A 107,364-nucleotide genomic window follows, 5' to 3' on the forward strand; every position below is an offset into this window, starting at 1 on the left:
TGGCCAGGCTGTGCCACCTGGGGAAGAGCTTGTTCAAGGTGCACACTCCTGCCAGAATAAAGTACTGCGAGCTTTAGGCATTTCACAGAGATACTTCAAGAACTAGAGTTGCTTTTATTTTATGACAAAATAACCACACGCTGGTACAGAGCTTTCAAAGTGAGATGGAACCCTACAGATAATAGCAGGAGCTTGTGGGCAGTCTCTCTTGTTAAAAATGAATATAAGTTACACATTATTTGCCTTTTGTTTACTGTTAGATGTTAGTGTAGAGTTGATAGTCTAGGAAGGTGTTTCATGTTTACCGGCTCTTTTCAAGTTCCTCTCGAGCTCTAAAGATGCCAGAAGCGAAGGGCTTACGTGACTGCAGCTCTAATGGGTTTTTTTCTGAGTGATTTTCATGAGTGGTGCAGGAACATAGACAAATAGCCAGGCAGTCGCCAAAGCGGAGAAGTGGATCTGACTCCTCAGTAACCGTTGTGCGGCTTCCACAGTTAAAGATGAATTGGCTCTAGCCTAAGTTTGATCCCGGTGACACTGTACTGTAGAATTAGGAGTCTTTAAAGAATGAGCTGTTCCGCTCATATAAGTACTGCTCTAGTTCCGTTTACCAAAGTTCTTTACCTGTCCAGTTTTCCTTAATTTCTTGCCAAAAAAGATAGGAATGGACCCCTTAAGTATATGGGAAAATAAGGTACAAAGGATAGAATTAATTTCTATTAAGGTCGAGTAAACATCAGGAAGTTCCCTTACAAACTGCTGCATATGCTGTGCTGTATTCAGTTCAGAACCAGATGCAGAGCGTTTCTTCCCCAAATCCGAACGGAACCTTCCAGATAATTTAATGTAGGGGGTGTGTGTTTGTATGTAGAATGCAAGTGTGGCAGATACTCTGAATCTTAAATGTAACCCTTAAGTTTTGGAAGCTGCTTGTTTACTATGGGGTGGGAGAGAATTTACAAGTCATTGGAAGAAAATATTGCTGCAAAATATATTGCTTCTGCTTTGCTTGGATTTTTTCTGAATCTCTAGTATTTGTGAAATGCTCAATAGCCCAGACTAGCATCTTTTGGGGGATAGATTTCTCTTTGGTTCATACAAGTGGGGGAAATTTGCCCTCAGCTTCTTGAAGCCTGGTATCTAATGGAAACCTCGAATTGGAAGCCTTACATGGGTAACATCAGGTTGCTGTGACCTAGTAATGGATTAGCGCAAACCCAGGAGACGCATAGTCAACTGCAGCATGTCTGTGGTAGGCAGTCTTTCCTTCATTTGCTGAAATATTTCACAATAAAGCAAAACTCAGAGATAAAGAGCACTGGTAAAATCCAATAAGGATCTTACTGTTTTTGAAAAGCAGTTTCCTCATGTGTGGCCAGTACTTTGATTTAAAAGCTCCTACAGGCTGGGTTCTTGGGTTTGTCGACGTCAAAATAACCTAAGTGAGGAGCAGAGATTTTCAGGACTGGTTTCATGGCTAATCGTGTGTGCCTGAAGTAACGCAGGCAATGGGGACTTTGGGTTTCTTTGGTAAAACATGACTGTCTTAGGAAATGACGTGTCAGGCCAGTGGAGTGACAATTACGTTGGTTTGACCTGAAGCAAAGGGACAGCAAGTGGGCAGAGACCTGGATTGAGGGTGGCTGGAGAGGGAAGTGGGGGCTCTTGGATAGGGTTTCTTGAAACCTGTGTACAGATTTGGTGCTGAGCACAGCTGGAGCCATGCAGGGTCAGAGTGGGTGCCCAGGGAGCTGTGACAGTCTAGCCCTGGCCCTCCAAGTCCACTCTCCACAGCGCAGTGTTCTGGAGAAGGAGGGCGGACACCATGGTCATGACAACCTGTTCATCCAACAAACACATCAACTAAAACTGCCAGCACCACCTTCAGAACCACCAGCCTCACCCCCATCTTCAGGCACAATTGACAAAACCACTTGACAGTGTACAGTGCACGATGTTTAGGTGAAATGATTACCACAATCAAGCTGTTCAACACCCATCACCCCAGTTGTTTTTGTGTGTGTAGCAAGAACATAAAATTACTCTCTTGGCAGATTTCAAATATACAACATAAAGTAGCCACCCACCCAGTTCACTTACCAGTGGTCAGTCTTGGTGGCTCAGTGACCCCCCGACACCCTAAGGCTACATCTCAGCGCCAGCATCACTCACCTCAGTTGACCTCATCACATGTCACAGGTGAGTGAAGTACAATTGGATGCCTCGAGGACCACGTTCACGTAACAATACTCTAATTGTATTACCAGTTATTAACCTAGCTGCCCAATTTATAAATTAAACTATTCTGTGTTATAGGAAAAAACGTGCCTATAGGGCTTGGTGTATCGTGGTTTCAGGGATCCACTGGGGGTCTTAGGACATATCCCCTGCCTTTAAGGGGGCATTACTGTACTATTAATGTATAGTCGCATGTACATTAGCTCTCCAGACCCATTTATCCTGCATAGTAAACTACCTTTGCCCAACATCTCCCATTTGCTTTTTCAAGGCTGAGTAATACTCCATTGTGTACATGTGCCACATTTTCCTTACCTATCCCTCCAGGGACACTGAAGTTGATTTATCTCGGCTACTCTAAATAGGTGTGTTGTTTGGACGGGGTAAGAAATTAAGACGCCTTCCCAAGGAGGGATGAGCTGTATTTCTATTTAGTTACTCCTATACGAATTCAACACCAATCAGTTTATAGAACTGTCAGGTGAGATGGTCATGTTGGTGATTCTCTAGGCAGCAGACATGGGAAACCTGATCGTCCAGGAGAAGACTTTATTCCAGACACCGAGGCCAGCCTGGCAGAGGGAACCAACTGGTGGGCAATTCTGGGTAACATTTGCTTTTTACCCCCAAAGTGAAAAAAGCTATATACTTTGTACATTAACAGGTTAGGGGTTTGAAAACTTACCACATAGTTTTGACATTCGGTCTTACACAAGACACAAAGACACTGGCACGTGCTCAACTAAGCATTTTATCAGGTGGTCCCCCTGCTGCTGCTGATTTTGTAAAATCGCAGTTCGTGTTTTCAGAGTGAGGTGTTCCATCCGACCCCCGTTTCAAGGACTCGTGCTGTGTGATGCTCCGGTTTGGAGCTCAGGAAATACTGACTAGTGAGGTTGGGATTGAATGTGTAGGGAGAAAATCAGGGAGGGAAGTAGGGATAACCAAAGAAGACTGCTCTGAAGAAAGGAAATTGAAAACTTAAATTGCAAAACACAAAAAACACCTCATGATGGCCCAGGTCCCTGAAGGCCTGAAAACAACACGCCCATCCGTGTCCTGCCTGGAGCAAGCCGTGGTGCCGAGGTCAGCGGGCGCTGCACTTGTCGGGAGGTATTGTGTGGGCTGCGTGGCGTTACCGCTGTTGTACGTTTTGGCCCACACGGCGTAGGGCCAAACGTTTGTATGACTGAGCCCAGTCGTCGGTCGCCTTCCCAGCTCTTTATTTCTCACGAACGTTCACGCACACAACATGGCTCACCCCCCTCCCCACCCAGGCCAGGTGCCTCATTCTATCAACTATTTGCTCCCAAAATTTCTGACCGTTTCTTTTCCTTGCCTCCAACCTAACTTGCTGTTTTCAGTCTGGCTAACCCCAGCCAGCAGATTAGGGGGAAAGCAGTCAGAAACAATTTGCATCAGGGCCTCCCTCCTACCAGAAGTACTGGCTTTCCAAAAAGATTGCTGGTGAGCGTGAGCGTCTTCAATGGACATAATTTAAGACACTTGAGCAAAATTGAAACAGGACTGTGCTCCCTGGATGGCTGTATTTGCCAGGGCACTTTTCCTATTGTACACGACAGAAAATCTAAGTTGAAGTGGCTTAAATAAAAGGCACTTATTTACATGTAATGAGAAGCCTAGACTTTGGCTTCTAGCCAGACAGGAGCGACAGCAGCTGGATTCTCTCCCACACCCCTCCACGTGCACACAGAAACAAGTAAAAATTGGACAAAATAGATAAAACCATGGTTTTCAAGACTTTTGAACACCAAGCAATGAAAAACAGTGAACTCTGAGATAGAAACCAATGAGGTGAGCCCCTCAAATACTCCAGCTTCTTCTTGAAGACAGTTTCCAGGCTGTGGCTAGGAGAGGGTGTCCAGGTGGAGCCCAGCAGCCCCTCAAGTTGAGGGGATGGACTTGGGGTTCAAGGGAGCAGAAGTGACAGGAGGGTACAGGTCAGAGTCCTGGACCAGGGCTGCACGGGGCAACGCCGTGGATCTGCAGGGAGTCCTGTGGTCTTCATCTGAGTCCTGGTGTGTGCATCTGAGGAAACCATCTGAGCCAAAGAACCACTCGAAAGGATTAGACAGAACAAACCTCAGAGCACACACAGGGCTGGGAACAGTTCCTGTTGCAACCAGCCAGAAAGAAAATGTCCTAATTTATGGGCATTAAGTAAAGCACTCCAAAGTGTTGGCCTCAGAAACGGTGCCGAATTGGACTGAGACCTAAAAGCCGCTCTAATCTCACCTAAAAGCTTAAAATCAAGATGTGCAGGGGTAAAAATTATTTCCAAATAACATACCCCAGAGCAGAGCTCAAGAATATTTATAGGATACAGGAGTATCCAGCAGTCAACAGTGTAAAATTTGAGGGGCTCTGCAGCCAATAAAAAAACCACAAGGCATGCAAAATAGGAAAACGGTGACCCCTAATAATATTAGTGTCTATCTACCAAAACCAATCCAGGGGACGGCACAGTGACAATGATTAGACAGGACATTCAAACACTGCGTTTCGTCTGTTCAAGGCGGCAGGCAAACTCCGAGGGTCGTCCCAGTGGGACCATAGTGAGCGTCCCACAAAATCCAACGCTCAGTCCGATCGCAAGGGCCAGCAAACTGGGTGCAGAAAGAAACTTCTTTGGCCTCCGTTGCATTGAGCTATGTTCCCTCTACTCCCACTTTGCTGAGTTTTTGTCATAAACTCTGTCGAATGCTCTTTCTGCATCTGTTGATACAGTAATGTGACTTTTACCCTTCATTTGGTCTGTGGGGTGTATCACGTTAATTGATGTGCGGATATTGCATCAACCTTGCTTCCCCGGAACAAATCCCACTTGGTCATGGCGTGTGATCTTTTTAACGCATTGCTGGACCCGGCTTGCTAATATTTCGCCGAGGGTTCCCGCATCTGTGCTCGCCAGGGGTACTGGCCTGTCGTTTTCTTTTCTCGCAGGGTCCTCGCCCAGCGTTGGTAGTAGGGTAAAGAGTTTGGGGGTGTTCCCGCCTCTTTTGTTTTTTTGTGTGTGTGTTTTTTAAATCTGAGAAGGACTGTGTTCATTCTTAAGTGTTCGGTGGAAGCCATCCCGTCCTGGACTTCCCTTTGCTGGGAGGTTCGATTAGTGATTCAGTTAACAGTTGGCATGTTCAGATTCCCTGCTTCTAAACCACGCAGGCAATCGTCGAACATAACAATCCCCAGGCTCCACCCCATATTCTGTGATTCCGAATCTTCAGAGGACGGGCTCTTTGATTTTTAAATCTTTGATTTAAAACGTCCCCCAGAATCACCTGTCAGTCAAGTCTGGAAAATCACTAGGACGATTCTCTTCTCTCCAACACGCCAAAGGCCTTATCTCATCCAACAACCTGCATAGGAGCCTCGCAGGACGGTTTCACCAGCCCTACTACCTTTTTATTTTCATTTATCCTTCTAAGACAGGTGACCCAGCGCCTGCCCAGCCCTGGTCCAGGGGCTCAGGCTCCTGTCCGGGGGCTTCGGGCATGATTCCAAGTATCTACTGTCCACTGGAATGTACCCTTTGTGGCGCAGGGACCCCGCCTGCCCTGTTCACCTTCAGTGCCCAGAATACAGGGGCCGCTCGCTGGCGGGATGATTCCCCCACAAGCCACGTGGGGGCGGTCACGCTCCATGCCGCTGGCCCCAGGCCTGCCGGTGAGACATAAAAACTGGTCCAGCAGGGCCCAGCGGATGGGCACATAAGGGCATATGCCCGGGTTGCAGGCTCGATTCCCAGGAGGGGGTTTGCTGGAGGAAACCAATCGATGTTTTTATCTCTCTCTCCGTCTCTCTTAAATTCAATAAAAACATTTTAAAAAAGAACAAAAAACTGGCCTACAGTAACCGCCCCTCCAGTTCACCTTCGCTAAAAGGGGACGCACAGGAGCCCTGTTATTAGTGACCACAGTGTGGGTCTGTAAGTTACTGGGGAAGAAAGCGCCCCAGGTGTGTGTGCATCAGGGAAGCAGGTGATGTTTTCCAGTCCGCACTGGGGGCAGTGCTGGGTGTCCCCAGCTCCTCGCTAACGAGATCCTGAGTGCTCAGAGCTCCGCAGCTTGGGGAGGCCACCGGGACCAGCAGGGCTGCCCTCAGCCGCGTGGGCCGTGGCCGGCACCCCAGCCCCGAGTGAGTCCACAGCTGGGAATGTCTTCCATGGTCCATGTCGCTGGATGCTGGGCGCTGGACGCCGTGGTCCAGCTGGCGAGGTGCTGTCTGTCCCCTGAGTGCCTGGCCTCCCCTGGCCTGTGAGGGTTTAGGGAGACTGTCCAGCACGCTTGGACCGGTGCCCCGAGACGGATAGAACTGCATCTCTGGCAGACCAGTCACTGGACATATAACAGTAAAAGCCCGGCGTCCAGGTGCCCTAAAAGGGACGGTGCTTCCCGGCCGCGTCGCACGTGGGCTGTGGGTCGCCAGGTGAGCCACCGGAAGCCAGGCATCCTCTGTGGTGTCAAGGTGGCTAGTGGGGCGACACGGCTCCATCGTGTGCTGTGGTTTGAGGGCTTCCTGAGATTTTACAGGATCTTAGGTTTCCATGCTCAGAAGGAAGAAAGGGCAGTATTTTAGCAGAAGGACCCAGACAACAGCCGCAGCTGTTTCCTGTTTTTTGTTAGTTTCTTTTCGGTGTTTTACTGAGGTGAGGTCCACGCTTCTTCCAGGTTGATGAGCGCGGCAGACTCAGCGGGGAGCTGTCCAGATACACCACACTGACCCAGCGGGTCTGGGGCGTGGCCGGGACTCTGCATTTCCCTCCAGTCCCACCCATTCAGAGGCTGCTGCTGGTTCTGGGACCCCACTGAACGAGGGTTGATCTGTGGGAGCCTCAGGTGGTAGCAGGTGCAAACCATGCCTGGAGGACTGAGCCATGTGTGCAAAGGCCCGGGGGCAGGAGGCACATGAATTCCTTGGAAGAAATGGAAAGTCCACGTGGTTGGAACACGGCAAGGGTGGGAATAATCTGGACCTGAGGCTGGAGAGGAAGCAAGGACATGGCAGGACGTTGCGGAGGGTAGTTACCACCTGAGCCCTGGTCATTCGGCCTAGTTGGAAGATGCAAGCACACTCCATACTGCGGGGGAAGCAGAGACGAAAGCCCCCTTTGGTGACAGGAAGTGTGGCAGGTCTGCACTTGACAGACAGCCTTGCAAAGCATGAACACAGGTCACGTGGGCCACGGAAACTGAGCGGGTGCTGGGATCCCCACACGAGGGCAGCAGAGCAGAGTGTGTGCATGCGGCTAGGAGACCAGAAACTGCCGAGGAGTTGCCATGGAATTCTGACACCGACTTCCAGGGAGCCCGGTGGAAGCTGAAAACCAGTTAGTTAGTTTCCAGGTGAGAGTGGCACAGTGGGTGGGAGGGGGGACGGCACCTGCCTCCTCCATCGCCTTGGGGTCCCACCGGAGCCAGATGTTAGTCCCCAGTCGGACGTGTGCCGGATGGAAACCGCGATCACGTCCTGAGTTGGCTCTGAGGAGAGCAGGAGGAGCCTTGCACACACGGGGTGCTGGGGTGGCGGTGGGGGCAGGCGACCACACACTGCGCATGCCGTGGTTTCATCCCGTCTCAGGGGCGTTAGGCTGGCCGTTCCTGGCTCCGTGACGCTCCCGTCCTCACACCTGGAGAAAGGATCTGCCAGCCAACAGACCCCCGGAGAGGAAGAGAGACTTCAGGTGCAATAGTTTCCTGCCAACAACCCACTTTATTTGTCAAGGGAACCATGTGAACCAGGGTGCCAGTCCCAGGCCCTTTACCAACGGGGGGACACATTTGTCATGAGGGCGTCGCAGGGGGACGTACACCCACCTGCACGGTACAATCACAGACGTGCTAGACCTTTACGTGACTGGCAGCCCAGTGGGTTTATTTGCAACAGCATCACCAGAAACACGTTTTGCTACAATGTTACCATGGCCACAGTGTCGCCAGGCGATAGAATTTTCCAGCTCCATCGGTACCTTCCTTCCATCATTGACGGAAAGTCGTTGTGCAGCATGTGATTAGTTGTTTTCTTTCACACACTTCCTTTTTTTATATCTATGTTTTTATTGATTTTAGGGAGAGAGGAAGAAAGAGAGAGAAACATCGATGAGAAACATCAGTTGGCTGCCTCCTGCTTGCCCCCCAATGGGGATCGAGCCCACAACCTGGGCATTTGCCCTGACCCAGAGTCGAACCAGGGGTCTCTTGGTGCAGGGATGCCGCTCAATCCACTGAGCCACACTGGCCGCATAGCTTTTCCTTTAAATTAAATTGATTTTCAATTACAGTTGATGTACAATTTTATATTAGTTTCAGGTGTACAGCGTAGTGATTAGATGCTTATACAACTTTCGAAGGGATCCCCCCGATATTTCCAGCACCCATTTGGCACCGTACACAGTTATGATGATATTACTGACCATGCTCCCTGCGCCGTACTTTACATCCTGGGACTGTTCTTATACCCGGTCATTTGTACATAGTGAGCTTTCCGTTTAGATTCAGGGTCAGGCCTCGTGAGGAGGGTCAACCTGGGGGGCCTTGTCCAGAGGGCCTGGTAGACCTGGAGCAGGTGCCACCACAGCGGGGCTGGGTCACGTGACAAGCTCCCTTGAGGTCCCCTCTTCTGAGACGCCATCTTCAGCCACTGCGGCTTTTCGGAGGGGAGCCTGGCCTGGACCTTCTTGGAATTCAGCCCCTCCCTCCCGAGTTCTCTGCCAATGTGTATTTTTCTGCCAAATAATGACCAGGCCTGGCTGTTTGGCCTGTGTTGTAAATTCACAAGTTCCCGGAGGCCTCGCCAAGGGCGTGCCCCTCGGCGTGGCGTCACATCTGGTGGTGGGAGGAGAGGGCGGCCGCCTGCCCGAGAGCAAAGTATGTGCAAACATTTTCTCCCTCCGATAGCAGGCGGGTTAGGCAGGGGCCTGGGTTGCAGGCCGTGGATCGACTGGCTTTTCATGCAAGAAGGAAGTTTTTGGAAGGATATTGATGGTTCACAGAATCACGGGGGGTTGGTTCAAGGTCAGGCTGGGAAAACAGGACCCACCAAGGGGCCGAGAAGGCTGAACCCCTGGAGTCACAGCTGAGCCCGGCTCCAGGGACATTGCCGTCACTCTCAGAACCCGCGTCCCCACTCCCCGGACTGTGCCCATGTGGGGAGTGGGGGGTCTTGTCCCCTTCAACTTCCAGAATGGGTAGGAATGTCGCCCCCTGCTGTGCCCACTTACAATGGCAAATTCCTAAAAAAATAATTTTTTCAGTTTCTTTCTGTGCTGAACACCAGCACGTGTGGCCCTCGTTGGTGATGCCCGTCTGTGACTCGGGGAGCCAGGCCCTTCCAGTGGGGGCCCCAACTCACCTGAGTCCCCTGTCTCCCAGCAGAAAAGACAGAGAGAAGGTGCCTCGAGTGTGTCTAAAAACCCCAGCCTGGACTGGAGCCGAGGGGATGAGTGACCAGTGTCACCGGGGTTCAAGTTTCCAGACCAGTGGCAAGGCTAATGTAACCTCACCGGGGGCCGGAAGCAGGGGCCACCAGCAGGCCTGCCGCAGGGTCCTGCCAGGAGAGGGTGGCTGGCTTCTGGACAGACAAGAAAGTGACCTCTCTTAGCTCCTAGGATGGGACATGTGTGTGTGGGATCCGGGGACACGGTCCCCTTAGGCTTTGAGGAGCCAGGGGTGGGCGCTCATGTTTGATGAGCAGGTACCATACACTGGGCACTTGGCAAATAAAATCTGACTTAATTCTGAGCAGGGCCCTTTGGAGTAAGCCGTCTTTCTATTTTACAAATGAGAAAACCCGGGAACAGTAGCAGAGCTGGGGGTCAGGCCCGGGGCTGGCTCATTCCGAAGCCCCTGCCCCCTCCACATATTGCCCCGCGTGAGGGTCCCTGGGCTCTGGCACGGACCCGAAATCTATTCCACTTCTCGCCGGGAGGGTTTGGGACGTCTACAGTTTGGATCCAGATAACCCACAGCCGGTAGAAGTGAGCGGTGGGGGTCGGACGTTGGGTTTCCCCACGGGGAGGGGATTTGGGGGAGACTGGAAGGGAGGGGTCGGGGAGGGAGGAACAGGAAACACCCTGGCTGAAATGTGAGCAGTTACCATCATCCAAAATTTCACTAACTGCAAAAAAATAAAAACTAAAAAATGAAGGTTGTGAGCGATGCCAAGGGCGGGCTGGGCGTCGGCCTTTTTGGCAAAGCTCGTGGGCCTGTAATCACTGCGGAAAGATAGGAGGCGAGTTGCCTCACACCCGGTGCCGCTATCTGCGCCTTCAGAAACGCTGCACTTTGGAGGGAACCCCATTAGCCGGAGACGGGGAGCTGCCTGCTAATTGCTTTCTATTAAAAATCCACGTGACGCTCAATGCTGCGAGGGGATTCGAAATTACCCAGAAAGCTAAAAGTAGACACGTCTTTTTTGGAGCTGAGGGTTCTGTTTTCCAAGGTGACGGGTTAATGTTCACGGAAGACCGTTCTCTGCCCCTGGGTAAGGTCGGGAGCCGTGGGTACCCAGCTCCGGAACCCTGCTGGCTTATGGGTCTGCTGAGAGGTGCCTGAGGCGGATCCGTGGACCTGCCCAGCAAGGTGACCCTCAGCTCTAATAAAAACGGTTTAATCACGAGCGTGGGGTGTCGGCAGGTGACTCCCTCGTGCCTGCCCCTGCGTTAGGCACCGAACGCAAGCCTGTGATGGCCTCTGAGCTGCACGGTGTCATCTCCTTTGTCAAATCCCTTTCGTAAGCTGGTCCACACGGGGGATGACCACTGGGCTCCTTTGACCTGCGTCCGTCTTTTCAGAATATTTGAATGTGCCACGAGCGTTGAGAAACCAGAAGGCTTTACATAAAATTTAGAATTTGCAGCTTCTCAAAAAACAAACAAAAAATCCCACAAAAATCAGAAGGTGGTACAAACACGGGGCCCTCGTTTCTGCCGGGCATGGAGGACTGCGTTCCCCGGTTGGCGCGCAGAGCTGTGCGGCCTCCAGAGCTGCATCGATCGCCTCCTGTCTGCCAGCCGCGGTCTCTTCCTCCATCGCGAGCAGAAGCGTCCGACCTCACAACCGTCCCTCAGCTCTCGGGCCCAGCAACACGGGAGGGTTCACGCTCCTGCGTCCTCGCCAACGTCTGGGGTAGTCCGTCTTTGCAGTTTTAGTCGCTCAGGGGGCCGTGAGTAGTGGAAATCGTCGTGGCTTTAATTTGCATTTTCCCCGTGACTAATGGTGTTGAGAATCGGTCATGAGCTTATGGGCCCTTTGCAGCTCATGTTTGCTGAAGTGTCACTGTCCCGGCAACGGCTCTGTGCCCCGAGCTTTCCAGTGTCTTCCCGAGCTCCCCGACCTGCCTCTGGCACCCCTCCCCGGGGCACCAGCCCTCACTGGGGAACCCAACCGAAGCCGGAGGGCAAGATGTCCCCTTGCTGACGCCGTCTTTGCAGGTTGGCCTCCTTTTATACAGAGCTCAGGGATAAACACGACGTCAAGAGTTTGAGCCTGGATGTGCCAGCGAGGCTCAGCGGTTGAGCATTGACCTATGAACCAGGAGGTCGTGGTTCGGTTCCCCGTCAGGGCACAGGCCCGGGTTGTGGGCTCCGTCCCCAGAAGGGGGCCTGCAGGAGGCAGCCGATCAATGACTCTCATCACTGATGTCTCTCTCTCTCCTTTTCCCTCCCTCTCTCTGAAACCAATAAAGACATATTTAATAAAAATTTTTAAAAAAGACTGTGAGCCTTATCTTGGGTTTCCATCCAGTGACTGAAGCCTTTGTGTGTGTCCTGGGGGCAGAGAGTGAGTTCAGGATCTCAGGTGAACCATTAGACGGGGGAGATGCCAGGGGAGCTGGGGGGACCACCTCCTGCTTCTGTTTCCCTACCGAGTATCGGGCATATTATCGAAGGGAATCCTCTACGGAATTGTAATCGACACAGCAGATAAGAGCACCCGTTGCCCACCCCACCCCACCCCTGCACCCCACCCTCTTCTTCCCACAGATAATTTACAGCCCTTTTGCTGACTGCCGTTTGCACAGTCTCCTTCCCTGGTCTTCCCCTCCATCCCCGGGCCCAGCCCGAGGGAATTCTGTGGGGCAGGTGTCGTGCGACCTGTGGATCTGTGCTCCTCCCGGCCCCCGGCGAAGAACCACGCAGCGCTATCGGACTTGCTTCCGAGTGACGGCGAGGCCCAGCGGGCGAGTGCCAACCAGGCGGCAGAAGTAGGGGCTTGTGGTTTTCCAAACACAGGCGCGTTTCTCTCTAAAGAAGGCCGGCGCTGGGACGGGGGCCCACGGACGGTTCCCCAAACGAGCAGTTACTCCTCCTGAGAACCTCATGCTAAATACAGCATACGGCGTCCTCTCATCTGCTATTTTAAAGTCTCCAAACGGGTCGAGAATAGCCTTTGTTTTCTGCTGCTGAGCAGAAGTAACGGGCACGTTGTGTTTATGTGGTTTGGGACGAGAGAGGTTTCTTGGCCGCTGATCTGACTCAAATTCTTGACCATCCGAAGGGCAAATTCCATCTACTCGGAAAAACAAAAGATGAGTGGAGAACGGAGCGCATAGGAACAGGGCCACGTGGCCCTCGGTGACAGCTCCGGGGTCAACTTCCGCCCCTCTCTCCGTGTCTTTCCTCCCGGCTTCCGCACCCCCGCGAGCCTGTCTCCTTCCTTCACACCTGGCCTGTCCTCACTCTGCGCATCAACCTTGCAAAGGACCGAAACATGCAACAGTTTCCAATGCAGCCTCAGCCGGGACTGCGTAATGGCTACTATGTGCGCTCGAGCGTTACTTTGTATTTGACTTAGGCCACCTGGCGACCCCTCCCCCCAATCTAGCAGGAATGCTCGTCTGTGCCGCTGCGGCATCACCCGCCTGGCAAGAAATTTTACAGTCGTCTCAGCTCAAGCAACCCCGGCAAGTAACATATGGGGAAGTTGGCCGCGCCTCGGTGCCGGCACGTGTCCCCGCGTTAGTCACTCTTGGGCTCCTGCCAGGCGTTTACATCGAATTGCCCCTGCATCACGCTCCTGCCCTTGGGTAGAACAAACACGCGCCCTGTAAATGGCTGTAAACACCCGCGCGCAGGTCGGTGCTGCTCTCCCGTCCTGCGGGGACTCGCGGGTTTCAAGTTCTTCCTGAGACTTGGTCTCCGGCGAAGCAGATGCGAGTGGTACCGTTTCTGTCCTAACGGGAACACGACGCGGCTGTGCACACTGACCGCCCGCCGACTTCCAGGCTTTATGACTGTGGCCAGCGAGGTGGGACTATCGTTAAAAGGCTCAAGCAGGGCTGGAATGGGATGTGTGTGCAGGTTTTTTTTGTTTTGTTTTTTTAACTGGTTAAAGAAAGAAACGTTCCAGCGCTGGCAGGGTAGCTCGGCGGGTCAGAGCGCCATCCTGATAACGCCAAGGTTTCGGGTTAGATCCCTGGTCAGGGCACGTACAAGAGGCAACCAATGAGTGGAGCAACAAATGGATGCCTCTCTCTCTCTCAAATCAATAAAACATTTTATTTTTTTTTTGTAAAAGAAAGAAACAGTCTCTTGAGAGGAAGATGCTATGGGGCTGGGAAGGTTTCCAAAGTCTACAGTGTCTACAGTGGTTGAGCACATGGGGTGGGGGGGCTGGACTAAGATTTCCTGGGTTTAACCTGTTTGACCTTGAGGAACTTACTCCACCTTTCTGGGCCTCTGTTTTCTCATCTGCAAAGCTGGGGTTAAAAAGAGCCTAGGTCTCGTTAGGATGGTTGGTGATGATGATGAGGGTGGCTGCAAAGAAGGGGGGCCCTCAAGCCTACTTCCAGCGAGACTTTGCGCGAGGCACACTCCCCGGTGGTGGGCCTGGCTGAGGATCCCCTCGTTACGGCTGCAGAGACCCCAAAAAAAGAGCCTGAAAGCCAACTAAAACTGCGCTTGTTAAGAATCTCGAAAGGGGCCCAGTTCCAGGTATATTTTCTCCTCTCCCAGAACGAACGACAGCTCATTCCTCTCGGCCCCGAGCTTAGAGCCTGTGCTCCCCCGGACAGTCTGTTCGGCAGCTGCTTGGCTTCAGGGTTATTTTCCTACTGGGGAGAAACAGACGGGCTGTGGACGCAGGGACGCTGCCCAAGCCGGGCTCCACGCACAGCTTTCCCCACGTACGTAACGCCGGGTCCTACAGGTCTGAGTAAGACGTAGGGGCCTGTACAGTAAATGTCAATGTGCTTTGCTGGTTTATAATCAGCGATTCAGGCTCTCCCGCCGGTGCTTTGTACTCCTTGTAAGTCTTTATTATGATGATGATTATTATGATTAATCTTCACCCAAGGATATTTTCCATTGCTTTTCAGAGAGAGAGAAGCATCGATCAGGAGACACACATCGATTGCTTGCCTTCCTATGTGCCCCAGCTGGGGCTGGGGATTGAATTGGCAACCCAGGTGCATGCCCTTGACTGGGAATCAAACCGGGACCCTGCGGTGCGCCGGCCGACACTCTAACCACTGAGCCAAACCGGTCAGGGCTCGTAAACACGTTTTGAGCATCAGCATACGTCCCCTGCACCCCAAACCTGTAGAGTCACAGCGGGAGCCTGTGGTCCCCTCAGCCATGCCCCCCCAGCCCTCACTGACGACATCATTTCCCCATCGCGTTTCTCCAATGGGAGGTGTGTCTGTGGCATCTTAGAAACAGTGAGACGACCCACGTTCCCAGGGATTTTCAGGGAACGTCTTCATGGGAAATGAGGACGACCAGGAATGAAACCGAACAGCTGGGGAGCTGGTTAAATCCTACTCCCCCAGGATTGACCAAAGATTTTAGGACCAGTGATGCCCAGGGAGACTTCAGCCGTGTCATCGACTGAATTCCACGTGAAATGGTCTTTTCTACTTTCTAAAAATGAAACTGTCTTCTTTGGGATAAAGTGAGAGATTAAAAAAACACACACACCAAAAAAAAAACCTCAACCCACCCTATGAGGCTTCCGGATTTTACGGAGTCCCTTCCCCTCCCTGGGCCTGGTTACTGGCTGAAATACCTTCCAGTCTATCGAATTCCGGGTGATATCATTGAAACACGGAGTTCGGTTGGGATTTGAAGGCTCTGAGACTCACACTGGGTCTAACCGTGCTCTGGGGACACAGAAGATAAAGGGAGGGACCTTTGCCTCGGGAAAAACCCGGGAAAGATCCGGGAGAGCTGGGAGGGGAAGGGAAAGGAGAGGGTGCTCCCTCCTCGGTTTTCGTTTTTGTTTTTTAAAGTTACTACTGTACTTTTAAGGAACTGCCTGCAGGGCCAGCCGCCTCCTTCCCTGTCCTGTTCCAGCTCAGCTGGCAGGGACTCTCATTCCAGGGACACGTAGCAACACTGCAGGCCGGAGACAGGCCGGCCGGGCTGCGCTGGAGCAGGGATGCTGGGCGACGTCCGGGGCAGTGAAAGTGTCATAGGCAGTTGGACAGACATGAGCAGAGCAAGGGCGACGACGGGAGGTCACCAGGGCGGAGAACCCCAGGAGCCTAGCAAAGGGCAAGACTGGGAAAGCAAGGACCTCGCCCCCCGGGTGACCTTCCCTCCCTGGAGATAACATCTAGGCCTGCGTCATGTTTCAGCTGTAGGCCCAGGAGAGCAGCAAACCCAGACCAGCCACACAGTGGCTGCCTCAGGACCAGCTGCAGTGACTAATGACCTCCCTGCCCTGGTGCTGACCAATCAATCAGTGGAGGTCATGACCCTGAAAGGACACACCTGGGCCGCTGCTGAATGTCTTATTGAGATCCTTCCCTGGGACCGCCCCTAAAATCTCCACCCTTAAAAGCCTTTAGGATGGAGCACCCCTGCGCCTCTCCCACCCCCTCCCCCTTCTTACCCCCAGGTGGGTTACCCTCCTCTCTCCTAAGCAACAAGGGCCCTCCTTTTGCCTCTGTAACTTGTTTCCTGAGCCCACGCCCAGCTGGCTCACTCCTTCTACCTCTGTGCCTTTCTAAGTAAACTTTCTCTTACAGTTTGAGTCTTGACTTTGAATTCTTTCTTGCCCAGGTCTCAAGTACCAAGGTCTGGTCTGGCCCCACCGATCTAACACAGGGTGCTGTTATCACCCCCAATAACCAAGGGTCCTTTTCTTACCAACTCCAGCCCCTGGGACCCAGGCGGTCCCAGCAGAGTCTCCCAAAGCGAGATAAACACACTTCCGAAAGCCAGCTGAGAACTGGGTATCCCCCCTCCCTTTCCGTTACAGACCAAAAAATCAACACAGACGTGTTTAGTTATGCAAACAGCTCCTAAACCTTCCCCAGCCTGTGATGTGGGTGGAATAGACCAGCCAGCTGTCCTGTGTGATTCAACCGTGAGATGTGAGGGCTCCAAGGGATCCCCTCAGGACCTCACAGCAGAACTGCTCTGGGGTCCCCAACAGCCAGCCTGTCCCCAGGCCGACGTTCACATTTCCTGGTGCTCTGACAACACCCAGTGAGTCTCCCCAGATGGGGACGTGCCTCATTCTGACCCAAAGGACACACAGCTCTCAGCAGCCACCGTGTCAGGCCCTGAGGGAGCAGGGCCACTTTGGAATTTGGTCATTGAATAATCCTACATTTCTGTCCCCTTGGTTCCAGGCCCCTGTTGCCATCGGCCTGTTTCTCATTAGCTTCTTTCTTCTTAATAAACAGCACCTGATTGCTCAAACCCAAATCCTAGGAGTCAGTATTTACATCTCAAATTCTCTCCTTGACCTTGCCCAGTTCATCCAGTCTTAACAGCTTTATCTCCCAAAGATTATCTCGAACTGACCTACTCTTTTTCCCTCCCACGACCACCACGGTACCCAAACCACCATTTCCTCTTGGTTGCATGTCCTTGAAGCATCTAGATTTCCTGCTTCCAGGGGTGCTGTGCCCTCCAATAATCTATTATCTAAACGGCAGCCAGAACAATCTTCTGAAAAGCAAATTAGCTCATGTGCCCTCCTCTCTGAAGCCTTCCGTGGCTCCCCATCCCTGTCGAATCCATTCCAGCCTCCTTTCCGTGTCTACAGAGTTTCTCATGGGCAAGCATCCAGCCTCCTACAGGACCCCCACCTGCCCCCTTTGCTTACAGTGTTCCAACCAAGTCCATGTTTCTCAGTCTCACCAACACCTGGGCCACTTTTGTCTCATGGAACATGGGTTTATTTTGATCTTCCTTTTCCAGTTTCTTACCATAGACATTCAGATGGTTGATTTGGGTCCTTTCCTTCTTTTACTAGAAGCATTCAGTGCTATCAATTTCCCTCTAAGCACTGCTTTAGCTGCACCCCACACATTTTGATACATTGTATTTTCATTTTCACTCAGTTCAAAATATTTCCTACTTTCCCTTGAGTGTTCCTCCTTTATGTATAGGTTGGTTTGGAATATGTGGTTTAATTTCCAAGTGACTGGAAATTTTTACCTGTTATTTTTCTGGAACTGATTTTCTAGTTCAATTTCATTATGTCCCAACGGCACATGTTGTATGAGTTCACTTCTTTGAATGTGTTAAGATTTGTTTTATGGACAAGGGTACGGTCTATCGTGGCACATGTCTCACGTGCACTTATGTGTCTGCTGTTTTTGGGTGGGGTGCTCCGAAAATGCCAATTGGATCCAGATGGCTGTTCATATTGTTGATTTCTTCTAAATCCCTTGCTAATCATGTGTCTCTTTGTTCTAGCTGTTGTTGAGAAAGGCGTGTCGGAGTCTCCACTTCTGTGGATTTGTCTGTTTCTCCTTTGAATTCTGTCCATTTTTTCTTCATGTGTTTTAAAGCTACGTAGTTAAGTACATATATATATGGTACTGTTATGTCTTATTAATGAATAGACTTTTATGTATGTATTATTCCTCTTTATCTTTTGGCATTTTTTAAAAAAAATATGTTTTTATTAATGTCAGAGAGAGGGAAGGGGAGAGAGAGAGAGAGAGGGAAACACCAATGATCAGTCATTATTGGGCTGCCTCCTGCATGAGCCCACAACCCAGCCATGTGCCCTGACAGGGAATCGAACCCTGACCTCCTGAGTCCTAGATCGATGTTCAACCGCTGAGCCATGCCCGGCCAGGCTAGATGATATTATTTTTAAAAGTTATTTCAGAGAGAGGAAGGGGGAGAGAGAGGCAGAAATATCAATGATGAGAGAGAGTCATCCATCGGCCACCTGGTATGTGCTGTGTGCTGTGTGGCTGCTGTTTGTCTTGCTCGGCTCTGCCCGAGGTCCTCGGGCCTGGACTGACTTCATGACTTTAGAACACTCTTGGCCATGCTCCCTTCGAACACCCCTTTGCCCCATTTTCTCACTTCTGCCTCTGGAACGTCAGTCGCACACATGCTGGATTACTCGATACGGTGACGCTGCTCCTCCTGCTCGGGTTTTAGAAAGATTGTCTCCTTTATATTCTCTGTGCTCAGGGGGTAACTTCCATGCCCCACCATGGGGCCCATGGGCTCCTCCTCACAGATGGGCCCAAGAAAGGGGGCACTGTAGGTCGGCTGCTGGCTGCTCTTTGAAGAGACGATGCTTTTTCCAGCATCTGCGCCCTCGGGTGCTCCCACTCCCAGGATTGTGGGACAGCCAACCTAGGGAGTCCCTCTACTTGTCACTCCCCTGTTCAAGGGGGAGCAGAGATGAGACGCGTTTTCTCAGAAGCCTTTACCACAGTCACATGGGCACCCGGCTGAAAGGGAAGCTGTCACTTTTGTTTTTGGTTAATTCTCACCCGAGGATATTCATTCCGTTGATTTTCAGAGAGAGTGGAAGGGGGGGAGGGAGGGGGCACCCCCTGCTCACTGGACTGTGGAAATTAACGGGCCGGAGCGTCTGTGGGGTGAATTCCCCGAGGCGGTGACATGAGGGCTGTGAGGGTGAGCACCCAGAATTGGGGGCGGGGACCTTCCTGACCGGGGCGCCCTCACCGCCTGGTGAGGTTCAGGACCACTGCTTTCCCCGGCTCCTGACCGTTCACGGGCGTCGGTGGGCGGGTGCTCAGCGCTCTGGGAGGTCCTGGCAGATGGGGATGATGGAGGAACGTGTGGCCGGGGCGGGGCCGTGGGGGATGAGAGTCAGGCTCTGAGAACATCCTCCCGCGCTCGTCCTGCCTCCTCAGCATCTGGGCGACCCCCCGGCGAGCATTCTGCACGAGACCCCGGGCGGTCCTCCCCAGCCCGGCGTGAATAACCGGGATGCACCGCTTTCCGATGGCTTCCCCTGTCGTGGCTTCGTCCGAGAAGAAACCTGTTGTGTAGAGCCCGGTTCCAACGCATCGTCTCTCTCTCTCTCTTTTCAGCTTTATTGAGGCGTAACTGAAAAATAAAATTGTAACATATTTAAAGTGCACAGCGGGATGGCTTGACCTGTGAGCACCTGTGTCGGGATTTTCACAAGAGACAGTCAGCTGGGCAGGCGCCTCCTGCCTCAGGCTCCCCCCCCATCTCCTCCGTCTCCCGATTCGGGTGGGAACACGGAAGTTCTGCTCTGTCCAGGGTTTCAGTTGTGCTACAGGCTTTACCAACCTAGTCACCATGTTAAACAGTAGATCCTCAGACCTATTTACTTTATACCTGGAAGTCTGCCCCTTGACCAATGTCTCCCCATTTCCCCAGCTCCTGACGACCTCCATCTACCCCTTGTTTCTGAGTTGACGCCTTTTTTTTTTTATTCCACATAGAAGTGATATTAGGTCCCATTTTAAATATTTAATGAACGTCTACCTCAGTACAAACCGGATATACTTACCAAAGCATAACAACTTTTCCACCCTTAAGTTAAATTCACATGCACACATTCAAAAACTAGTGTTTGAACATTGCCTATTGCCTATTGAATATTGCCTATTGACTATTGGCTATTGTCTATTGCCTATTAACTATTGTCTACTGCTTTTTGCCTGTTGAATATTGTCTATTTCCTATTGCCTAGTGACTACTGAATACCTATTAAGCACTTGGCCCTGTTTTAGGGGCCGAAGATACAAAGTGAACAAGACGGGAAGAAATCTCCGCGCCCACATGGGGCTTGCATTCTTGTGGGGAGAGATTGACAATGAATGAAATATTTCAGAAATGAAGGGTAGCAGAGAGCAAAGGCGGGCAGGCTTTGGGAAGGGGACGCCTCAGTGTCAGGACCCTGCTGGGGACCCACCTGAGACTCGGCTTTAAAGAAAGGTGGGCTCACCTGCGAGATGGGAATCAGCACAGGCTCTGGCCTGAGGGCACCCGGAGGGCAGGCTCTGCTTGGTTTGCTTAGATCAGTTTTTATTACTGGCCGTGTCTGTTAATAACTTTAATATTAAAAGAGGAACCCATTGGCTTCTGTGTTGGAAAGGGGCAAGGTCCACATATTGAACAGATAGTTTAATTCCTCTTTCGTTAAGACCTGAACTGAGAAAAATCAGTCTCTGAGGCCCCTCTGTGAGCTTAAGGCTCACTTTCTTCCTGGAGGCAGCGGGTGGCCGGAAAGCTGATGAAACCCAAAGATAACAGCTGTAAATTAGATTTTTCCCCCCAAGGTAGGTCCCTCTTGGCAACAGGATAAAGGTTGGGTGTGCACAGCGCAGGGTAATTGGAGTTGACGGTTTTTCAAGTGGCTGAGATAACAGTTCCCGGAGATGGTGTGGTACCTGGGCAGTGACGCCAGGTGGCTCAGGGTCTGGGCTCACCGGTCGGGTCGGGGCTGCAGGCCCTAGTGAAACATCAGCTGCATTCGGACCTCAGCCTCTCTCCTCCCCCGTGGAGACGGGAAGTCGCTCGTATCCTCTTTAGGAGGATTCTTGAGTGCAGGACTCAATTCCATTTAAAGTCAGGCCCAAGGAGACCATGTTCCCAAACATTTAACAGGTGTTATCTTCTTTGTAATCACCATCAGAGCTAACATTAATTGAGTGGTATGTTTGCTTTGCGCAAAAATAGCTGGCATTTATGGAGTGCTACATTTTTTCCAGGCCGGCTCTGATAGCCTTATATGTATCAAAGTGGTCAAATGTATCATCTCATTCAAATGTATCATGTCATTCAAATGTATCACCTCTATCGTCATCACAGCCCTGTGCAGAGGACCCCATGTCACAGACACAGTTCAAAACAGAGAGGGTCAGTAACTTACCTAAGAGCACACAGCAAGTCAGCACAGAGAGGCGGGTGTGAGTCACATCACAGGGCAGATTAGAGCTGTGACTATAACTGAATGTGAGTGTGTGTCCAGGTATTTGAACTGGATCCGATACTCGTTCGTCTTGAGTAAACTGAGACGCAGGCTGGCCGGGGGTCTGTCACCGTGTTAGGAGCACCGTCCCGGATGTTGGGGAAGGGATCTGGGGTCTGCTGCAGCTGCACAGTGTCCCCTGTAAACAGTTTCACAGCTTCCACTCACCTCCGAAGGGGTTAAAGGGAGACCGGTGGCCAGCACTTATGTGGCCGCCCGTGGGTGGGGCTTATCTCCCTTGGCACCCATATATCACCTTCTCTCTTTCTCTGGGCAAACAGGACTCAGCTCTTCATGGAGTTTACGGCGTGTGGTGCCCGGTGTGTTTATTAATATTCACAGTGACTGGAGGGTGGGATGGAAAGGCAGCCCCCCTACGGCTGTTTGCTCTGCTCCTGAGCCCAGCGTCCTGCCGGTTCCCCATTGTTCTGAACAGACTGGAGTTAGGACCCAGGAAGGACAGTGCAGCCCCGGGATATAAATAGAGGACAGACCAGAACAAAGTTTGAGGAGACGGCCTGACATCACTCCCTCCCTCCACCCAGAGAGCCCGGAGCTGAGAGGTGGCTGCTTGAGTCAGACCAGAAGGACCTGGCCAGGCTCGGGGGCAAAGTTCCTTTACAAAGGAGTCCTCCTGATCGCCGGACTCCGAGGAGGGAGAAGCGGAGGAAACGTCGGGCTCCCAACCTGGACGGAGACAAATGAAGGCTGTGGACTGAGGCGGCCGTGAGCGCGGGCTCCCTCCCTCCCTCGCTGGGCTGGGCGCTGCCTGGGCTTGGCGGGCTCGGGGACCCTCTGGAGCAGGCTCGGGACCGTTGGGAGCGGGCTTCTCCGGCATTGCTCCTCCGCGCGGGTCTCTGCGATGGGCGTATTGATCACTGGAGACGCTCAAGGCTGGAGCCGCGGAAGAACCACACACTGACTCTCCCAGGCGGCTGCCTTCAGAGACTGGACAGACACGGATTTTTTCTCTGTCTTTCAAGAACCTGTGACAATGTTCCTCTCCCAAGGACGTGAGAGTTAAAGGGACACGTTGTCGCCCACCCTCAGGAGCTCACGCGGCTCACGGTGAGCCCGGGGGACACCATGAGGGAGCCGCTGTGTGGCTGCTGGCCCTCCTGGCTGCTGCTCCTTTATTGCAATTTCCAGGTAACGTCCGGGCGGCCGGTGTTGCGGGGGGGCCGGCTCTGCCGGGCTGTTCTGGGTCTCACCTGTTGTGTTTTGTGTGCAGGTGCACTGGGCCCTCTCCAGGTCGCAAGCCCACCCAGGTAAGGGAGTTTCCTTCTCTCTCGGCGCTCCCTGCGCGTCCAGTCTCGCAGGCATCTGGGCGAAGTCCAGTTGTTTATCTGTGACACTGTCTGGGGTGGCCCTGCCATGGACACGGTGCTCGTCCTTGATGCCCGACCTCCATGCCCCCAAGCTGCCCCGGAGGGGCAGGTGCCTCTGTGCCCTGAGCCTCTTGCTCTTAGTCACTCAGAACCTTGCGACTAAGGAAATGGAGGATTCTCCAGGGGAGCACCATCCGTCTGTCTCACGTGTGTGTGTCCAAGGCAGACCTACCTGGATGACTTAGAGTCTCGGTCCTTCAGTTTCACGGCACGTCTCCCCCTCTGTCACCGCCCTGGGTTCGGGCGCTTGATGCCTGCAGCCCCCTGATATCGGGGAGCAGCAGGAGGAACTGCCCCCCTCCCGGCCACCAGGCCCCCTGTCCTTTGCCGTGCGAGTCCTCCGTCTAGAGCGTTATGGAGAGGCTTTTGGGGGGTACGGAGGAGGCATACACGCTGTCATTAGAAGCTTGGGGACCACCTGTGCAGGTGGAGAGGCACAGACACGTGAGCGGGGGGCGGGCACGTGTGAATGGCCGGGATTCGCGTTGTGGGCGCTGTCCCCCATTGGCTGGCATGAGCGTGGTGGAGAGGAACCCCACACTAGTGGCCCCAAACCTGTGCTCGGAAGCCGTGAGCACAGCCCCGGACCTTGGTGGCGGGCCTATGACTCAGACCTGCAGGGGGGCCTGGGGGGCTCCCCCAGTTAGTCTCGCCAGTCACCCTGCCACCCCTGTGGACTGACCTTTAATGACCAACCAGAGGCTGTGGCACAGCCAACATGCCCAGCCCTGCCCAGGGTCAAAGCCAGGCCCTCAGATGGGGCCCTGTGTGAGGAGTGGACGCTCAGGGACCTGGTGGGGTGAGTCAGACCTGGGGTGGGACTTCTGTCCCCTCTGTGCTGTGATGCAACCCCGAGCTAGGACATGATGACCGTTGTCGCTGCCTCGAGGTATCGATGTTGCGGGAGAGGTGTGGCCACGTGTCCCTTGTCCGTGTGATCTGGTTCAGTCGTTGCTGGAAAAGGTGAGGAAACAGAGAATGTCCCCGGGCCGCCCTGTCCTGGGCCTTGAAGCTCACAGAGAAAGAGGCTTTCTGTGGCCTGGGGGGGATAAGTCATCCCGAGTCTTTTTAGGGAGAGGACACGTGGGCCTGAGACCTCCCCTTCTCCAGGGCAGCCTCGTGGGGGAGGAAATGACAGCGATGACAGGGGAGGGGAAGTCGTCCTCGACCAGGACCTTCGGACAGGGCGACGGGGCAGCCCCCCAGACCTGGCCGCTGCTCACAGTTAGGGAGGGGCTTCCACACACGTCCACACGCCTCCACACACGTGCACATACGCTTCACAGATAACTTTGGTGACGAGGAAAGGGAACTTGAACCAGGCGTTTTGCTTTCCAGAAGCCTCCCGGCCGTGGGGCACCCGGGGCAGCTGGCTCTGGTCCGCCTCCCGGAGGCCGCAGTGCAGCGCAGCTCACCTCGCGGCCTATCAGAGGTTGGGGAAGCCACAGCGTATCATTATAGTCATTCTAATTCCCTGCATTTTCTTGGTGGGTTTTTTTCTGTGCGAATAAATAGTCTGTTCTCTTTATTTTTATGTTTTAAATTGAGCTGTAACTGACAAGTGACATTGCAGCTGCGTCAGGTAGACCACGCGGTGGTTTTCTCGTGTGTGTCTATTGTGGGATGGTCACCACGGCAAGTCCGGTTCCCCTCGCGCCCAGCACAGGGCCCCGCGGAGCCGGGGGTCGCGTGGGTTGAACGGGGACTCGGTCGTGCGCGTGGGAGACGAGAGGTCCGGGCCGTGGGCTGGCCGCCCCCTCTGACCGACCGCACAGCCCGTGCCTTTCCGTGTGGACACCGTCCCTGTCCTCCTGGGCTTTGTAAGTGGACGGGACAGGAACACGGGGCTCCTTTTGTGACCATGAGGATCTGAAGACAACATCTGTTCCTCATACAACAGATGTTCTCTCTTCCGACTCACTGTCCCAGATGAGTTGAGTAACAAGTCAGGGCTGCTTCTCCCTCATCCCACGGAACAGCCTAGAAAAGGAAAAGCATGGCAGAAAGGGGAACAGATCTATTTGTTTACATTTTTATTTTTTGGTTAACCTTCACCTAAGGATATTTTCCCATTGATTTCAGAAAGAGTGGGAGGGAGGGAGGGAGAGAGAGAGACATCGATGGGCTGCCTCCCGCACGCACCCCGACCGGGGCCAGGATCGAACCTGCAACCCAGGTACGTGCCCTTGACCAGGAATCAAACCCAAGACCCTCCGGCGCTCAGGCTGACACTGTAACCACTGAGCCACGCCGGCCAGGGTCACCTTGACTTTTTTAACTTAACAATGTAACTCAGAGAACATTGTACCAGCCCATGTATCAGCCTCTCATTTATCTAAACCACACCCCAGTTCCCCCGCGGCAGCCTCCTGTTTATTGAGCCTGAGAAGCATTTAGGCTGCTCCGGGATTTTGATACAATGTATAAAAAACGTGCACCTGCGACAAACACCCCTGTGCACAGGGCTTGGATCACACCCCTGCGTTTATCTCTAGAACAGCGACTTGCAACCGGTTTCACCTCGTGGCACGTGAACTAGTTACTAAAATTCTGCGACACACCAAAAACTATCTATTTTTGCTGATCTGACCAAAAAAAAGTATTTTCATTCATTCACACCGGACGGCTGTTGTTGTGTTGGCTGTTACTGTTTATTCGTTTGACACTCTGAGGGGAAAGAGGTCGGCGCCCCGACTAAACAGTCAGGTGTTGCATGTTTTAACAATCCTGGCTCTCGCCGGGTGAAAATCGCTGCTCCAGAAGTAATTCCTAGGAGTGGGATTACTAGGTCAAAGGGAGCGTGTGCTTAAAATTTGGACATGGAGATTGCCCTATTGCTCCCCAGAAAGGCTAGCCGAGCGGGAACTCCCACCAAAAATGGGTTAGAACTTGCTAATTCAGCACATCTGACTTTTTGCCTGTCCGTGTCTGTGACAGGCGAGCGCACTGTAGTTTCAACACCCTTTTTAAACCTCTGGGCAAGCTTCAGCCTCTTTTCATATATTTAAAAATTAGTCGCATTTCTTTTTCTTTGAACTATCTTCTTATGTCCTTTCCCCCAAAGTTCTTTTGGTTGAAATTTTCTCCATAAATGCGACACTCCTGATAAGAAACCAGTCCGTTTCTGTCCCGCGCGTCAGGCGACGTCTTCCCCCAGTTCCGTGTAACTCGGTTTACTGCTCTGTACAGGTTTTAAAAAATTTATGTGGTCAGATTTACAGCCGGTTTCCCTCAGAGGCTTTTCTGTTTTATTACATTTAACTTTCGATCCATTAGAAGTTGTTATAGTGGAGAGTGGGGCATGGGGATGGCTAATGGGCTCTAAGGCCTTGTGAGTAATGCGTCTCCTCTGAATTGAAATGCCACCTTTACCGTGAACGACATTTGCCTATGTGCTTGGGGACATGGACGGTATTTTCCCACAGACCTGTCTATCCCCGTGTCGTGCCAAATCGTATTTATTATGTGGTTTTACGACCAGGTTTCCTAGGGGCCGGTGTGACCTCCATTCTCTCCTGCCCCTCGATAGCTTTTCCTCGCTTCACTTGCTTATTTATTTTTCTACGTGAGCCCCACAATTGGCTTTCTCCCTCACACATACACACACGCACCAAAAAAAACAAAAAAACTCTTGGCATTTTTACAAGAAATTTCCCAATATTTATGTATCAATTAAAGGATAGTTGATAATTTTATGGTTCTGTACTCGAGGATTTTTTTGTTGTTAACCCTTCGCCCGAGGATGTTTTTTCCGTTGACTTTTAGAGACGGTGGAAGGGAGGGAGGGAGACGCGTCGATGGGCTGCCTCCCACATGTGCCCCGACCGGGGCCGGGATCGAGCCTGCAGCCTGGGTGCGGGCCCTTGACTGGGAACCGAGCCCTTGGCCCTTTGGTGTGAAGGCCGGCGCTCTGACCGCTGAGCTACGCCCGGCCGGCCCGCTGTTGTTTTCCTCCAGGGAACTTGGTACAGCCCTTATCTCCCGTCTGTGTTTTCTCTTTATCGGACGCAGTTACACCTGAGAGCATCTCCTCCGTGGCTCTCAGCATTGCCGATCGAGCGCAGGGAACCGCGGGACGCCCGCCTGTTAGATCTGTGTCCGCCGCCTCGTCACATTCCTTCGTTGTTTGTAACAGTTTTCTCACTCGACCAAATTCTTTTCTCGTTTGTAATGGTTTTTCGCTTTTGTTAATAGGCGCACATCGCTCAAAAAATAATCCCATTATCTGCTCTTTCAAAAATTTTTATTACTGCAAATAAGCACAGAGGTCACTTTATTAATTTTTTTGTGTCCTGTGACCTGGCAGACACTGAGGACGGTTGATTGGTATTTAGTCATCTGGACGGTTGTTCCAGTTCTGGGAAGTGATCCCAGAGAGAGCTGAGGGGCGAGGAGATCCGCGGAGGGGGCCGGGCTGCGCGTGGGACGGACGGGGCGGCCCCTCGGGGGGGCTGTCACCAAGCTCACCAGGAAGCCTAGAGAAAAGCAAATAAACGCAACAAACAACACGGCACAAAGGGGGAAGAACACTCCAGAAAGGAGCGCGTCGGCACAAAACCGTGTCTGCTCAGAGCAGAGGGACCGCGCAGGAAATTGCGAAACGATTAAAATGAAAAAAAAATGATTAATGTTGAACGTTGGAGGAAACAGAGATAACAGAACGACTGGACCGAGTGGAGAGAGGCTCCTGAGTGAGCGACTAGGCGGAGTCCAGGGCCACGGGGGCATTTTACCCCCCAGACGGCTGAGGATACAGTTGCCCTCTGGGTTATTGTGAGGGCGGTGAGGCGGGCTTAGCAGAGGCTACATTGTATCAGCTGCCCTCCCCCTTCTCCAGCCGTATTTCCTGCTCCCGTCTGACTGCCTCAGGTGTTTCTTCTCAACAATACTAAGTAACAAGGTGATGGACCCTGGCTCCTTCTCTTTCCCGAGAGTCACGGGCGTGTGGCTGCTGTTGCTCCATTAAACGTGGAGGCTTCATTTTCTTTGGATAAAAAGTATCTATCTATCTATCATCTATCTATCTATCTATCTATCTATCTATCTATCTATCTATCTATCTATCTCTACTTATCATATTAAAGAAATATTGGCCCTTTTTTAAAATATGTCTTGCCCAGCCAGGCGTGGCTCAGCGGTTGAGCATTGACCTAGGATCCAGGCGACCTGGGTTCGATTCCGGGTCAGGGCACATGGCCAGGTTGCGGGCTAGCCGATCAATGACTCTCTCATCGTTGATGTTTCTATCTCTCTCCTTCCCTATCCTTTCCTCTCTCTGAAATCAATAAAGATATATTTTAAAAATAAAATTAAAATAATAAAATAAAATACGTCTTTATTGATTTCAGAGAAAAGGAGACAGGGAGAGAGATAGAAACGTCAGTGATGAGAGTCATTGATCGGCTGCCCCCTGCACGCCCCCTACTGGGGATGGAGCCCGCAACCCGGGCATGTGCCCTGACCGGGAATTGAACCGTAATCTCCTGGATCCTACGTCGATGCTCAACCACTGAGCCACACCGGCTGGGCTTGATTTATTTTTAATTTATTAGGAGTTTTTTTTAACCAAGGGAGAGTATTGAATTTATTCAAACTTTTTTTAGTATGTTCCACAGTCACTGGGCGACTTTCTGCCCCCACCTGCCCCAGCTCAGGGCGCAGGTGCCCAGCCGTGCGTCGCACTTGGTCCCTTCCTCCCTAACTTGGAACTCACATCCTTATTTTCTGCCCCAGGGTTCGAGGTCCTGCTTACTGCTTCCCATTACTGGCCCCTGGAGCACGTCGACGGCATCCACGAACTTCAGGAAACAGCTAGAGGTAGACGCGGGTGGTGAGGACACCTGAGGCCACGGCGGGGGGGACTCGGGGATGGGGGGGCACTGGGAGGGCCACCTGAGCAGCATCTGCGTGGAAGCCAGGGCGCTGTGCCCCCCCCCCCATAGTCATTGCTATTCCAGAGTTTCAGACTAGAATATAAATGCATTTTTACGACGGAAGGTCGGAATTGATGATTCAGGACATTACAGTGTACGTTTTCCCAACAGCCTTAAATCAGAAGCCACCGTCTTGAGCGTTAAGCTGTAGGTGGGTCCAGGTGTGCGTTCCCCAGGGACGCGGGACCGGCGTTACCCCCATGCCTGTCCGCAGGGGCCCACGTGAAGCAAACCGGGGGCCGAAGGCAGTGCTAGCTGAGGCTCCCATGTTCACGGGTCACAGTCTCACTCGGCAAGGGTGCCCCCACCTGCCAGTCAGCTGCTCCCCAATTACGGCACCTCCCCTTTGGAAAGATCGGCACCACCTCCCATGCTCCCGATGGTCCCACTTCCACGGAAATTGGCTCCATCTGATTCAGTTTGGACATTTGGCAGAAGGAGAAACCCCGGACAATCCTGAGCCCTTTTTTTTCTATTCCAATCAGAACTTTTTAAAAAGGGTATATTCTGAGCGATTTGGGATGCTCTTACGTTTTCATTTTTGCTTCCTTGGCTGCTCTTGTTAATTCCACCTGAGGAGGTTTTTTCCATTGATTTTTAGAGAGTGGGAGGGAGGGAGGGGGAGAGAGACACATCGATTGGCTGCCTCCTGGGAGCCCCAGCTGCGGGCTGGGGATCGAACCTGCAACCCAGGTACATGCCCGTGATCGGAATAGAACCCGGGACCCTTCGGTGCTCAGGCCGACGCTCTAACCACTGAGCCACACCGGCCAGGGTTCGCTGTGCAGCCAGCCTGGCGGTGCTCAGATTGTGTCTACACTGGTCTGTGGAATGGATTTTAAAAAAACCAGCAACCACACATTGCTGATTATTACGTTTTCCACAGCAGCCCTGGTGTGCTCCTTGTTCCTGCCACTTAATGTGCCCCATAAATTGCCACCTGATGGTCCGACACGTTCCCCGTAGCATTTGCAAACTGAGAAGCGTTACAGCCGAGGTCCGAGCCCCTGGCGTCCTCGGAGCGGGAGGCGGTCGAGGGGCAAGGGCGGTGGCGACCGCCACGGCGGGAACAGTCCCGCGGCTCCGTGTTTTCTCCGCGCAGCACATCCGCGCTGGGGGACGACAGCCGTCCCTGCGGAGGTTCATCACGCGACTCGCCTGGGCTGAGAGACACAGCTCCCCGTGGTTCTAACGTGATCTTCCCGGGGCCTTTATTTCAAAGCCGCGGCAAGGACGTCATTCCGCCGAGCGGAAGGCGTGGAGACGGCTCGTTGTCAGGGCCCAGACACTAAAACCAGAGGAGCCATTTCCCACAAGAGCTCAGATCACGACCGCGTGTTTCTCTCCCCGCCCCCGGTTCATCTGGTTGTGGTTCAGTCGGTCCCTTGTGGTGTCTGGGGAAGTTTTACCTACGAAAACCCCCTCCTGTTGGCGACACCATCACCCAGACACAGCGGCCCTGGGACCGAACTGTGTCTGCCCCACGCGCCCCTTCGCTTCCTGTGAGGGCCTTGCTGTATTGACGTTTGCCCCCAACCGGCCCGGTGATGAAGGCCTCGCGGCAGCCCCGCGTCGCGCCCGTGGCTCATGGCACGTTTCCGTCCGCGTGGGGAAAACCGCGGCCCGAGCCGGGACAGCCACGCGGCTGCGGGGCGCCTCACGGACGTGCGGCTCTGGTATCTGTTGCTGGGTCCTCTGTCGTTTGTGCACTTGTCGTAATACCACCTTCTTGTTCTCATGCCGTGTTTCTGTCCCGTCCGTGCCTGTGACATCACCGCCATTAACCCCCCATTGAGGTTCTCGTGTGTCGAGTTCAGTTTCATCTCTCTCAACCGAACGTTCAGGGGGGCAGCGGAGCCAGCTGGGGGGCCACGGTTCGTGGCCAGATTCCGTGGCCATCACGCCGTGGGACCCGCCACGGGGGCGTGGGCCGCTACGTGGCTTGGCCACGAGAGGCGGGTGGAGGGGGTCCGCGGTGGGGGAGGTTGAGAGACGTGTCCGTGCCTCTGTGTCCCGTGTCACTCACTCGTTGTGCTTTTCTCTTTTGTTGTCCACCCAGCATGGCGAGCCCACAACCTCACCGTGCTCGCTCCCCATAACGCTACCCTTGTGCCTACCAATGACTCTGCCTACTCAAATTCCTCTGCGACCGTAGGTGAGCCCGCGCCCGCGCCCGCGCCCGCGCCGCCTGCTGCCCCGCGGCACCCGTGAAATGAAAGGTTCTGTGAGCACCCGCTGCTTCCCGCTGGCGAACGCACTCACACCCGGGGACGGAGAAGCCCGGGGGGGGTTAGGTTGTTTTTAATATGTTTTTAATGATTTTTTGGAGAGAGAGAGAGAAAAACATGGATGAGAGAGAAACATCATCGCTCGGCGGCCTCCTGCACGCCCCCGACTGGGGATCGAGCCCGCAGCCCGGGCATGGGCCCCGACCGAGAATCGAGCTGGGACCCCCTGGTTCACAGGTCGACGCTCAACCGCTGAGCCACACCAGCCGGGCAAGACCCAGGGTTTCCGCAATGCCCTGGAAGCTGCCTGCGATCTTTCAAGGGACCAGGCTCTTCCAAACCGGCTGCTCATTTTCAGGACAAAACGGACACGAGACGGGAGGTTGTCTAAAAATAGAGATTGTTTGGATTTCTAAAGGGATTGTACTCTTGAGGGGAGGAAAAGCCAGCCCTTTTGACTTTAATGGGAAGTCGAAGCTGATCTTAAAATCCCTCGTAAAACATTTGATCCCTTACAGACATTCACATCAGCATTTCTTCCGTTAGCTGGAAATTCTTTTTACTCGATAGAGGCTGTTTTAGAAAATGCGCACCCATTAGAGTCATGGCGAACTAGTTATATTATTGAACAACCGCCAGAGCCCGTATGTTTCACGTTTTTCCCGCCCCCCGCGCAGCTCAGGGCGAAGGGCGCCACGGCCGTCGTGGGACCGGTCTGAACGGTGTGGGACGTGGGGCCGGATACCCCGGGTGCCGCACTCTGGCCTCTTCAAAGTATAGCCACTCGCCCCCTCCGCGGGGAGGCGCTTGGCCTCCAGAGTCAGCGTCGCCCAGCAGACAGTCTGGTCGAGGGCCTCATGCGGCCTAACGCAATTACCGCACCGCCGGCTGTCCCTCCAGACACACGGCCAAGCGCAGGCGAGGTGTCGAGGAGACTTTGCCCCCGTCAGCCATAAACACCTGATTGCTCCCGGCTTTTACAGCCCTCGCTTATCGGTTCTGTAAACCAGTGACTTTCAACTTTTTCATCTCCTGGCACATGCACTGATCGCTAAAATTCTGGGGCACACTCAAAAACAGATTTTTTTTGCCGATCTGACCAAAAAAAAGGTACCCTTTGGATTCATTCCACCAGATGGCTGTTGTCCTTTTTAAAAATTTGACAGTTTAAGGGAAAAGAGGTCAGTGCCCCTGCCTGGATAGTCGGGTACGGCATGTTTTAAAAATCCTCGCGACACACTGCACCACGTAGACCACGGACGTCACACTCGCCCCATCCCACGCCATCGATACGAGAAGGCGACAGATGGCGGAGCACAGTGCCTCGGCCGGGACGCAGGGCGCTCAGTCTGGGTTTCCCTCCAAGAGTCAGGAAATGGATTTAATAATTTAAAAAAACCGCGAGTTTCCATGTCTGGGATTAGGGGCTGTCTTGTTTTCATGCCTTGCGATCTCCAAAAAAAAGAGAGAGGTGAACTGTCGCTTCACGTCCACACCCGTTGGGCGCATTTTACTCGGGGACTTGACCTTGAAGCTGCCGTGGGAAGGGCCTGCTGATGGAGTTGAAGGTCGGGACACCATGTGTTACGTAAGGGCTGTAATTACATTGCCCCTGGCAACTCAACCGTTGGCCGATAGAATCATTATAGTATCGTGATAGTGTAGGACTGATATAATATTCACTAATATAGATGTTAATTGATATTAATTTATAACTTACTATTCACATCAACTTATAGGCCATTTGTAATTCAGTTATTAATAGCTAAATATGAACCGATACAAGTATCTCATAGTAACGTGCTATTAGAGATATTGAATTAGAAACACGAATGGCACGGCGTGTTTACAGGTGGGGGCGTCTCTAGACTCCCGACCCCGCGGGGCTCCTAACAGCCGATGTCGCCTTTCTCACACAGACGTCGTGGAAGGCAAGCTGAACAAGGGCATTTACCTCAAGGAGGGGAAAGGCCTCACGCTGCTCTACTACGGCAGGTACGCGACCTCCTGCATCAGCAACCCCACCCAGTGCGGCCCTGAAGGTGAGTGGCCCGGCCATTCCGCGTCGGTTTGGGGTTTTTTTACCGCATTTCATTGTCAGGCGGCAGATGTGACCGTGGAGTCCTTGTGCCTTGCGGGCTCGTGAATGGATTTTTTACTTTCCTGAGACAAGCCACCTGCCCCCTAGCACCTGAGCTGCAGAGGGTGGACGTCTGGGCTGCACCCCAAAACCCTCTGGGAAATGGTTCTCCGCATCCAGCCGGCTTCGAGCCTCCAGGTTACCCTAAGCAGAAGGAAAATGTGTTTTTCTAGGGGGGACATAAGGGCTTGAGGCAGGCCCGTCTGAAAGCTCGCGGGCCATGTGGACATTCAGTTGCTGTGTTGGACGCGCGTCGCGATGAATTCGTGGGCAAGATGCTGGGACCGACGCCCTGTGCGTTTCCTGTCTTCTTTCCCTGGCCTCTGTCTCTGTGAGGGCAGGGGCTGTGTGGGTCTTGGCCATCGCTGCACTTAAAGGGATGGAAATCCGCATTGAGGATGCTCAATCCGTATTTATTGAACAAATACATCTAATTTTGCTGAGGCTTAGATCCCTTTAAACGCTTCTCCACCACCTGTTCGATGGACTGCCACTTGAATGCTGCCAGTGACGGGCCGCTCACCACCCCGACTTTGCACGCCTGTGACGTTAGAAAGTTATTTCTGATGTTGGACTAAATTCTATCTTGAGAAACTCCCACCCACGACTTCTGAGTCCAGTTCAACCCCAAACCGCCGGCTCCTCCCAGAAAGACCGTCTTCTGTGTTACCCATAAGCACGCCCTCCCTTCCTGCGAACGCACCTGCTGTATTTCCTCACGAGCTTATAAACACGCCGAAGGCAGAGGGGCCTCCGTGGTGGCAGCCAGACAGTCTCAGTGTTCACGTCCCCCCTTTGCATCAGGAGACTCGATACAAAAAGCTGTGGGTTCGATCCCCGGTTGGGGAGCATACGGGAGGTCCCTCTCTCCCTTTCTCTCTAAAAATCAACAAAAACGTACCCTTTGGTGAGGATTTTTTAAAAAAATCTATGCTGCTTTGTATCTACGATCCCAAGTGCCCGGAGCAAATTCCCTCAAGATGCTGACGTGGGCTCGTGAACCTGTGAAGACTCGGTGGGAGCGTAAATGGAAATTTAAATAGAAGCCGTTGTCCAGTGGGGGGCAATGACCTCACCGACAAGCTGGGCGCCGGCACCGCTCTCTGCCTTCGCTCCCTTCATCTCACACCAAGTTGAACGTTTTATTTTCCTTCCTGGACAGGAAGGCGTTTGGCCAAGGCAGGATCGAATGAAACGAGCTTTTAAATGCAGTGAAGTGTTTGGAAGAACGGACTTCCACGCTTCCCACGGGAATTCGTTTCATAACAAACATTTCGCAATGTGCCCTGTTCTTTTTCCTGCGAAGCCGGTTGTTTCTGAGGCTGGAGAGGCCCAGGTCGGGGAGTCGGGTGTACCCTGGGCTCAGCGGCCGCCCCCGGGCAAGGCCAGCGGGAGACATCGGGGTGATGCCGCCTTCACGGGGAGAGGCCCGGGACAGCTCCGCTGCCCTTGAGCAGCCTCGAGAGCCCGTCTGTCAGGGTGACCACGGCACAGGGCACCTTTGAGGACGGCTCACCGCCCTAAGTGGCCCTGAGAACGTCCCCCCTGAGCCTCTCCGAGGTCAGGGAAGGCCCAGGCCCCTCCCATATATTTTGCTGTTGTTAACACTCACCTGAGGATATTCTTTCCGTTGATTTTCAAAGAGAGAGGAAGGGAGGGGGCGAGAGAGAAACATCGATGTGAGAGAGACACACCCATTGGTTGCGTCCCGCACGCGCCCCGGCTGGGGCCGGGGTTCGAACCTGCAACCCAGGTACGTGCCCTTGACCGGAAATCGAACCCGAGACCCTTCAGTGTAGGGGCTGGTGCCCTAACCACTGAGCCACACCAGCCAGGGCAACAGAGGGTGGTGGTTTTAACAAACTTGCCCGTTTAGAATGCGCTGCGGACATGAAAATGACGGCGCGGAAATGAGTCTGGGGCGTGGGCAGCTGGGCCGGCGGCTGCTTCCTCCGTGAACTCTGTTTAGAGAAGAGACCCTGGGAGGAGCTGCCTCGAGGGCGACGTCTCTGGGAGAATCGGAGGAACGAAAACCCGATGGTGTCCGCTGAGGGCCAGGGCTCTGGGGCCAGAGGGCTTGAGGTCGACCGGAATCCTAATCAGTCACGGGTTTAGTGGCCTCAGGTTCTTCATCTGTGTAATGGGTTTTCCTAACAGCCAGGAGGAGCTAATCCGTTTAAACTCTTAGAAGAGCGCCTGGCACTCAGTGAGCTCTCAATGAATGTTACTATTGCTTTTATTTCTGTATTTTCTGGGTTTAATAGACACCGTCTCTAGAACGAGCGGGATGGCCTCAGGCCCCTTCAGCTTGTCCTCGGTCATGACCCGACGCCTCTCCCTCCCCCAGGGGTCACGTTCTCTTTCTTCTGGAAGACGCAAGGCGAGCAGTCCAGGCCCAGCCCCTCCGCCTACGGGGGGCAGGTCATCTCTGACGGGTTCAAAGTCTGCTCCAGCGGCGGCAAGGGCTCCGTGGAGCTGTATACGCGGGACAACTCCATGACGTGGGAGGCCACCTTCAGCCCGCCAGGTGAGGACGCCGCCAGCCCCGGGGGCTGCTGGGAGACCCTTCCGATGACAGGAGCCGAGGAGCCCTGGCACGGAGCCCGCTCCCTAAGGCGAAGCCTGGGGAGACCTCCCGCAGGGGGCGGGCACCTGGGGCAGGTGGGACAGGGCTGGGCAAGCGCAGGTGTGGCTGTGTGTGCATGCGTGTGCATGCGTGTGCATGCATGTATGTGCATGTGCACGTGTGCGCATGCATGTGCTGTGTGTATGTGCATGTGCATGTGTGCATGTGCATGCGTGTGCGTGTGTGCTAAGCTAGCCATCTGCCTGGACTCGGTGTGTAAAAGGTGGAGGTAAATCCAGCTGCCTCAGCCTCCCCACCCGACGGGCTCTTGGTGACGGGAGAGTCAGACCTGCTGTCCGGACGCACCCGAGGTGACGGGGACCAATCACCTCGGGAGGGGGCTGTGCCTGAAGCCGGGAGAAGCACGCCTGGCGCTCGCTCGTTCCCACACCAACAGCGCCCTCTGCTCCTTCCAGGGCCCTACTGGACTCACGTCCTGTTCACGTGGAAACCCAAGGAGGGCCTGAAGGTCTACGTCAATGGGACCCTGAGCACCTCGGACCCCAGCGGGAAGGTGTCTCACGCCTACGGGGAGCCCAACGTCAACCTGGTGATAGGCTCCGAGCAGGACCAGACCAGGCGCTACGAGAACGGGGCTTTCGACGAGTTCATCATCTGGGAGCGGGCGCTGACCCCGGACGAGATCGCCATGTACTTCACGGCGGCCATCGGTCAGTGAGGGGACAAGGGGGCGAGGGCTGGGGTCTGTTCCTGGGGGCACCCGCGTATCGGCCCCCCTTCTCAGTGACTGGAGTCTGTTTCTCTTGGTTCCTTATTTATTTGAGAAGGTTGAAAGCTTATGTTAAATCGCCCTTTTATGTGGTGATTTGCAAGAAAGGTGCTCAGGAGCATCTGAGGATACAAATGGAAAAATAATTCGACCTGGGAAATGCAGACAGACTCTCCACGAGGTCATTTATTAGCCTGTATCTCCCCAGAAGCCCCTGCTCAGGGCGCCCCCGGTCCTCTCAGCTGTGCCGAAGCCGGCGGATGTTTTATTAAGGACAGAGCTTCCTGAGGATGAAGGGGAGCCCGTGCCCGGGTCCCTCACCCAACCGTCTCGTTTTTCCCCAGGAAAGCACGTGTGGCTGTCTTCCACGCCGCTGAGCCTCCTCGCGACGCCCACGGCCAGCACCCTGGTGAGCAGACGCTGCACCTGTGTCCCCTCGTGTTGGGTCTTTTTGCCGGGACCCTGGGCCAGACTGAAACCCCATTAGACAGTCCGCTGTGTCCCTCGCGAGTGTGGTGTCTGGGAAGACGTCCGGCATGGAGGGGAGGCCGGCGTGGGTGCTGAGCTGGGTGCTGAGGGTCACCGACCAGAAAACTCCGCTTCGTGTGGGCGGTTACCTCCGGTGCCGAGGAATCAAGACGGAAAGGCGGCCTGGGGACAGCCGGGCACTGGGACCTCGCCCAGGGCAGGTGGCACAGTGGCCCCCCCTCCGCTTCCCTGCACCCCTGTTGGAGGACAGGGTCCATTCCTGCAGAAAACTCCCCCGTCTGGGATTTGCGTTTGTAATCAGGCAGCTTTTCTTGGGAGCTCTAATGAAATAGCGGCTTGCAGAGCAGCCACCTGCTGGGGTTCAAATTCTAGTTGCCGCACTAAGTGCTGCCTAATTCCCTCATCTGAGAAATGGGTGGGTGTCTCATAGGCGGTCGTGGAGATGAGCGTTAACACGGGCGACGTGTCCGCCGAGCGCCTGGCGTGTGCTACGGGGCCACCCTCGCCGTCGCCGGGCTGTGATGACCCTGAGGCCCAGGGGCAGGTGGACGTGGGGACGGCAGGTGGGCGTCCGGTCTTAGCAGGAGCTCAGGGCGCCGATTTCTTTCCTGCAGGTGCCCACCGACGCCTACCACCCCATCATCATGAACCTGACGGAGGAGAGGAAGAACTTCCAGAGTCCCGGGACCGTCCTGAGTTACCTTCAGAACGTGTCGCTCAGCCTACCCGACAAGTCGCTGTCGGAGGAGACGGCGCGGAACCTCACGGAGGTGAAGCTCGGGCTGCGGAGCCCGGGGCGTGGGGGCGGCCGCCAGAGCGCAGAGGACAGACGGGCTCGGTTGGACCTACACAGAGTTTTTAAAAAAATTAGAAACTTTGACATAAAAGTCTGGGTTTCAGGCTTGTCACAAGCAGCCAGGTGCTGGGGCCTCTCCCGCCGACTCTGACAGCCCAGTGGGGCCCTGACGTCATTGCCCCTCCTTTGTTCATAGAACATTCTGGGTCCCGGAGATCCAACCGCTTTCTGTGTCCAACAGGCTCAGGGCTGAGGCGATAATGACGGGCCCAGCTCCGTGTCCCCGGGCAGGTCCTTCGACCTCTGCGAGCCTCAGTTTCCCCACCTGCGGCGTGGGGCTAAGCCGGCCACCGGGGGCTGTCTGTGAGCAGGGCTGACAGACACGGGCAGGGACCTGACGGTCTCAAGGCTCCCAGCTGAAGGACGCGTGCTAAGGGGGTCGTTCTTTCTGCCCGTAGACTTTCTTGAAGACGGTGGGGGAGGTCCTGCTGCTGCCCAGCTGGACAGCCGTGTCGGAGGTGAGCGGGGACGGTCTGACCTTCAAAACGCACCTGCCTGGGGAGCCGTCCTGTCTTCCCAGGAGGGGCTTCCCCCGGCCCTGTCCACGTCTGATGGGGCTGCCTCCACGCTGACCTCCAGGGTTGCTGGCAGGGGTGGAGGGGGTGAGGGGCCCCCTACCCGCCTTGCCCAGAGAGACCTCGCCCCCCCCCGTGTGACAGCTGGCGCTCATTCCACCGAACCCCCATACGTTGAACAAATACACGCGATTTGGGGCCAAAATGCCGCCTCATCCCGCCGTTAATCGTGAGGCTGACCTGGGGTTTCCATTTGACAAATTTTATTTGAACAGTTTCAAATGAAATGAGATTTAACTTCACATTGCCAAAGGGGTCATGAATTTAAGATTGTTGCAATCCGTCCTAGAAATAGATTTTTTTTTAAAAGGCACAACCTCCCAGGGTTCACGGTTTCCACGGGGATGTTTCGTGCGGGCTGGAGCCTGGGAGCCCCCCCCCGAGGCGGCTGGTGGACGACCGGCGCAGGCCTAAGCTCTGCCACAAAACGTGGACAGTCGTGAACCGGGTCAGACCTGGGCAGCCTAAGAGCCTCTCTTCCTTCGGACCAACGTCCGCAGAGCGAGCGGGAGCCTGGTTTTGCAGGATTGGTGCATCGGTCCCGCGATTCTGCGCGAGGTCGACGCAGCGGCTCTCCCGTGTTGTTTCCAGGACACCGGCTTGGTGCTGGGCTTGATCGAGACCGTGGACCTCGTCATGAGCCACATCTCCTCCAACCTGCAGGCCAGAGAGCCCCAGGTCACCATCGCGGGCTCCTCCTCTGTGGCAGGTGCTTGGCGGCTCCGCCGTGGGGACAGGCTGTGGGCGGAGATGAGGAGGGGTGGCCTCAGGCCCGGGGTCCCCCCCGGGCGTGGCGGGATGGACACAGGAGCCGCGTAATTGCAGTTCCTTCCCCCCAGGCTCATAGCCTCAGGTCCTTAGATGTTGAAGGTAATTACTCTACCAAAGGCAAAGGCAGGTGGGATGTCACACCGGCCCTGCCCGGAGGTGCTGACTGGCCCCTCTCTGCCGCCTCCCCTCAGAGTTCTCCGTGGCCAAGCTCCTGCCCAAAACCCTGAACTCCTCCCACTACCGCTTCCCGGCCCAGGGCCACAGCTACATCGAGATCCCCCACGAGGCCTTCCGCAGCCAAGGTGGGTGCCCTGGACCCTCCGGGGGTGGGGGACGCACCCAGGGTCTTCCCCGAGAGCCCACCTGTTCCCGCGTGAGTGGCTCAGTCCCCGGGAATGCAGGTGCATCATGGGAAACTCTCGAGATGCTCACTCTTGAGCCGACTCCAAGCCCACTCCATCCAGCCTAGTGGCCGGGATGGAACCGGGGCAGGTGGGCACCTGCGTTTCCCACGAGCTCTCTAGGTGACTCTGGTCCAGCGGGAAGGACACTGTGTGTCCCCAGACGTCTGCACAGCTCCCGTTGGCTGAATATGAACCGATGTGGGCACCTCCAGTCCCCCTCTCAGGGGCCCCGGTTCTACTTCCTGGCAGCTTGAAAGAGGGGCCAAGGGGACCCTGGTTACTGTCTCTGACTCCAGGAGCCCTGTCTGGGGCCCAGGTGGCTCTGGCCATTTTCGGTCCAATGCCTATTGTCCCCTCTGATCCCTTGAAAAGCAAATGTGTGTGTCCCTCCATCTCAGGGACCTCAGGCAGTCAGGGAGGGTCGTGGACTCTGAGCACCTGGTCGGAGGACATGCAACTCCTGGGCTCTGCCTCCCGGGAGCTGTGTGCCCAGCCCATGGGCTGTCCCGGCGCCCCTGTCCACCCTGGGAGCTGCGGCATCTGCACGGCTGGCGTTAGCTCGGGGGAGGGGCAGGGAGTCACGGTCACTGTCCCAGGGTCTCGGGAAGGCCCCTCACTTTCCCCTCCCTGGGTCTCAGGGGAGGGCCTGCATTGTTGGGTGAGGGGTCTGCTTGGGGGCTTGTGTGTCTCCTGCTTGTCCCTGGGATGCTGACGAGGGCCCCTGTCCCGCCGCTTCTTCCGCAGGCTGGACCACGATCGTGGGGCTGCTGTACCACACGATGCACCGTTACCTGAACAACATCCGGCCGGACAGCACCAGGTGAGTCTCCGAGGGCTGCACGGCACAGAGGGAGCCGTGTGCGTGTGCACCTGCGTGTGCACCTGCGTGTGCATGCGTGTGCCCCTTCTTTACGGCCGACCACTGTGACGTGCCCGCCGCCCGCCATCACAGGTGGATACACCACCTGGCGCCTCGCTGTCCGAGCGAGGAAATGCCACGGCCCTTAGAAGAAGACGCAGGAACTCCCACCTGGGGGTCGGAAGGCCTGGGGGAAGCCTGGTAGTTGGATGGTCAGGAACAGAGCTGGGCCACCCCCTCCAAACTAACTATGACCTTGGACATGTGCCTTAACCACCCTGAGCCCCGGTCTCCACGGCTGTAGGATGACAGCCAGCCGCACAGGCCTCCACCAGTCAGGACTGTGTTGGGTACATCAGCCTGAGCAGGAGGCCGGGGCGCTGGGGCTCGTGGGCCTAAGAGGGGCAGGAGCAGGTCGGCTTCGGGCGCAGCTGGGCCCTGTAATCTTTGCACACGTGTGGTTTTTTGTGAGAGTGAAAGGATGAGAGGGAATCGTAATGTCCTTACATCCCCCAGGTGGGGGCGGGTCCAAGTCAACAAGTGAGTTTAATGCGCAAAGAAGGAAGCCAAGGCCGGGCCAGACCGCTCCAGGGGCCCGAGTGACAACTGCCTGGGGACAGCGACTAACGTGCACAGGTCCTGGGGGCGGGAGGCTTAGCCGGCTTTTGCTGGGCCGGCTGGATGCAGAGGGTCCTCCGAGGCTCGCTGTCCCCTGGCCCCGCAGTGACCGACTGCTCAGCTGTCACCGATGCTCACGCTGGGCTGGGACAGCTGCTTCCTCAAAATAGGACCAAGGAAGCATTTTAAGCAAAAGAGGAGTTTACTGGGTCACGGGAATGGAAAGGTGGCGTGAGTAGGTGGCTTCAGGAGCGGCTGGATCCAGCATCCAGGGGATGCCCCTCGGCTCCCTCTCAGCTCTCGCTTCCCAGCCCTTAAAGGGAACAGGCTCTGAGAGACAGAATTCAAGCGGCAGGACCTGAACACTGAGCATGGGACTCGCCCCCAGGCGCCAGCACCCAGCCTGGAAGGAAGCAGTCAAATCGAACTTCCGCCCCCCAACAGCTCCATCCCCGAGGCTTCGGGCTCCTGGGCCGCGTGCCCCCCTCCCCTGCGGGTAATGATTTCTCGTTCCTTTCCCAGGATTGCCGAGGCAACGGCCTACAAGGGCTGCCCGCTGTCCGCCGCCAGCTACCTCATCTCCCTGGAGGTGGTCCCGCCGCCCGCGCTCTCCCAGAACTTGTCGGGCTCGCCGCTCGTCACCGTCCGGCTCAGGCACAAGTTGGTGAGTGAGCGGGAGCCGACCCGGCCTCGCACCTGTCGCCTGCTTTGGTTTTGCTCGGAGGGACGCTGGGTTGCCTGGTGCCGGTAGAGAGGAACTGCGATGATTTGGGCGCCGGCCCGAGCGGGTGCTTGTCTCCCACCCGAGCTCCTGTTTGGGGACGTGTCTGAGTGTGGCGGGAGGTCCCGTGGACGGTGTGGACAGCGTAGGGCCGGTAGCTTGGCTCAGACGTTGGGTGGAAAGGGCTCTGGGGCCAGAGGCAGCATTGCGGGGGGGGGGGGTTCTGGTTCATGATAAATGTCCTTCTTTTATGTACATATTGATCTCAGAGAGAGAGAAACATCAATGACGAGAGTCGGTGATCGGCTGCCTCCAGCTCGCCCCCTGCTGGGGATCGAGGAGCCTGCAAGCCGGCCTGCGCCCCGACCGGGAATCGAACCGCGATCTCCCGGATCCTAAGTCGATGCTCCACCGCTGAGCCGCGCCGGCCGGGCACTGAATGTCCTCCTTGGAGGCGGGGGGTGGGCAGTTCTCACGTGTGGTGATGCTGCTGTTAGCAAGATGAGGGCGTTGTCCTCCGAGTTTCCCGTTTTGCGCGATGAGCTTCGGGCCCCTCGCTGCGGTTCCCTCACCCTCAGTTCCTCGTTGCGGACGGGGCAGCGAGACAGACGCGCTGGGAGGCAGGCGGGACAGGGTCCTTCAGAGAAGGTGCGGCTGAGCGCCTGCCGAGATTTCGTCCTGAGCGGGGGTCCATTCGAGGCCCGATGGGCGTGGTTTTCCAAGGAATCCGTCGAGGACCACGATAGACCTGCGGTCATTTGACCCCCCGCCAGAGGCATTTCCCGCCAGGATTTTCCATTTCGTTCCGCCCTGTCCCACCGGTTCCCCAACACCGAGCGTGGGGACGGGGTCGGCCCCGGGCGCCTGCCGTCTGTCCTGCGGCCCCGAGCGCGCGCGGAGCCTCCTTGGGTGTTGCCGCCGTTTCTGACGTTTGCAGGGAAGCCGTAAATATGGATTTCAAATTACATCTCTGGATGTGTTGTTGGCAGCTGATTTGAAACTTGCTATTAACGTTGTCGACCAAAATAGACCTGCGGGTGGGATCCAGCCAGTGCGGTCGCCCCTTTGCAGCCTCTGTGTCACTTTTGGCTTTTAGTGTGAAACGATTTTAAACTCAGACATTGCAGAATGGGGCAGAGTCCCCTATGCCGCTCACCCCTCAGGCCCTGATGTTAATATTTTTTAAATTTTACTTTTCAACTACAGTCGACACTCAGTATTGCCTTGTATCACGTTGGGTGTGCAGCACAGTGTTAGACAGTCGGGCCCTCGACGCGGCGGTCGGGCCTCGGCCTGTCCACGGGAGGGAACGGGGAAGCCAGTTCCCCACCTGAGGCCTCTCCTGTGACCCTCGTGTGTGTGTGTTTAATTCACACCTGGACACACAGCGTTTTTTGTTGTTATGAACCCTCACCTGAGCATATTTTTTCCATTGATTTTTAGAGAGAGTGGGAGGGGGGGAGAGAGAGAAACATCGACGTGAGAGAGATGCATCAACCGGGTGCCTCCCGCACACGCCCCAACCTGGGCCAGGGATCAAACCTGCAACCCAGGTACGTGCCCTTGGGCAGGAATCGAACCCAAGACCCTTCGGTGTGCAGGCCGAGGCTCTAACCACGGCACACACCGGCCAGGGCTGAACACACATCCTTTTGAGGTGTCAACCACAGATAACACGGGGTTGATCTTATCGATTAAAATCTCGCTACGGTTGTCTCGATCCCGCCTGATAGCCTTTTCGGGAGCCGCAGGGTCTAGAATTAGCTGCCCTGGGTGATGGTGGGCTCAGGCGTTGGGGGCAGGTGCAGATGGCTCTGCAGGGCCCTGTGACCTGGGCCCCGGCTGCATGAAGGTGGAGGTGGCTTCCCAGGGTCCTGAAAGCCGCTGGGACTCAGGGGAGGCACCATCGGATGACAAAAGGAGCTCTGAGCTTTTTGGAAGCGTGACTTCTTTCTCCAGGGACCCCCAGCATTCAGCCCTGTAGACCGAGGAGCTGGGAGAGGCGTCTCCGTCCAGGAGGGATCTGGGCCGGGAGGGGCTTGGGGACAGCGTCTTCCGGGGTCCTGGACGCCTTCCTGTCAGGGGAGCATCTTGCCGGCCCAGGAGCCTGTGTGAGCCCCTGGGGAAGGCCCGTCTCCCCACACCCCGGCCTCCTGGCCACAGCTGGGCTCCGGCGGCGCGGTGCATCTGCGGAAGCCCGAGTCTCAGTCTCCGCGAAGGCACGAAGGTGCTGGTTTGGAGGCGGGAAGAAGAAAGGGCGGGTGTAGGTGCCGCCCTGGCCCAGGGCGGTGGCAGGAGTTATTTTTGAAACGGAGCATTTCTGAGCCGGGAGGGTTTCTGAGCGAGGCCCAGGCCCTGCCGGGAGCGGAGGGGATGTTTATCATTCCAGAGGGGACGGTAATTGAGGCCTGCGAAGCCGAGCGCTCTCCAGGGTTTTGGGGTTTTCCTTTGAAGGTGGCTCTCTCATTTCTGAGGACGTTTTTGGAGGCCCGCTCATTGGAGTTGAAATGATTTGCCCGGTGGGAAGCGTTTGTCCGAGGGCAAACTGGCTGCGTGGGGGCAAGCAGGGGCTCGGGGGGAGATGGATGCGCACATGTGTCCCGGTCCTCGTGGAGGGGACCGTGGAGCAAGGCCCTGCGGCCCAAGGTTGAGGCACCTGGTTTTCCTGGCACAGAGAGGGGTGCGGGCCCAACGGGGTCCCTGGGCCTGTCCTGAGGCCCCTTAGAGGCGATCTCCGACTTAAACCCCGGCTGGCCTATTGCCTGCCCCCTCCCTGTACCAGGACAGCACATGGGGGGCACTGCCCACACTCCCGGGACACGTGGCCATGCTGCCCTGTCTCTGCCAAGTACTCGGAGTCCTATCAGCTCACCTCGGTGGTCGGGGTGCAGGGGGGTTGGAGCGGCAGGTGCATGAGCCCCGCCTGGGTTCTGACCCCCAGGTCACGGTGCAGCCTGTGTCCCGTGGGGTTTTCTCTTTCACAGGATCCGTGGTCCTGCTGGCGTGGCCTCGGTGTCACCCCGAGATAGGCATCGAGCTTTATTTATTTTTCCCATTATGGGCATCTCCTCTCCCTCGACGCTGAGATGAGCCCCCCCCCCCCCGTCGTAAATCAAGGGACTCGTCACAATCAAGCCTTTTCCACGAGGCCTGTTCTGGACTCGGCTCCGTGGCTCTGTTTTGTCCTGAGCTGACCCCTCACTGTCGGGACCCCACGGCTTCTAACGGGTCCCCTAACCGGTCCCGGGAGTCCCACCCTGGTCCCCCCGCTTTGTTCTCTGGGCCGCCTTGGCTCGTTTCCGTGTGAGACGCACGTTTTAAAATCGATACACGTTGCGAAACTGCCCTTCAGAAAGGTCGTCGCAATTTTCCTTGTCGCCCGGAGGGGCCGCCGGGCGACGTCACCGCCCAGACTCTGCTGGGCAGAGGTCTCGGGCTTGTTGTTTGTGTTTCCTGGATTATTAGCGAGGCCGACGCCTTTCCCGAGTGAATGGCCGGTTCACGGGGTAATTTTTCATCTGCCGATTCCTTGCTGACACCTCTGAGCTCTCCCGGGCCCAGCATTAGCTGGCTGCGTGTCGTTGCCGTCGGCCGCCCACATTTTTTATGTTCACCGGACCAGGAACAAGCTGAGAATTTTTTATATCCTCAGATGTATCCACTGCTTTCCCTGGAAGAAGGGGCTGTATCCTGTCCTGTTGCTACTGTAGCAAATTCCCACAAACTAGGGGTTTAATTTGTTACTTTACGGCTCGGAGGTGGGACCTCCAGCCTCAGTCTCGCGGTGTCGCCGGCGGATCTGGGCTCCCGGGGTGCTCCTGGGGGACACTGGTCCCCCTCTTCTGTCCTGCCTCCGGGAAGACGAGCCGGGCCGGGGAAGGGGTCCCGGGCTGGGCTCCGCGCTGCAGGGCAGAGGGCCAGCCAGGCGCCAGCCAGCTGACGTCCGTCCAGATCGGTCATTTATTCCCCGATGATGACAGGGTGTCGGTCCTACGACTTTTTATAGCCCACATGGAAGGTTCCTGTCCGCTGAGGAACCGGCTGCGTTTGTGGGCAGGAGGGATCGTTTTCAGATAGGCGAGGCCTCCAGGGTTTCAGGGGACACACCCAAACCCGGGGCCCCCATCCGGAACCGGGTCCCTTGCGCTGGGCCTCAGAGCCTGTGTCTCTCTCTTGCAGTTCTGTCCCCTGAGCTTCAGGCTGCCGAGCAGTCGGGGTGCTCGGAGGTGTGGCCGGGACACCGCCGCCTTGTGGGCCTCCAGGTCCTCGCTGGGGCTGAGCCACGGCCACGGCCACAGCAAGAAGAGGAAGAGAGGAGGGAGGGAGATGAGAGCAGTGTCCGGGCTGGGGGGGGGTCACTGCCGGAGGAGAGAGATCAGCATGAGCACAGAAAAGCGGGTGCTGCTTATGGGCGGGAGCGTGGGCTCTGGAGCTCGACACTTGTTCGCTGTGTGGCCCAGGGCCAGTCCTTGAGGTCTCTGGTCTCAGCTCCCTCCTGAGGTGCTGTCGGCAGACAGGCACGAGGCTGCGGAGCTCCCAGGCGGAGGGCTCGGGCAGTGCGGGGGTCACCTGGCCGCCATCAGAGTGCTGGCCGCCCCCCACCAGGCACGGCCCTCAGCCCGTCCTGGTGACCCCACAGCATAACCGTGAACCACCGGGTGCCACGTGAGTGGGTGTGACAGCAGAGGACACAGTGTAGGCTTTCGGGAGCAGTTTTGTTGGAGAAAGAGTGGCCTATCCTGGGGGTAGTGGCAGCCACAGCAGGGGTGTCGTGGACGTGGACGTGGACGTGGGAGCCGTGGGAGGAACAGCAGGTCTGACGAGCACTCGGAGCTGAAAAGGAGACAATTGTTCTCGGCTTACAGATGTCACCCTGGGTGGCCCGGGAAGCCCTCCTTCCTCTCCCGGGCTCGGTCTTGTCCCCGTGGAACTGGGTAGAAATACTTCATTTGCACAGGGTCTGAGCATCTCGGGGACCCCAGGGCCCCAGGGGTCTGTGCAAGAGGCGGGGGCCTCGGCCCATCCCAGCGGGGGCAGCGCCACCTCGATGCCCACGGGGGGCCCTCACATGGTGGAGCCCCCTGCGTTTTAGTTGAGAAGGACCATCGTCACCATCACCGTGACAGGCCTCAGCCTGGCTTCAGCGCAGCTGCTCGCACTGAAATGTGACTCGTGTTGTTCGAGTCTAAGTTCCTGGGGACCAGGCGCCACTCTGCTGACCTGCTTCAGCCTCTCACCTGTGCCCGGCTGGCGATGACGACATGTTCGCGCCTTGTAAGGTTCGGGGTGATGCCGACAGGCCCCAGGAACGGCAGGAGCTGCCTGTCCCCCTTGATTGGTATCCGGAGAGCCGAGGCCTACTTCATTTCTCTCCTATTATTTGATTTGAAACAGAACTTGAGTGTTTACCTTGAAAGACACTTCCATGCCGGCTCCTCTGTTGAAGTAAATTGGGAAATCTCTCTAACAATGTGTAATTTTCTGGAGATGAGATCCCGGGCGCAGCGGTGGGCATGGCAAAGAGAAGGGGATCCTGTCTTCAGGGCGGCCGAGAGTGAATCAAAAGGTACCTGCGGGCCTCCAGGCTCGTCACTCCCCCGCCCACGTGCGTTAAATGGTTTGCGCTGGGGCCACCTCCTCACGCTGCCCGGTGAGCTTGGACCCGAGTCCCCACCCCTCCCAGCGTCTGTCTACCTGGTAGATCACCCTTCACGAGCCCAGGAAAGACCAGGAGGGAAGGGGCAGCTGGAGCAGAGCTGAGGGGAGGGTGCTGTCCTCCCCCACCACCCACAGGAGTGGACAAGTTTTGCTGTAGACGTTGAGCTCTGGGTGTCGCCTCTGGGTGGGGAGCTCACTACCTGTCTGGAGCAGGACCAATCCTCTGTTACAGCCAAGGGGACAGGCGGGGGAGGGGGGGCTCTGGGGCCAGAGGAATGGAGCAGGAGGCTCAGGAAAGTCGAGTCTTTAGGTCACAGCTCCGCCCAGAGGGAGCCCAGCAGAGCGGGCAGACCTGGGAGTCCCCGCACCCGGCAGAGGTCCCGGCCGTCCTCTCAGCAGGACTCCTGGGCACAGTTTAGCAAATCATTGTCTCTCCCTCAAGGTCAGGACACAGCCTCCCACTCTCCTCTCACTGTTTAGTTTTGCTGCTCACATTGAAATGTAGATTTCGTCTGGCAGAGGCTGAGCCAGCGACGCGGCCTCCCGTGGGTATCCTCTGCGTGGCCGGCGTTGTCGCGGGGAAGCAGATGTACTCCCGCGCCCCCGATGGCCTCGCACGCGTGTGGGGCTCTCTGGACTTTCCCTTGAAGTGACAACAGCCTCGTTCATGAAGGAGTTAAATTGTGTCCTTGATACGGGTTCGTTTTAGATCTGAGAGTCGTGGTTTTACCCTTTTGAAAGGTGTCTTTTAAAATGTGTGAGGAGAGAGTTTCAGGGGGAGAGGCTTCCTGTAGGCCCTATTATCTTAAAAAATATGATTTTTTATTTTTATTTTTTGCATGTGGGTGTTTCAGGCCTAGAGAAATTTGGGCCAAACCAGTTACTTATGGATTTATAAAATAGAGCGGCAAACAGGCGGAGTGCCCGGCCCGCGTGGCTCAGGTTGAGCGTCGACCTACCAGGGCACAGGCCCGGGCTGCAGGCTCCTCGATCCCGAGCCGGGGCCTGCAGGAGGCTGTGGGTCAGTGACTCTCTCATCATGGATGTTTCTCTCTCCCCCTCTCCTTCTCTCTCTGAAATCAATAAAAACATATTTTTAAAAAGAGCAGTGGCAAGTGGGGGACAAAGGAGATTAACAGAAATGTGTGCCCAGCACACAGGGGTGAGCATCACCCCGCCAACGCCCCTCCTTAGCCGGTTCTAGAATGCAGATCGTGGGATTCCAAAGCCCTATTTTCTTCTCTATGTGAAATCGCTCACCTTTATTGGAAAATAACATTATTTCTAATGTGGTTTGTAAGCAGGTTGGAGACCACAAATATGATGTGTTATGATGAGCGGCCTCGGAATTGGGCTGTAAAATAGATCAGAATTTTATAACCCTTTAAACCCATCGCATTATTTGCATAGAAATAAAAGTCTTCCACTCCCTGGAACAGTCTGACGCCCCCCCCCCCCCCCCCCCCGGGACGGACCCGGGATTGAAATTTCCCGATTACCTGCAGACCCTCCAGCCTGCACGTGCCTCCTGAGGCCTCTGTTTTGTGGTTTGCGCTGCGAAAACCGTATTTTTTTCTCCCACGTGTGGGCACAGATAGACTCTGAGGCAGCATTTACCTGCTCAGACTGTGAATTCTGTTTCCAGGCAAACGTTCGAGGTTATACTGTGTAATTCAGGAAGGTTCTCCGGCTGCAGAAAAAAGATGGCAACATGTGGCATTGGAAACGAGACCCCCACTAGGGTGGCTGGGGACCACTGTCCAGCCCTTGTACCTTGGAGAAGAGCCTGTTGGACAGTCCGGCCCGGCCACCCGGGGGCCGGGGCAGGGAGACAAGTCAGGGTGGGCAGGCGGGGAGCACAGGGCAGGTCTCGTTCGAGCTGTATTTTTATTGATTTTATTATTATTATTATTATTATTATTAATATATCTTTATTGATTTCAGAGAGAGGAAAGGAGAGGGAGAGAGAGAGAGAAACATCAATGATGAGAGAGTCACTGATCGAGCCCGCAACCCGGGCATGTGCCCTGACCGGGAATCGAACCCCGATCGCCTGGATCCTAGGTCGACGCTCAACCGCTGAGCCACGCCGGGCCGGGCGTGTATTTTTATTGATTTTAGAGAGAAAGGAAGAGGGGGCCTCCCGCACACCCCCTGCTGGGACTCGACCCCTGAAACCTGGGCCTGGGCCCTGACCGGGAATTGAACCACGACCTCTAGGTTCATGGGTCGACGCTCAACCGCTGAGCCACGCCGGCCGGGCTGAAGCTGTATTTTACGGGGAGCTGCTTCTCCCCCCTCTGTGACAGTACGGATAACATTAAAGTGAATTTTGTGGAATATCTTTGAAAAACCCAAAGCCGGTGTCTGGGGAGAAGTAATTTATCACGAAGATTCCCCGAGCGAGAGGCACCTGGGGAGAAAGATATTGCAGAGGCGGCCGGGAGGCGGGGGGAGCGGGGTGGCCGCGGGTGGAGGCAGACCCCAGGGGGCCTGACCGTCCGTGAATAGCGGCCTCGCTGGCCTCCGGCCGGACCTCAGGGAGACACTGTGCTCCCCAGTGAGAAGCAGACACCTGGGGTGGGGTTGGGGACGTGACTGGCGCCACCGCGGCCGGGGAAGAAGGGGGGCCCCACGGTCCCGGGGGTCTGTGGGGAGCTGGTTGTGCTGGGATCGTCCGTGACCGTCACCTGATGACCTTCCACAGATGGCTGAGATTTGAGGTGCCAGGAGGCGGGTGATGATCGTCGCTAATTACGCGTGAATTGTCCGCAGTGATGAGAGCAGCGGTCTGTCCCGCGGTCCCCGTAGCTGGCTTAGTGACAGTCTGTGTTCCTGCGAAAAACTGAGCCGACCCAGGGCTGAGGTGGCCCTTAGGTGCAGCTGGCGGGGCCCTGGGGCCTCTTCCCCGGGTGGCGGGGGAGCAGTTCTGGGGATGCCTGTGTCTCTGAGGTCACCTTGGCGGGGTATTGAGGGGGCCGGGGGGAGGTGCAGGGAAAGGTCATCGACCCGAGGCCAGGACAGGTGCCTTGACTCTCCCTGAACCACGCAGGAGGCAGGGCTGTGTGGCAACCCCAGGCTCACGGGAGAGCAGGAAATAAATAAAACCGCCCTCGACCTCGAATATTCCCGCCCCCTTTCTGCCTCCGATGCGCTGTGCCCCCCACTCCGCCTCCCCTCCGGGTGGGTCCCCATCTCTGAGCTGTCGGAGCTGGAGATGCCCCCCTTGGACGGAGGCCGGGGCCCTGCCTACCTGCCTCAGCACGTTCTCCTGACTCGATGTTACTGGGCAGGGGGGCGATTGGAAAACACTTTCTGTTCAGCCCCGAGGCTGATCTAATCCCAGAGCCCCGTGTAATTGCACAGGTTTTGCTGTCTTTGTTTTTTGCTCGAAGCGTGAAGGCAATTTCCTCTGCGCGTTTCCCTGGCCTGCTGGCAGGTGGACACGCTGAGCGACAGCCATGTGCGTGAGTCGGGCGTCCGCAGGCTCCGCCGGCCTCACCAGCTCCTGGGGTTCACAGAGAAGGGACCTGGGGAACTGCGAGGGCCACAGTTCAAAATTGAATTCCCCCGGAGGGTCCCAGAATCCCATGCTGATGGGAAGACAGGAGACACTGGAGCTCCCAGAATTGTACAAACACACGATCCCGGGGCCTTGGGACCTGAGGACTCGCGGGGGGGGGGGGGGGGTCCGGCCTGGTCCCTCAGCTTCAGGACTCAGCTTCAAGGTGAATGTCCCCTCCCTGCACCCTGATGGTGACACCCCCGTTTCCTGGTCCCCGGCCACCGGCTGACTAATGGGACGGCCCTCGTCTCCCTCCCAGGCGCCCACGGGGCTGATGGGCAGTGGTGCCTCCCAGTTTCCCCAGGACAGTGTCCAGTTTCCCCAGGACAGTGATGGAGTGACTCCCCGCGTCCCCCCTCCCCGCAGCACCACACCCCGAATGTTCACAGCCGCCCCATCCAGGTCACGCTCCCAGGAACCTTCTGGGCTCCTCCTGCAACCTCACGTCCCAGTTAGGCCCCAGCGCCAAACACATGTGGAGGAGTCTGAGTTTCCCACGGAAGGAGCCGGCCGGGGGGGCCTGGGCCCGCAGGGGCAGAGATTCCCGGCTGGGGTGTGACCTCGGCCCGCCCGGTGATCGCCGCCTGCCCTCCACCCTCTGACCACACACAGATGCTGGGCTTGTTGTGGCCGGGACTGATTTTAAAATTCCTCTGTCTAGGGCGTGGGCTCAGCCTCGCCCAAGGTCACGAGGTCATGGGGGAGGCAGAGCGTAGAGGAAGGCAGTCCTGGCGGCCGGGGTGTCTCCCACGGGTGTGAGCCGGGTGCTGGCTCCCCCCAGGCCTGGCTGGTGTTCACATTCCTTTCACGAGCTCTGAGCAACACACAGACACGCACCTGCTTGTTACAGGGACACGTGAAAGCCGTCCGTGCTGCAGGCCGTGGGTCCCCGCTGGGCCTCTATGTGTAGCCTCGATTTTGTGGGCTACTCGTGCCTCAGTTTCCCCACCGGTGACCTTCTGTGGTCTAAGTGGCTGCAGACACAGGGCTCCCCGTGGGTGAGCACCGGGTCACAGCAGGCTCACAGCCGGACAGGGGATGGAGGGGGAAGCGTCTCTCAGCTCCCAGTGGGTCTCAAATCCACGTTGGTCGTCACCTGACAGGAAACGTGAATGCCAGGGAGGGTGGGCAGCGCAGGGCGGGCGTTGCTCTGAGTGGGCAGGTCTCACTGACGGACTGACATTTGGCAGAGACCTAGAGGAAGCAAGGTTGTCTGGGGGGAGGAGAATTCTGAAGGTCGGGCACAGCATGTGCAAAGGCCCTGAGGCTCGAGCCCCGGCCCTCTCACCAGGACCAGTGAGATGGGAAGTCAGCGGCTTTTCCCATCACCAACCCACGGCCCCTCTGCCCCTCGGCCTGGGGGCTCGGCTCCCACGTCCGTGCCGGGAACCTGGCCTCACGAAGCGTCTCGTGCTCTCGTTTCAGACGAGCAAGCAGCACCGGGAGGCCGCCAACAAGACCAGCCAGGTGTTCCTGTACTGCGCCTTCCTGGACTTCAGGTACCGTCTGCGAGGATGGCCCTGGGTGAGGGGGGTGGGAGGGGTGCCGCCGGGGGCCAGGTATCCAGGCCCGTGCTTGTCATTCGCCAGTCCACGTCCTGACCTGGGTCCCCGTCTCTGGAGGCCACGCGGTTGCTTCCTCAGTGCATTCGGGGAGTGACTCAGGACACGGGCAGGACCTGGAGGAGGTGCTGGGACAGGTGTCACTCTGCCACACGGGGACTTGTCAGGACACGGGCTCTGAATGCCCAGGGTCACCTTCCGAACACTGGCCAGCTCAGCAGAGGCCCCGCGACCTCAGAGCGAAGATGCTTCGGGTTAAGGTGTCTGGGGAAACCAGCCCTTTTATCGCTGCCCTCCCCTTGAAGCACCACACGTTGCCAGGAATCTTGCTTGAGCTAATTAGGGATCCTCTAGAGCAATCACAAACAGGAAAATAACAGTTGCCTGTGTACCTTTATCTTTCCCCCTTGGCGTTTCTGGGTGTAGACCAAGTTTCCGTCTGCATCTCGTTAACTTCCCCCGTGTCTGTCTGTCTGTCTGAGGAACGATTCTCTTTCATTTCTGAAAGATAGGCTCACGGGGCATAGAATTCTGGGTCCCTTTTTTTCTAGACGTGAACCTTAAGAAAGGATTCGAGCCATCTGTCAATGCATTTGGCTTTTAAAAAGTAAAACACCCTAATCCAGCCAGCGATGCTCAGTGGCTGAGTGTCAGCTTATGAACCAGGAGGTGGCTGGTTCGATTCCCGGTCAGGGCACATGCCCAGGTTGGGGGCTCGATCCCCAGTAGGGGGCGTGCAGGAGGCAGCTGATCAATGACTCTCTGTCGTCATGGATGTTTCTCTCTCTCCCTCTCTCTGAAATCAATAAAAACATATTAAAAATAAATAAAAGTAAAACACCATAAAAAAGCCGGTATCTTACTTAGGCACGGGAGTTTTTCTGCTTACACGCAGACACCCCAGGCCACAGGGTTTCCCACACACTCACTGTGATCGGCATCGCGTGGCCTGCCTTCCGTGGCCGATGTCTTCATTCCCACTGGCTCCCCGGGAAGTGGATCATCAGGGCCATGCAGAGGCGACGCCACGCAGGGCCCACTCCTCTCCCTAACAGGCATCGTCACGCCTCTGTGGCTCCAGGGGGGGTGTGACTTTCATGGGTGTTCATTCCCAGCCACACTTTGCACAGCAGAAGGTGTGGTTTATGCCCCCGTGGCTGTGTTCACCTAATTCAATGCCCCGTTAATTTCAAGGTCGCCCTCTAATTGAGGTGTGGCCTTCATGCCCTCAATAGGTGGATGGAGGTTTCTATAAATAGTAACACAGCCGGGCTCCTGGCTGTGCTCAAGGTCCTGGGGAAATTAGACTGAAGGAGGGGGGCGTGTTTTTATTGATTTTAGAGAGAGAGGAAGGGAGCAGGATATAGAGACATCAGTGGGCTGCCTCCTGCACGCCCCCTACTGGGGATCCAGCCTGCAACCCGGCACATGCCCTCACTGGGCATGGAACCAGTGACCTACTGGTGCGCAGGATGAAGCTCAACCACTGAGTCACACCAGCTGGGCTACAAGTCTCTTTTATTCTGACGTTATTAGTGATGCTCTGAACTGGCATCTTCCGAGGCCCTGGCTATGCTCTCTGCCAGACGCCCCCATCTCCCTGGGGACAGCAGACCCTTTGGCATGAAAACCCACCTCCATCTAAAGCTGCTGTCCAGAGTTGCAGCCCTCAGGCCCCATGTCCTTCCAGGTCACCCCCAAACGACCCCTCCCACCCCACCCGAGGCTCACCCACCTACAGTCGCACCAGGTCCTCATGAGGACACTGGGCCTCGGGGGTGAAAGTAAAAATGCCACCAGCGTGTATTCCATTCACGGACACCGGCAGAAGCCCTGGGGGACTGTCCTTTCCAGTCACCCCACCTGACGGCCACACTTCTCATCCGTACGTTCACAGCTGACGTCACAGTTACAAGTGAACATAAAGCAAAGAGAAACCAGAGCCCTTTTAAATTCTTCAACTTTAGAAGCACTCTCCCCCCCCCCCCCACCAAGGGCCCCACCAAAGATTTGTCTTTGCTGATACCACAAAGTTGCCATTTCTGGAAAGAACCATCTAAACGTCTATTTTTTATTTTGAAAACAGAGATTCACAGAAGGCAACTGTGATCACTGATCTGTTCACCATAACGATTCACCACAGTTAACATTTGAGCGAATTTGCTTCTAGTCATTTTGTATCTGTTGGTCCTTTAAGAAAGGATACAAGTAATACATTGATACATTGTTCTTCAAAAAAGTGAAACATTGTTAAAAAGGAGATCTCTAGCCCTCTCCCTGGAGGTAACCTCTCTGGGCAGTTTTCTCAATATGCACAAAGCCCTGGCCGGTGTGTCTCGGCGGTCAGAGCATCGGCCCATGAACGGAAGGGCCAATGTTGCTGGTCAAGGGCACGTTCCTGGGTGGCAGGTTCGATCACTGGCCCCAGTCAGGGTGCGTGTGGGAGGCAGCCAGTCAATGTTTCTCTCTCTCTCCCCCTCCCTCCCTCCCTTCCACTCTCTCTCTGAAAAAAGGAAAAAATATCCTCAGGTAAGGAATAATAATAATAATATACACAGAATTTATGGTTCTGGTCACAGAAAACACAATCTTTTGTTTCATGCATTAGACATGAGACACGATGTTTTGTGTTCCAGCCCTGCTGGTCCCGTCCTGTCACATTTGTGTGTCCCGCCTTTTATGCAGCCAGTCCCCAGGTGGATACTGGGTTACTCTCAGCCCTCAGGTGTCCCCATCACTAAGTGCCCACGCGTCCCTGTGTGTGGTGCTTGGAGATGCCCTGGAGGGGAGGCTGGGCCGTGGCATTTCATTAATGGACCTCAGCCCAGGTGCTACGCGACTTCCCTCTCCGGGAAGGAGCTCTCGCGTCCCCGTGGCCTCACGGACAGCGCCATATTCTGCTCGCTCTGCCCGAGGCCAGGTGGGTCCTGCCTCCCACTGATCATCTCGCCCGTGTGTCCGCAGCTCCGGAGAAGGCGTCTGGTCAAACGAGGGCTGCGTCCTCGTAGAAGGGAATCTGGGCTACTCCGTCTGCCGCTGCACTCACCTCACCAACTTCGCCATCCTCATGCAGGTGGTCCCGCTGGAGGTAAGGGCCCCAGCCCCAAGGAGGTGCCCTTTCTGCATGTGGCTGACGCAGGGCCAGGGTGGTACATCCTACTAGGCAGCGCCCAGGGGAGCTGTCAGCCTTGGGGACGGATGGGAGGCTGCTGGTCAGGGAGACCCTTGTCAGGGGCATCTCTGAGGCTCTGCTTCTTTGGCAAAATAAAATCTTGGCTTCAGGTGTCCTCGGACAGCCCCCATGCAGACCCCGGTCCCCCAGGTGTTCTTGTGCAGCCCCCTATAGACCTCAGGCTAAGGATGGAGGAGACCCCTCCCTTCTCTGTGTCAGAATATATCACCAATGGGTGCTCCTGCTGGGTTCATGGTCAGCCCCACCGTGTCCTTCAGGCTGTCAAGTCAAGAGTTTTGGAAGGGTGGGCCTCGAATCAGGCTATTGGGGTGCATGTCCCCAGTTCACGCAGCGCCCTTAGTGGCACATCTTGGTTCAGGCAGATGTGGCCCCCAAACCACCCCTGTGGGAGTGTTTTCTTCAAAGGGTGTCATCTGGGGAGCAGCTCCTCCCACGTGAGTGAGAGGCTGCCATCCTCACAATCACAGACGAGGGTCACCCCATGTCACCCAGGGGGCAGAGCCTGGCCACGAACACGAAGCTCAGGCCGCCGTGAACAGAGCCTCCTCCAGGTCTCTTAGGCTGAGAGCTGGAACCTGCCTGGTCTCCCCTGTGAGGGAGGCAGATCTGCTGGGCGGGGACAGAGAGAGGGGAGGAAGGGAGGCAGCCCCTCCAATAAGCTTAAAAAACCCCGAGCACGACCACTGATGATTGCCAGTCTGTCACCACTCGGTGCAGGCGACAGATTTAGACCATCTGTGGGTGTCTTCATAGAAGCAAATCCTATCTGCTCATTGCCAGGAAAGGTCGGTTTGAAAATGGTTTAAAATTATCCATGCTAAAAACGAGCCTCCTCGTGAGAGTTAAAATGAAGGCAGTTGTCACAGTCGATACCAAGTCGTGGAGTATTCAGAGAATTAATGAAGACAGAAGGGGTGGCTGAGCCCCCTGACCTGGAGCCCGGGTCTCCCTGAGCTCCGCCCCCAGGTGTGGGGACAGGAGGGTAGGTGACCCGGACAAACAATCCAGACAGCTTGTCACGTACTGATAGCCCTGTGAGAGTCTGTGTCACAGAACTGAAGGAGTCGGGAAGCAAGACTGTAGGTAAGAGGAGAAAGTGGAGGAGCCTTGGAGAGAGAGGAAGGGAGAGAGAACATCACTGTGAGCAACATCCGTCGGTTGCCTCCCATACCTGCCCCCACTGGGGATCGAACCCACAACCTGGGTATGTGTCCCGACCAGAAATTGAACCTGCAATCTTTCGGTGTCTGGGATGATGCTCCAACCAAGTGAGCCACCCGGCCAGGGCAAAACGCACTTATTAAAGAATGAATTATAATTATGCCAACGGACTTGGAGGGATTTCCAAGGTATTTTTATGTGAAAGGGCAAGTTGGGGGGTTATGGGGGGTGATGGATGGTCCCAGCAAGGGTGGCACCAAAGGAAGGTGGTGGTGGGCAAGGCCCCTGAGTGGGTGGGAGCCCCAGAGGCCACACAGTGTGGCCGCCCTCTCTCCAGGTGGCTGACCCCCTACTCATGGCCAGGCCCATGCAGCCCCCTCGCCCACCCTCGGATGCTCCAGTGGGCTCAGTGGGGGCAGCCTGGGCCCGGCGACTGTCCCAGTAGCAGGAGCCCTTTGCTGGGACAGGTGCACCTGGGGAAGCCGGTCCCCAGGCCCCAGGTGCAGAGCAGGTGGCCACAGGGAAGCAGTTCCATAAGACAGTCACACACTGGGGTCTGGCGGCCAACCTTGGCCAAGGGACATTTCGTGTAATCCACAGAGGTTTACAAAAATTGTCAATATTTCAAAACTCAGATATATTGTCTGTAATTTTGAATTTCTGGTTTTCTTTAAAAAGTAATAATAATAATAATAAAGAGGGCTTCCTCTTCTGACTGAGCATCTACGGCCCCCTGTAGGCGGGACTGTGGGATGAAGGTCGCCGCAGGCCCCACCACTCCCTATCGCCTTCCTCACACTGGAGGTGGCAGTCACACTGTCGCTGTGCACTGTGGTTCTGCTTTTAGGAAGGCAACAAAGTGCCTCCTGGCCCTTCTGGGGTAGGAACCATGTTCACTAAAGGGGACTTCTGTGAAAACAATGGAAGATATAGACACTTCTTTCTGGACAGACAGTTCCTCTTGTTTATGTGTCTACACACTCCCAGCCAGCCTCCCAGTTCACATTAAATTCCTGTCGGGAGGCACTGGAGCTTGTGGTCTCTGACTCAGAGGAACCGTGTCCTGAAGCAAACCCGGGCTTTTCTGGGCATTTCTAAACGCAGCTGTGGGCTAGGAAAGGAAGGCCACTGCTGGGGCACAGACGCCTCCTGAGGCTGGACCCACCCACCCACCCCCGACCCCTCAAGGCCACTTCCACTCTGACCCTGGGTTACAGGACCCGGCCAAGGGCTGACCCTAAAGGACCAGACTTCTATCTGTGGCAACAACAGGACATTTGGGGGAAAGGCACGACTTAGAGGTCTCCACATACTCACAATGGGACAGTGGCTGCCCAATGTCCAGCTGTGCATCATCCAGGCCAAACCGCCCACTGGGCTCCGGCCTCGCTAACCACAGGGCCAGTGCCCATCCAAACCCAGGGGGCTGACCCGGGCTCTGCTTCCCACACAGCTCACACACGGACACCAGGTGGCGCTGTCGTCCATCAGCTACATCGGCTGCTCCCTGTCCGTGCTCTGCCTGGCGATCACGCTGGTCACCTTCGCCATGCTCTCGTGAGTCCCTTCTGCCAGCCTCCTGGTCCCCCGGGGATGCTTGGTGGCTTTGCGTGGACATGAATGCCCCCCTGCCCCCTCGATCTCCCCACTGGCATTTGCACGCGTGAGCTGGTGAACACCTGGACCCTGTATGTCACAACTGGGTGCCTGCTCCTCCATCACTTCTAATTTTGAGATCTGGGGTGCAGGGAAGGGACCATGGGGTGCCCGAAACAGAGAGGAGAGACTGGAGGGGCTGTGGAACTGGAGGGCACCGGCTTTAGCTAAGCTGGAAAGTTCTGGAACAGTCCCACAGGTGACTGGCCAGGTGAGAGCCAGAACTGAGGACTCCCCCGCCCCTTGCAATGACCAAACTGGCCGCAACTCGTGGGGACGGAAAAGTCAAGTGGGAGATGTGTGTGTCCGGGTGGACAGCAGTGAAGCCGCGCTCCCCGGGGCCCTTGTGTGTTATGCACACCTGGTGGGCCCCCTCCCTCTGGGGCTGCTCATGGGGGTCCTCTGGGAGCCCCCCACCCCCCTCACCTGCGTCACCTGGGTGGTTCTGTAACCCCAGGATCTGGATTGGTTGGTCGGGAGCTTTGAGGCAGTCGGGCGTAGAGGGGACACGTGAGGAGGTTCCAAGCCAGGCAGGGGGACCCCACCCTGTGCCAAGACATCCGGTCTCTGGTCCCCTGGCTCCTCAGCCAGTTGCTCAGCACAGCCTGCCCCCCAGCCCACCCCACCCCAGGCGTGGTCGGCTCTGAGGACTCAGCCTGCCAGAGACAGACAGATGTGTCTGGGTGGGGCTGGGCCATGACTAGAACACAAAGGCACAGACACGTTTCCCAGCTGTCGGTGCCAGGAGGTGGCAGTTACAGGGCGAGGACGTGGAGTTCCTTCTCAGGCCACCCAGAGCCCCGGGAAGGGAGCTGACCTCCGAGGAACAGCGGGCGCGGAGGCCCAGAGGCTGGAGCGGGCTGGGTGTCTGGGAACCTTAAGGGGCTCAGGCCAGGCAGGGCGCCCTCGAGGGTCCACAGCCAGGAGTGACAGCAGCTGGGCAGCTTCCTCGGGGCCCGTCTGGGTCCCTGCGGGACTGGGGCGCCTGGGCCCGGGCCTCACCCCGCGCTCTGTGCCCAGCTCGGTCAGCACCATCCGGAACCAGCGCTACCACATCCACGCCAACCTGTCCTTCGCCGTCCTGGTGGCCCAGGTCCTGCTGCTCATCAGCTTCCACTGCCAGCCGGGCACCGTGAGTTCGGGCCTCTGCCCCCCTCGGTGTCCCCAGGGGCCCCTTCTCCAGCTCAGAATGCAGACGTACCCCCAGAAAGCCAGGCCGTGTCCCCCGGGAAAGGAAGGGGCTTCTGTGGCTAAAGCACGCCTTGCGGTGGACACACTGAAACCCCAGATCTCGGGGTGTGACCAGCCACGGGCCTACCGTCTCTGAACCCCCTTCCCACGGGCCTCCCTTGGGGGGCCAGAGGGGCCCCCGCAGCTCAGGCTCCTGTCCTCGCTTTTGGAGGGAGGAGGGAAACCTCGCTCCCCGGTGGCTCCGCCCACCCTGGACCAGGCGGGTCACGTGCCCGCCCTGAGCCAATCCTGTTGCATTATGCTGATTGGCCGGGTCTGATTCCCACGCCCTCCTGAGCCAATCACTGCGCCCGGGAGGGAGCACGCTGTGCGGTGATTGGTTACCTGTGAGTCACGTGCCCCGTCCCGCCGGCTCAGGCTAGAAACCCTGAGTCACGGCTCCCAGGAAAAAAAATCGGGCCACGTGACTGGGGGGCGCCCCAGAAATGGATGCTGGGAGTTGGACACAGCGGGACGCCCCCGCGAGGTCTCCCCTGCGCCTCTGCTTCGGTCCCAGATCCCGTGCCAGGTGCTGGCCGTGCTCCTGCACTACTTCTTCCTGAGCGCCTTCGCCTGGATGCTGGTGGAGGGGCTGCACCTCTACAGCATGGTGATCAAGGTCTTCGGCTCCGAGGACAGCAAGCACCGCTACTACTACGCGATCGGATGGGGTAGGTGCGGGGAGGGGGGGGCAGCCGGAGGGGTGCAGCGGGGGGGGGAGTTGCAGCCGGATGGGGTTTCCTCTCGACGGTCCTTCTGTGCATCTTGACGAGGCCAGGACAGGAGCAGGACCATGTTGGCCAAACAAAAGCCTCAGTCATCGGGAAACACTTGCTCCCGGCATTTCTGACTTTTGTTGGTGATCTTTACAAAGGTTGAGTGTATTGGTTTTATTTATTCTGTCGGTTGTTGTTTATTTTCTAGTTTGTTCATTTCTGCCATGATCTTCATTATTTCTTCCGCTCGCGTCTGGTTTCGTGGGCTCTTCTTTGTCTCCAGCCCTTTCATGTGAAAGTTTGGGTTGTTGATTTGACTGATGGTACTTTTCATTTCAGTTATTGGGGCGGTGGGAGGGAGGGAGGGAGCTCTGGTCTCTCAGCTGCTCTTACCTGGAATAGAGCTGCTGCAGCTTGGAGCTGGGGGCTTGAGAAATGCTGGCAGCCTGCCCCCCGGGGGAGATAGTGCGACTCTCGAGGGGGCGCTGGGGGGAGAGGGAACCCCGTGTCCTCGGTCATACCTTCAGGAGTGGTGCTTCCCTCCTGCTGAGCTGGGTGGGGAAGCAGGTTGTAAATGGAAAATTCCAGAAATGAACAATTCGTGCCTTTTAAATTGTACACCATTCTGAGCAGCGTGACGAACTCTCACACTGTCCCCTCCATCCAGCCCGGGACTCGAATCATCCCTTTGTCTGGTGTCTCCACACTGTGCACGCTCCCCGCCCGTTAGCCATTCAGTAGCCCAGTCAGTTATCAGACCCACTGTCGAGGTGTCACAGTGCCTGTGTTCAGGACACCCTCGCTTTATTGAACAGAGCCACGTTTACGTAGCTTTCGTTGCAGTACAATGTTCTAACTGCTCTATTTTATTATTGTTGTTAGTCGCTTGCTGTGCTTAATTTAGGTGTGTCTGTACAGGCAAAAACCCACAACAGTATAGACAGAGTGTGGTACAATCGGCAGTTTCAGGCATCCATGGGGGTCTTGGAATGACCCCCGTGCATAAAGGGGGGGCTACCGTGCTCACAGGCCCTGTGTGGAGCCAGGACAGGTGCCTCTGCTTCCCCCAGAACTGAGCTCTCTGGGGACCGAGCACACTCACTCCCGGCGGGCAGGTGGGCGGTGCAGAGAGCTGCTGAGTTTTCATGTACTCTCCCCCCCCCCCCGCACCCTCTTGTAGGAACAGACTCGAAGCAGTTCTCTTGTCTGAGCGGGTTCTGTAGAACGCCCGCTTGAGAGGGTCCGTGGGTGGCTCACCCCCCCACTTAACTGCAGGGGGAGCGAAGGGGGGCCTGCTGTGCTCAGGGCGGCTGATCCGACACTGGCCCTGAGGGTGCACGGCCTTCCCAGCAGCCAGAAGGGGGTTGTTTGCAGAAATGGAATTGGACTCATAACAGATTTGCCTCAGAATTCGTGTGTGCGTGAATGCAGTGGTGCGGCTCTGTGCGTGTGGCTGTGCGTGTGCGTGAAAGCTTGTGCGTGTCTCTGCATGCGTGTGTGCGCATGTACATGGGCAAGTGCGAGTGTGTGTTATCTCCTTGTTGAGACTGTAGGTTCTTGGAGGACCGGCTGCTCTGTGTCCACACCCAGCACATGATTTTTTCTGTGCATCGGGCATAAAACAAATAAATGAACTAACGGGTGAAAGCCGACAGCCCCAGGCTAACGTGTACCCGCTCCTGCCTCCTGCAGGGTCCCCTCTGCTGATCTGTGTCATCTCCATCTCGTGTGCCATGGACAGTTACGGAACCACTAACAAGTAAGTTGGGCCCTGCCTCCCAGGTGCTGCATCGGCAGGACCCCTGGGAACAGGGCTCCACGAGGGGTCCCCAGGGCCTCTGTATGAGGCTGCCCCCCCACCCTGGCCCTGCAGTGAGAAAGTCCAGACAGAGAGAGGAACAGCCCTGCTGTGCCCTGGGCACTTTCCCACCAGGACGCCAGCAACGGGGCTGTCAGAGGGCGTCAGGGTGAGGAGGTGGCTGGTAGAGGGTTCTGATGGGAACTGTTTCATCCACGTGGTCCTCCCAGACACGTGGTCGTCCGTGGAACCTGAGTGGTCACCACCTCCAGTGATTTTTCCAACAGCAGCCGATGGGCTGTAGTGGAACCAAGCTGAGGAAGGGACTGTGCCGTGGACCAGGCCAGGGGTTCAGGTTCCAGAAATGATTTCCTCTCCGTACAAGAGAAGGGGCTTTAGCTCGGACGTCCTCAGGAAGCCGGCCCTCCTGGCCGAACCGAGGAGCCATGGAGTGAGACCGGGAGAGGGAAGCGGCTGGACACTGTTTGAGAAGAGAAAGGAAGTTAAACTCGTTACAGCTTCAGGACGAGGTGACTTTTCAGCTCAGTGGCTGCACCGGGCGGAGTCTGGCCTTTTGCACTTCTGGGCATCGATGTTCTGGAGAGAAGCGTGGAGAGGAAGCCTGGTGTGAGCGCACGTGGAAGCGAAGGGTTAGGCAGCCGTGGCTCCGGCCTCGAAGGCCCCGCATCCGAGTTGAGGCTTCCCTGGAAGCCAGGGCCGTTGCTGGGACCCGCTGGGACGTTTTCTCCCGACTGGGAGGCACGGCTGGAGGTGCGGCTGACCAACAGCGGATGAGCCGATGGACATGGTCAGTCCTGTGTCACACGGTGACTCATGGACCCTCCACACAAGATGCGAGTCAGGCAACGCTCTGGACGAGAGCCAGGCCTGGGCCAAGCTCTCCTGATTTATTTTTTTATAATAAAATTAAACCCTACTTTGGCTCTTGCCTGGACTCTGCAGAGGCGAAGTTCCCCCCTAACGAGGGGCCCGAGGAAGCCTTTTTCCCTGAGCCCAGCTGCAGACCTGGACAATTCTTTCCAGGAGCGAGAGGCGTGAGATCATCGTGGGCAGGATGGGACAGGGTTGTGGGGATGAGTGTCCCCTGACTGGCCCGGCCGACCCCATGCTGTCCTGGCAGCTCCCTCCGATGGAGGTGCCCAGCGCCCAAGGCGGGAGCTCGAGGTTGTTGAAGTAACGGGCCTGCTTCTCTCCACAGCTGCTGGCTGTCCCTCCAGAGTGGCGCCATCTGGGCCTTCGTGGCCCCCGCCCTGCTGGTCATTGTGGTAGGTCCCTGCCCTCGGGTGGGAGGGGTGACAGGAGCTGGAGGAGCTCAGCAGAGAGGGGCCTGGTCCCTGAGATGGTCCTGTTTGGTGAGCAGGGCTCCTGTCCCCTCGTAGGAGCACGGCCCAGGCTCTCACTTCCCCAGACGATACGCAGGGAGATGGGGCCCCTGTTCAGGTTTCCAGCGGAAGCCGCAGCCCCGGCCGCAGCCCCGGCCACAGGGCTCCCTCTGCCCTCAGCTCCTCCTGTCTCCCGGAGCCCTGTCCAGGGCACCTGCCGCCCTGTCTGTCTGTCCAGTTGCTGGCCCTGGGTGGTGCCTGGGTGTTTTCTGTCTTTGTCACCGATGGTCACAATCTCATCCCCTCGTCACCTCTTCGAGTGGAGGGGCTCCGGGCGGGGACAGGGACGGGGCGGTGGCCTGAGCACCGTCCTTCGTGTCAGTGCAGAGCTGAGCAGTGTCCTTCAGGTGATCCCGCTCGGCTGTGGGGATGTGTTATGGAGCTTTCTGATCCAGGGCTGTCCCCGTCCCCAGGGCTGCACGAGGCTCATCTGCAGCCACTTTGTCACGGGCCTTTTCAGGATTCCGGGGGCTTCCATCGCAGATCCTGGGCCCCCTCCCTCTGCTCTCGGGGGTCCGGGCGAGTCCTCACTTCTCCAACCAGAATGGAGGAGATTTCTGCCCTGACATCCGTCTCCTTCAATACCTCAACACTTGGCCATCAGGAGGGAGATTTCTAGGGAAAATAGTGACAAGGTTAGAGGGGGAACGTCTGTAAGTCCCGCGTCACTGGTTCTCCCCCTGTTCCCGGCTCGACCTTCCAGATGTGCAGGCCCCGGGCAGGGTCGGCCGGACCCAGATATTTCTGGGTGACCTGAGTTTTCCTCGGACGTTGGTCAGTCTGGAGGCCACCTGCCCAGGTGCGTGGGGACCAGCAACAGGAGCCCCGTGTCCCCGTGTCCTCCAGGCCTGCTGGAGCCCTGCTGTCACTCCTGAGGGAGCGTGACCTCCAGGCCCCACGCCCAGCCCGCTCCTCAAGGTCAACATGCAGCCGGCTTGAGCCCACACTGCTCTCGGGGGAAACCAGAGAGCGTGGGGCAGTGGGAAGGGAGATGTCCAGCTGATGAAATACCCGGGATTCGCGTCCTTTACACCCCACCCCGGGTCTCTTCCGATTGGCGGCCAGGCACAAGCCGGGCAGGGACGTGAGGCGAGGGGCCAGGCCTGCTCCGGCTGCGAGTGTCCGTGAGACGCCCGATCGGCCTCACTCGCAGGCACCGTCTCCCCCTTAATTGTCGCTGACGGGGGGATGGGAGGTCGGCTGTGCCTCCTCGTAAGGCCACAGCTAACGAGGAAGTGTGCACGCGAGTAAAACCAGACAGGCCTGGGCTGAGAGGGAGGGAAAAATAAATAAACCCCCGCAAGAGCTTAGGAGAGATGGGAACGGTGATGAATTGTAACAGCCGATAATGGGAGCTGCGTAAGCATTATTCAAACTCTTTCTTCTGAGTCTCAGGGAGGCCAGCGAGGAGCAGAGGAACCTAATTAATCACTCGTAGCTTTATTACGTTTGTGAAACACTTTGCCACAAGTGACCATCCATCCAGTGGCCGCGTCGTGGTCGGTAAACAGCGTCTGTGAATCCGGGACGTCCGGCCGAGAGGCCGGGGCCGGAATACACTCCGCACGCACAGCAGAGGGCGCCGTGAGGAGACCGCCGGGCTCCGTGGGTGGTGGCGCCTCCCCCAGAGGCTGCCGGGCGCCCCTCTCCCTGGTCTCGGGCTCCACGGTCCCCCCTCCCCTCCCCGGAATCACTGGGGTCTCCTCCCGAGCCCGAGGACACTCCTGTGACTTTCACAGAGAGAAGGGTTTCTGTTATTTCTCTTTTAATTTATAATTTTTCAAAATTGCTGGGCACGGCCCTGAATTCAGGCCAGACCTCCCAGCAGAGGGAAAGGGGGTGGGGCTGCCACCCCCTCCTGTCACCCTCTGCTCCCACCCAGCCTCTCGTTCAGGACCCTGGAGAGCTGCCCGCGGAGAGACGGGTTATTGGGGTCCCTGCCCAGCCCCACGGACCCCAAGGGGAGCCTCCCAGCGGGTTCCCAGTCAGAAGGGGGCCCCCACAGGTCACACAGCTGCAGGCCGGGTGGGGCACCAGGTGAGCCGGGAGGCGTCCCGGGGCCTTGGCTTACCCGTCCTCTCCGTGGTCCCCTTGCACTGGCGACGTTGCTCTTTGTCATCACCAGATGGGGAAACTGGGGTTCAGAGGACATACGTAAGTTCCCCAGGGTGACACGGCGAGCCAGCGTTCAGGGAGGCTCACACCCCGGGGCTCTGCCCGCTGTGCTCCCGGGGACCAGAACGGGCGTGTTTGGCTCTTTCCTCCAGTGCCCAGGGACATGGGGGACACCTCTCCAGAGTGTCCGCGGGCCTGGTTGGGGGACGGCAGCACCAGGTGGAGCCAGGTGTTCGGCAGGTGCCACCCCAGCCCTCACCTTCCTTCCTGCGTCCCCCCCGCCCCGCAGGTCAACATCGGCATCCTCATTGCCGTGACCAGGGTCATTTCCCAGATCAGCGCCGACAACTACAAGGTCCATGGAGACCCCAGCGCCTTCAAGTAAGCGGCCCCTGGGCCTCCCGGGTGCCCCACCCACAGAGGGCGGCTCTGGGCAGCAGGAGGGCGGGTCACTGCCTGGCTCTGGGTGGTCAGCCCCCCCCCCCCAAAAACCACGGGCCAGGACGTGGGGGGGCCTCCCAGGAAATTGGGGGTTGCTGTAGGAAGCAGGGCTGGGGCGCTGGGTGGCTGGCATTGCCTGAGTGGCTCTAGCTACAATGTATCGTTTCTGATCTGAGGGGAAACAGTAAACATGTGGACAGAAAATCGATGGCAGTGATTCTGTGATGAATCCCAGACCCTGAGGGTTAAAGTGACAGGTGGCTGCCGCCTCCCCGGCTTTTCAGCCTCTGGAAACCTTGGAGGGCAGTGCCCTGGGGCAGAAGAGATGCCCCCGGGTCAGGAAGGAGCCCCCCCCCCCAACTCCAACCTTGTCCCCAAGGCCTTCCCTGGGCCTGTGCTCATTCCCCGTCTGAGCCTGGCACCCTGGGGTGTCTGAGCCTGTCCCCACACAGCCATGTGCTCGCCCCACACCTGGGCTCCCCCCAACGGGTGCCCCCCACACCTGGGCTCATCCCACATCTGATCTCCCGTCGGAAGCCGGGCTCCCGGAGGCCAGTCCCCGGCCCCACCCGGCCTGCCTGCCCGGGGCAACCACCGCCCTTTCCCGCCCAGGCTGACCGCGAAGGCTGTGGCCGTGCTGCTCCCCATCCTGGGCACCTCGTGGGTCTTCGGCGTGCTGGCCGTCAACAACCAGGCCGTGGCCTTTCAGTACATGTTCGCCATTCTCAACTCCCTGCAGGTGGGCACCCAGGGGCCCTCGGGTGGGCGAGTTGGCCGCCCGCTTTGGGAGTGGGCACGTGAGGAGCGGCTGCCACGGGCCGGAGGAGGCCCTCCCTCTGTTCCACGCACACACCTGTGAGCCCGTAGCTTGGGGTGTCCCCGAGGCCCGAGGGTGGGGCATCATGGAGCACATCCGGGTCTCTGAGTGGTCAGGCTCTGCAGGGTCCTGTGGCCAGTTCACGTGGCCAGTACCTGTGGGAGGACCGTCAGCACGTGGGCGGCTCCTGAGAGGAAGCTGGACACGGACGGGGGGTCACGGGGGACCTCAAGGTGTGAGTTCCCATTTGTCCCCTGCACGGAGGGGCAGGGAGGGGTCACAGCCTGGAAACCAGAAACGTGGGGTGCCCAGGGCCCGGTCATAGGGGCTCCCTGCCTCCAGGTCACGTGACCGTGGGTCCAGAACGCCCCCCCCCACACACAGGCTGCAGGGCAGCCCCGCTTTTTCTGGGCTCCCCAGCAGCAAGCCGGGCCAGGGCTTCTCTCCGAGCCAAGCCCGTGTGCGGCCTGGCGAGGAGCCTTCGGGAGGAGGGTCTGACTGTCCCCTCCCCTCCCCAGGGCTTCTTCATCTTTCTCTTCCACTGTCTCCTGAATTCAGAGGTGAGTCTCCCCCACCCCCAGACCCTGCCCTCACCCTGCGTCTGGTCTCGGGGCCTTGCATCAGCCCCGGTGCCCAGAGACCTTCACTGTGAGCTCTGACTGTGCCCCTGCCAACCTGTGACGTCGTTTCTGACGAGCCCGTTCTGCCCTCGAAGGTCAGAGCCGCCTTCAAGCATAAAACCAAGGTCTGGTCCCTCACGAGCAGCTCCAGCCGCAACGCCAACGTGAAGCCCTTCGGCTCCGACGTGGTGAGTGGAATGGTGACCCCACTGACCCCCGAGTGCCTGCATCCCTGACCCCCACTGGCCCCCACTGGCCCCAGGGCACCGCCCTCACCGGTACCTGGAAAGTGGCCTGTCAGCCGGCCATGGAGTCACCTGCCAGCTTCTCTGAGCCACACGCACCCTCTGCCTGACCAAGGACTGCGTGGAGCTGAGGCTCTCGGTCTCCTAACCCCGAGCCTCCAGCCCCCCAGCCCTCCCATCCCTCCTCCCTGGGCTCCGTAGGCAGCAGGGGAGGTGCTGTCGTTCTTGCTCAGCCCCTCACGGCCGACCTTGGCCTGTAGGGCCCACGCCCTGGGCCGATGTTACACCCACATCCAGTCCTCTGCTCTGGATGGATACAAGGGCAGATGGATAGACGGATGGATGGAGGGATGGAGGGAGGGATGATGGATGGGTGGATGAATGGTGCAGGACTGACTGAGTACACCCCAGAACCTGGAGGGGCTGAGGAAGGTGGGAGAAGGGCACCCTTTCCAGCTCAAGATCCTCGTTTCTGGGGAGCAGTGGGGCCCCGAGAGGGAGGATTCTCACACAACTGCCTGGGCCAAGGCTTGCTCTCCACACTCACGTGGGGCTTAGGTCCCTCGCCCCGGAGCAGGGTCCTCACTCTTCTCTGTGATCTGCAGACGAACGGGACCCGGCCGGGAACAGCCTCCTCCAAGCTCAGCCCTTGGGACAAGAGCAGCCACTCTGCCCACCGCGTGGACCTGTCCCCTGTGTGAGCAGAGGCCGTGGACCGGGCTGCCTGCCACTCAGAGCACCGCCCCCCAAACACAACGCAAGACGCACTCTGCCTTTGCCACTGGGACCCTCTCCTCATTGCCATCTGGCCGTGGGGTCCCCGTGACAGTTGTCCCCTGTGTGACAGAGCCCACCGCCCAGCCCGATGCCCGGTGCACAGCCGCGGGACCCCTGGCTGGAGTCCCCCTTCGGGCTGAGTGACTGCCCTCGGGGCTCCCCCGAGCTCAGCAGTCCTGCTGCTGGGGCCTCCCCGTCATCCCTGCGAGAGCACAAGCGTCGGACCTGTGACTCTGAGCACACGGGACCCGGGACCACAGCACCAGGAGGGGCGGCTTCGCGGCTGCTGCAGGTTGGGGACGCGGGACCACAGGGGCTGGTTCCTGCGGGGGGCTAAGGTCTCCACGAGCCCCCAGATGGTCACGCCGAGGCAGATGGGGGCACGTGGCAAAGAGTGTGAGGAGTGTGTCGACCGGCTGAATCCACCCAACAACCAGCGCCCTGAAGCCAGGCTCCAGCCCCAGAGCCGCCGGTTCCGCGCGGTCGGTGCTGGGCCTCCGCGGATGCCCAGGGCTCTGGGCTGAGTCGCCGGCTGCTGGACCGTGTCCCGCGGGGCCTGGAGGCCACGACTGCTGGGGGAGCCCCTGAGCCTGCCCCTCACGCTTCAGACTCAGTGTCGGCCTCACACACCCCCTTCCAGCACCTGAGCCTTCCCTTGTTCAGGGTGGACAGCCCACCAGGGCCCCCCCGGATGTTTCCCGAGGCCTGACTTCCCCTCCTCATTTATAAATGCGCTTTTTTTGCGTCTAACGAGCTGGCCGCCGTGGAGGGTGGCACATTGCACTGTTTCACGTTGCTGCAAAGGCCGCCTGCTGCCCGTGGCCCGCGTGGCAGGTGGCTGGGGGTGCCCATCGCTCTGTCTTCTGAGTTTATGTGAATTTGTGGACTCAGCCCTTAGGCCACAGAATCGTGGTCACAGCTCTGCGTGTGGTCAGGCTCCCGCTGGACGCTGGGGTTCGACACCACACGTGTGGACCAGACGCCACCGAAGGATTTGGAAAGAGGCCACGAGAGATCATACTGTGACGACGGGGCCGACGGCGCCCGTGGGATGCGCGTGTGGGGACTCAGACCTGCTGTCGCTACTGGAGACTCTTCCTTTTAACACTGTGACCATGGACATGGCCAGGCCCCTTCCCCTCGCCCACACATCCGCTTTTCATGTTCTGTGGGCCCTTCCCATCCTCTGGCACCGTCTTAATGTCACTCGCCCCAGGCACGGTGTGTGTGGCCTCACCACTGGCATCCCCGCCGTGGGAGGGGTCACGCGGAGCCCCACGTCCACGGGGGGGGTGGCTGATCCTCGTCCAGGTGCGATCCCAGGTGCGCGGGTCGCCCAGCATGTCGTGGCCACACCCCCATGGATGTGCCAGCCCCGCCCGGGCTTCTGGTGGCTCAGAAACAGACCCCTCCACACCCGTGGGCTCCCAGAAGTGAGAACACTGTGCTCCGAGGACTTCCCCTTGGGTTTTTTCCTCCCATAGTTCCCCATGAAGCAAATCAAGTCAGAACTATCTTTTTTTTACATATGTTTTCATCAATTTCAGAGAGAGGAAGGGAGAGAGAGAGAGAAACATCCATGATGAGAGTCCTGGATCCTCTGCCTCCCGCACGGCCCCCCCCGGGGGTCGAGCCCACAGCCCGGGCCTGTGCCCTGACCGGGGATTGAACTGCGACCTCCTGGTTCACGGGTCAGCGCTCAGCCGCGGATCGGCGCCGGCCGGGCCTGTTGTAGGTGGAGCCCTGCGTGTCTCCGCATAGTCGCTCTCGTAGCTGATACACCGAGACCAGGGAGCAGACCCCGACTCCTGACGGATGAACCGTGCCCTTTGCTTACGTGCCCTACAGTCCGGCTTCCACAGCATTTTATCATCTGCCTGTAATTTGGCCAAAGATACCCTCGGGAAGAGCTGCGTGTTTAAAGCAGCTGACCGCACAGGACCGACGACGAATGCCGCTCAGTAGTGAAAACGTGTTGTGATTTTTATGCAATAAAACCTTCATGTCCTTAAAATCGACTGTGGTTTGACGTCCTTGGTTCGTGGGAGGTGAGCAGGACCGTGAGTCTCTCCACCAGAATCCACAGAGAAGCCCACGTGGGTCAGATCCGACCCGGGACTTGCGCTCCGGACGCCTACTGAGCCCCCGCCCGCTGAGGGCCCGCGGACACCATGCCCATGGCGCCCCTCTTCTGCTCCCTCGGGGGCCCCCCGGGGTGGGCACCGCCCACGGCCCGTCCGGAAGGACGGGGCGGAGAGCAGCCTGTGTCCCGGGTCACTGTTCTGCAAAGTGGACGGTGCGTCTGCCCGGCGGCTGGAGGGTCCCACACCGCCCTCCCAGCCCTGCCATCCACCTGCTCGCGTGTCCTTGTGTCTGGGGATGAGCCACGTGGCCGGACGTCCTATCCGCTGTGTCCGTCTTTACACTGAAGGGCTCCCCGGATTCTTTCCCCTATTTCTACATATTGTTATTTCTACATAATTATAATTGTGATGTGTATACATGAGGCATCCCATGATTTATATTTTACAAAAACCTGTTTTACAATGTGACTTCTAGGCTTCTGTCTTACATACACCACATATAATGTATATTTTATTGACGTGTTTTAATATATATCTATATGAGGTGGTGCCGGAGCCTGCCGGCAGTCGAGCAGTAACCTGATTGAGGGGGTGAGGATTGGAAAAGAAAGACAAGAGACAGGATGGGATCGGGAGGGCTGCAGTACGTGACTGAGCCCCGAGTTTATTTTTCGGCTTGTAATTATAGCACATTCAGTAGGGCAGCGGTTTAATCAGTAACCTTTGTCCCATGTGTGTTCCCCACCTAGCTCTTTGTTCTCATGCGTCCATTCTTGTTGCCTAGGACGTTCTGCCCTTAGGACTCTGCCAAGCTTCCTGTACAAAGGTACTTCCTCATGCATGCACAGTTAATCTTAAGCTTAGCCAAGTCCTTAAGGAGGGGGAGCGGGGGGAGCAGGGCGAGTGCTTGCACCGCTGCCCACCACTCGGGTCAATGCCCCAGAGATTCCTCTCTTGGTGACACTAGGGCATACGGGCCACCCCGGGTGTTCACCCTGGGGCAGCACCTCGCCCGGCGGGCCCTCCCCAGGGGGAGTCCCGCCGGCTCCCCACATCTCCCCCTTTTTTATCTTTTAAACATAAGGCCTAGGCTCAAGCGGGGTAGGGCGAGTGCGCAGTTGCAAGGCGTGGAGTCCTACTCTAAGAATGTGTACATCTTTCAGCAATGCTCTAAGAATGCATGGGGTAAGCAGAAACCCTAACAGGACGATGGCAGCCAGACCAGCCATTCCTAATATACCATGTCTCCAGTCCCTGGCTGAGGGAAATTCTTTCCTCAACCCTTCCACCCAAGACTGAGCCAACTCGGCTGTGGAGGTATCTGTTTTCGGGGCTTCTCTCAGAGCGAGAATCTCCTGATGTAGCTGCATTAAGTCTAAGGAGACATTTCCATCATGCCATATCCCCTCCAGGTGTCTCTGCACTCGATCCCAGGGGTGGGTGGACTCATTGTACTTCTTGCGGGTAACACATATGTGCTTATAATCTGCATGGCAGTCAAGATCTAACCGCAGCTTCAAGCTTTGTACCTCTCTTCCCAAGATCGACACAGTGTCGTATAAGGCATTCAACCTCTCTTCTACTTTTAAGTCAATGGCCTCTTGTGTTCCCAGCACTTGGGTGATATTAGCGCTGAGCTGATTGACATGGTGAGCAGTTTGAATACTTTGGGAGAGGGATACGGCCGCAGTAACGCTGGCTGCTATCACGGAAATAAGGGTAGCTATGCCAGCGATAAGCAGCCCAATAAATCTCTTTCCTCTTAGCATAATCTCAGTGACCTGCCGGATTACTTGCAAGCCTCGGTCATTGTACCATTCCCCTGAGACTTTGACAGGGATCATTACAAATGTGGTCTGATACAGGATCAGGAGTTGCTCATCCTGAGATATGTTATATACACAAGTGCTAAGGGTACAGTTATGGCATGCAATAGTCCACCAGGATCCACTCCGAGAAATATTAAGTGACCCCACAAGAAGAGCATAAGGCTCGGGAACGCAGGCCTGCACCTTTCGGTAGAATTGTGTGGTGCCCTTCTGTACAGCTGCATTGCCCCGTTCCTCATTCACCATGATGTCCCCTCCCATTGCTGCCGTAAGTCTCCATAGCTGAGATTGCATTGGCCCTTTCTGTACGGACCAAAAGGACTCGGCCAGCGCCTTCCATTTTGGGCCCTTAGCTGACCAGTCCTGTAGCGGGTATCCCCTTGTCACATTAATCAATATACTATTTTTCCCCCGGCAGCTCAACCAATGCGGCTGCTGGGTACGGTTGACAACGTCAGCCTCACATATGGAGATCTCCCCAGGGGGGGCTCCAGAAGGATGGCCTGCGGCATTCCCAGTAGGGTACCAGATGTCCACGTACCACTGCGCCCAGTTCCGAGCTGATTGAACCCAGGTCCTCGCCGTCCCATTGACATAAAAAACCCCTGTCGCAGTTGGCAGGAGCGACTCGGTCTTAGTAGTTTTAAGCAGAAAACAACCGGCTACCTGGTCAGTTCATGAGAAACAAATAGGCTGGTCACTAGCGTGTCCTGAATAAGAAAAGTCCGGAGCCCTGGCCGAGCGCAGGTGCCTACTGGAGTGTCCCCCCATCCTCCAGGTGTCATTAGTGTATACAGGTACCTCTCCATGCTGCCGTGTGACAGGTTGCAGCAACGGCGGGTTGGGCAAATAAGCCCCATGGGTCTCCGCTCTGGCTCCCGATGTTGCAGTGAGCAGCGCCAGCATTGCAAGGAACAACCTTTCAGGGGTGATCGCCATATTCTGGCCCTGGATCAAGTGCCTCGCCTGCTCCGTCAACTGAGTGAGCATCTCCCTCACTGAGGCTGGCTCGGATCTCGGAGGCCTCCGGGTCCGGGGGCCCCTGGTCAGCGATAGCCTGCTCATTCTGTCCTCGAGCGTTCGGGGCCGCGTGTCGTACCAGCCTCTCCGGGAGCCACCTCGGCGCCTCGGCATCCTGCGGGAAAACACAAACATGCCCTCTTCCCCAGATTAGTACCGGATCCGGCCCGTTCCATGTACCCTCAAGAGGGTCCTTCCACCGTACCATGGCCTTATCAGAGGGCCCGAGCTTTTGCCATAACCTTTGAGCTGCAGACTGACCCTTATCATCCAAAATCAAAAAATTGAGAATAAAAAGTGCGTGATTGAGCTGATTCTGTGGGGACAGGGGGTACAGCTCCCCCTTCTTTAGTTTCAATAGTTGGTTTTTTAGGGTACCATGGGCGCGTTCTACAATGCCTTGCCCTTGCGGATTATAGGGAATCCCGGTACGCGTTTGGATACCCAACCGTGCACAAAAGACTTGGAATTTTTTCCCAGTATAACCTGGGCCATTATCAGTCTTAATGATTTTAGGTTGCCCGAGGATCGACATACTGCGCAGGCAGTGTGTAATGACATGAGGTCCTGATTCCCCTGTGAGGGCGGGGGCAGTAAGGAAACCGGAGCAGGTATCAATGGTCACATGTACATACCGTTGCTTACCAAAACTAGGCACATGCGTTACATCCATCTGCCACAGATGATTGGGCAGGAGACCCCGTGGATTAACCCCATAGAGAGGCACACTAGTAAAGGTAGGACATGTGTGACATTCCTTTACTATCTGTCTGGCAGCCTCTCGGGGAATGTTAAACTGCAGCCGAAGAGACTGGGCATTCTGATGGTGGAGGGCATGAGCCGCCCGAGCTGCAGGCACCCCAACGAGGTACACCTTAGTGGCCAAGTCGGCCTGGTAATTCCCCTGGGATAAGGGCCCAGGTAAGTTGCTATGGGCCCTAAGATGACCAAAGTAGCATGGTTGGGTTCGGTTTAAGATAGCTGACTGAATGGCGACAAATAGTTGTTGCACTGTAGAATTGGTGGTGCCAATGAACGGGACAGTCTCAATAACAGAGAGGCTTCTGACTACATACTGACTATCAGAGAAAATATTTAGAGGTTCATTGGCCACATCTAAAAGTACCCGGTGGACTGCTGCTAACTCCACCTCCTGGGCAGAGGAATATGGGGTCTCCCACCGTGTAACCTGGTGCCCACGCACGTAGGCTGCAAGGCCAGAGGACGACCCGTCAGTGAACACAGTAGCGGCCCCGGGCAGTGGAGTAGCAGATACCATCCTTGGAAAGATAACCGAATGTTTCAGAAAGAATTGCAGAAGCTTGTCTTGGGGATAATGATTATCAATTTTTCCAGGAAAGCCAGCCAAGGCTATTCCCCAGGGATCACAAGTTTGGAATAACCAGGTGACCTGTTCTCGTGTATATGGCACCAGAATGCCTGCAGGGTCCCTGCCAAAGTAGCGGCGGGACTCTTCCCGAGCCTGTTGAATAAGGACAGCAACAAGTTCATAATAAGGGGCAAGGACCCGGGCAGGGGAAGCAGGGAGGTGCACCCAGCGTAGTGGCCGGTCTTGCCATAAGACAGCAGTAGGGGAATGGCCCGTGGCCAAAATGCAGGCCTGCCAAGGTCTACTATAGTCACAAAATGTTGCCTGCTGCCTGCGGATAGCTTGCTCCACCCTCCCAAGGGCTTCACGTCCCTCCGGGGTCAGCTGTCTAGCGGATGCAGGATCTGCATCCCCCTTGAGAATGTCAAACAATGGTTTGAGCTCCCCTGTAGTTAACCCCAGATAAGGTCTAATCCAGTTGATCTCCCCCAGCAACTTTTGAAAATCATTCAAGGTCTGGAGCTTGTCTAGCCGAAGGTGAACTTTCTGACAGAAAAATCGGTCAGGCTCCAGATGAAAACCAAGATAAGAAAACGGGGGCTGCCTCTGGACCTTTTCTGGGGCTATGACCAGGCCTTGTTTTTGCAAGTCAGATTCCATTTTCGCAAATGCCCGGAGGAGCAGTCCCTCATGGCGAGCGGCAACGAGGATGTCGTCCATATAGTGACAGATATATACTGCTGGGTACTCGCGCCTTACCTGAGCTAAGGCTGTTGCTACAAATTTCTGGCACAAGGTCGGGCTATTGGCCATCCCCTGAGGCAGTACCTTCCAGTGATAACGCTGCATAGGTTCCTGGAAATTTACTGATGGTACGCTAAAGGCAAACCGCGGACAGTCTCGGGGGTCAAGGGGAATAGTATAGAAGCAATCTTTCAGGTCAATAATAATCTTATATGTATCACGGGGTATGGCCGCAGGTGAAGGCAAGCCTGGCTGGAGGGCCCCCATGAGCTCCATAGTCTCATTCACCTTCCTAAGATCCTGGAGTAATCTCCATTTCCCTGACTTCTTCTTGATCACAAATATAGGTGAATTCCAGGGAGAATTAGACGGCTCGATGTGGCCTTGTTGGAGCTGCTCCTGCACCAGCTCCTGGGCAGCCTTTATTTTTTCAGTAGTCAGGGGCCATTGATCTACCCATACAGGAAGATCTGACTTCCAGGTAATTTTATCGGCATGGGTAGCAGGAGAGTCAAAGGCCCCTCCTAAAAATACCCCAGGCCAGCGCGCCCCGGCCAGGGCAGGGGTCGCAAGGGCTCAGTGATGCCCTGCCCTTCTTTCCCTAGCCCTTGATCTGGCAGTAACCTTTGGTCAAGCAGTTGCTGTGTAACTGCCGGACTCGAGCTGTGTATATACACCCCCATGTGTTCCATGACATCCCTTCCCCACAAATTCACAGGCAAGTCAGATAAGACATAGGGCTGAAACTTTCCTTGATGTCCCTCATCATCTCGCCAGCTTAAGACCGCCGAGCTAATCTTCGGAGTCCGACTTTGACCGATACCTTGCAGGTCGGTCATTGCTGGTTGAATAGGCCAGTTGGCAGGCCAATGTTTCAAGGAAATAACCGAGACGTCCGCCCCAGTGTCTAATATACCCCTAAAAGCCTTCTCATTGATCCAAAGTGTCATCTCCGGCCAATCTTTCTTAATGGGCTGTACCCAGTAAGCATCAGAAGATCCGAAACCCTGGGACCCGCGGGCCTTAGCCGTCATAACTTTTCCCTGTTCTACCAGCGGCAACAAAATAAGCTGGGCAATTCTCTGATTATTATCTACTGTCACCACATTGTGAGGAGCATGAGCCATAACCTTCACCTCTCCGGTATAATCCTGATCTATGACTCCAGGGGCCACTAACAATCCTTTCAGGGTACTACTACTGCGTCCTAAGAGGAGTCCCACTGTTCCTGCGGGCAGGGGACCGTAGACCCCAGTAGGCAGAGCCTGCATTCCCATGGCCGGGGTCAGTACTGTGTAGGCGGCGGAACTGAGGTCCAGTCCGGCGCTCCCTGGGGTGGCTCGGAAGAGGTCACAAATGGATTGTTTCCGGGGGGCTTCCCCCAGGTTTCCCCCTGCAGGGCCCCATATGTTTGCGGGGCCTGGGGCTGGCCCCTCTGCCAGTTTCCCGACTGCGAAGGGAAGCTGAGGGGCCGCCCCTGCAGATCAAGCTTGGACTTACAATCACGGGCCCAGTGGTTCCCCTTTTTACATCTCGGGCAGAGCCCTGGAGGCGCCCCACGGGGAGGCCCCGCAGGAGCCCCTGGAGTGGTAGAAGGAGGCCTCTGCGGGCAATTTCTGGTGAAATGGCCCAACTGGCCACATGAAAAACAGCTGCCGGGGGGCCCAGGGACTCGCCGTCCCTTGCCGCGCCCCTTTCCCTGTTGCTGCAGAAATTGCTGCATTGTTTGTCCCCGCAGGGCAGCAGCGAGGGTGACTCCCGTCGTGTAGGAGGGCCCAATATCTTGGCAAAGCCTAATGTAATCATTGAGGGACCCCTTGTGACGGTAAGGTCGCAGGGCTGCCTGGCATGCAGTATTAGCATTTTCAAAAGCTAATTGTTTCACAATGATTATCCCAGCCTCCCCGTCCCCTAACAGTTTCCCTGCGGCATCAAGGAGCCGGGAGACAAAATCCTGATAGAGCTCATCAGGGCCCTGTCTAATCTTGGTCAGATCCATAGTTATATTTTTAGTAGTAGGTAATTTCTTCCAGGCCTTCCTGGCCGCGGCAGAGACCTGGGCATAGGTCCCTACCCCAAACTGCAACTGAGCCGGGGTGTCCGCATACGGCCCTTCCCCCAGCAGACCCTGAAGGTCAGAGGGTATGTTATTCCTCACATTCAGTCGATGGACCCTCTCACATTGTTCTGTATATTCTGATTTCCACAGTAAATAATCCCCTCCGGACAGGCAAGCGCGAGCCAGTTGTTTCCAATCATTAGGACACATGGTATATTCAGTGTCCAAAGCCTCCAAAATAGCTTCGGTATATGGGGCAGTGGGTCCATATTGTGCGCAAGCCATCTTAAGCTCTTTCAACTTTTTAAAATCCATGGGGCCATAAACTCTCTGCGGAGGATTGTCGCCCTGAGCCGGCTGCTCAAACACCGGGCAGCGTATCATAGAGTCAGAGTCAAACCCACTCATATCCTCCCCGCGCAGCCGAGCCTGACTAAGCGCCATCTGGAATGGGGACATTCGTGCAGAGTCAGTGCGCACCTTTCCCCATCCGGGGTCGCGAGCCTGACCTGGTCCCTTTTGGGCCAGGGCGATCATAGTCCTTTCCCGAGGATCAAGAACCCGGACCCCCACTGAAATCCCTACCCCCGCTCCACTCTCCTCAGCCGGGATGCCCCGTTCCCCACCAGGATAGCCTGGAGGGTCTTCTCCTAAATCTGTGAGCGGAGGGCTGGCCGCCATGTGTTTCCCGAAAGGTGGACCGGGGCCAGCACATCCCTGGCCCTGGGGGCCCCCGGGTCCTGCCTCCTTCATGCCCTCCTGCAAGGCCTGTACTTGGCTCATTAATTTCTGCATCTGTTTCTGTAACCCTTCAACAGCAAGGTCAGGAGCCAGAGGGTTATGCCTATCTGTGCATTCCTGCGACAGGAACACCAGTTCCCCATACCGTTCCCTCTCATAAGCTGCCGCAGCCTCATCTAAATCTTGTTCCTCCTTGGGACTTAATTTGTCTGACCGGACACTGAGCAGCTCTACCGGGGGTGCCGTGGCCTTGTCTTCCAATGGCATCCCCGCGGAGGGCCCCGCCGGTGCCTCCGCAGAATTGCCCTCCGCAACAGGCGGTCCCATGCGCACGCCCTCATGCCGGGGGTCAAGGCAATCGCGGACCAATGTCCAAAGGGAGAAGGTTTCCACAGGCACCTTCTGAGGGCCGTGTGCCTGAAAAAATCCCTGTAACCGCTCCCCAACCTTATTCCATGTTTCCAGGTTAACCGTGCCCTCCTCCGGAAACCAGGGGCACACCTCCTCCACAAACTGCAAAAAGTTCCGCAGTTGAGCAGTACTAACCTTGGCGCCCCTAGAACGGAGCATAGTTTCCAAAACCTGTGCGAAAAGCACCTTGCTGTTCTCCTGGCCCATGATTTCTTACTCCCGATATACTGACCGCTCCCCCGGCTATCTCGTAACCTACCCGATAGCTCCGCGCGCGTCCCCGAGCGGTGTCCTCTACCTTGTTCCCAGGTTTTCAGGTCCCTGTTCGGGCGCCACTTGCCGGAGCCTGCCGGCAGTCGAGCAGTAACCTGACTGAGGGGGTGAGGATTGGAAAAGAAAGACAAGAGACAGGATGGGATCGGGAGGGCTGCAGTACGTGACTGAGCCCCGAGTTTATTTTTCGGCTTGTAATTATAGCACATTCAGTACGGCAGCGGTTTAATCAGTAACCTTTGTCCCATGTGTGTTCCCCACCTAGCTCTTTGTTCTCATGCGTCCATTCTTGTTGCCTAGGACGTTCTGCCCTTAGGACTCTGCCAAGCTTCCTGTACAAAGGTACTTCCTCATGCATGCACAGTTAATCTTAAGCTTAGCCACGTCCTTAAGGAGGGGGAGCGGGGGGAGCAGGGCGAGTGCTTGCACCGCTGCCCACCACTCGGGTCAATGCCCCAGAGATTCCTCTCTTGGTGACACTAGGGCATACGGGCCACCCCGGGTGTTCCCCCCGGGGCAGCACCTCGCCCGGCGGGCCCTCCCCGGGGGGAGTCCCGCCGGCTCCCCACAAGGTGGGTTGATCGATAGATACTGATTTTTTATGTCTTCCTGCTTTTTTTTCTTTCATTGATTATTTTCCGATTAAAATGTCAAAAGTGGGTTTCTGCTTCAAAAAGAGCAAATCCTTCCACGAGCCATGGGACTTTTTGCCACGGTGGTTGCCGGGTCCGTTCTCTCTGCGATGGGAGTTTGCGGGTCTTCTCGCTCTTCAAAAACTTCACCAGCAGAGAGTGTTGTCGGTGTTTTTATCACCAAGTTAACGTGTGAAACCGTCCTAACCTGCCTTTCTGTCATCCCCGCGCCCGTGACAGCTTCCCTGGTCTCTCCTGTGGACGCTGGTGTGATACGGGGCGGCTGCCCGGCCACCGCTGGCCCCCAGGACGGCTGCGGGCAGGATGGAGGGAGCCGGGGCCCCTGGCTGCAGGCGGGGCTGGTTTGTGGACGGCTCTGGAGCGGCCGCTGGGGAAAGTTTCCTCGTTTCCCGGAGCCGGAGCAGGTTTCTGTCATTCACAGCTGGGCTCCTAGTGTCCCCTGAACGGTGGGCAGGTCCCCTGTGCCACGTGCCAGCTGCCACGTGCCGGGGGCCGGGGGAGGGGCTGGGGGACACCCTCCTGGGAGCACCCCCGCTGCCCCGCCCTGGCGTGTCCCCTCGATGCTGTGTTGCCGTCTCCGCACCCTAACGGGCAGCCTTAGCCAAGATTTAATCAAGAAGAGTAATAGGCCTAATGGAGGCTGTCCGATGAATGGCGCAGTGGCCTGACCCCTGGGTGCCCTCTCGCTGTTCACGTAATTGCTGTGCTGGAACCTTCTCCGCTCCTATTAGTTTAAAAGCTGTGCTTGTCAGTCAGATTTCGGAAGCGCTGTCCCTGGGTTTACCGATCTCCGGGCTCTGAGAGACTTTTCCTCACGAGTGTATCAACTTTCCTCTCCCGGGTCGGTCCTGTGGGGGGCGGTGCTGGGTGCTCAGCCCCAGCCAGGGGCCGGGTCGCTGCCGCAGGCTCGACCGTGTGGGACAGGAGACCTCGCCCGTCCCCCAGCAGCCGCTCGCCGCGGGCCTCGCACGCGGCAGGGAACGTTCCAGACTCCACGCTGTGCGGGGAGAGTCCCCCAGCCACGGACACGTGACCCCAGGCGTGTGTTCTGAAATCAAGGCCTCGGGCAGTGTGATGGACGGTGTGTGTGTGCACGTGTGCAAACGTGGCTGTGTTATGGTGTGTGTGCACATGTAAGTACACAGGCGTGTGTGGGCGAGTGCGTGCACACTTTCTAATTTGGAATGAACGGTCAGGAAAAGCCGGCCTGAGAGCTGGCCGTTTAAGCTGAGGTCTTGGGGCAAAGGCTCCAGGGAGAAGGGGCAACAGAGTGGAGGAGCTGAGGGCACACGGGTGTCGGGTGGAGAGAGGCCCACAGCAGGTGACGGGTGAGGAGACGGGCCAGGTCCGCAGGGGCTGCGAGCTGGAGTCAGGGGTTAGAGCTTTATTTTAATTCCAATTAGAAGCCTGGGGGTTGGAAAACACCTGCGCTGAGGTGTAATGACGCCCGGTCACCCGCACACGTGTAACGCGGGTAAGCTGACGCGTGGGCGTGTGCTCACCTGTGCATCATCACGCTGATGGACCCCCCTCAGGCCGGGGCCTCGCGCTCACGGGCCCTCTGCTCTCATTTAAGTTCCTGCCGGGCTTGGAGCTCGCCAACTGGGGCCCTGACTCCAGGGGAGAGGACCCAGCACCTCAGCCCAGAACTCAAACCACCCCCCTTCCTCATGAAGGGCTTCAGTGCTCACGGCCACATGGACTCTGACCCACCTGAACTGAAGGGCAGTGAGTAGGGGCCGTGGTCACAGGGATGGGGGTGCCTGAGCCCCACACACCCCTGCATCTCAGGCCCCAGCCAGGAGGGGCCGAGGCCGGGGAGGACCTCATATGAGGAGCCCCAGGAGAGGACCCCTGAGGGAAGGCCTAATACGTGTTTGAAATGGCCTCTGGGAACCGTCACACCTCAGGCCTTGGCCCTCCCTGTAGAGCCTGCCTTGGAGTCTGCATGGGTTCGAGGGCCCCTGGCCTCTGCAGCTGCGCCCAGCCTGAGAGCCCCAGGCCTGGCCTCGGACCTGCTCCCTGCAGTTCAGACAAATTCTAAACAAGGAGACAGGCCTGAGCCTCAGCCCTTGGCCGGCTGCTATGTTTGGCTCTTAGTTACAGGGCTATTCTGGGGCTTGTCCATGCATTTCCATGCATTTATCTAAGTGAAAGTGAGCCATTATTTTAAAGCACTTTATTTTTTAGAGAGGTTTCAGGTTCTCAGCAAGTTGAGGGGACCGCGTAGAGATTTCCCACACACCCCCTTCCCCACCCCCATAGCTACCCCTCTACCCCACCAGATGGTGCCTTTGTCACAACCGATGATCCTACACAGACTTTTTAAGTCAAGTTATTTGTGTTTGGCGTTGAGTTGTATGAGTTCCTTATACATTTGGGGCATTAATCCCCTAGAAAATGTGCCTACAATGGGTTAAATACGGATGAGCGTGATTGCTGGGTCATGTGGTAAGAATATGGTTGGTCTTGTGAGAAACCACCAAGCTGTCTTCTAACCGTGGCTGCGCCGTGTTGCGTTCCCACCAGGTGAGCACAGCAGGGCCCTCCTCCCCTCCCACCCAGGACTAGCTCGTCCCTGAGATCCACACGGCAACTGTAACCAGGGGAACCACTGTTACTGTAAATCAGTCTGAAATAGAACGGGAAGCAATAGATCAGGCACGTTGAAGGGCCTTTGTCCGTGGGGCTGGGGCTGGGGAGGAAGGACCTCGGGGCCGGGGACGAGACGGCCGCTCTAGTACCCAGCGCACGCAGCAGCTCTGCCTCCGCGGGCCCTTCATTGTCTCCGATTTGGGCTTTGTTTAATGGCTCCAGGTCCTCCCTGTGTTCCCAAGGAGTCAAAAAAACACAATTAACCAAAAGAGAAGATGCTACTGTTACCATGAGAACATTTAAAGAGTGTGGGGAATGAACAGCTTAAAATCTACTCACGTTAAAATGGAACAAACACTTTACATTCCGCATCCATTTCTGTGGTCAGATTTTTGTGGTTTCTATGGCAACGTGGAGCACTTGTGCGCAATGCAGCCCCCTCCCCGGTTGGTGTCCCTGTTTTCCCAGCTCTGGACACCTCCACCCACAGCCCGGCAGGCCGTCCTCTGAGTTCAGAGAGGCCTGTCCCTTTGTTGGCTGTTTCCCAAGAGCCTTTAGCTCCAAACAATAAATATACCAAATATTTGAGGTGGGATTCACTCCTCCCCTCCCAAGGTGGGAGATCTGGTCTGAACTAGGTTCCCAGGCAGGAAAGGGTCCTGGGCTGAAACTGGAGGACTTGGGTGTGAGTCTGTCTCCAGGATCTGGGTTTGAGAAGGACACAGGTCCGAGAGTGGATGGGACTGGGCATTTCTTTGGAGAGTGGACACCTGCCCAGATGGTGACAGGGGATGGACGACACCTGTGAGCCAGGCTGCTGAGCACAGCTCAGTGCTGGGAGGAGAAACAGGCTCTGGTCAGAGAACCTTCCAGTAGCTCAGCTTGGACGGGGTCCCGCCAGGAGACTTGCTCAGGAATCGGGGGCCACAACCCCTCGAGGGCTGGGACCCTGAGACCCTCCTCACAGGATGGGTGCTCCCCTCTGCCGCCGCCTCCAGCATGTGGCCACTTGAATGACCGAGCTGGGTGTCTCGGGTGACCACCTTTCTTCTCATGAGCTTACAGGGCCTCCCAGGGTTTCTGCATTGTCATTCTGAGCCCACAATCAGGCCCGGTGATTTATAGCTGAGGGGAGCTGCCTTCACCCGAGGCTCAGGCTCTGCTTTTTTTGTTTTTTTCATGCTCAGCTTTGACTCCAATGCATTCTTGCAGTGAGGCCACTGTCCCTCCTAACAACAGCTGTGACCGTGACAGGCTATTTAGTGCTCTGTGCTCATAGGACAATGTGAGGAAAATCACTGTGATTGGGGCCGTCCTGCCTCCTATAAATTCCCACCATAAATAAATGCTGGGGCCCTGGCTGCTCAGCACACAGGTGTGTACACGGTGTGCTTTTCTCACCTGAGGACTGGGTGGCAGGTGACATGGCCAGGGCAGGGGTATCCATCCGAGCCCCACCATCCCGTTGCATCTGCAGGGATACTGTGGCCCCTGGACCTGATCTTACTGTCCAGTCAGCCAGGCGTTCAATCCATGTTGCTGAGCACTGACCACCCCCTAGGCCCTGGGCCCGCACCCCGGTCTGAGGCCCAAACGCGGATGCCACTCAGGAAGATGAAGGGGGTGCCTTGCCTCCTGGGAACACAAGGTCATGTTCCTGGGCTGTATCTGGGAGACAGTTCTGTCTTTATCTCAGACTCAGGGGCCCATTGTACCTGGGTGTAAAGGCAAGTGAGAGACGACTGTGCAGGAAAATGCGCTCCTGGAGAGAGACCTCGGTCCTCTCACAGCCGAGTGTGCGCAGATATGGGGCAGGTTCATTTTTCACTGTCTCGGCAGAACGAGAGACGGACTAGATACGAAATCCGCTGCTCCCTTCAGATGCAGGTCTCCCGCACGCAGTGGGGGCTGCTGAGCACATTGGGAAGGCATCTGGCCCTGGCCGGTTTGGCTCAGTGGTTAGAGTGCTGGGTAATGGGTTCGATTCCCGGTCAAAGGGCAGGCACCTGGGTTTCAGGTTTGATCCCCGGCCCCAGTTGGGGCATGTGTGGGAGGCAACAAATCCATGTGTCTCTCTCACATCAATGTTTCTCTCTCTCTGTCCCTGCCTTCCACACTCCCTAAAAAACTGGAAAAAAATATCCTCTGCTGAGGATTAACAAAACAAAAAAAAGTGTCTGGCTGACCAGATCTCCGTGGGTAGATAGAAAGCGTCCTGTCTGCCCCACGATGGGCTGAGGGTCCCACCCCGGCTCCCATGTGAACCAGCAACTCGGAGGCACCTGGGAGGGGAAGGAGAAAATCCTCAATCGTCCAGAAAAAATACCCACCACTCCGAATTGCTGCCATTCACCTGGAATCGAGACTGTTTTCTTCTAACATTAGGCAGAGGAGGACTCTGGAGAGAAACTATAGTTATAAAAGAATCAAGTTCTCCCAAACCTGAGTTGATGGCTCAGAAACCGTGTCGCTGGACGATGAAAGTGCTTTCGGGAAACAGTCACCTCAGCGGAAGAAATGTCAGGCTTGCTTTAGGGCCCAGGAGAAACATTAACAATTATTTTTTGCCCGGCCGGCGTGGCTCAGCGGTTGAGAGTCAGTCTAGGATCCAGGAGATCCGCGTTCAATTCCCGGTCAGGGCGCATGCCCAGGTTTCGGGCTCAATCCCCAGTCGGGGGCATGCAGGAGGCAGCCGATCAATGACTCTCATCATTGATGTTTCTCTCTCTCCCCTCCCTCCTTCTCTCTCTAAAAATCAATGGAGAAAATATCCTCAGGTCAGGATTAACAACAGAAAAAGCTGAATAAGAAGGTGACCTGCCAGGTGGGGAACAAAAACCAGATGGAAAAGAGCTTTAATTTGCAAACTGCAGTCGGCTGGGAGGGGATCTGGGGCCTGCGATGGACAGGCACCTATATGGGGGACTCCTCCTGGCTCAGTAAAGTCTAGTCTGTCCCAGTCGGTGCCACTGTCCCCATTCCCTCATCTCCTGGTGGCTCTTTGGCTCCATCCTCGGTGACCCACGATTTGCCACAATCCCCTGGTCTGACCCAGGCAGGGCCCGGCTGGTGCTGCCTCGGCTGCACTTGGCCTTGGCTGGGGTCACGCCCTCAGAAGCACCCAACGGGTGGCTGGGCTGAGCCAGAAGGTTCTAGGAGGTTCTCCTACACCCACCACATTGTTTCAGCACCACCTACACCCGCCCGTGGACTCCACCACCAGGGTCTCACAGTTTCCATGGAAACAGCTTTCTTACCCAGAGAGGAGCTGGGGACAGGAACCCGTCAGGTGAGTGGAGGCTGCCAGGTGTGGGCCCCTCTCCTCTGAGGGCCGCTCCTGATCCACGGGCCTCGGGGCTGCTGCTCCTTGAAGTCGGAGCAGCCCGGACCCCAGGTGATAAATCATTCCCGCCTTGAACTTCAGACTTTAATTAAACTTATCACATCTCTAGCCCGGGGCTCGCTCCCTCCTTTCACTTTCCTTGATCTCAGCTGGGAAGAAGGGAGACTTGAGACATTTTGAAAATTACAGTGTTTGATTGGCTAACTCCCAAGAAAAAAAAGCAGGCAGAAAATTCATTTGTAGAGAATTTAGGAAGCGCGACTGTTGGCTCCATCTGATGCCTGAGGCTGCTTGTGCGTCTGACGGAGTGACAGGTTTCCGGGTGAGCTCGACCGTGGACTCCCTGCCCGACGCACCCCCTGCGCCCGGCCCCTCCTGCCCTGCACGGACCTGTGCTCCCCCCTCCGCCTGCCTGTCCCCAGCAGGGAACAAGCCCCAGGCATCTCCAGGATAAAATCTGTCACTTCTCCATCCACATTGTGTTCCTCCCGCAGAGAATCTTCCAGGGGAACGCGTGCGGCGGGGGGCTAAGTGCTTTTCCCCCTGTCTTCCTGTCACTCCGTGCTCACCCCGCCCCACTCCACCCAGCATGGTCTCCTCCACAGCCCAGGAAGCGTCCAAAGCTGGTGTGCCCCCCACCTGCCTGTCCTCCTCCTAACAGACCCCCCATCCTGTTTCAGACACACCCTCAGGGGGGCATACTCACAGGAGAAATTACTTGTCCTTTATCTGAAATTAAAGTTGAACTGACATCTTGTATTTCTGTTTACTAGGTGGTTTGACTGAAATGACTGGAGCTGTCCCTGCATATCCCTCTGCAGCACCAGAGGTGCCTATAGGTGTGCATGTGGGGGGGGGGGCAGGGTCACCCCCTTTAAGGAGAGGCATCCGTACTGTTGCTCCCCCCAGGGGTCTCCTCCCAGACCAGGTCTCTGGTCAGCAGGTGAGTGGGGCCTGTGGTCTAGAAGAGCCCATGGGGGTGCAGGGTGGGCCCGGGACTGGATCACAGCGGCTCCTGGAAGGTGGAGGGAGAGCCGGACACTCAGCAGTGCCCTGCTCTTGCCCTGTGGCCTGATTCCAGCTCCAGTTTAAACTCAGTCTGGTGGGTGTGTCCACACCACAGAAAACCAGCAGGTGCTATGAACGACCCTCCCAGTGTGGCCAGGGAGACGGGACACAAGGACAACTGTGCCCTTCGAGTGGGAGGGAAGATGGAACAGGCACCCTGGAGAGGAACCCGGCACTGTTTAGTTAAACAAGGTTCACACGCACCCTGAGACCCGGGTCCCGCCCAAGTGCACACCTAAGGAAATGCTGATGGGTCCATAAGGGACACTAAGGGTGTTCCCTGAGCCTGTTTGCGGGTCTGGGCATCGAAGGGACCTGGGTGGGGGCCCTGGGAGATGGGACAGAGAACAGGCAGTGGGCACGCACCTTGGAGGGCAGTGCAGACCTGAGAAGAGCGGAGGCACTGTCCATTCCCCACAATTATTCATGAAACTGAGTAGCGTCCTAATCGATGGGATGCATAGGGCATCGCCTTCGCCGTATGTTTAAAACAGATGCCCCACAACAGCGACCCACATTTTGCAAGAGCACATTCAGGTAAAGGGTCCGTCACCGTTGGAGGATGTCCTAAGAATGAAATCTCAGGACAGAATCTCATCCGACACTTTCAGGTGAATAAGATAAAAAGGCAACAACAAAAAAGATACAGTTAAACACGGTTAAATGAGTTTCCAAGAGCCAGAGGGGAGCGGAGGGGAAACAGGGTTAAAGAGGAGACGTAACAAAACCAGGTGGAGTCCACGTGCCCAGGAACGACCAGTGTGTCACAGACTCTGCCCTGGGGGGTCTCCCCATTTCTCTGGGGTCCAAAAAGGGGGTGGAGAGGAGCTGGGGCCCACAGAGACCGCCCAAGGTGAACGTCCCTGTGGGGATCCACCCGGCCCCTGAAGCACTGAGGCCCCGCCCTAGGGTCTGACCCCGCCCCTAGAGATGGCCCACCCCTGCATGCCCCGCCCTCTGGCCCCGCCCCTCTGGCCCCGCCCTGGTATGGCCCCGCCCTCCCACGTGGCCCCACCCCTGCAGGGCCCCGCCCCTCCGGCCCCGCCCTGGTGTGACCCGCCCCTCCTGCGTGACCCCGCCCCTTTCTCTGGCCCCGCCCCTGTGGCCCCGCCCTGTGGCCCCGCCCCCGGCTCCCTGCTGGCCCCCTCCCCCCGCAGCACGCGGCAGCCCGCACACCTGCGCCGAGCGCACGTGGTCTGAGGACAGGTGTGATCTTCCATCCAGGTTGCAGCCCGGAGCTTCCACACCCCGTCCGCGCAGGTCTGGGCCGGGCTGGGGGGACCCCCTTCCCTGATGCGAACCCGACCCCACCGAGGTGACCGTGTGAAGCTCTGGGTCCCTGCATTTGCTCCCTATTTCTGCCTTCCATGGCTGCCTGCCTCCTGTGCCCCTCCTGGGGAGGAGCCTGCAGGGATGAGGGTCCCGGGTTCCCCCCCCAGGCCCCCAGGCCCCCAGGCCCCCAGGCCCCCAGGCCCCCAGGCCCAGGTCTTGGCGCGGGAAGCTTCCCCCAGCACGAGGACATTGGCATTCCGAGCATGAAGACAATTCTGAGCAAGCAGTAAAGATGACGGATGGTGCTTGATGCCAGGACACTGGTGTCAGCAATTTTTCCCCTGCATTTCTCATTTTTGTTTCACTTTGCCTCCAACGGGCAAAATCAAGATAACCAGGCACCGTGTGCGCAGGTGGCCCTGGGGCAGGCTCGGGTCCGCAGGTGAGGGCTGGACTGGAGGCGCCGAGTCTCCTGGTGAGCAGGGGGAGTGACCGCGCCTCTCGGAGCCTCGAGTCTCCTTCTGCGCAGGGGCCTGATGGAACTGCCCTCGGGGCTCCGGGTTCAAGTCCTGCCTTTGTTCAGCGTGCCCCCTCCTTCACCCCAGTCAGCACTGTTGACAAGGTAACGCCTGGGCAATACTCCCCCCCACACCCAGGTCCCTGTGCTCAGGGACCACCCATCCCAGCTGCCTCACCCACAGTAGGTGCTCATTAAATAATTGCTGGGTGATGCCCTGGCTGGTGTGGCTCGGCCGGTGTCGTCCTGTGCACTGAAGGGTTGCTGGGTTGACCCCCAGCCCCAGTGCCGGAGGCAACCTGTTGATGTTTCACTCTCACATTGATGTTTCTCTCTCCCTCCCTCTCTAAAAATTAAAAAAAAAATCAATAATAATTGCTGGGTGAGTGGGTGGTGGGTTAATGGGATGTCAGAGCTGGGAGAGGGCCTGGGTCTGGCTGGGCCACCGCAACAGCCTCACGCACCTGGGAGGTCCCCATGGAGCCAGCGCTGCTGCAGCGAGGGGCCCATTAGTGAGACGGAAGCACGTGGGGGGGCGGGAGCGCCGCAGGGTCCAGGGAGCGGCCGGGAGCTGGACCCAGAACAGCGCTGCAGAGGTGCCCGAGCCGAGACGCCCCGCGCGGCTCCGGTGCTGCTCGCGAGCCGGGGCTGCCGGGGAAGTAGGGAGAGGAGCTGGCGGCAGGAAGCGTCCAGCCCACAGAGCACTGAGGGTGGGGATGCGTTATCCACGGGGACCGTGACAGCCCAGAGCAGTCATCCCCTCACCCCCTCCCATCCTCGGGGTCTGATCCACACCTCCCGGCCCCCTCTCCAAGGTGCCCTCCCCCGGGCCCCGGCTGCCATCCTCTCCCACCTGGACACAACGGCCGTGGCTTGAGTTGTGGGCCTTTAGGGTCCCGCTCTTGGGAAGGAAACAAGAGGCACGCCCATGTCGGTGGCTTGGGTGCTGGTGAGGATCCTGTCACCACGGGTGAGGGGCGGCTGCCTGCGGTCCTGGTTTTACATCTTCCTGCTCCTCCTGAGACAGGAGCGGCAGCCTCATGTCCGCGGTGCACCCACACATCGCGCGGGGCCGTGTCCTCACCTGGGTGCAGAGGTGCTTGGTCAGAATCGCCTGTAACGTGTCTTCAGTCACCCAGAAAACACGATACCCGGCAGCTTCGCGAAACAGTAGACGCGACTGGGTTGAGAATGCAAGATGCAGACAGAACTGAGCAGCTTCTAGTACGTAGGACAGGATTAAACTTAACTCTGCGGCTCCATTGGAATCCGCCCTCTGTTCTTTCTTGCAAAGTGTGCGTATTTGAGTTCTTATGAATTACACTTGGGTATCGTGAGACTGCGAACTGTTTCAGAGTGGCCAGTGGAGAATGGGGCCCGCGGCCTGCGGGCTCATCCCGGGACACGGGGGGCTGGGGGGGGGTTTGAAGGCCAACAGGCCCAGGGTGGGCACCGTGTCCTTAGGACAGACTGAGCGTTCCAGAGACTTCCAGAAGCCCCTTGCGATGCTGCTCTGAAAACACTGGGCGCACGAGACGGGCGGCCTTTGGGAAGGTGTCATCCCTCATGAGAGCAACAGGAGATGTGGCTAACCAATAAAAACCCAGTTCTTTTAGTCTCGACATCAATAATGCGCTTTCCTAGAATTGTGATTCCAGGCGCACAGCGACTGTCTCTCCGAAGGGACTTTCTTCCCTAGAAATGGATCAGCCGGACAGGCCTGGCCCGGGGACAAATGGTGTTTACAGCTGAGCAGGGACAGAAGCCGATGTCCGCACTTCTCTGTGCCAAGTCCCTCTGCTCACCCTCACTCGCATATGGCACACGCCACGTCTCCAACCCGGGCCGCAGCCGCTGGCGGACGGCCAGGGTAGGTCACACTGCCAGCTCGCGATGCCCAGGGCTCAGTGCTGGGCCCTCCTGCCCCGGTGGGGACCCGCGCCCACCGCCTTTCCCAGACAGAGGCAGGAACTGCATTTCGGGTGGCCCGGGGCTGAGCGTGCTCACCGCAGGAGCCAGCCCACAAACCCGCTCCCATGGCCTGTGGATGTTTAATTCGGTTGCGAGGTTTTGTGCAGCGTGAGGGGAACCGAGTCAGGCTCCTGCCTGCACTTGGCTGGGCGCAGAGAGAACAACGTGGGGCCGCGTCACCCCGGCGGCAAATCCTGGGGATGCTGCTGCTCCAGGTTGTTGACGTTTGTGGTGTGTGAGCGGCGTCCCCGGGGGTCCAGCTGAGCCCTTGGTCCAACAGCGGGTCACAGCTCTGCTTGACCCCGGCGCGGAAAGGACATCGGGTGTCTTTAATGGGCTGACCCTCAGCCAACGGGGATGCCAAGAGCCTGGGGATGGGGACTGTCTGTCCGTCTGTCTGTCTGTCTCAGGTTAGAGCCTGGGGATGGGGACTGTCTGTCTGTCTGTCTCGGGTTAGAGCCTGGGGATGGGGACTGTTTGTCCGTCTGTCTGTCTCGGGTTAGAGCCTGGGGATGGGGACTGTTTGTCCGTCTGTCTGTCTCGGGTTAGATGGTAGAAGACAGGGCTGTGTTCTGGCCGCACCGGGGACAGGCCTGCAGGAAGGTTGGGGGCACCTCTTCCGCGTTCACAGCCGTCACTCCCCCTGACGGAGCCCTGAGCCCTGGGCCCACCTGCAGGGGAAGAAGGCAGAGCTGGGCGGGCACAGCCTCAGGGGCAGCCTGTGGTCGGGGAGCGGGAGGCGGTGGTGGCCGGGCTAACCGAAGGCCTCCGTGAGCCGGCGTGTTCTCCGTCACAGACGCGTCACCGGCACGGCGCCTGCCCATGGATGGCCCGAGACGGCCCTGTTGTCGCCTGCGGTAGGCTGACACCCTGCCGGGGCCCGAGGACCCTGCTGCGAGCAGGAAGCCTGCAGACAGGGACGCCCGCTCTGGAGGGGCTGGGCGGGAGGCGGGCAGGCTCGGCCACCTTCCAGGAGGGCGGCTGCCTCGCGGGGCGTCGTTTAACCTGCAAGCCTGAGAACAGGGTGGTGCTGCGAGCAACCTGTGGGCCTCGAGTAATAAGCCGATTGGACAGGATCCCAAAGCAGGGAGCTTTTGCCAAAGCTGCCCCCGCTTTCCTGTCCTGCGCACATTCAGGGAGCGAAGCTCCGGGTTCCCAGCTGGGCTACCTCGGACGACTCCCAGGTGCTGGAGGAAGGGGAAGTCGTAAAAAGCCATCTGCTGGTGGGCGCACGCTCACCGTCACCTCACAAGGGGCCCAGGCACATCGAAAACCAAATTCCGCGATGAAGTCGCCACCCGGGGCAAACTGAGTGCGGAAACGTCATTCCTCAGAGGAACCGTTAACGCCGCCAGGTGGGGCAGAAAATGAGGCCGCTAATGACGTTTCTTCTGGGACAGAGTCTGGACATTTCCGCGGAAACAAACGGCGCCCCTTGGAAGCCCCCTCGTTGCTGGTCGACAATTAAAAGAGGCATTCCCAGGTGCCGCAAGGGCGGCTTGGAAAGGCCCTTGGGGCGCAGCTGGAGTTTGAGACCTGAATGTGGGCTGGCGTGTGTCGGCTGGAAGCAGCTCCTGTCGGAGCAGAGGGGTCGGGCGGCGAGTGACTGGTCCCCCACCCACGTCCAGCTTCCCTGTTGCACAGGCTGAGTCACCGCCAGCTGCCTTGCATCCAGGGCTCAGGGTCGAACCCACATTTCCCAGGACACCCTCTTCGGCGAGGACTAGGGTTTGTGGGGTTTTTTATTGGTTTCTGGCACATCTATTTTATTAGGCCTACTGTGTTTACTCTTCACGCCGTTTCCAATCAGTCTTTTACGTTTTTTACTTACTCATTTCTTCATGGGCCCTGTTCACATCACAGAATTGAATTTAGCTCTGTTCTCCATTAACTTCTCCGGTTGCCACGGGAGCGGCGTGCTTGCCTCACCTGGACGCGGGCCTGCGGGGCGGTTGGGACCTCTCAGGCCTGACTTCCAGGAGATGTCCGCGCCAGCGTCCCCCGTCTTCTCCCCTGTGTGATTCCAGAGCTTTGCATTCATTAGCCGGAGTTTCTGGTTGCAAATCGAGTGGAAAATCCCAGGTCTGGGGTTTCGCTCCAGCACACACACCACAGTCTGCAGCTCTCTGATACCTTCCAACGTCTGGATGATTCGCCAGCTTCCAAGTTCATAAATCAGGTTAAAAACTCAAATTCCATTAGAGCCTCAAGACCTACCTACACTCACTATGTTTTATATTCAGTCGGTGCACAGAGCCCCGAATCTTCACGCTGATACACTCAGGGCTAAGCCTTCCAACTACAGATGGACTGTGTAAGGAGCACAGCCCACGGAGGCTCGAAGAGGCGCTGGCCTGTGGCTGGGCCCTGGGGGGCCTGGTCCAGAATCCGCAGGACTAGAGAAGAGGCAGGAAACGGGGTGGGGTGGTCGAGCTCTGGCCAGGACTGTCCAGGTGGCCTCAGTCCTTTGGGTCCCAGGCTCTGGCTGAGGTCAGCGGGTCTTGAAGACACATATCTAGGACCAGAAGTGAGGAGGAAAGGCCCCAGGCTGTGTCCCTCTGTCCTTCCATCAGGGTCCCTCTATTGGGGCAGCTGGGGTCATTGGGGACACTGATGTGTTTCTGCCGTGAGACTGAATTAAGATTAAAAAAAAAAAAAAAGCTGCCTGGAATTTTTCATGCCATGTCAGAGTCTCTCTGGAGATTGGGAGTTGGATGAAGCTCTAAGGCGAAGAATGAATTTTTTAAAACTTGCTCTGGACCAGCATTTCCCCAGAGCTTTCAGCCATTCTTCCAAAAAAAAAAAAAAAAAAGGCCGCATGTTGAAATCTGCGTTGGGAGCTCCGGCCTGACCACAGGGAGCCGGTCTCACTCTCTTCTGGAGGACAGTGTGCGGCCCAGAGGCTTTTATGAGCAGAAGTGTTTGTGAATCTCCAACCGAGAGGAGACGTGGCGTTTCCACCCCAGTTGCCTGGGGAGTTGGCTCCGAGAGCTTGCCACGGACACACGCACACACGCAATCTGAGGCAAATCCCTGATGAGTCCAATTCCGTTTCTGCAAACAACCCTCTTCTGGCTGCTGGGAAGGCCTTGCCCCCTCAGGGGCGCCCAGAGCACAGCAGCCGCTCCCCTGCCCCCCCTTCCGTGAAGCGGGTGGCGTGGAGGAGAGACAGCAACGCCTTCCTTACGCCACCCGCTGACCCTCTCAAGAGGACGTTCAGCAGAACTGGCTTCTAACAAGGAAACCGCTTTTCTCAAAGGTCTGGAATGAGGAGAGAGACCGAAGAAAGTGCTTGGGGCTCTTTGTGTCTTCAGGGGCCGAGGCTCCAGCCTCCAGGCCGGGCCCCTCCAGGAGGCGGGAGAGGAGGGAGGGAGCTCAGGTCCTGAGCTCCTCAAAGCTGGGCTCCCAGGGGCCCCTGATGGTCATCAGCTGGTTGGCCCCCTGAGTGTCACCTGGACAGGGAGCTTCCGGAGCCTGTCGAGACTGAAACTTCTCCCTGTAACTGTGAAGCCGGAAGTCTGGGGAAGCGAGGTCACACTGTATCCAAAGTAACCACAACTCGATACAGTGTTGCTTCGCGGGTCAGCTCTCAGCATCTCTTTTTTTTTTTTCTCTTCCAGTGTATATATATTTTTGGCTGCAATCCTATTTTACAAGCATTTCACTGCCGTTCTATCTGCTCAACATAAAAGCATGCTCAATGTGCCGTTGTTTTAACGACAGCGTGATTAATACGCACCTATTCGTTTAATGAGATGACACCACCTCGTCTCGGGAAATCATTAATAAAAAACGGAATAATTAACTTCCACAACTCGACGGTCTGGGAAGGGAGCAGGGAGTCCAGGAAAGGTCTGGAGCTGATAGTCTGGAGCTTCGGCCCAGGTGCAGCGCAGGTGTCAGAGCAGGTGTGAGAGCTGAGATCACAATGTCCTGTCCACGAGGAAGCGGAAGTCCCCCAGGCCCCTCTCTGGGGGAACATAACCCACCAGCTCCATCCGGTGGCAGAGTGGTTATGCGGCTGCTTGTAATCACGAAGGACTCAGACAGCAGGTCCACACAGGGGACATTTTGGGGGGTTGGTGGAAAATGTGTTCATGTCCTGTTGGCCTGAAGTGAGGTGCTGAGTGAGAGACTCAATTCTCAGCTGAGCTTTTTCCTCCTGGGGTGGGACCATGAGGATAAAGATAATTCAGCACCATTTCTCCCAAGACTGCACCTGCCCCCAGCCTGGGGCCTGGGGACCCTGCAGGCAGACCCCATCCCCGTGCTCTCTGCCTTGAGAGACAGAGGCAATAACAGCACCTCTCCTGGCAGCAGTTTCTATGGCAAGAGGTCACCCACTGGCCAAGTGTGGGACCCTAGCCGCTGGGGTCGGTGTGTCTGAGGACCTGGGCAAGCGGTCACTCTGAGTCACAATGTCACCCTGCCCTCCAGCTCCAGAGGACTGGCCTGAGTGGACACCAGGCCCAAGCTGGGATGACGGAGCCCTTTGCCTGGGAATCTGACCTGGGAGCCAGGACGTTCCATCTGAACCAGGGCTGCTCTTGGAACTAGAGGAGATGTCAGAGCTTGGGGACAGTGGGGTGGCCGTTTCCACCCAGCCGGTGGAGATCATGAGCTCTCTCATCTGTGGGAAACAAGAAGCGAGGCAGCCACACTGGGAGAATCAGAGGTGAGGCGACCTCTCTCTTCCTGACGTTGGCCTCCCAACTTCCCAGTTTGCTCCACCCCGGCCCGTCATTCAGTCCCCTTGCCGGTTCCCACTCCTTCTCTATGAGGGAGGGACATTCCCATGGGGAGCTGAGGAATTGTGTCCCCACGGAGAGCAGGGCTGAGACCCTGGCGTCAGGGTCCTGGATCGGCTGCGCTTAAGTCCCCAGAATTTCCCAGGTGTTCATGTCAGCACCTCTCTTCTTGGCTTTTACCAATTTGCACCAGAATCTATCCCTTTCAACAGAGGGCCCTGCCTGCCTTTTGTTCCCCCCCTAAGGGAGCAGAGCACGAGGAGCCATGAGGAGCCCTCACCGAGTCACCCCCCGGCCCCGGGATCTGGGAGGGGAGCTGTGGGTAGGCGGGGCTGGAGGCAGCTGTGGGATCCCTGGGGGTCTGGCTCATTCGCAGGCCCCTCCTCACCCACCGCTGTCTGCTCCCCCTCCTGGCCTGGCCCCTCCATAAAGGAACCAGGGGTGTTTGTGAGGAGGGGGCTGCAGCTGGGGCTTCCCGAGAGGGAGGGCGATTATAAAAGGCCCTCAGAGAGCCAGACAAGGCCGCCTTGTTTGGGGAGCAGCCGCCCACGTGAGCAGGAAGGGTGACCCCGGGACCCGTGGTCAGGTGGCCTGCACCGTGTGGGGTCACTGCTGGTCTATTTCTAGCTCCAGCTTCTGGCCCCGCAGACACGGGACATTGAATGAAACTATTTGCAGCACAAAACATCCTGCCCCCACGGCCTCCCTGCAGCTGTGACCTCACCAAGGGCAGAGGTGACGGATCTCAGGGTGGGAGGGGGCTCGGGGGGCCCAGCTGTGAAGGTGGGTGTGACTCAGCCATGGCCAAGAGGCTCCCTGAGGACCCTGGGGGCAGAATGACCTTCCTCTACAACTTTCCATGGCTCCCCACTGCTGTGGGAGAGTCCAAGCCCCACCTCACCCAAGGTCCTCAGCCCCTCCCACCTTCCTGGGACTTTACCCTCCCCCCACTCTCTGTCCCCCTGTTGAGACCAGGATCTTCCCAAGGGACGGGTGAGAAGCAAAAAATGAACAAACTAAACAAACAAAAGCTCGTCGACACAGATAACACACGGCGGTTGCCGGCGGGGGGGGGGGGGGGGGCGTGTAAAGGGTCAAATATGTGGTGATAGTGAACACGCAATGCAGTGTACAGATGACGTGACACAGAGCTTTACATGGAAACATATACATGTTAAAAGCAATGTCACCCCAATAAATTTAATTTTCCAAAACCCGCAGCAGGGGGCCTCGTAGGGCTGTCGGAGGATAAAGAATGAACTCGTGGGCGACGTTTGGACCCCGCCTGGCAGGGTGAGCACCATTTGCTGCCCAGGCTTTGACTCCAGGGTCAGAAATAATAACAGATTCTCTGTCTCCTCCCTGTGAGCAGATGGTCCCAGGTCATAAAGGGAGAGAGAGGCAGGCCTGCTCTTGGGAGAACATCAGCCTCAAAATCGAAGTCCACGTTATGAGTTAGCCCTGGCAGGGTGGCTCGGCTGGTCGGGCGTCGTCTGGGGCACCAAAAGGTGGCGGGTTCGGTTCCCGGTCTAGGGCATGTACCCAGGTTGCAGGTTCCATCCCTGGTCAGGGTGTGTGTGGGAGGCAGCTGATTGGTGTTCTCTCTCTCTTTCCGTTTTCAGTTTTTAATGCTGACCTCTCCCCATACCTGGATCTCAGCCCCAGGAATCCCTCAGGCTCCCAAGGGCCCCTCACTTTACCTGGAATAGGGCCCCCTCCCCTTCCCCCTTCCCAGTCCTGGGGACACACCTGCCACCTTCGCAGGCTTCCCCTGGCAACCTCCAGGCCAGTGCCCTTCACACTGTTTTGTTTTTTTTAAAAAAAACAATCTACCTCCTCACACATTTTTATCTCCTCACACATTACTGTCTAATATATTTATTTATAATGTAAATACACTGTTGCAAAAATGTAAATACACTGTTGCAGAAATGTAATTCCTCATCTGTTGCAAATATTGACATTCTAAAATAAAACTGCTACATCATTCTTCTCTATGCATCCCGGGAGACAGGAGACCATAGAGATGTGTCATTCCCTTAAAATTACATCATCTATTTAAAATGACAGCCGGGAGATGTACGTGTTCTGCTTTTTGCGAGACTCACATTTCACCGTGCCCCATTTCCCCACGAAGCTTCGTGATGTTTGAAAGCACGTTATTGATGGCTAGATTATACTTCTCCATAATGAGAAAAAATATATATATACACACATATATTTGAAGTTTAAATAAAATAAATTTTGTGTCTAAAAAGCTCCAGGTATTAAAATATTCCTCTGGATCCAGTTATAATCACATTTGAGTAACAGACAATTCTTCTAAACAACATAAATAGATTAAATATTTATATAAGGTGTATGTTTATATCATATGTAGATATGTTATATAACATATATTTTTATATAATGCAGGAGATAAATACTGATATACATTATATATGCATGCTACGTCTTTAGGTATTTAACATATCAAAAATTTTATTTAGTTTTTCAAAAGGGAAACTGCCCTTCTATGGAAATGGATTAGGGGAATTTCTGACACCCTAATGGAGGAATTTCCTGTCACCCAGGGACCCCCCTATTTAACCCCCTGCCCAGGACAGTGCAGCACAGTGGGCTCAGAATGGGAGGTTCGTCTCCCCCCGAGTTTCACTGTAACTGGCCCGTCCCTGATGCCCCCATCTCTCGGCTCCACGGGGCAGGGACCCTGCCTGGGAGCTGACTCTGTGGGAGCCTGGTGCCCCTGCAAAGCGGGGCCTCTGCTCGGGGAGCCCTGCGAACCCGCCACCTCGGGACCGGTCCCCGGAATCCCGTGAGCATTTACTGAAACTCCTCTGACAACCCCAACCAGGGCTTGGTTCGGGAGCGATGCTTTTTACAATGTTCGTCACTCCCGCGCTCTCCGCCTGAGTGTGAGGGAGCGTTGGGGGGGCACCCGCCCATGCCGACAGTCCCGTGCACTCCCCCGATGGCCAGGCGCTTCTCTGTGCCCTCCTGCCCAGAAACGACACCCCGAACCTCACGTCCATGGCACCAGGCAGTGTGGAGCCTTTGGCGCCCGGCCTTTCTCTGAGCAGAATCCACTGGGGAGGCGCCCACGTGGCCGTCGCCCAGCAGCCCGACCTCCTCGCGGCCGCGCTGTGCACATGCGGGCACCCCACGGGCTGAGGGACACCCGCTGGGTGCGGTCTGTGGAATGACAGATAGAGCTGCTACGACACTTGTGTGCAATGAGTGTGTGTGTGAACGTGCGAGCAAACTAGAAGGGCGGTCGTGGGCTCGGCTGAACATGCCCCCGACCGTTTGCCGAGCAGCCAGGCCGGTCCGCGCCGGGGGTTCCTGTTACCCCACGTCTTGGATGCCCCTGACTGTTGCCCCGTTTTTCTTTCTGTCTGTTTTGAAACGTCCGCCACTCTGCTGTGGGCCGCCTCCCACTCGGCCGGTGCTCCTTTGCACCTTCCTGATAACCTGTCGCGATGAGGGCTTTCCAGGCGCGTGTTTGTTGCCTGCCTATTTCCTTTGGTAAAACTGTGTAAATATTCTCGCCCGTTTTTTTAAAAGCGGGGTTCTCTGTCTCGCCCGTACGGAGTTTGGAGGGATATTTATGTATTCGAGAAACGCGAGCGTTGTCAGATGTCTGAGCCTCGGGTATCCCCCGCCGGCCTGTGGCTGGTCTTATCGTTTCCGCCATAATGCCTTTCGCAGCGAGGAAGATCTTAACTTCGATGGAGTCCTATTGATCAGAATATCCCCCCCAGCTGCGCTTGTCGCGGTGCCCGGGTCACGTTTCTCCTGACGGGCTGGGTTGAGTTTCACACTTTACGCTGAGCTCCGTGGTCCGTGGTGAGGTGGTTTCTGTATAAGGTGTGAGATACAGGGGTCGGCCAGTCCACACGATCGATCGTGTCCCTGGACACCCCACTTCTCTGCTGGCTGGGGGGGCTTCTCCAGGTTCTTGGGGAAAAGCTCTGCTATTTGGGGGCTGGTGTGACCCCAGGGAGACCGATGGGCCTGTGGATGGGGTGACTGGGGATATGGGGCTGGAAACATCTTGGGGCTCCCCCAGCCCCTACTCCCCATGCTGAGGCCTCCTTGGAACCCTCTGCCAAGGACACCCCACTCCCTGAGGGCCCTTTGAGCCCAAAACAGCGCTGCACCAGGTGTGTGGACACAGGTGAGCAGAGAGCCTGGGGGCCTCCCTGTCCCCCCTCCATCCGGGGACTGGGCTCTCCTGTCCCCCGTGGCGGGATCGGAATAGTCCCCGAAAGTTATTCTCAGTGGAGGACACCCTCCCCTGCCTCTGGCAACCGCACACTTTTTCAAAACAAATTCATGAATTAAAACGTTTTGACAAGCGGAGGGATAAGGTACATGGCGCCCGACAAATTAGAAGAGAAACTTGGGGAATGTACGACGTATTTCACGCTGTCTCATAAAATGAATGTGCTGCTCGGGCCCATCAATTTTTAGAAGGGAATTTTTGCAGGAGGAGACTGTCGGCGTCAGGCACGCGCTCGGCTCACTCCCCCGCCCAGCCTCGGACCAGGTGCAGCTGGTGCAGTGCCCGCTGCGCACCCTGTAAACCGGCACCTCCCAGGGCCCTGGCTTCACAGGACCCCCTGCAGTTCTTCTCATGAGTGATTTCAGGGGGCTCTTCCTCCCAGCCGAGGTCCTCACGCCCCTCGGGGTGCCATGCACAGGAGCATCTCTGTTGGGGGGCTGGGCGGGGCCTCTGCCCTGAGACTCTGGAGCGAGAGGCCAGGGCAGGCTCCAGAGCACCTGCCGCCCGGCCGGCCCCACCCTCACCCGTGAACTCCCAGCCTACGCTCCTCTCGCTCTGTGTGCCGATGATCCTGCAGCGACTCCCTGTCCTGCCGTTTCCTGCCCTGTGATTCTGCTGATGGCCGCCCGCAATTACAGCTGTGCCGGATGAAAGTCATAAAGAGCCAAGAGGGAGCCCGCAGGGGCCAGGCCCTGGGCGAGCCGTGGATGGGGCGGCCTGGTGAACGCTCTGGGGACCTGGGGTCTCCTTTTATGGGGGGAGGGGCAGCCGGGCTGCTGGACGCACCATTTCTGGAGCTTAAATTCCCACCAACGGTCCCCAGGGGGCCTGTTCAGAGATGGTTCTGGACGCGAGGCCTCCCCAGCCCCTGCCCAGCTGGTCTCCCTCCCCTCGGTCTTCCCAGGACTGCTCCCCAGGCATCCCCAGGGGTCCGCAGGCTCCAGGCAGGCAGAGCACGTGCTTGTGGGGGGACTGGGCTCCCAGGCTGGTGTCACCCCTCATTCTCTGGCCACACAACCCAAGTCAGGACGATGAGACCTGTTCGGGGGCATCCGCTGAAACTTGTCACAGGCCCCGCTGGAGGCCAGCTCACGCCCGGAGCCTGCTGGGGAGGAGCAGAGGCACGGGGCCGGGCCGGTACAGGCCGGAGTCCCCCCCACCCCCGCCGGAGGCCGTGAACTTGTCCCAGGAGGAAACACGCTCTTTTCCCTCCCCTGGTGTCACCCGGCAGGGACAGGAGGACATGCCTCGTCTTCCAGTCCCGCCAGCACAGGGGTTCCTGTCAGTACTTTAGCTCATGGTTGTGCTCAGATCCGGGGTCCTCTGTGGTCAGAAATGAGTCACTCTCATTCCTTAAAGAAATGACAGGAATGTCCGAGCAGCAGGAGGAGACTTCCAGGAAAGGAGCATAGATTCAGGACGGCTCCCGGCCAAGTCTGCTCCCTCCCAGCGTCCCCGCCCGGGCCCTGGCCGTGGTGGCTTCCGGCAACCACGGAATCGGGGCCACAGCGAGGGCGCAAGAGCCGGGCAGGATGGAGACGCTGAGCCCAGGGCATCCTTGAGGGAACAAAGTTCACCGACCCCATACACGATTTATCTGACGAGGCTCAGGACCATTGAGAGGGAGCACGGTTTAAATCAAAAGGGGCAAAGGCACGGGTTGGGTTACAGGCCAGGGCGAGTCATGGGTGAAGGCTCCGGGCACCGCAGCTGGAACCGGAGCCTGACGGGTCCTCTCCTCTCGCTCTTGCTCCTGACAGTTCCAGGTGGCGGCACCAGGGGGCGCCCGGCACCGTCAGGCTCACCCAGTTCTCTAATCTCTGAGCGAGCCCTGGCTTCCTGGGAGCTCCATCCCGCAAATGAGGTGACTCACCGGTCCAGCGGATGCTCATGCACTGTGGCCGGGAAACCAAGTATCCCAGCGGCAGCCTGGGGTCACGTGCTGACCTCAAGGACCTGGGGGTGAGGCTGGGTCTGCCCCCTCTAAGGAATGAGCTGAGATGGGGATGTGGTTCCTGAGAGAGGCAGGACAGGTGTGCACATGTGCACATACGTGTGTATGCACACTACATGTGTGCACACCTATACACACATGCACACCTGTGAACAGGTGTGTATACATGTAACATGTCGATCTGCGTGTACACACGCAAACGCAAGGCACACGTCCATCCCAAAGGGAGCAGAAAGAGCCCTGGACGTGGAACCAGGGTCCCCTTCCTGACGTGGGAACCTCAGGCAGGCACTTTCTCCGGACGCTCACTGCCCACCTGCTGGTCAGAGTGGGTGGGGGGTGGGCCAGGCGGGCTCCCACCAGGCCTGACTTCCTGCATCCCACAGCCGGGGCCAGAACAGGTCGGGCAGAGGGTGAGGTGCGAGTGGACAGTCCCTTCTCGCCAACCTGGCAGAGGAGCCAGCGTGGAGATATAGCCCCACAGAGCTTTCCAGGCTCACACCCCGCGGCCCTCCCCAGGCCACGCAGGTGTGAGGAGCCACAGGAGCTCCCAGCCCAGGAGGGAGAGGGCGGGGCTTCGGGTCACAGGGCCTGCGCCCTGCACACCCCGAGGACCCGGCTGGCTGCGGGTGAGCGTGGCTCAGGCCGGCGTGGGGAGACACGGGAGGAGCCCCTGCGTTCTCTGCCACTGCGGAAACCGTCTTGGGGTGAGGAGGGGGCAGGGGCAGGCTTCTCCTGTGGTCAGATATGTGAGCTCGCCAGGCAGGGCTGGTGGGAGAGGGGCTGAGGGAGAACCCCCTGGTCCTCGGTGCAGGTGGAGAGGGCGTTAGGAGCTCTGGACGTCCCTAGAAGGGGGACCAGGGACAAAACTGCGGCGAGGCTCACACCCCACGGGCATCCCACCATCTGATGCTGATGCTTTTCAGTCCCACCTTTGATTTCAGTCACTGGGTGCCGGTACTATGGAGACAGATGCTATGGCAACCCCCACGCAAGCCTGCAGGCGGCACAGGTGGGATTAATAGAGTAATTTAGTTGCCCTGGAGAATCAGGGTCTAAAGCCACTTAGAACATGAGGGCCTGACAGTCAAGGACAAGACTGAGTGGGGTCAGGGGGAGCCCCGCCCGAGCCCCACGCCTGCAGTTCCTCGCCAACGGGCGGTGTGAAGTCCCAGGAGCAGCTGTGCAGAAGCTGCAGGTCACGTTCCCACGGTGCCCAGTGGCCTTCAGATCTAGAGCGTCACGGGGACCATGACACCCCTGCCTGAGTCCTCCCCACGCTCAGTCCCCTCCCTCTGAGGCGACCCTGGTCCCCAGCCTGCGTCCCTCGCTCTCTGCGGTTTTATCTGCGCTCGAACCCTGTCGGTACATCTGTCATCGCTCTGCACGCTTGTATGAGGAGACCGCCCGGCCCGGCCCCTGGTGACTTGTGTGCTGTGAGGGTGTCTCCGTCAGACCCCCATGAGCACCCGCTTTCTTGGCGGCGAAATTCACACGACTCACGCACACGACCATTTGTCATCCTCGGCGGCTGCCATCGCACACGTTTGTCTTACCTGTGAACGTCGCTTTCGTGGGTGGGTAGGTTGAGATGACTCTCTGTCTGTAGTTCATCCCTCTGTGGTCTGTCCATCCGCCCCGTGTCTGCCTCTCTACCTGCCCACGCTTAGCGCAGTGTCTGCCGGAGCGTGAGGGTCACAGCAGTGTGTCTCCTTGTTGCTCGGCGCAGGACCAACGAGAATGCGGGGGCTGGGTTCTCCTGCGCACAGCGGCCTGTGAGCACGCACACTCCCACACTCACTCTCACACGTGCACACACGTGCACACACATGCACATATACTCGTGTGCACACACTCACACAGTTGCACACACATGCACACTCACCTGTGCACACGCTTCGGCAGGGGTTTATGAAAACACACCAGAGAATGGCATGCAGAAGGCGGCCCCGCCTGCCTGAGGCTCTGACCTGTGATGACTGTCTCCGTTTCGCAGACCATAAACTGAGTCTGAGCTGTGATCTCTTTGCCCCCAGTCCAGAGTCGATGTCCTGCCGGTGTCTCCCGGCCCTCCCGGCCCCCTTCCTGGGATCCCAGACTCTGTCCCAGGGGCTCCGCTGAGATTCAGGCTGTTCCTGCCTCCCACCCCCATCCCCCCACTGAGCACAGGCAGGCCCAGGTGCTGAGCTGATGACCTGGAGCCTTTCTGACTGGGTCTCCGAAAGCCCTAAGTCAGGACAAGGAAGCAGCGTCAGCCCTGATCCTGGGACAGTAAGTGACAGGCCTCCCACAGCCTAGGTGGGGGACACAGGCCCTGAGTGGCAGAACAGACGGGGCTTTGTCAGGGACCCAGCTTCCGCAGTCAGCGTTCACAGCTGACGTCCCTGTGCACAAAAAGACTTAATTTGTCACTCAGGTGTGAGACAGCCCAGGGTTTCCCACCTCTCTCCACGGCAGGCACATGATGGATGCTGTTCGTGTGACAGATGCTCTCCCGGGGCTTGTTGGGGACCTGACAGACCCAGAAAGGCTTGCGGGGAGTAAGTAGAATCAGCAGTTCCTGAGCCCGAGACGACCTGCAGTAGAGGTCATGCTCTACAGGGCCACTGAGGTTCTCCTCCCAGGGACCGCTCCCCCTTCTTCCAGTGAGGGACTCTCATTTGGGAGGAGACCCCTCCCTCCTGTCAGACCCCCATCAGAGGTCTGGGTGGGGCCCCCACCTTCTCCCACATGGGGATTGTGTGACTGGGCCCACAGAATACAGGCACAGCATCCCCGGCCACAGCATTATTGGGGCTTGGGCATGTGACCTCATCTGGGCCAATCAGAGTCCTATCGGGGCTGTTGCAAGAGCTACTGGGGAAGTCCTGTGCTCTTTCTTTTTAAAATATGTTTTTATTGATTTTAGAGAGAGAGGGAGAGGGAGAAAGAGAAACATCGATGAGAGAGAAACATCCATTGATTGGCTGCCTCCTGCACACCCCCTACTAGGGATCGAGCTTGAAACCCGGGCATGTGCCCTGATCGGGAATTGAACCTCAATCACCTGGATCATAGGTTGTTTAGCTGCTGAGCCATGCCAACTGGGCTCCTGGGCTCTTTCTTGATGGAGGTCCTGAGGGATTGACCAGGTAACAGCCCGACACCATTTGGGACCTGAGATTGAAGGACACACCTGGGGGCGAAACTAAGAGGGAGAGGGCAGAGCTTCCTGCTGGGACCTGCGGAGGCCAGAATGCAGCCCCACCTAAGGCTAGCACACAGATTCCTTTATCTGTGAGCCGACCAATTCCCTTTCCATGCTGGCTGGAGCCTGAGTTTCTGCCGCTTTGCACAAAATCTGTACCCGCTGGTTTGCTCTGCACTGACGGAGGGTGATTAGCCTACAGCTGGAGAGGATCGCTCATGCTGGCCATACCCTCCCCCACCGGTCAGCGAGTGAGGATGAGATTGTCAAGTGCCTGTTAGCAAACCCCTTTATTTGTTAAAAACCAAAAATCCCTAGACTTGGACACTTTGCTCTTGATTAAAAATTGTCTGTGAGACCCCCACAAAAAACAGTCACACAACCATTTGCTTCAGCACCTCGGACAAGAGCTGAAGGGAACAGGGTCTGCTGGTGGACAGATGTGGCCACAAGCTGTGGCTCAGTGACCGATCTGTGCCCCTTGGGTTGCATTCCAGCGTGAAGCTGGGCGTTGGAGAGAGAGCACCCCCCGGGGATGGTGGGCTGACTGTCACCTGTCACCACGTATCTGTGTGTCAGCTTATGCTTTATTCAGTTCCTCCCCAAATTAAGACTCATGCAAAGTGTAGACTATGAGATGGAATTTAAAAAAAAAAAAAAAATCAAGTTATTTTAAGAAAATAAAAACAAAACTTGAAGTTTAAATGAAACTTCAAGGAAGCGTGAGAAGGCTCAGCGAGGCAGCCCTTCTGTTAAACCACCCTCAGGTAGCCAGGTTCTCCCAGGAGTTTCATCTCACACGGAATGCATCGAACAGACGTTTGCAAGGCAGCCTGGCTGGCTTAAAACACAGTATTTTTTGTACCCGTGAATTCCCGGGTGGGCATATTTTTCTGACTGATCCTCTAAGCACATGGAGAGGTTGGAGAATAGTGACTTTCTTCACTGCCATAGAATTGCCCACTCAGCCTAGCACACACAAAAATGAAATGACCGTTTAAAAAAAATCCTTTGTTAGCTTTTACATAATGGAACTTAAAAAGAATGTTAATGTGTAAAAGGAGGTAAATTAAAATGTTTTGCTCTACAACAGAGCCATGGGAAATAACAGTAGAAATATGAGCTTGCAACATGTTGCAGAGAATTCTGAATTCTGGGGATCTTTAAAAAAACAAAACTAATGTTGGGTGGGCTAGGGAAAGCAACAAGATTTTCGAGGCAGAGAAGGGTTAGCAATTATTATTATTAAAAACAAGATGAGCTCACCCGTTATCATATATCTGTGTATTAGGCTTTTATTCATGTCCTCCCCATGTTAAGACTCACGGAACAGTTACAAAGTAACAGTATAAATGGGACGCAGTGGGGGGAGTGTCCTCTTCCATACTTTGGCAACAATGTTTCCTGTTTGCCTCACCCACAGGCAGCTGGTGCCACCCTTTCCATAACTTTTCCCAGAGGTGCTCTGAACATAAGCAAGTTCAAACATACGTACCTATATCCATGGTTTCCCCACCAATGGTAGCACCTTCATATACATTTTTAAAATCACGCAACCTTCCTTTTTTAGGACAAACTAGTCTCTTATGGATTCTTCCAGGTTGTTACAACTGCGGCTCGTCTATATAAAGCCTGCGGCGTCCCTTTGCACAGGTGCCCCCAGTTTATTTCCGTGGTTCCCCATGGACAGACTTTGCGGTCGGTCTTTGGTTACAGCAGATGCGCCCGCGTGGACGACCCCGCACACGCGACCCTGCGCACATTAAGCGTTATCTCCACGCGGGCTCGGCCTGGGGAGAGCCCTGAGGCTCAGCCATTGACTTCACGGGCCCCTCCTTCCCCCCCGCCGTGAACAGCGCCGCCGGACCGTGCATCTCGGCGCACACCTCGGATTACTCCCTGCGATGCGCTTCTGGAAGCAAGTGCTGGTTAAACGCATTGTAACTTTTAAGCTGCTGCGGGTCCATTTTACCAGGGCCGCCCCGGGTGCACTGCTTACGGGGTGGGCCTCTCGGCTGGACTCTCCCCAGGTTTTCGGGGTTACGTTTTGCTGTGGAACCCCGGCCAAGTGACAGCTTCTGTCCACAAGAGATGACAGTGGTCACCTCAGATCGACAGAGCGACCTCAGGGGACGGAAACAAGCTTCGGGTAGTTTTCTTCAGCGACAAAGTTCCAAGCCGGGGCTCGGCCGGACCTGAGTGGAAGGGGCCGGGATCCAAGCCGCCCGGGGGCGCTGGGAGAGCAGAGCCCCGGTCACTCAGAGCCGGCCCGGGATGGCAGCTTCAGCGCCCCGCTCAGGGACTTAATGCACTGACCTTGACCCCCTCCCCCTCGAACCCACTGGAAAGTTCAAAGCAGCCCAACCGCACAGCAATGGCCCGGGCAACCAACGTGGGACGTCAAGTGACGAGAGAGACCGAGCACGGCCCCCCCAGCCGCGCGGGGCACCACAGGCCCCCCCGAAGTCCCCTTGCCCCTCAGGTTCCCAGTCCCGCACCTCCAGGAGCCCCGGTCCTCCAGTGTCCCTGCCCCGACTCCCCCGTAGCCCAGTCC

At 56.8% G+C, this 107,364-nt stretch overlaps 1 protein-coding gene and 1 long non-coding RNA gene across 2 annotated transcripts; both read left to right on the plus strand.

The window, feature by feature from the left end:
- The first annotated feature begins 22,216 nt into the window (after positions 1 to 22,216).
- ADGRD1 (adhesion G protein-coupled receptor D1) lies at positions 22,217 to 68,650 on the plus strand. The gene is made up of 26 exons (XM_087828830.1): positions 22,217 to 22,580; positions 22,663 to 22,699; positions 28,553 to 28,636; positions 30,812 to 30,907; positions 32,900 to 33,022; positions 35,468 to 35,647; positions 36,163 to 36,417; positions 36,821 to 36,885; positions 37,580 to 37,735; positions 38,220 to 38,279; positions 38,988 to 39,105; positions 39,359 to 39,469; positions 40,316 to 40,391; positions 41,571 to 41,712; positions 52,418 to 52,491; positions 55,519 to 55,642; positions 58,362 to 58,465; positions 59,585 to 59,696; positions 60,312 to 60,465; positions 62,203 to 62,269; positions 63,528 to 63,594; positions 66,116 to 66,207; positions 66,880 to 67,006; positions 67,603 to 67,644; positions 67,800 to 67,892; positions 68,555 to 68,650. Exons 1-26 carry the CDS (start codon positions 22,518 to 22,520, stop codon positions 68,648 to 68,650), a joined length of 2,718 nt encoding a protein of 905 aa, XP_087684956.1. The 5' UTR covers positions 22,217 to 22,517.
- Positions 68,651 to 71,086: 2,436 nt separating this feature from the next.
- Positions 71,087 to 79,878, plus strand: LOC148090820 (uncharacterized). Its single transcript, XR_015716210.1, has 2 exons — positions 71,087 to 71,354; positions 79,790 to 79,878. It is a non-coding gene; the product is annotated as an uncharacterized LOC148090820 (long non-coding RNA).
- Positions 79,879 to 107,364: the final 27,486 nt, after the last annotated feature.

This window comes from Miniopterus natalensis, chromosome 20 (assembly GCF_054644295.1).
Source record: "Miniopterus natalensis isolate mMinNat1 chromosome 20, mMinNat1.hap1, whole genome shotgun sequence".
Classification (NCBI taxonomy): domain Eukaryota; kingdom Metazoa; phylum Chordata; class Mammalia; order Chiroptera; family Miniopteridae; genus Miniopterus; species Miniopterus natalensis.

Bases quoted from the DNA above. Each gene is read 5' to 3' on its own strand.
- ADGRD1 (XM_087828830.1), top strand. From the start codon at position 22,518: ATGAGGGAGCCGCTGTGTGGCTGCTGGCCCTCCTGGCTGCTGCTCCTT. The intron at 41,713-52,417 runs GTGAGTGAGCGG...CTCTCGTTTCAG, and splicing joins TCCGGCTCAGGCACAAGTTG to ACGAGCAAGCAGCACCGGGA. The intron at 52,492-55,518 runs GTACCGTCTGCG...GTGTGTCCGCAG, and splicing joins TGCGCCTTCCTGGACTTCAG to CTCCGGAGAAGGCGTCTGGT.